Source organism: Chanodichthys erythropterus, chromosome 19 (genome assembly GCF_024489055.1).
Source record: "Chanodichthys erythropterus isolate Z2021 chromosome 19, ASM2448905v1, whole genome shotgun sequence".
NCBI lineage: Eukaryota > Metazoa > Chordata > Actinopteri > Cypriniformes > Xenocyprididae > Chanodichthys > Chanodichthys erythropterus.
Window position 1 is genome coordinate 1,249,836 of NC_090239.1, and position 122,665 is coordinate 1,372,500.

Here is a 122,665-nt window from a genome sequence, read left to right on the forward strand (position 1 = left end):
ATGCTTTAACAGCATTAGTCAGAATTGAGATCTCTATTATACATATGTACTGTATGTGAATCAGTCAATCATTATGTATATGCTTCCTTATTCTGTCATTATGTACATGTGATGAGGTTTTACAGTATAAAGCAGCATAATGATGTCTAAAATGCTGTCTCACTAGCTTTAGGAAAAGAGCTTAGAGGATTATTCACTTCAGAATGAAAATTTCCTGATAATTTACTCACCCCCATGTCATCCAAGATGTTTATGTTTTTCTTTCTTCTCTCAAAAAGAAATGAAGGTTTTTGAGGAAAACATTCCATATAGTGGACTTCACTGGGGTTCAACGGGTCCAAATGTCAGTTTCAGTGCAGCTTCAAAGAGCTCTACATGATCCCAGACGAGGAATAAGAGTCTAATCTAGAGAAACATGACCTTTCCAACATGATTACGTCATGCGTGGCGCATCACAGAGCAGTGCAAGATAAGCATTTGTGGTTTAAAAGTATATATATATATTTTTTTTTTTAGAAAATGTCCGATGGTTTCTCTAGATAAGACTCTTATTCCTCGTCTGGGATCATGTAGAGCTCTTTGAAGCTGCACTGAAACTGACATTTGGACCCGTTGAACCCCAGTGAAGTCCACTATGGAGAAAAATCCTGGAATGTTTTCCTCAAATTTTTTTTCGACTGAAGATAAAGACATGAACATCTCGGATGACATGGGGGTGAATAAATTATCAGGAAATTTGAATTCTGAAGTCAACTAATCCTTTAAATAGTTATTTCCCTGTTAACCAGCTTCTCTAGTTTCCGGATGATTCTACTATTATAAACTGAATCTGTTAATCTTATATTTCTGTACAGTAACATGATCACAGTCTGGATTTAATACCAAATGGCCAAAGGTGCTAAAATGAGTATCATTTCAATCCCCAGTGAGAAACATGAGATGCTCTGGAAGCATTTCTAATAGACTTTGATTAAAGATCATGTGCCGTTGACGCAAACCACTCATAATTCATAATCAGTCTGATGATATGAAGAGAGGAACTGATCTAGACCGACTTTAGGTCAAGAAATGATAATGGTTTGAAGATGCTGGACTGTTCATGCTGTTGTTTTCTTTAGTCTGATCTGATCTGTCTGTGTGCGATGACACGTGTGTGTGTGTGTGTGTGTGTGTGTGTGTGTGTGAGAGAGAGACGCAGGTGCAGTTCAGCGCCAGCATCCTTCACACGGTGAGTATCAGGACAATCACACACACACACACACACACACACGCTCACTGCACAGGATCATGGTGTTTCTCTATAAATGATGCAGTTATGACATAGATTTAGAGTAAAATGAAATATAGCACAAGTGACACAAACTGTTCTGATATTTTTGTTGTTTTTTGTCCTCTGATAATGTAACACTGCAGCCTTGTAAGTTTTAAAATAAAGGAAGATGGTTTGTTGAATTAAAGCACATGAATCTCAGTCTGAGCCGCAGGTGAGAGACGCTCGTTAGCTGATAATTCACTCGCTCCGTCTCCACCTGCTTTCAGCCTCATAATGAGCGAATATCAATCACCGAAACAATATGTTCATGTTCCCACAGGAAGTGTTATTGCTCAGATGTTAATACTGAGAATAAATCAGATCCAGGGTTATTGTCGTTAACTAAAACTTCAAATAATAAAAGCATTTAAAAAGCAGTTTTGTTAATTGAAATGTAAGACATGTCAAGACAGCATCTCTCGTTTTCATTTAGTTGCTCAAATAAATTAAAAATATATTAATTAAAAATAAATAACTGCTCAGAATCTTAACTTTTGAGAATGTTTTGTTTTGAGACATTATTGAGATCATTGTAGAGTTTTTTTCTCAGGAGAAACATCTGAGACTTCAGCAAAACTCCCCATTTAATCTCACTGAAGATAAAACAGGGATGCTAAAGAGATCTCAATGTGATTTCCTTTCCATATTTTGCAGGTCCTCTGGATAATAATATGTTTTTAATCTTCAGTTTATTGGAATTGTCTTCATGAACTGCCCTCTGTGGATCTGTCAGAAACGAGTCAGTTTGATGATCTGATGTGATTTTAGGGTTTCTGTTAATCATGAATATTACCCGCATGTGATGCCAGTGGCTCTGGATTATGAATACTGATGAGCTCGTTTCCCTAATCAGCACAGCAATCAAACGTCAATCACACTGCCGCTTATTGTGGCATAAAGAGCGTGAAGATCAGATTCAACCGTCTGAAGTGGCGCACAGAAAGTCTTCTGAGAACACTGAGAAACTTATGATAAACTGAGGTGACTTCTGAGAAAAGAGAAAAGATCCTTATGCATTTGAGCATTTACATTCACGCATTCAGAGGTTTGACTTGGGTATCCAAATAATTCTCGGAATATATATATATATATATATACTTATGCACATAAAACAAGAACTGCATAAACAATTGGAACACTTAAGAATGAGTAATAAGAGCAATGCAACAAAACCAGACCATTATAAACATGAATGAAGAGCATCTGAATATGTTTCTCCTCAGAGTTGCAATGCACAATATCAGACATCAGCAGGAGTTCTGACGGCTAGATTCATGCATTAAATCTCTATCACATCTCAACAGGAGTTCATGTGTTTCAGAGAAACAGCCTCCTATAACTCAAACCAAGAGAAAAACACTTTCACATTGTGCCTTTTAGAATCATCTAAGTAAATCTGGGCCTCAACAGAGACTTTAAAATCAAAATGAAATGTGTAAATCATTTGACTTCAGAATTGTCTGATATGTCTAGGTGAGGAAAAATTAAAGGGGACTTATTCCACAAGATGTAATATAAGTTTCTCCAGAATGTGTGTGTGAAGTTTCAGCTCAAAATCCCCCACAGATCATTTATTATAGCTTGTCAAATTTGCCCCTATTTGGGTGTGAGCAAAAACACGCCGTTTTTGTGTGTGTCCCTTTAAATGCAAATGAGCTGGAGCTTTCCAGAAGAGGGCGGAGCTTTAACAGCTCAACAACAACAAAATGGAGAATCTCACGCAGCCAAAATCAGCCTTACATTGTTCAAACCGGAGTCGACACTGATGGAGAGACTCAGGAAGAAGTTACAACTTTTAGACGTTTCTGAATGGTTAGTGGATAAATTGATGTAGTTGCTGTGGAGTTGATTCAACTCATCCACTAGCATGTGCCGTCATGTTCATCTTTTGTGTTGAATTGACCCTCGTTTGGCGTAAAATGACAACAACACTCGACTACAACAACTCTTCCTCTTCTCTAAAGCAGCCCAACATGGCCCCGCCCTCTTTGTTTATTTGCGCATATATTAGACATTTCCTGTGATAGTTTTTTGCTTTTGAATAAATATTAAACATTATAAAATCACTATGTTTAAAAATACATTTTGTCAAGGGGAAATATGAAGTACTCACAAAATCTCATGGAAAACAATAACTTACCTTGTGAATGAATTACAGGAAGTGATCACCGCGCTCTCTTTATAGCTGTCAGTCATTTTATTCCATTAATCTAACTAAGGTTAGGTGCAGAGGAGGAACACTGAGACGCGTCTTTTTAATGTTTGAATAACTAAATGAACGCTAGGCCTGACTATTTAAGTGTCTATATTCTGATTATAAACTAAGTATTACACCATTGATGCTGTTAAAGCGACCTCAGGACATTTCACCGGAAGTTTTCCTACTGGATTATATTATTGCACAAGTTCCTAAGAACGTGCATATGGTCAATTGAGATTTCATATGAATTGAAGATGTTTACTTTATCTAAAAACACTCATTCACATTTTGAGCTTCTATATACTGTAATGAACAGATTCGAGGCTGCCTATGAACCATATCACAAGTCATGGAGACTTTAAAATTAGCACAGTCCCAGCAAATCAAGTCCATATTTGGCCGTTTCCTCACCGCTGCCTCGTCCTCTGGAGTTCCACCAGATTAGATGAAGCGTTTGTCCTTGATGAGACTAAATAAGGGTCCGAGCGAAACTCCATGAAGGGCTGAAACTGTAGCGGATGTGGAGAGATGAACACACTCTCTGAACGTGATGAACCTGCTCCGTCGACTTTGGGGTGGATATTGAGGACGGCTTTAAATCCCAGTGTTGTTGATGTGACAGCATCTGACCTTTGACCTTTCACAGGTGGTTTGGATTCTTGCGTGCTGCAGTAAACACTAGAGAAGAATGCATGTTTCTACAGATGAGAAGAGCCTGAGAAATCAAACCCAAACACTCACAATCAATGATTGTAAATGATTGTTTCTCCAAATCAAATCCATATGAAAATGACTTTTAGAGTTGGATGAGTTTGATTGATGGGTTCCCAAAATGTTTATCTTAGTTTAGTTCAGAAAGTAAGTTCATGTTTTACTGGTTGATTGATGATGTGATCATGGTGGTCTTGGATTATAAATAGAATCCCAAATAATCAAAAGCTTTATGAATCATCTACATGACTGATTGATAAACTTCTGACTTCATCAACGATATCAGAAAATAACAGCAGCTGGTTTGAATTGGAAACACACAGTCAAACAGGAAAAGAAGCTCCACTCGCAGAGGTGAACTAACTTTAATATTATTTCACCAGATTTTCCTCCAGGCCGGAAACCCATTTGAGATTGAACACAATGTGCACATAATCAAATGACTGATGATAAACGAGCTTCTGAATGGCGCTCCACTGCAGACGTGTGATGAAGCAGGATCGGGTACAGCAGCGTGTGACGGGCCGTTCAGAGTTTGTTTGAATGAATTTGCCCTCTTCAGTCTCAGAGTCCATATAAGCAGAATCATGCTGGAGTGTGACAGACTCTGAGCCGCTGATGAACGACTTTCTGCCATCGTTTGTTATGATGGAGAGAATAAACAATGAGCTCATTAATGACCCTGTGTCAGTCCGGACAGAATCCGCTCCGCTGCTCCAGACCACAGTTTACTATCTATCTATCTATCTATCTATCTATCTATCCATCTATCTATCTATCTATCTATCTATCTATCTATCTATCTATCTATCTATCTATCTATCTATCTATCTATCTATCTATCTATCCATCATCCGTCCATATATCTATTTATCTATCTATCTATCTATCCATCCATCCATCATCCGTCTATCTATCTATCTATCTATCTATCTATCTATCTATCTATCTATCTATCTATCTATCTATCTATCCATCATCCGTCCATCTATCTATCTATCTATCTATCTATCTATCTATCTATCTATCTATCTATCTATCTATCTATCTATCTATCTATCTATCCATCCATCATCCGTCTATCTATCTATCTATCTATCTATCTATCTATCTATCTATCTATCTATCTATCTATCTATCTATCGTTCAATTGTCCATTCATCCATCCATCCATCCATCCGTCCGTCCATCTGTCTGTCTATCTATCTATCGTCCGTCCATCCATCATCCGTCATCCGTCCATCTATCTATCTATCTATCTATCTATCTATCTATCTATCTATCTATCTATCTACTGATCTGTCGATCTATCTATCTATCTATCTATCTATCTATCTATCTATCTATCTATCTATCTATCTATCTATCCATCCATCATCCGTCTATCTATCTATCTATCTATCTATCTATCTATCTATCTATCTATCTATCTATCTATCTATCTATCTATCTATCTATCTATCTATCCATCCATCATCCGTCCATCTATCTATCTATCTATCTATCTATCTATCTATCTATCTATCTATCTATCTATCTATCTATCTATCTATCTATCTATCTATCGTCCATCCATCGTTCAATTGTCCATTCATCCATCCATCCATCCATCCGTCCGTCCATCTGTCTGTCTATCTATCTATCGTCCGTCCATCCATCATCCGTCATCCGTCCATTTATCTATCTATCTATCTATCTATCTATCTATCTATCTATCTATCTATCTATCTATCTATCTATCTATCTATCTATCTATCTATCTATCTATCTCTCCATCTACCTATCTACTGATCTATCTACTGATCTATCGATCTATCTATCTATCTATCATCCGTCCATCTATCTATCTATCTATCTATAGTCCATCCATCGTTCAATTGTCCATTCATCCATCCATCCATCCATCCGTCCGTCCATCTGTCTGTCTATCTATCTATCGTCCGTCCATCCATCATCCGTCATCCGTCCATTTATCTATCTATCTATCTATCCATCCATCCATCATCCGTCTATCTATCTATCTATCTATCTATCTATCTATCTATCTATCTATCTATCTATCTATCTATCCATCATCCGTCCATCTATCTATCTATCTATCTATCTATCTATCTATCTATCTATCTATCTATCTATCTATCTATCTATCTATCTATCTATCTATCTATCTATCCATCCATCATCCGTCTATCTATCTATCTATCTATCTATCTATCTATCTATCTATCTATCTATCTATCTATCTATCTATCTATCTATCTATCTATCTATCTATCTATCTATCTATCTATCGTTCAATTGTCCATTCATCCATCCATCCATCCATCCGTCCGTCCATCTGTCTGTCTATCTATCTATCGTCCGTCCATCCATCATCCGTCATCCGTCCATCTATCTATCTATCTATCTATCTATCTATCTATCTATCTATCTATCTATCTATCTATCTATCTATCTATCTATCTATCTACTGATCTGTCGATCTATCTATCTATCTATCTATCTATCTATCTATCTATCTATCTATCTATCTATCCATCCATCATCCGTCTATCTATCTATCTATCTATCTATCTATCTATCTATCTATCTATCTATCTATCTATCTATCTATCTATCCATCCATCATCCGTCCATCTATCTATCTATCTATCTATCTATCTATCTATCTATCTATCTATCGTCCATCCATCGTTCAATTGTCCATTCATCCATCCATCCATCCATCCGTCCGTCCATCTGTCTGTCTATCTATCTATCGTCCGTCCATCCATCATCCGTCATCCGTCCATTTATCTATCTATCTATCTATCTATCTATCTATCTATCTATCTATCTATCTATCTATCTATCTATCTATCTATCTATCTATCTATCTATCTATCTATCTCTCCATCTACCTATCTACTGATCTATCTACTGATCTATCGATCTATCTATCTATCTATCATCCGTCCATCTATCTATCTATCTATCTATAGTCCATCCATCGTTCAATTGTCCATTCATCCATCCATCCATCCATCCGTCCGTCCATCTGTCTGTCTATCTATCTATCGTCCGTCCATCCATCATCCGTCATCCGTCCATTTATCTATCTATCTATCTATCTATCTATCTATCTATCTATCTATCTATCTATCTATCTATCTATCTATCTCTCCATCTACCTATCTACTGATCTATCTACTGATCTATCGATCTATCTATCTATCTATCATCCGTCCATCTATCTATCTATCTATCTATAGTCCATCCATCGTTCAATTGTCCATTCATCCATCCATCCATCCATCCGTCTGTCCATCTGTCTGTCTATCTATCTATCTATCGTCCATCCATCCATCATCCGTCATCCGTCCATTTATCTATCTATCTACTGATCTATCTATCTATCTATCTATCTATCTATCTATCTATCTATCTATCTATCTATCTATCTATCTATCATGTAGAAATGAACTGTAACACATTGAATTAAATATATTTTTCAGTACTAGTAATTTCTTGTAAAACATACTCCAGTAATCTGTTTTATTAACATCTTCGAAGTGAACTTATTTAATAAGCTGCAGGTTTCCAGAACATCTGTATAACATATGTATCAAACGTACATATTCCATCTTTAATAACTCGTTTGAAGTGTCAATCAAGTCTTGAATAACGTTCCAATTCAATCCTGATCCACTGCAGTTATTTTATACACACTTAATACAACTATTCCATGTATAATATGATATGATATTGTTCAATTGAGTCTTTCACTCTTCTGTGAAGTATCAAAGGTCACAATCAGCAGGTTTTAATATGTCAGATATGTTTTCTTTGTGTTTGTTTGCACAGTAAATCTGCAGCATCTGCTCACATACAGAAGCACTTCTGGGATTCTCCCATCATGCACCTCACTCTCGGACACGTCTGATGATTAATTATGAAATACAAAAGCAATGATTTTTTTCCTTGGTACATGTTTATTAATCAGACACTTTTCTGTTTTATTTCCATTGTTTCAGTATTTTCTGTTTGTGGATGAAAATCCAGCACATTTGGACCTGACAGATCTCATAACAATCCACATGCTGACCTGGAAAACAGGCTCCAGACATTAATGTAGATGATCATATGGCCTCGTTTGCCTACATGAACATTAGAGTGAGTAGATTCAGATCTGTGGCTGAGAGAGCAGTTCTCCAGGAGCTCTAGATGTTTCTCCTTTACGGCATCAATCAAATTCATCAGCGTAATGTTGAAGAGCGGCAGCGGTTTGTGTGTGGATTCAGCTTCTCGGTTCAGTCCCCTAATTTCCAATGTCACAGACCTGTCACTATGACAACCGTGAGGAGATGACTACAGTCACACACACACACTTGTGGAAGTTGATCTTGATGGAATCGCAGCACTGCTGGATGAGATTGGGAAGTTTCGCTCCATCATAAGTGCCATATGGAGTTCAGCCTTCAGTACAGTCAGATTTCAGGTTGCAAAACTGCACATTATTAAAGTAAAGTCAGCATGAAATGAAAACTGTTATTCTAAAGATAGGTATTTATCTTTGTAATTTCAGTCATGTCGACTTTAAAGCAGTGAAAGTTTGTGCTGGTGTAACATCTGTGACCTGGAGCACAAAATCAGTCATAAATCACACGGGTATATTTGTTGCAATAGCCAACAATATTATCCATTTTTCTTTAATGCCAAAAATCATTAGGATATTAAGTAAAAATCATGTTCCATGAAGATATGTTGTGAATTTCCTACTGTAAATATATCAAAAATGTATTTTTCTGAGTAGATATGCATTGCTAAGGACTTCATTTGGACGACTTTAAAGGCGATTTTCTCAATATTGATCAGATTTTCCAAATATTGTCCTATCCTGACAAACCATACATCGATGGAAAGCTTAAAGGATTGATTATCCTGATAATTTACTCATCTCCATGTCATCCAAAATGTTCCTCAAAGAAATTAAGGTTTTTGATGAAATCATTCCAGGATTATTCTCCTTATAGTGGACTTCAATGGGCACCAAACGGTTGAAGGTCAAAATTACAGTTTCAGTGCAGCTTCAAACGATTCCAGACGAGTCTTATCTAGAGAAACCATCACTCATTTTCTACAAAAATACAACTGTATATACTTTATAAACACAAATTATTGCCTTGAACATGCTTCCGCTTTCCGTATTCTTCAAAAAGCTTACGCTGTATGTCCTACGCCTTCCCTATTCTACTTAAGGAAAAAAAAACTAAACTGCCGCCGAGTTTGTTCCATAAGTAGAAGCTTTTTGAAGAATACGGAAAGCTGAAGCACGTGATAATGGTGTTTATAAAGCATACACAGTTGTATTTTTGTAGAAAATGAGTGATGGTTTCTCTAGATAAGACTCTTATTCCTCGTCTGGAATCGTTTGAAGCTGCATTGAAACTGTAATTTCAACCGTTTGGAGTCCATTGAAGTCCACTATAAGGAGAATAATCCTGGAATGATTTCATCAAAAACCTTCATTTCTTTTCAGTTGAAGAAAGAAAGACATAAACATATTGAATGACATGGGGGTGAGTAAATTATCAGAAAAAAATGTTATTTAAAAGTGAACTAATGCTTTAATTATTCAGCTTTCAGATGATGTATAAACCTCAATTTAAAAAAACTGACCCTTATGACTGGGTCACATATTCCAGCAATGACTGTTGCTGTTTGTTATATTCTGGTTTTCAGGAAGGTGTTGTTCTCCTGTAGGGGGCAGTGTGATGTTTCTCTGGAAGATTGGTCAGATGTATTTAGATTTTCAGCGTCAAACATCAGAAGCAATCCGTTCAGGCAATGCTTAATATTTCTGTGGAAACCGTGATGCATTTTCTTCAGGATTCTTTGATGACCAGAAAGAAAGATGAAGAAAAAACAGCATTTATTTGAAATAGATTATAAATGACTTCAGTTTAAGCATCATTGCTGAATAAAAGTAGTAAATATATCATCCAGTCAACATTTCAACATGTCAAATCCAGAACTGCTGCTGTCTAGTTAGGGCTCTTACTAGGGTTTGAGACGCCTCCACACGCTTAAACTCTCTCTCTCTCTCTTTATTCTGTTACTCATCAGAGGTTAAACTGGTTAGTTCAGATCACTCACTCATCCATCAGATCGCGCGCAGGGAGCCTCTGGCCGTCGCGTCGCGTCTTCCGCGTCCCGAATCGCGTCGCACCGGTCGCTTCACATACACTCAATGAGGGAATACGACACGTCAGTACGTCACCGACACCGAATCCCGCCCCGAACCGTGAATCCATCATCCTCTCAGATGCGGTCGGAGCTGCTGGAGTGATGAGGAGAAAGATGAAGATGAAGTGATGATGATGTTTGATGAGGACTGATCGCTTCAGGTGGATCTAAATGACTCAGTTTGGACTCAAAGATTCGTAAGTTTTGAGTTGCGATACATTAATAATTATTCATAGGCTTTTTATATGAGTTTTATTATTATTAAATATTATTTGCCCGAATTCAGTCCAGTCCTGACTGATCAACTTTTGTAATTTTTTTTTTTATAGTAATGTGATTTTGTGAAATCACATTACTATATGTGATGTAATGTGATAATGTGAAAAAAAAAAAAAAAATATTATAGGCTTATTATAAGATAAAAATCAGTTATTATATCCATCTTTATCTTCGATGTGGTTATTTCTTCACTGGTTTTGGAGGTTGAATTCTTGTTTTTTGTGTGTGCTTGACTCTGAAGTGTTTCTCTGCGGTGGTTTTGTGTTTAGAGAGTTTGATTTTGGAATCATTGAGTCTCTCAAACCCAGTTCACATTCATTGCAATAGGATAGGAATTCATTTATACAGAGTGCATTGAAATAATATAAGAATATTTCATTAATAAGTCATTTTGATGGTTCCATTTAGAGTTTCAGATTTTAATGTTTCATTATTATTGTTTAAGATTTTCTAATTCTCTTTTGCATTTTTTTTTTGTTTTTGCTCTCTGTCAGTTCTGCTCACATTCCCTCAGTCCCTCACACACACACACACACACACAGGTTTGTTTTTCTATCTTAGTGAAGACTCTCCATAGGCGTAATGGTTTTAATACTGTACATTCTCTCCCTCTACACGACCTCTACTCCTAAACCATCACAGAAAACATTCTGCATTTTTACATTTTTAATAAAACTTAGTGTGTTTTTAAAGCTATTTATATATGAGGACTGTCCTCATCTTTAATATTTACATCATAATAGGAGTGTAATACCCATGATATTATACAAATGTGTGTCCTCATAAATCACAAAAACGCACACACACACGGTCTTGTCTGCAGTATTTAATTGGGTGTTTATCTGGTGTCTTTTGTAACTTTGGTAGGAAAATCTTTTATAATGGAGTGTGTGTAGGTTCAGTGTGTGTGATTCATGCATTTATTCTTCGTTGTTTATTTATATCTTGTTAAATGTCAGTGTTGAATTAGCAGGAGACTTTTTTCCCTATCAAATATTTTAGTAAATTAGACATCATTTGAAAGTTTAAAAGACTCAAAATCCATCCTGTGACAACCGCTTTGAAATTGGAAATTGCATTACTATGGAAACACCTTTTAGAGACTCATTTTTTTGTGATATAACTTCAAATTTGGAAAACAGCTTTTTGATTTTGTTGCAGTTTTATAGTTTTATAGGCTGTGTGTGCACATCTCTTCATCAGCACATGTATAAATATTCAGCGCACATGAATCTTCTTTAATGTGACTCTATATAAAAACTCTCTGTGGTTTCAGAGCCAAAGCCTCTTCAGGTCCAACTGTTAAATCAAATATTTGCTCAGTTCTTCATCCCGTGTGTCTCAGTAAATCCATCTGCCTGTTTATTCATCGGTCCTGCAGTCGGACCCTCTGAACGCTCGATTTGGACACCTGTTGAGAAGAAACGCACACACGATTACTGACGAGCTGCTGGAGGAGTGACGGTCTGTTTGAGTCAGTTTCTGTTGTGTGTCAGAACAGTTCAGCCCCTTAAAATAACTCTTTTGGGCTTTTTGAAGACGCTTTCCTTTAGGTTCGGTCTCATACTCAGATTTTCCTGATAATTTACTCACCCTCATGTCATCTGTTGCCGTATTAGGAACATGTCTAACATTTCAGTGTTTTCCCCTGTCACCCGAAGAATGCAAAGAAGCACTTCTGAGAAAAACAAAATCATTTAACCATAAGCATATAAATAAAATCATATAGTGGACTTCACTGGGGTTCAACGGGTCCAAATGTCAGTTTCAGTGCAGCTTCAAAGAGCTCTACATGATCCCAGATGAGGAATAAGAGTCTGATCTAGAGAAACCATCGCTCATTTACTAAAAAAAGTAAAAATTATATAATTTTTAACCACAAATGCTCGTCTTGCACTGCTCTGTGATGCTCCATGCATGATGTAATCATGTTGGAAAGGTACAGTGGTAGGGTAAAAAAACTCCATGTCATTTTCTCTTCCAACTTCAAAGTCGTCCAACATCGTTGTTTTACCTTTTTTTGTAAAGGGCGTTCGACTTAGTCTTTGCACGTTCTCTTTGTAAACACTGGATCAGTACTTCTGTGACCTTTCCAACATGATTACGTCATGCGTGGCGCAGTGCAAGATGAGCATTTATGGTTAAAAAACACATAAATTTGTATTTTTTTTTAGAAAATTAGTGATGGTTTCTCTAGATAAGACTCTTATTCCTCGTCTGGGATCATGTAGAGCTCTTTGAAGCTGAGATTTGGACCTTCAACCCGTTGAACCCCATTGAAGTCCACTATATGGAGAAAAATCCTGGAATGTTTTCATCAAAAACCTTAATTTCTTTTCGACTGAAGACATGAACATCTTAAATGACATGGGGGTGAGTAAATTATCAGGAAATTTTCATTCTGAAGTGATCTAATCCTTTAAGAATCACAGCTTGTGTGAGTGTTATGCACATCTTGGCGTTTCCATCAAGCATTTTTGTTATACGATATCCCAAAATTCATATAAAGCTCGGATGGAAACGCGGCTATCCCGAGTGATGTCATTCTCTCGGCTGAAGGTCAGAGTTTTGAAAGTGAAAACCCTTGCTCTGTGTGTCTTGTGCACTATATTTCAACATTAGATTTATGTGTTTCCCAGGGAATGCATGAACTGAAATGTAAAGCTTGACTGGATAAAAGCTTCTGCCAAATGCATGAATGTACATGAGTTTGTGTGAGGGCCGTTTTTGGATGCTTTCTCCTGTAAATGAGTTCTGGCATCTGATCGCCGCGAGTCTAAAAGCTCTTCTGATGTTATTTTAATGCAGTCACATTTAGAAACATCCACAACGCTTCACTCTCTATCATGCAGCTCTCGTCGCTCAAAACAAGAAGAAATGCATCAATATCATTCAGGTTAGGGTTAGCAGCAAAACCACTAGACATCAGTTCACAGTAGTGGTGTATCATGTGATCTCAGGTCAGAAGTTGCTGTGAGTGAACAGATACAGATCAACACTTGACTGACCGATCTCAACCAACTCAACTAGTTGCTTTATAATCCCTCATCCGCTTTCAGCAGGTCTGTGAGACTCGGAGCAGGTGGAGAGAATCATCACTGTAATTATTCCTGATCATTTCATCTCTGCGCAGGAAGACGGTTTGTGTCTCAATCTCTAATTGCTGTCAGATGCCCGTCTCTCTCTCACTACTTCAGGTTCTGTCTGAATCTCGCACTTAAAGGGAAACTTCACCTCTAAATGATCAATCTCTCATTTACTCACTTTCATGTCGTTCCAAACCTGCATGCTGTTGTTTTTTTCGTTAAATACAAAAGGAGAATTTTGACATTTTAACACATACGACAGCAGTTTATGGTGACTACACTCTAAAAAATGCTGGGTTGTTTCAACCCAAATTTGGGTCAAATATGGACAAACCCAACCATTGGGTTAAAAATGCATTTAAAAAGTTAACCCAACGGTTGGGTTTGTCCATTTTTGACCCAAACTTGGGTTGAAACAACCCAGCATTTTTTAGAGTGAATAATGATCCAGTAAGCAGCATTTTTGCATCATGGCATTATATTAAATTCAGCAGAAAATACTACCGTTATGGTTACTTTACAATTGTTGTACTTTACAAATAATATTTTTAGGGGTTCAAGCATGTAGTGCTGAAACTCTATTGTAATTGTTCAATTTAACAAGAATCAGCGTTCTCTCCTAAAAGTGATCAGACCAAACCGTAAGTCGTAGAGACTTGAAACTTTGAGGGCTGTTAGTACTCACACCGTCTACAACGTCACCAAGGCTCGCCCCGATCAGACGGGGGCGCTACAACGGTCAAAAGTACGAAATCACTCATAACTCCTAAATCGTTAGCCGTTGGCTCAAGCCTTGGAGTCGTTTGTCGATCTAGTGTAGCTTATGGGTATTATACTTTTATACTTTTGCAAACTAGTCCTAAGTTTTTGGCCTGATCGGAACCAAACCAGTGCAGCGAGATTCTCTGAATGTCAGTGATTATCAAAAAAAATTGAAATTTTGATTCACGGTCTCTAAGGGCCGCCAAAACGTTCAAAGTGGGTGGAGCCACTTTTACTAAAATGGCTACATCTCGTGAACAGAATGAGATATTTTCAACAAATTTGGTACACCTGTGTAAGAGCTCATTTGGTGGCTGCATGAAAAAGGATGCATTGACTGGCCACTTGATGGCGCTATAACAGGAAAAAAACATGAAAATGGCTATAACTACTTCACCGTTAATCCGATCAACTTGAAAATTGGCATGCAGTGTCTTTTTCTGAGGTGTCATGATTGTCTATGAGGACACTGGTGTATCTCAAAAAACATGTTTGCCATCATTCAATGAATTTTGAGCTGCTATCAGACAAGGTTTATGGAGGCTGATTGCAGTGAAACTCGCTGGGCCTGTTTGACTCACGGCCCTAGAGGCCTGAAAGAAATCTTTGCATTTATCATAAACATAAAGTATTGGGTATTAATAAATTTTTTGCACCACTTCGTACCACATGGTAGAACTCCTCATTCTGAGCAACTTTGCCTCTAGGACCGCCGCTGTCCATCGAATCGTTCGTTAAATATCGGAGATTATTTCAAAAAACAACTTTAGTGAACTAGTCCTAGGTTTTTGGCTCAACCTCGATAACTGTTAAAAAGCTTTATTAACCACATATTTACTATGGTAAATTGCCTGTATTTGCTGCAAATGGTCTTTTCCATCTATGATCGAGATGGTTACATGCATGTTAAATAAAACATTACACCTTTTTACACATGTTGTGCTGAAAGGCCTTAAAACTCTTGAACCCCGATAATTGCTGCTCGCAGCTATAATTAATTTAGTTTTTGGAATTATAGTGATTTTATTGTATTATTCCAGTTAACAGGGAATGTTTTGGCAAAGTTATGAACAAACGTTCTTCCAGTAACGTTAATAGAGCGTTCATTCAAAGTTATTTGGTCTTTAATGTTCTCAAAACATCATTTATGGAGTGTTTTTGTTTTTTTTTTCTGAAAATTTTTGTTGGAGTTCGCCAAATGTTTTTTAAACATTACTAATTGATTCAGAATGTTCAGAGAACATTCAAAAGTAACGTTCCCATAATGTTTGCAGAATTATAAAATAGAATGTTCCCTTTCCCAAGAAAATAAAACATTTTTAAAACATTTAAAAAACTGTATGTTCAGAGAACATTCAGAAATAACATTTTTATAACTCAATGGGAACATTAGCAAAACATTCTTAAAATGCATTTTTGTAAGTGACTGACAATCAATGGAGGAAATTTGAGAGTGAGAATGAAGAGTGAATAAATGAGAGTGAATAAATAGTGACAGAATGATCCTTTCTGGCTGAACTAGACCTTCTCATGAACGTACAGTAATGTTACTATTTAGCAGATCTTTAATGCTCCTCAGATCAGGCTTCATTTTCATCATGTAACTTGTCTGTGATGAAATATGAGCTGCACATTTTTCTGTGATTCCCCGTCTCAGCTGAGGACTCTTTATCTGTTCATCCGGGAGGTTTCTGCCCGTTTTGGAGCTGCTCCGTCAGTTTCTCTCTACTGGAGAACATGGAGTCCGTCTCAGTTGATCTGGAGTCTTGGCAGCGATCAGATGTTGTGTTCAGTGGCGCGTGTCGTTAGGATATACATTAATTAGCATCAGCCGAGCTCAGGTCCATTGCAGGATCTGGATTTGATTAGCTGCTGACAGATAAAGCTGCATTACAGAACATGACATGATTTGCTCTGAACCGTAGGCCAGAGACCGGCGATATTAGAAGAGGAGAAGCTCGAGTGGGCGTTCGGACAGTTTTTATCCATTTATAGGGATGTTTGGGAACCGTTCGCTCACCATCACACAGTCAGGCAGTTTCTCTGAAAATGTAATCTGGTTTCTAGTGAAAATTTCAGGTATTTTGGATTTTTTGAAAAACACTTTTGAGAACTAGTCCCAGGTTTTGGGCCCAATCAGAACCAAACCACTGAAGCAAGATTCTCTAGAATCTGATTGTCAATAATTATCAAAAAAAGTTGAAATTCACGGTCCCTAAGGGCCACCAAACATTTGAAGTGGGTAGAGCCATTTTCACTAAAATGGCTATAACTTGTCAACAGAATGAGATATTTTCACCAAATTTGGCACACCTATGCAAGAGCTCATTCGAAGGTTCCATGAAAAACGACATGGCGACTGGCCACTTGGTGGCGCTATAACAGGAAAAAAACATGAAAATGGCAATGACTACTTCACCATTAGTCCATCTGACTTAAAAATTGGCATGCAGTGTCTTTGTCCAAGGTGTCATGACTGTCTATGAGGAGAGTGGGCGTTTAGACAGATTTTATCCATTCATCTTTGGGAATCGTTCGCTCACCATGACACAGTCAGGCAGTTTCTCTGAAAATGTAGATTGTAATGGGATTATGTGTTCTGAATACACTCTAAAAAAAGCTTGGTTAAAAACAATCCAAGTTGGGTTGAAAATTGACAAACCCAACGACTGGGTTGTTTTGACCCAGCAGTTGGGTTAAATGTTTGACCCATCCTGCTGAGCAGTTTTATTTAACCCAACTATTGATCAGAAATTACTATATGACTGGCTTAAAATGAGCCCAAAATAGGTTGGAAATTAAAAATCAGACACATAATTACTAGAGGCAACAATAATAATCAAAAGATGAACATTTATAATAAATTTAATAAACAATAAACTTATTAATAAATGTTAATTTCGAATCTATTTTGGTTAATTTTAGGCAAGCAATACAGTAATTTTTAAACAATAGTTGAGTTAAATAAAAATGAACAAACGCTGGGTGAAAACAACTCAATTGCTGGATTTGTCCATATTTAACCCAACTTGGGTTGTTTTTAACCCAGCATTTTTTAGTGTGTGCATTGCTTAAACAAATCCAATCAGACTCATGTCTAGTTCACTGGAAAATGCACTAGAGATACCATTATTTTCCACATCACTTTTCCCAGCAGACATCAGCGAATCATTGTACCTAAGATCAGTGGATTCATTTACATTTCAGGTGTTGGTTGAGTTTGAGCTCTTTCATTTGTTTTTTTCGAAAATAATGACTCCAGCTGAAAGTAATTAAATACAACAAATGTGTGCTGATAAGACGGTTAGCTGCCGTCTGAAGATAGAAACCCTCTTTTATACAGCCCAGGACTCTTTGTTCTGTGTTCAGTTAATTAATTCACAGACATTTCAAAGTTAAAACAAGCTCCTGCACAATAAAGAAAGAATCTAGCGGTGATGAATTTACAGAGCATGATCTGAATTCAGATGAGTACTCATTCTCACAAACAAAACCTGAAACACCTCTTAAGCCATTTAGAAGGATTGCCGATGAATCTGACTGCTTTAATCATTGATTATGACTGAAACAGAAGCATTTACTAGACTGAAAGGCGTTTTGTGGTGCGCAGAAAACATCAACGGAGCTGCTTGTTTGTTTCTCTCATACATGCTTGTCTAATGTCTGTCACAATCTGGCAGCGGCGATTGATGAATTGGCCGCACACATCGACAGATGAACGGCTTTGGACGTCGCTCAAGTTCTGCTGTACGTCGTGCGCAGCTCATGCGTCTCAATGATCCACGTCTACACATCCACCAACTGTTTAGTTTAAAACTGAAACTCTGATGTTGTAAAGCCCTTCTGCTCATTTGTACATGAACAGTCAGACAGAGACGGATGCACATTTAAGACGAGGCTTAAATATGTGAATGTGAATGAATAAACACACTGCCCTTTACATCAACCTAACACCAGGAATGGTAAACGAAGGATAATTACCCTGCTGCGGTCAACACTGAAAACTGTGAACTCTGAGAGAAATGATGCGGCCGCTTTTTGTTTCAGGTTCTGACAAAATATTCCCCTTAATCAGCCTGTTTCTGGTGTGGGAAGATCGATCTGTTTAAACCCTCCTCGCACAAAATGGCTGTTCTAAACATCAGGCAGAAATAAGATAGAGCCTTTTACAGTGAGCCACCTCTTGACACATCTACTGTCGAAAAATGCTGGGTTAAACACAACCCAAGTTGGGTTAAATATGGACAAACCCAGTGATTGGGTTGTTTTGACCCAGCAGTTGGGTTGAATGTTTGCCCCAACCTGCTGGGCAGTTTTATTTAACTTATCTAACTATAGTTTAAAAATTACTATGGCTGGCTTAAAATTAACCTAAAATAGGTTGGAAATTAACATTTATTAATAAGTTTAATATTATTATTATTATTAATAAAATAATAAAAAGTTATTAAATTGCTTATAAATCAATGTTCACGTTTTGATTATTACTGTTGCCTCTTGTAATTATGTGTCTGATTTTTAATTTCCAACTGATTTTAAACCAGCCATACAATAATTTTTAAACAATAGTTGTGTTAAATAAAACTACCCAGCAGGTTGGGGCAAACATTTAACCCAATCTCTGGGTTAAAACAACCCAATCGCTGGGATAAAACAACTCAATTGCTGGGTTAAAACAGCCCAATCGCTGGGTTAAAACAACTCAATTGATGGGTTAAAACATCTCAATCGATGGGTTAAAACAACTCAATCGATGGGTTAAAACAACCCAATCGCTGGGTTAAAACAACTCAATCGATGGGTTAAAACAACTCAATCGATGGGTTAAAACAACCCAATTGATGGGTTAAAACAACTCAATCGATGGGTTAAAACAACCCAATCGCTGGGTTAAAACAAATCAATCGATGGGTTAAAACAACCCAATCGATGGGTTAAAATCGATGGGTTAAAACAACCTAATCGATGGGTTAAAACAACTTAATTGATGGGTTAAAACAACCCAATCGCTGGGATAAAAAAAACAATCTCTGGGTTAAAACAACTCAATCGCTAGGTTAAAACAACTCAATCAATGGGTTAAAACAAACCAATCGATGGGTTCAAACAACTAAATCGCTGGGTTAAAACAACTTAATTGATGGATTAAAACAACCCAATCGATGGGTTAAAACAACTTAATTGATGGATTAAAACAACCCAATCGATGGGATAAAATCGATGGGTTAAAACAACCTAATCGATGGGTTAAAACAACTTAATTGATGAGTTAAAACAACCCAATCGCTGGGATAAAAAAAACAATCTCTGGGTTAAAACAACTCAATTGCTAGGTTAAAACAACTCAATCGATGGGTTAAAACAACCCAATCGATGGGTTAAAACAACTAAATCGCTGGGTTAAAACAACTTAATTGATGGATTAAAACAACCCAATCGATGGGTTAAAATCGATGGGTTAAAACAACCCAATCGCTGGGTTAAAACAAATCAATCGATGGGTTAAAACAACCCAATCGATGGGTTAAAACAACCCAATCGCTGGGATAAAAAAAACAATCTCTGGGTTAAAACAACTCAATCGCTGGGTTAAAACAACTCAATCGATGGGTTAAAACAACCCAATCGATGGGTTAAAACAACTAAATCGCTGGGTTAAAACAACTTAATTGATGGATTAAAACAACCCAATCGATGGGTTAAAATCGATGGGTTAAAACAACCCAATCACTGGGTTAAAACAACTCAATCAATGGGTTAAAACAACTAAATCGATGGGTTAAAACAACCCAATCGCTGGGTTAAAACAACCCAATCACTGGGTTAAAACAACCCAATCGCTGGGTTAAAACAACTCAATCGATGGGTTAAAACAACTCAATCGATGGGTTAAAACAACCCAATCGCTGGGTTAAAACAAATCAATCGATGGGTTAAAACGACCCAATCGCTGGGATAAAAAAAACAATCTCTGGGTTAAAACAACTCAATCGCTGGGTTAAAACAACTCAATCGATGGGTTAAAACAACCCAATCGATGGGTTAAAACAACCTAATCGATGGGTTAAAACAACTTAATTGATGGATTAAAACAACCCAATCGATGGCCTAAAACAACTCAATCAATGGATTAAAACAACCCAATCACTGGGTTAAAACAACTCAATCAATGGGTTAAAACAACCCAATCGCTGGGTTAAAACAACTCAATCGATGGGTTAAAACAACCCAATTGATAGGTTAAAACAACTCAATCGATGGGTTAAGATCGATGGGTTAAAACAACCCAATCGATGGGTTAAAACAACTCAATCGATGGATTAAAACAACCCAAACACTGGGTTAAAACAACTCAATCAATGGGTTAAAATCGATGGGTTAAAACAACTCAATCGATGGGTTAAAACAACCCAATTGTTGGGTTAAAACAACTCAATCGATGGGTTAAAATCGATGGGTTAAAACAACCCAATCGATGGCTTAAAACAACTCAATCGATGGGTTAAAACAACCCAATTGCTGGGTTAAAACAACTCAATCGATGGGTTAAAACAACTCAATCAATGGGTTAAAACAACTCAATCAATGGGTTAAAACAACTCAATCAATGGGTAAAAACAACTCAATTGCTTGGTTAAAACAACCCAATCACTGGGTTAAAACAACTCAATCGATGGGTTAAAACAACCCAATTGATAGGTTAAAACAACTCAATCGATGGGTTAAGATAGATGGGTTAAAACAACCCAATCGATGGGTTAAAACAACTCAATCGATGGATTAAAACAACCCAAACACTGGGTTAAAACAACTCAATCAATGGGTTAAAATCGATGGGTTAAAACAACCCAATCGATGGGTTAAAACAACTCAATCGATGGGTTAAAACAACTCAATCGATGGGTTAAAACAACCCAATCGCTGGGTTAAAACAACTCAATCGATGGGTTAAAACAACCCAATTGATAGGTTAAAACAACTCAATCGATGGGTTAAGATAGATGGGTTAAAACAACCCAATCGATGGGTTAAAACAACTCAATCGATGGATTAAAACAACCCAAACACTGGGTTAAAACAACTCAATCAATGGGTTAAAATCGATGGGTTAAAACAACCCAATCGATGGGTTAAAACAACTCAATCGATGGGTTAAAACAACCCAATTGTTGAGTTAAAACAACTCACTCGATGGGTTAAAATCGATGGGTTAAAACAACCCAATCGATGGCTTAAAACAACTCAGTCGATGGGTTAAAACAACCCAATTGCTGGGTTAAAACAACTCAATCGATGGGTTAAAATAACCCAATCGATGGGTTAAAACAACTCAATCAATGGGTTAAAACAACTCAATCAATGGGTTAAAATCAATGGGTTAAAACAACTCAATCAATGGGTTAAAACAACTCAATTGCTGGGTTAAAACAACCCAATCACTGGGTTAAAACAACTCAATCGATGGGTTAAAACAACCCAATCGATGGGTTAAATCAACTCAATCAATGGGTTAAAACAACTCAATTGCTGGGTTAAAACAACCCAATCACTGGGTTAAAACAACCCAATAGCTGGGTTAAAACAACCCCAAACCCAGCAGCCCATAAAAATCAGCACCACACAAACCACACGGGATGAGCGACAGACAGATAAACACAACCTGCTCTCGTGGGGAACACACGCATACATCTCTGGAAAATTAGAGAGTTTCCATTTCAAATGTCCATGACGACTCAAATAAACCAACACGGTTTCAGATCAACAGATTTTGCTCCCATTGAGACAAATTAACCAGCAGATTCAAATCAATCCATTTGAAAACATTCAACTTGTACTCCATCAAGACACAAACCAACACAAATTCAAATCAATGCAATGCAGAATTCATCCTGACATGTTGAATATGGAAATGGACAAACCCAGCGAGTGGGTTGTTTTAACCCAACGGTTGGGTTAAATGTTGCTGGATAGTTTTATTCTATAAGTTGAGAACATTATTAAAGACCCAGTAACTTTGAATGAATGTTCTATTTATGTTACTGGAAGAACGTTTGTTCATAGCTTTGAGAGAATGTTTCCTGTCAGCTGGTTTCGAGTGTTTTTAACTAATATCAGGCTTTATCATTGTCTGCACTACATCAAGCTCGAGAACTAAATGGGTTTGATGAACACTAGTTATTTATATATTTGCTTGATTGGTTGATGTATTGATTGACATGATCCTGAAGGTAACAGGGTTTGTTTGATCTGCATGATGTTTGTTGATGGATTGTTTCATTATTAGTCTGATGTGAGTTTGTGTAATGGATTCTAATGGTGTCTCTGTGAACGGAAGGGCAGATTCTCTCTGATCTCCATTAGAAACACTCTCATGTTCATTTATGTGTTTACTGAGAGGACGCTGGTTTGTTTATTGTAATTTGACTGAACTCTTTGTCTGTCATCCGTCATCTAACGACTGACGCTTTAATAATGAGCCGCTGAGATGTCCATTAACCGTTAACCCCAGTCTAATCATTCGACGTGTGTCTAGATGTCGGTCGTTTAACTGGGTGAATCTAACAAACTCTGTCCTGAATGAGTTTTATTACACCTCAGAATCAAAATCAAGAAGAAATTATATTTCACAAAAGAAAATTAAGCCCTTTAAGACTTAATACTTGCAGCATTGTGATGTTATATTTATCTCATTCTTATAAATGTGGAAAATCTACTATTTATTGTGCATAAAAAAAATCGTACTGTATATGTGTTTATATTTTATTTATACATGGTAATAGAGCATTGTATTGTTTATTGTATTCTGCCTTTAAATGATGAAGTTATTATCATTAGCAGTAATTTGCATTACGATCATGAGGGTTGAATATGCCTAATTTTCTTAAAATGTAAAAAAAATAATTTCCTCAATGCAAAATATTGGATATATTTTAAGGGTGAAGTATAATCTGGATCTTTGTGAGATTCAGAACAGTTTCCAGTTCAATATGAAGCGATTCATTGAGTTTTAACATTATTAAACGTCATCGTCAGAATCTCCTTGTCGTCTGAAGGCTGGTTTGATGACTCTGGCTTTAATTAGTATAGCCTGTATTAGTGATGTCAGTTCTTTACAGGCTATGCTAATCTATGCCAGAATCATCAATGCATTGGAGTTTCCTCTGAAGACTGGACTGCAGTGAATCTCTGTTCTGGTGGTATATTATAGATATATATTAATAAAGTACAACCATTAAACACCTATACTTATATTTTATCAGTGTCAAAAAAAAGATTTCCATTATGAAAAGTTGCCCAACACTGTGACAACAATGTTTATTTTCCTCGCCAGTAGCAGTGGAGATGTTTGAGAATTAATGTTCTCTTGTGACGACCTGCCCCGGTTTGATTAATACTGTAGTTGTGATTGTGTGTCGCGGGACTCTGGAGGATTCAGAGTTCATTCAGATGGCACACAGCGGCAGCTCCTTTAACTACATACAAGCACTGCAATGAAAGTCTGAGATATTCTGCTTGACCGGTGAAGCCTTCGCTCAAATCCGCAGCCCTTTGATTTATGCAAAAGCAAAACAGAATAAACCCTGAGGATTTCCGTTCGCTTCCCCTCAGGCTGCTCTGCTGCAGAGAATTATTTCCTTTCCAAGTAACAAATATTTGCAACAATAATTGCACTAAATCTGTAGAATCTTTAGCTGTTGTTAAAATGGTTGGTTTAATTAGTCTTTAACCTGGTTATTTTGAACAGGAGTTATTATATTTAGAGGAATAAGAGTATTTTCCCATGCAAAACTCTCTGTCAGTGTATGCTTGGTTTACAAGCTGTTGCTACACAGTTGCTAGGGTGTTCTGGGTGGTTGCTGAGGTGTTGCTTGGATGGTTGCTAGGGTGTTCTGGGTGGTTGCTGAGGTGTTGCTTGGATGGTTGCTAGGGTGTTCTGGGTGGTTGCTGAGGTGTTGCTTGGATGGTTGCTGGGGTGTTCTGTGTGGTCACTGAGGTGTTGCTAGATTGTTCTGGGTGGTTGCTATGCAACTGCTAGGGTGTTCTGGGCGGTTGCTGAGGTGTTGCTTGGATGGTTGCTAGGGTGTTGCTATGCAGCTGCTAGGGTGTTCTGGGTGGTTGCTGAGGTGTTGCTAGGATGGTTGCTGGGGTGTTCTGGGTGGTTGCTGAGGTGTTGCTATGCAGCTGGGTGTTCTGGGTGGTTCCTGATGTGTTGCTATGCAGCTGGGTGTTCTGGGTGGTTCCTGATGTGTTGCTATGCAGCTGGGTGTTCTGGGTGGTTGGTGAGGTGTTGCTATGCATCTGGGTGGTTGCTGAGGTGTTGCTATGCAGCTGGGTGGTTGCTGAGGTATTGCTATGCAGCTGGGTGTTCTGGGTGGTTGCTGAGGTGTTGCTATGCAGCTGGGTGTTCTGGGTGGTTCCTGATGTGTTGCTATGCAGCTGGGTGTTCTGGGTGGTTGCTGAGGTATTGCTATGCAGTTGGGTGTTCTGGTTGGTTGCTAAGGTGTTGCAATGCAACTGGGTGTTCTGGGTGGTTCCTGATGTGTTGCTATGCATCTGGGTGGTTGCTGAGGTATTGCTATGCAGCTGGGTGTTCTGGGTGGTTCCTGAGGTGTTGCTAGGGTGTTCTGGGTGGTTGCTGAGGTGTTGCTATGCATCTGGGTGGTTGCTGAGGTATTGCTATGCAGCTGGGTGTTCTGGGTGGTTCCTGAGGTGTTGCTAGGGTGTTCTGGGTGGTTGCTGAGGTGTTGCTATGCAGCTGGGTGTTCTGGTTGATTCCTGAGGTGTTGCTAGGATGGTTGTTAGGGTGTTTTGGCTGGTTGCTGAGGTGTTGCTAGGATGGTTGGTAGGGTGTTCTAAATGGTTGCTGAGGTGTTGCTATGATCTGGGTGGTTCCTGAGGTGTTGCTATGCAGCTGGGTGGTTGCTGAGGTGTTGCTATGCAGCTGGGTGGTTGCTGAGGTATTGCTGTGCAGTTGGGTGTTCTGGTTGGTTGCTGAGGTGTTGCTATGCAGTTGGGTGTTCTGGTTGGTTGCTAAGGTGTCGCAATGCAACTGGGTGTTCTGGGTGGTTGCTGAGGTGTTTCTAGAATGGTTGCTAGGATTGCTAGAGCATGTTTCTTGGTGTTTTCTTCTTATCTGGTGTGAAAAGCATTGGTCTGTACACTGTAAAAAACAAATTCCATGATCTGCCATCAAATCCTTTTTTCCTACTGTCAAATCAACTTAGATTCACTAATGTTCATATGAATGGTTGCCATTATTTGTGCTAGTCATTCATTTTAAGGCAACCACTTTTATTTACCAACAAATTATTTTTTTTACAGTGTAGATGATGGTGCAGGGCGAGTTACGTGAAAATTATGAACAATAATAATTTTATTAAGCAGCAGTAATGATGTCATTTGATCGAAAATGAGGCCTGAGATTGGAGCGCATGCAGCACTGTGTTTGTGTGGATCATTATTAGATCTAAACAAGCGGGTCAGATCAGTGACAGATTTATCCCAGGGTTTGTACAAGAGAGCGAGAGGATTTCTAGCTTCAGAACGACAGCAGAAGTGTACAAAATCTGTGTGGCGAGGTCAGAAATCTCCTCGTTCAGATGGAGATTCAGCCTCAACGGACTCATTAGCATTTATAAAATATGCAAATCATAACCAGAATGGGTTTAGGGTTAGATTTTGATTACAGGCTTTTATATTTTGATTACAGGCTTTATTTGAAATATACTGTACATGTGTCACACATTTACTGATGTTCCGTCTGTATTCGCTTTGCCTTCACTGTCTGTCTGTCCGTCTTGTGAAATTAAACTGCATTTTAATGCCGGTCTCTGACGTTTGTTTGGTTCAGTCTGTCTCTTTCTCATGTTGTGTGTGAAGAGTGTTTATTTCACAGCTTCTTATTTGTATTGAAATAAATCATCATACAAAATGTCCTTAAAATTAAACATTGAAATTCACATAATGCTTATTAGAGTTAACTAAAACTAAAAACTTGAAAACAAGTAAATGAGTAACACTTTACAATAAAGTATAGTTAATGCATTAACTGTTAATTAACCAGCAATGAGCAATTCAACCAGGACTAAGCAAGTATTTGCCAAACAGAAAATGTTTAAAATGTCTGTAAATTAATTTCTTAATGAATTTGAATTTCTGCTGTTCAGTTTGATTGGACACACATTTATTCTTCCGTTAAATTATTCAGCTATCATAACTTTACACCATTATAGTAAGATTTATCATTCGGTATTGTTCTTCCCAGTTCAGTCCAGAACAGACTTGAGATGCTTTTCTGTCTGGACCCATCATCTGATGTTTGAGGTGAGTGTGTGTCTTACAGTGTCGTCAGGACTGAGAAAAGCAGACGTCGGCTTCTTGACCATCTCTGCATCTGTACAGTGATCGAAAGCAGCAGTAACACACAGAACTGCAGATATCAGTCACTGCTGAGATTCAGAGACGTTCTTCAGGAGCTTCAGCCATTCAAAAAATTAATAGCTTTAATATTCTCAGAGCGAGGAACACGCCACACACACACACACACACACACACACACACACACACTCTCTATATCTAGTTAGAAGCTTATATATTCTACTGAAAATCAATATCCTAAAGTCTAGAACATTTATAACAAGTAAAACCGACATCCAGTTTGTTTGGTCGTCGATCTGACAGCCTCTGAGATCCTGATTCATGTTCGTCATCATAATGAAAGTCTTGAGTTTGTTTTCAGATGTTTGTGTGTCTTTAACGGAGTCAAACAAACAGACTTTGAGCTTAACGATAATGAGAGACGACTGTGTTTGGCTTCAGTTTGAGTCGTTCAGTGTTTGATTCAGCACAGACTAACTAAACCATTCATTCCTTTGACTTCAGTCAGTTTTGGTCAGCGGTGATTTATTGACACACTACTGTATGACGATTATAACATGTAAATGTGTAATTGATTACATCCTGTAATTTGGAATCAGTAACCGAATACAAAATGGTTATTTATTAAAGGATTAGTTCACTTTCAAATTAAAATTTCCTGATAATTTACTCACCCCCATGTCATCCAAGATGTTCATGTCTTTCAAAAAGAAAGTTTTTGATGAAAAACATTCTAGGACTTTTCTCCATATAGTGGACTTATATGGCCTCCAAACGGTTGAAGGTCAAAATTACAGTATTACTGCCCTCCACAGGTCAAAGTTTGAACTAATTGTTATATACTTGCACTAGCATATTGTATATGACAATTTAGTGATTTTCAATTGGTGAATTAGTGAATTCAACTAAATTGTTATATACAATATGCTAGTGCAAGTATATAACAATTAGTTCAAACTTTGACCTGTGGAGGGCAGTAATACACTTAGCAGCTGGAATTCTAATAGAGAAGAAGAAGAGAGCTAGTTCAAAGTAAGCATTTATGGTTGGAACATATATAATGTTTTTTTTTTTTTTTAGAAAATGGCCGATGGTTTCTCTAGATGAGACTCTTATTCCTCGTCTGGGATCATGTAGAGCTCTTTGAAGCTGCACTAAAACTGACATTTGGACCTTCAACCGTTTGGGCTCCATTGAGGTCCACTATATGGAGAAAAATCCTGGAATGTTTTCATCAAAAACCTTCATTTCTTTTCGACTGAAGAAAGAAAGACATGAACATCTTGGATCATATGGGGGTGAGTAAATTATCAGGAAATTTTAATTTGAAAGTGAACTAATCCTTTAAAGCCGGTGCAGTTTGCTGAATATGACCAATGTTCAGAACAACACAGACAAAACTGTAGTGAATAACACCGATCTCCGATCATTCAGCCTGTAATTGTGGCGTGATTCAGTGTTTTGGGTTCTCGTGTGATATTTCAGGCAGCCGTTATCGGCCCTGAACCAGAGCTTTAATCCCATTCCCATCTAACCTGCGTGCTGAACCGCAGCTCGGAAAACCCTTTGAATGTTTATTGATGCTTTAGATAGCAGGAAGATTAATGCGTATTTAAAGAGCTGAGTAAACATATTGAAAGACATCTCATCCATCAGAATATTTCAAGCAGATAATGAGCCTGTTTTAGTGGTTCTGCTCGACTCAGAATAGCTAATGTGTTTCTGCAGTAGTGAAGTGAAAGGACAAACGCTCTGCGAGACCTTAGATAACACTGGATGAGCAAGGTTATATGAGAATAACATGAATTCAGTTCAGTGAGTATGAAGGACTGATGATCTGTGTGAATGTGTGTTTTTCAGTGACGGCCGCAGATGTTGAACATACACACATGAGATCCAGCGGAGCCACCGATGATCAGGAGATACGGTGAGAAAACAGATGGGACAAACTGTTCTGGTGTCAGAAACACCATGAAATCATCATTGAAGTCCACTGCATGGATTTGAGATTTTTTATGCATTCATCCCAATAGTATGGAAGCTTGTTTCTGACACAAAATAAAAAAGGGAATTGCGATTTTTTATCTCACAATTTGGACTTTTTTTCCTTGCAATTGTGAGTTTGCATCTCACAATTCTGACTTTATAACTCGCAATTGAGTTTATATCTCACAATTCTGAATTGTGAGAAAAAAGTCAGATATAAATGATATAAAGTCAGAATTGCGAAAATAAAAAAAGTCAGATATAGACTATAAACTATATATCTTGCAATTATGACTTTAAAATTCGCATTTGAGTTTATCTTGCAATTCTGAGAAAAAAACTCAAAATTGTGAGAAAACGAGAATTCTGACTTTATATCACGCAATTCTGACTTTGTCACACAATTCTGACTTTACAACTCGTAATTCTGACTTTGTCACGCAATTCTGACTTTGTCACACAATTCTGACTTTACAACTCGTAATTCTGACTTTGTCACGCAATTCTGACTTTATATCTCGCAATTCTGACTTTGTCACACAATTCTGACTTTACAACTCGTAATTCTGACTTTGTCACACAATTCTGACTTTATAACTTGCAATTCTGACTTTGTCACACAATTCTGACTTTACAACTCGTAATTCTGACTTTGTCACACAATTCTGACTTTATAACTCGTAATTTTGACTTTATATCTCTCAATTCTGACTTTATATCACGCAATTCTGACTTTATATCTCTCAATTCTGACTTTATATCACGCAATTCTGACTTTATATCACGCAATTCTGACTTTATATCTCTCAATTCTGACTTTATATCACGCAATTCTGACTTTATATCTCTCAATTCTGACTTTATATCACGCAATTCTGACTTTATATCTCTCAATTCTGACTTTATATCACGCAATTCTGACTTTGTCACACAATTCTGACTTTACAACTCGTAATTCTGACTTTGTCACGCAATTCTGACTTTATATCTCGCAATTCTGACTTTATATCACGCAATTCTGACTTTATATCTCGCAATTCTGACTTTATATCACGCAATTCTGACTTTATATCACGCAATTCTGACTTTATATCTCTCAATTCTGACTTTATATCACGCAATTCTGACTTTGTCACACAATTCTGACTTTACAACTCGTAATTCTGACTTTGTCACACAATTCTGACTTTATAACTCGTAATTTTGACTTTATAAATCGCAATTCTGACTTTATAACTCATAATTCTGACTCTGTCACACAATTCTGACTTTATATCTCTCAATTCTGACTTTATATCTCGCAATTCTGACTTTATATCACACAATTCTGACTTTATATCACGCAATTCTGACTTTATATCACACAATTCTGACTTTATATCTCTCAATTCTGACTTTATATCACGCAATTCTGACTTTATATCTCTCAATTCTGACTTTATATCTCGCAATTCTGACTTTATATCTCAATTCTGACTTTATATCACGCAATTCTGACTTTATATCTCTCAATTCTGACTTTATATCACACAATTCTGACTTTATATCTCTCAATTCTGACTTTATATCACGCAATTCTGACTTTATATCTCTCAATTCTGACTTTATATCTCGCAATTCTGACTTTATATCACGCAATTCTGACTTTATATCACACAATTCTGACTTTATATCACGCAATTCTGACTTTATATCACACAATTCTGACTTTATAACTCGCAATTCTGGCTTTATATCACGCAATTCTGACTTTATATCTCTCAATTCTGACTTTATATCACGCAATTCTGACTTTATATCTCTCAATTCTGACTTTATATCACGCAATTCTGACTTTATATCTCGCAATTCTGACTTTATATCACGCAATTCTGACTTTATATCACACAATTCTGACTTTATATCTCTCAATTCTGACTTTATATCACGCAATTCTGACTTTATATCTCTCAATTCTGACTTTATATCACACAATTCTGACTTTATAACTCGCAATTCTGGCTTTATATCTCATGATTCTGACTTTATAACTTACAATTCTGACTGTCACACAATTCTGATTTTATAACTCGTAATTCTGACTTTATATCACTCAATTCAGACTTTATAACTTGTAATTCTGACTTTGTCACACAATTCTGACTTTATAACTCGTAATTTTGACTTTATAACTCGCAATTCTGACTTTATAACTCATGATTCTTACTTTATAACTCACAATTCTGACTGTCACTCAATTCTGACTTTATAACTCGTAATTCTGACTTTGTCACACAATTCTGATTTTATAACTCGTAATTCTGACTTTATAACTCATGATTCTTACTTTATAACTCACAATTCTGACTGTCACTCAATTCTGACTTTATAACTCATAATTCTGACTCTGTCACACAATTCTGACTTTATAACTCACAATTCTGACTTTATAACTCGTAATTCTGACTTTGTCACGCAATTCGGACTTTATAACTTACAATTGTGAGACAAAAAGTCACAATAACCTTTTTTATTTTTCATTTCATGGCAGAAACAAGCTTTTAGCAATTAGCTTTTAGTCTGATCTACTTATGTATTTTAAATGATCTTTTATTGCTTGTTTAACTAATATAAGGGTGTTTTCACACCTATGGATCGCTTATTTTGTTCCGAAACAGGGACTACATTTGTTACAATGTTGCTTTTTTTTCTTGGTTCGGTTCGCTTTCACATGGCAAAATTTCAAAGCGTACCAAAATGCGTTAAGGTAAGTCACATGGGAGTAAAACTGTCCTCTTATTGGTCAGAATTTTCTCTGCGTCATCCATCAAAATAATGATTGACAAGTTCGCTCCATGAGTTTATTGTGGCTTTATTTGTAACTGTCGAGACACACAAACACTTTATAAATGTAGCTCTCTCCCGCAGTTAATTCATATTTGCTGCGGCAAATTCAAACCCGCGCTCTTTCTCTCTCTCTCCATCTCTGGATTTCCCAGCACTGTCTAGTAGGCGACCTGTTGTCCGTGTGTCTGTCGAGAGAGACCATTTGAATTTTATAATGAAGCAGAGCGGGAATTGAGACTTCGTCGGGACAGCATTCTCGCACGGAGAAGTGTAATTACACACCAGAGGCGATCGTTGGCTTTCAGATATTGTAAATAATGTGCTCACTCACAGAATCAGACATTACTGATTTTTATATCATATTTTCAGTTATGAAAATGATATAATTTGGTTCGTTGGTCCGTTAACTGGGTCGATTGCTTTCACATCTCAAGCGAACCGCTCCAGAGTTCGTTTGAAAGCGTACCGAGACCACCTCTTCAAGCAGGTCTCGGTACGCTTGTTTGGTCCGCTTTTGGTGCGCACCCGAGTGCGATTGCTGCTTTCCCACCTGTCCAAAAGAACCGTACCAAAGGGGCAAACGAACTCTGGTACGATTCAACCGAACTAAATGAGGCAGGTGTGAAAGCACCCTAAATGTCAATCAAAGTGTTCATGAACCACATCCGTGGCATTTCAGTATTTAACAGTGAAAAGACTGAGCGGGTGGATCGTGTGCATGTCGTCTGTCGTGTGTTTCCCGTTCAGGAACATTCAGTGATGGTAAACGGGTGTAAATGAGCAGGTGGAGCGCTTTCTGACATGAATCATGACCTGCGTGTCCTTTCCGGCTTTATGCTGTGAAGATTATTAGAATTATGGCAGCAGTACGGGCAGCATTAATGGCCACGTCTGGTCCTGCTGCTAATGTTAATCACAGCGCAGAGAGAGACCGAGAGGTCAGGCCTTATTTCCCTGCCTGATAAATGAACGTCATCAATGAGTCCATGTTTATGAAATGCTGTAATTACATTGCATATGTAGCCTGTGTATCACTGAATCTCATGGTGTCTCTTCATCTACATGTTTTTGTGATGCGAGACTCTCGTATTCCTCTGAGACGTTTCTCTTGTGTAATGTCATAGTCAGTGGAAAGTAAATGATGTACCAGGCGGGGGAGAGTTTTCACAGATAATGTGCAAATTTGAATTATTTCTGTTTCCAAGAGCACTGCCAAAAAATCCAGCGTTTGTCTGATATTTTAGTGCGTCTTTCATGGTGTTTTTAGGTAAAATGATGGAAACAAAAGCCATCATCAAACATTTTTGTCTGGTTTTCCAGCACTAATATATAAACATTCTCAAATCAAGATACATTTACTGAAAAAGCCAAATGACTGAGGATATTAAGGCTTGTTTCCTGAAAAATGCATCAGAATTAAGCTTAAAAGAAGCACAAATATCTGTCAGTGGATTTAGAAAAGTAAAATCAACTTAATTCAAAGGGAAAACAAGATTATTTTTCACACCCCAAGCAAAAGCTTGCTTCATTTTTTTCAGAAAACAAAACTTAATATCTTCAGTCATGTTGCTTCTCCATTAAATGTATTTTGATTTAAGAATTTTTAGATATTTGTGCTGGAAAACAATATAAAGATGCACTTCCAAAGCTTGCGTTACTCATCATTTGTCATTGTCGTTTTCTCGTGTCTCTGTAACAGAATGTTGGACAGTTTGCCATGATCTTTATAAGTAATAATAGCTGATCAGATAAATCATCTTGTTTATATCATATTAACCAAAATCACAAATAAACACATCATGCATATTTTCATTCTGTCACTTTGCTGGCAGGAGAAACATTGTCTTTTTCTAAATAAATCTGGGCAAACAATAAAAGACCTTTAGTTATGAAAGTCTGTTAAATTGCTAAACATGGGTTGTTCTTTTGAAATGTTGGTTTTCCATCTCTGGGATCTTCTTTGTCAATCAGATGCGTCATGACAGACTGTTTTAATGGAGATCTCAGCGCTGAAAGAGTGTTTGTTCATTAATAAGGAGGACTCAAATAAATATTTCACCGCTGGGATTTGAGGCACATTGAACTTCTCAATCGCCTCAACATTAACAGTAAGACACACACTCATGTGTTTGTTTGAAGCACACTACCATTAGAAGTTTGGGGTTGGTAAGATTTTTTAATGTTTTTGAAAGAAGACACTGAAACATTCACTCCCTAAAAAATCCCACAATGCACCGTGAAAACCAGGGAGCACTATGCTCACTTAACAGAGGTTCTGAAGCACAAAACATAAATTGTGCAATAGAGTTTTTAAAAATGCACACGCACGTGTTTGTGAGTGTGTGTAAGAGCATGAGTGTGTGTATGTGTTTGTGAGTGAGTGTCTGTGTGAGTGTGCATGAGTGTGTGCGTGTGTTTGTGACATATCAGGACACAAATGTGTATAATGTCATGGGTATGACAAGGAGAGGGTGATTATGAGGACATTACTCCATGTCTCCACTTTTCAAAAGGCTTATAAATCACACAGAATTAGTTTTTGTGAGAAAGTAAAAGTGTGCACAGTTTCCTGTGATGGGTAGAGTTAGGGGTAGTGTTGGTGTAGGGTTGCAAAGGGGCGGAAAGTTTCCGGAAACTTTCCACGGGAACCTAACCTGGGGAATTTTGGAAATATTCCAATTTGGAAACTTAACAGGATCATATAAAATCAAATATAAACATTTTGTTTGGTCATAACATTAAATAACAGTTATTTATTGTTTGCATTCGAAAATATGTAAAATAAATATATTTTTATTGCAGCAATTGTTGTTATTAATTTCAGTGTCACATGATCCTTCAGAAATCATTCTAATATGATGATTTGATACTCAATGTTGGAAACAGTTGTGCTGCTTAATATGATTTTATAACCTGTGATACTTTTTCTGGATTCTTTGATGAATAAAAAATTTAAAAGAACAGCATTTATTCAAAATATATACATCTTTTCTAACAATATAAATCTTTACTATCACTTTTTATCTATTTAACACATCCGTGCTGAATAAAAGTATTAATTTCTTTCAAAAAAAAGAAAGAAAAAAAATTACTGACCCCAAAATTTTGAACGGTAGTGTATATTGTTTAAAAATATTTCTATTTTAAATAAATGCTGATATTTACATTTTTATTGATCAAAGAATCCCAAAAAATTATCACAGGTTACAAAAAATATTAAGCAGCACATCTGTTTCCAACATTGATAATAACTGCGTATCAATGTGTATATTATGTATATCAAAATAGAATTTTTTAAATTGTAGTTATGTTTCACAAAATTACTGTTTTTTTCTGTATTTTTGATCAAAAGTGCATGTTATGGACTGAGGGATGTACAGTGCATGCAGGGGGTGTGTCCTCTGTGTTGATGTGATTGAAGAATGTGCACGGTAAAAATTCAACTAAAATTGCATTAAATATGATTGTTTTAATCAAAAGTATGCTGCAAGATGTTTTTTTCAACTACATTTGTTATAGGCTAACCTGCAATTTTGCAGATTCCCTGTTTATTAATTCCCATATATTCCCATGGAAAGTTTCCTGCTTTGAAAATTCCCAGTATTTTGCAACCCTAGTGCAGGGCGATAGAAAATATGGTTTGTACAGTATGAAAACTATTACGCGTATATGGAATGTCCCCACAATTCACAAAAACAAATGTGTGTGTGTGTGTTCTGGGTTTGAGTGGGTTTTAGTCTTGAGTGTGACTGTGAACCACAACAGATGGTCTCATAGCTGAGCGACACACACACACACACACTCTTCCTAATTAACACTGACATCTGCGACCCTTGACCTTCAGCTGACCTCAGGTGTGTGTTTTTACTTTGAGGCCAAAACTGTGAGCTGAATGTGACAAAACCTCCTTGTGCTGATGAAAACTGCAAAATATGTTGAGTTAATTTATGCATGTCCATATATATCAGACTGATGTTTATGTCTGTTTGAGTTTTAATGTCACAACCAGAGGACAAAACAAAGACTTCAGGATCTCATGTAAATGTTTTATTGTGTTTTTATGATACGCTGATTTTCGATGGATATCAGTGTTTTGTGCATCTCAGTGTGAAGGACATCATGATGATGTTTGAAGATCAAATCCACATAATGAATGTTTATTTAACAGTGCTGAGTGTTTATCAGTGTCTGTGTATATGAGACATATGAATTTAACATTAGTATATATGTTAATAGGCCTATTTTTAATAATTTATGTGTTTTATTTTGTGTGCATGGCAGGTAAAGTATGTGTGTTTGTATGTTTGTCTTTAGTTCGCATATGTGTGCGTGTGTGTGTGGTTGTGTAATATTATGAATCAAATCTAAAGAGGATATTAAAATTTCACAGTTTGAATTAGGTGTGTAAATGAATCATGTGGGTTATTAATTTGGACATGTATTTTAATAATTCTGCTATCCACAGGGTGTTATGAATTAAACCCGTCTCATGATGTGAATCAATATCATATATGACTCAAACCCACAGATGAAAACAACATAATGAGCCTGATGATTGAATACAGACATCATAAACAGAGACACACGAGATACAGAGACGAGAGATCAGGATCAGATGAGCTCGTTCACGATCGTTTCCTCTTGTCTGTCTGTCTGGTGTCTCTTGTCAGGTTGATCTGTTACGTGGATCCGTCCGCAGTTTGACATTGAGTTTTGTCACTGTGTGCAATCAAACTCAAACATCCTGCAAACATCAAACAATCACTGATAATCTTCCTCTTCCTGTGGATCGTGATACTTCTGACTGCTACCTGACAGATAACAGAGCTGTTGTGAGAAATAAATAATGTTATATAATAATATTTTTTGTTTCTTTTTAGTAATACTTTTTAAATGTTGTTATTAAAGGATTAGTTCACTTCAGAATTTAAATTTCCTGATGATTTACATCCAAGATGTTCATGTCTTTCTTTCTTCAGTCAAAAAGAAATGATGTTTTTTGAGGAAAACATTCCAGGATTTTTCTCCATATAGTGGACTTCAATGGGCACCAAACGGTTGAAGGTCCAAATGTCAGTCCAGATCCCAGACGAGGAATAAGCGTCTTATCTAGAGAAACCATCAGCCATTTTCTAAAATAAATAAAAATTATATACTTTTTAACCACAAATGCTCGTCTTGCACTGCTCTGTGATGCTCCACACATGACGTAATCATGTTGGAAAGGTCACGTGTGATGTAGGTGGAAGTACCGCGGTAGATCTCATTTTCTCTTTCAACTTCAAAATTGTCCGACATCGTTATTTTGCCTTTTTTTGTAAAGACCATTCGACTTAAGTCTTTGTACAATAACTTTGTAGACGCTGGATCAGTACTTCCGTGACCTTTCCAACATGATTACGTCATGCGTGGCGCATCTCAGAGCAAGATGAGCATTTGTTGTTAAAAAGTATATAATTTTGTATTTTTTTAGAAAATGGCTGATGGTTTCTTTAGATAAGACTCTTATTCCTCGTCTGGGATCATGTAGAGCTCTTTGAAGCTGCACTGAAACTGACATTTGGACCTTCAACCATTTGGGCTCCAGTGAAGTCCACTATATGGAGAGTTTGGTTCCAAAAAGCGATAACAGCACTTTAAAAAAAATTGCGTTTCCGCCAAAATCAGTATTGTATCTGGTCAGTATTGAAAAGTCATTTATTAATTTTGCACAAAATGCGATATCCGTTGTGTTATTCTGTCATGTTTTCTCCCTTTCTTTCCAAAACGCGACAGACGTTAGTCTCCTTTTTCTGCAGAACGTGATATATCCGCGCTCAACCAATCACAGCGCACCATTCCACACTCTGTAAACATTGAAGGCTTTTTTTAAAAAGCTGTTTTTAATACCAATGTACTCTGCAAATGTGTTTATTTAACCGTGCGGTGGCGCCAGATACTCTTTAATCGGTAATGACAAATAATTCATAACATTAACAAGATGACCCGTGGAGCGACAGCTGAAGCTTTTTAGTAAAATGCCTGTATATAAGATAAATATTGGCAAAGTTTAGACTATATGTGAATTAACTTACTTTGTTGTGTATTTTCAATTTGCAAAAGAACTTTTTTATTGATTGATTAATTGCATTTTGAAAAAAAAAGTGTCATGGATTTATTGCACTTTGGGGGAAAAATAATACGTTTTTATAATAAACGTTTTAAAATCAAAATGTAGATTTTAATTTTTAATGTTTTTACACTCTAAAAAATGCTGGGTTGTTTCATAACCCAAATTTGGGTCAAATATGGACAAACCCAACCGTTGTGTTAAAAAATGCATTTAAAAATTTAACCCAATGGTTGGGTTTGTCCATTTTTGACCCAAACTTGGGTTGAAACAACCCAGCATTTTTTAGAGTGTATAACCAAAAGATGCTATGTGAAAGTTTGAAACAGAAAATAGTGGTTTTCATCTTGCCACTTTCTTGGTAAAGAAAACACATTTCAAATTAAATCAAAATGGAGTTATTGGAACCAAACTCTTCATATGGAGAAAAATCCTGGAATGTTTTCCTCAAAAACCTTAATTTCTTTTTGTTTGACTGAAGAAGGACAAACATTTTGGATGAAATGGGGGGTGAGTAAATGATCAGAAAATGTTAATTCTGAAGTGAACTAATCCTTTAACTAGTTGTTTGTGTCGTTCTCTCATGCTAATACCTCTTGTCTGTCAGCTTCGCCCACAGAATATGCCACCATGAACCTGACGCTGAGCGCCGAGCCTGGAATATTCCTGACCAACAGCTCCCCGGGGATGCGGGCCTATCTCGTCACAGCGTTCGTACCACATGACGTCCAGACCGATCGGCCTGCCAACGATTCGCTCCTGGCCAATTTGACCGGCAGCCACAATGGCACGTCGCCAGTGACGTACGACCCGCTCGGCGGCCACACCGTCTGGCAGGTCGTGATGATCGTGTTCTTGTGTGGCTCGCTTTCCTTAGTCACCATCATTGGGAACATCCTGGTCCTGGTGTCGTTTAAAGTCAACAAGCAGTTGAAGACGGTGAACAACTATTACTTGCTCAGCCTGGCGTTCGCCGACCTCATTATCGGTGTGCTTTCTATGAACCTCTACACCACTTACATCATCATGAACCAATGGGCTCTCGGGAACTGGGCGTGTGACTTGTGGCTGGCCATTGATTATGTGGCCAGCAACGCGTCCGTCATGAACCTTCTGGTCATCAGCTTCGACAGGTACTTCTCCGTCACGCGCCCGCTGACGTACCGAGCCAAACGGACCACCAAACGAGCCATGACCATGATCGGACTCGCCTGGTCCATTTCGTTTATCCTATGGGCGCCGGCAATCCTCTTCTGGCAGTATTTCGTGGGAAAACGGACGGTCAAGTCGGACGAATGCTACATCCAGTTCCTCTCGGAGCCGATCACTACGTTTTGTACGGCTATTGCCGCATTCTACCTGCCCGTCACCATCATGACCGTCCTCTACTGGCGGATCTACAAGGAGACAGAGAACCGTTCCAAGGAGCTGGCTGGGTTGAAGGGTTCAGGAAACCAAGGGAATCCGGAAGAACCGGGAAGCTCACGCAGTCATAGCAGTTACGAGCTGCATCCATCCAGCCAGAGAAATTCTGGGAAAACAAAAGCGGGGCGTTTGTGGTTCTGGCCGTCGAGTCGAACATCCGGCAGCGGCGACACGGACCGCAGCAGCAGCGACAGCTGGAATAACAACGAGACGGCCGTGTCTATCGACCAATCGGACGATGACGAAGAAGAGGACGTTGAAGACGCCCGTCCCATCTACTCGGTCGCGCTCGAAGGACGCGGAGACTCCGATAGCCTCCAACCGACGGACGCAGAGGCAAGACCATCCAGAAAGGGATGTTCCTCAGCGCCGAAAGACCAACCCAGCGCCAACATCTCTCACAAAGACGCCAAACGCTTCATCTGCAAGACCAAAACACAAGTCAACAAGCGCAAAAAGATGTCTCTGGTTAAAGAGAAGAAGGCGGCGCAGACGCTGAGCGCCATTCTCCTGGCCTTCATCATCACCTGGACGCCGTATAACATCATGGTCCTGCTGAACGCGTTCTGCGACGGGTGCATCCCCGGCACGCTATGGGCGTTGGGTTACTGGCTGTGTTACGTCAACAGCACGGTCAATCCCATGTGTTACGCTCTCTGCAACAAAACCTTCCGCACCACCTTCAGATCCATTCTGCTGTGTCAGTGGCGTCAGAAGAAACCCAACAAACCGCAGATCCAGCAGAGACAGCCGGCGGCGACCTACCGGAAACAAAGTCCGGATTGAAGGTCGACATTGTGCGTTTGTTTCTGAAGGGCTGTGCAGTATTGATGTTTATAGGTGCGTCAGTTAAACGCTGCAAACGTGATGTTCTTCCTCTTGTTTTCCAGTACAAATATCCAAACAATCAAGATGCATTTACTGGAGAAGCAAAATTATATTTATAAATTAGGTAGGGTTGTCAGAAGTACTGACTTCTGTACCAAGTTGGTAGTCAAATTTTAAAAATGTGACTATACCAGCATTTCCCCCTAGCATTCTCTAGCGCAGTGGTTCCCAAACTGGGGTACGTGAGGTTACAAGAGGGGGTACGCGAACTTTAAGAATTCTACCTTAAAGTAATATTAAAACTGAGCATGTATTTCTAAATGCCAAAATGCCGTAAATCCAGTACATTTAATCAAAGTACCTCATCATTTGCAGTCAAAAATGACTGTATCCACACAAGCAGCATGCATATGATAGATTGCATGCAGTCTGCTGCCTTAAATTGCGCTAAATTACTGTCATTCTCGACAATGCACCTTTGTAAAAGTGGGGATTTAGCACTTACTTGCATGAAAAACAAATATAGACACAGATAGTGGATTCATTTTGATTTAAGTCTCAAACTTTCTCCGATACAAAAACATACCTTGTGTGAGTTCTTGTATTTAATGATGATAATGAGCAAGAACGCAATTGCTCCTAAATATTCATATGACTGCAAACGTGACATTATTATACAACAGATCAAAAAACAAAACGTACATTTTAAACACGGTACTTTCAGTATTTACTCTATTTTGCAATTAAATAATAGTTCTAACGAAAACCACAGCAGAACTTCAACACACGTCTCTGTTTTGCAAACAATTCTGCGGCTTTGAACGAATCGTGAGAGTTAATGATTCAATGATTCATTCACAGCCACTTGCTTTGTTACTGAATGAATGATTCAATGACTCACTCATAAAAACAGTGACTTGCTGCCACCTACTGGTGGTTTTAGTTTAATATTTAAATGTTTTTCTTGGTTTTACCATCATTGCATATTTCTCTATTGAACATTTTTATTTAAAATGTTATTTATTTTATAAAGTTATTCATAAAGGTAAAAATATGCACTGGAAAATCAATTTAGGGGGCAAATATTGTCCCTTAACGGTAAAGGTGTGACTGCAGTCTAAGTGGTCTAAGTAATCCCTTCGCAGAATGGTAATCCCTTCAGGCGGTACTTCACGCTAAAAAGTTTGGGAACCACTGCTCTAGCGGACTCTTAAATACCTCTGATTGGCCATTGTGTTCATGTGCTCAACAGATATGTCTGTGATTGGCTACAATGATCAATGCTTCAAAAACATGTTGTAAATAGAAACCTTTGACGCTCTTCACCGAGCGCTTACACAATTACACACGGATATTCAAAAGCTCCCGCGAGTATCTGTGTAATTGTTTGGTAAAGAGTCAAGTCACCTTTATTTATATAGCACTTTTTGCAATGTAGATTGTGTCAAAGCAGCTTCACATTGATAACTGTTACATAATTTTGGCTGCACAGCAGCTCTTAAAGAATAGTGTCAATGCAGGCAGATCAAAGCACTGTTGAATATCAAATGTCAAGTGTCCCCAAACTAAGCAAGCCAAAGGCAACAGCGGCAAGGAACCCAAACTCCAACAGATGACATCAGGTGGCAAATAGGTGTTAAAAAAACATCAAAGGTTTCTATTTAAAAAAATGTTTTTGAAGCGTTGATCATTGTAGCCAATCACAGACATATTGGTTGAGTGCTTGAACACAATGGCCAATCAGAGGTGTTTAAAAATCCACTCAACAGCGCTCAAAATGCTAGAGGGAGATGCTGATATTGTCACATTTTTAAAATTTCAGTACCGAAGTCGGTACTTTTGACAACTTTTTAATATTAAGTTTTGTTTTCTGACAAGTGCATCAAAATTAAGTGAGTTTACGCTTAAAACAATATCTGCCAATGTGGTCAGAAAAATAATTTTGAACTAAGTTTGTTTTTCTAACCTAGATGTATTTTTCAGAAAATAAGTGCATTTCGCTTCTCAAGTAAATACATTTTGATTTAAGAATATTTAGATATTTGAACTGGAAAAGAAGACAAAAATACTGAGGAAGAAAGTTTGCAGTGAAGCCATCAAAAACGGATTGTGTGACTTCAAAATCAACCACTAGAAACATTTTCTGCACCCTGTACATATGAAATTAAAAGTTTTCTTTCCTGTGTTGATGCATTTCCTACTGAAACTAAAAGTTGGGGTGGTACATACAGTATTTAAGGGCTCATCCTTTTTTTACATTTACATTTATGCATTTGGCAGGCGCTTTTATCCAAAGCGACTTTATACATATTTACATTTGATCAGTTCTTGCTTTTCCTGGGAATCAAACCAATGACCTTGGTGTTGCAAGATCTACAGGAAAGCTTTAAAAATAAATCACTTTGTCCAACCCTGCATGTTTGGCTCATAACTTTTTATAACCATTATGAGCAAAACGTGGAAAATAATAGGTTGGACAAATGTGGTTTCATTTTGACTAATTGAAGCTGTTGATAATGCCTTTCACTGATGTGTTTCATTGGGGTTTTTGGTGTGATGCTCCATGTTGTGGTACTTCTGTGATTTTTGTACTTTTGTTTTACTGCTAAAATGACTTTTATTGGGTGTGATGTCATGACTGTTTTTCCCAATAATGCTGAATGCATTTAAGTCAAGTGCACACTGCAAAACTGAAGCACTTTGTTTTTAGTTCATCAGACTGCAACAGAAAATTCCTAAAGTTGAAATTTCTAAAGCAAAAAAACATTTACTGTGTTACCTTTAAATACTGAAGTTCAAGTAAATGTGGAATCTTTTTTATTCCAAGTAATTCTTTGGCTAGATACTGTTGTAAAACTTTGAGATGGCTATCCACCGTCAGTTCCTCTGTGCTTTTTCACCCCTGAGAGCAGCAATGAGCCAATAAAATCGCAAAAACACCATGGGAAGAGGGAGCCAAAAAACCCTTCTGCCCACGTCTCCTCAAGCACCGGCGCATCCCTGAATTTTAGCAGTTTTTCTTTTAATAAAGATTCTTTATTGGCATCAATGGTTCCATGAAGAACATTTAATCTTTCCATTCCACACAAGTTCTATAGATTATTAAAGGGTTAGTTCACCCAAAAATTAAAATTCTGTCATTTATTACTCTCCCTCATGCCGTTCCACACCAGCAGTTCGGAGCGCCAAAGTCACGTGATTTCAGCCGTTGGCAGTTTGACACGCGATCCGAATCATGATTCGACACAAAAGATTCATAACGCTCCGAACCTTCCTGAAGCAGTGTTTTGAAATCAGCCATCACTATGTAAGTCGTTATTTTGTTTTTTTTGGCGCACCAAAAATATTCTCGTCACTTTATAATATTAATATTAAACCACTGTACTCACATGAACTGTTTTAAATATGTTTTGAGTACATTAATGGATCTTGAGGGAGAAAAAGTCATTGCTGGCTATGCAGGGCCATCGGATTTCATCAAAAATATCTTAATTTGTGTTCTGAAGATGAACGAAGGTCTTACGGGTGTGGAACGGCATGAGGGTGAGTAATTAATGACAGAATTTTCATTTTTGGGTGAACTAACCCTTTAAACTATTCTTTAGACTTAGACAAATGGTTCTTTTAAGAACAGTTTGTTGGGGAACCAAGAATGGTGGTTCAAAGTCATTGTGCGAAAACCCACTTTTGGAACCTTTATTTTTAAGATTGTGTGCAAATCAGTGTTTAAACCTTCTGCATGTTGAAAAGAATAAACTCCAGAGTATCGCAGCGTTAGTCTGCGAGGAGAATGACCTTGTGTTTTCAGTATTTCAGAGCGGAAAACAACAAGCTGTGAGTGTATAAATGTACTTCTGTCTTGTAGTGTGCACTTCATTATAAAAACAAATGTTTGCAGTTAGCTATCACAACTCAAAGTTTTACGTTAGAATATCTTAATCCTGGATTTAACTTGAGATATCCTCAAATATCCGAGTTGTCACATATGTAGCTTTTTTATTGCCAATGTGTTTATTTCCAACAGCTTTTAATGAAATTTAAAAAATGAGACCTTACCTGACTTCCTGTTGTCTATGAAAGCCTGTAGACTGATTTTTATGTGAAGGACGTGACGTGGAACGTTTTAGCCGGGAAATGTAATAACGGTTATGCGCGCTCCCGAGAGCCTCTCATCCATTAATAATGCCTTTATGATGTTCAGGATAATGATAAAAGAGCCATTCTGTACTTTAATGTCAATGTGTCATGCAAAGAAAAGGGATTAATTCAAACTATAGTCTCTATTTAAATATAAATTATACTTTATAATCAAACTATCATAACTAATTTTAATTACCTCATCTGTCGAGATGATGTCAGTGAATCGCAAAGCTGGTGCAAACATATCCACATCGCTACGATCAGATGATTTCTTAACTGCTGCTTTCTGTCATTTTTATCGTGTGTTTATTTTGTTATTGAGAGGAAAGCGCGTGCACATGCCTAACAGCAGCGTCGATAAGTTCGTTAACAGTATATATCACTGCAAATTAAGGTATTCACAGTTTATTCTAAGCGAAGAACAAAAAAGACATTAACCGTGAATATATTGGGCATTAAATCAAGCTGTACGTTGCGTGTGCACGAGAAGCTGCAGTTCACTTAACGACCACCGGTGTCGCTAAAAACAAGCGTTTCTGTATTCTACACAGCTACTTTACACTTCATATTTCACGTTGACTGAACTTAAGAATCTTGTTTGTTTGTTTGTTTAAATAACTTGTTGAACTGTAAGGTTCCTCGTTGTTTTCAGCAGGAAATTAATGCAAAAACAACTTCAAGCAGGGAATATCTGCTGCAAAAATACCCAAAATGTAAAATGTGCCAATAAAAGGATCGTGTAATGAATTCTTTTAAGTTGTGAAATGTGATATTTCATTATTGTGCATATGAATGTCAGATGAATGGGAGTTTAGTGCCTGTTTCTGTCATATTATGTAGTTTAGATTGTTTTTGAATGCAAAGTTAATAAATACATGGTGTGTTTTTATATGGTTGGTTAGAAAATAATATGCCCTCATAAACATGTAAATGTCTATAAAAATCAACTATGATGGGGATTTCCTCTTGGTAAAAAGTGAATTTGAACGGCTGGCTGCTCACGTGAACAATCCTTTGAACAATTGCCCTGTTTTTTCAGCATGTTTTGGGTAAAAGATCCCTTGATCACGAACAATGTTGAATACTGTATGTGTAGTATACATACTGCTGTAACAGCAACAGAAGTGATGTCAAGAGATACAGTATTTTACAAATAAAAGACCTCAAAAAAATCAAATGAAGAGCGACACTCCCCTCTAGTGGGCGGAATCAAAATAGCAAGACTCTGAGATGTTAATTCAGCTCATATTATGATCCAAAAGCTTAAAATTGTTAAACACACACTTTATGAAACACTTAGTTCACTGTTTCTTTATTCAGGATGATTGTTAATCTTTATATTGATTACTGTAGCACTGGGAGTGATAAATTATAAACTGTTGTACAAAGTTTTATGAGTTTTGTCTATATTGAGATGTTTGATTAATAAAAACCAACTGTGTTTTTTTTTTTTTTTTTGTGGTTATATTTTGTATGAGGTACTAAATATTTAATACATTTATCCACACACAAACAAATGCAATAAAAAAATAAAAACACATCGTTGGAGTGTTAACAAAATTATTCTAGAAAAAGTAAATTTAATTGAATCTTAGCATCAATCCCTTTGACATTTATTTTGATGAATACAAAAATATTGAGTATAAAAGTCTCTTATTCTGTTAGCCTTTTAATTGTGAAACTCATTTATTGTGGTTATTTAACCTGATTCAGATCAACTTTGACTTTTCTTTCTTCGTGTAAACTTGATTTCACTGGTTTATTAAATCCCACTAATGACCAAGCTTCACTGCCTCAGTCTGTTCTGCATGTAGTTACTGTAACTGACCGCTGGGTGTCACTGTCGCCGCAGAAATCACGCGCGCAGGTGCCGCGCATTATAACCGCCGGCGGGAAAGATGAACACACACAAACACACGGTCATGACGGAGGATTAAATAAGCAGAAGTGATTAATGAGTGAGTATAATATGAAACAAACACACAAATATGGTGTTTTAAACACAAGTTCACAGTTACCGACAGTTTTCTCCGTTTTCATTAAGTTTGACTGGAGTTATAGCATAAATAGGTTTGTTTGTATTGTTGGTTAGTCAGGTTTGTCACGTGGGTTTTCGTTGATTGTTTTAAAATTAAGAAACAGAATCGAAGCAATTTTAGTTTGTTTTAAACTGAATAGATTTTAACGCCCTATACAGATTCACATTAGTTTATCAGTTTACTAACAATTAGAGTTAACAATTTGCTAAGGACAGAAAATAAATGGGCGGGAAACGACTGTAAAATTGTCTTTTTTTTACAACGCTAATTGATTTCTGATTGCAGCAGAACTGAAGCATGTTAATTTAGCAGTAGAAAATGAATTACAGTACAGCAGTTTCCCACAAAATTATCTAAACATGCTTATGATAAATACTTGTAACGTTAAATAACGTTTTTTTTTAAGCTTAAAGGGACAGTACACCCAAAAATGAAAATTCTGTCATCATTTACTCCCCCTCAAGTTGATCCAAACCTGTATGTATTTGTTTTCCTGAACACAAAGGAAGATATTTGGAAGAATGTTTTGTAACCAAGCGGATCTCGGCCCCCATTGACTTCCATAGTAGGAAAAAAATACTATTGTAGTCAATGGTGGCCAAGATATACATTTATCTTCCCTTTTATTTGAGGGTGAGTAAATGATGATTCATTTTTGGGTGAACTATCCCTTTAAGTTGGAGGATAACATTTGTCTCTGTCACTTTAAATTTAAACACTGGTTTATTTTTCAGTGTAAATGAGTTTTCAGTTCACAACATTATTATCAGTCTAATTTTATGACTGTTTGAAATTGCTGTCAGTAATATAATAATAATAATAATAATAGATGTATTTTTATTTATGAACTGTTTTTTACGCTTAAGTTGATTAAACTTATTCTTTTCAGTCTCTGATTATATACAAAAAGTTTAAAAATGCTGTAAATCCTATAAAAACTTATTTTCTGAAATTAGTTTAAATTAGTTTAAATGTTTGTGGTAAGATGAATTAAAAAAAAAAAAAAAAAAAGCTTAAGTAAAAAAATAATGATGATAATTTTCAGTGAGTAAATTAGTTTTTAATTTCCCACCATTTTTTTCAGTCTCATTTTATAAATGTTTGAAACTACTATCAATAATAATAGATTTATTTTTAATTATTAACTGTTTCTTTTCTTTTCATTAAGTGACTGAGTTGAAATTATTTTAATTGGAATTTTTTTAAGCTTAAGTGGAAAAAAACTGCTGCTGCCACATGAACAATTGAGAGGATTATTTTCTAATAATGAATAATTATGAGTACTGTGAAACTGCTTTTATTCTTCTCTACTTTATTTTTCAGTGCGCAAATTAGTTTTCAGTTCACACCATTATTATCAGTCTCATTTTATGACTGTTTGAAATTGCTGTCAGTAATAATAATAATAATAATAGACTTATTTATTAACTGTTTTTTAAGCTTAAGTTGGGTGGAAAACTAAATCATTCTTTTCAATCTCTGATTATATACAAATGTTTAAAAATGCTGTTAATCCAATAAAAACGTATTTTCTGAAATTAGTTTAAATATTGGCAGTAAGATTGTTTTTTTTTAAGCTTAAGTAAAAAAAATAAAAAATAAATAAAATAAACTTTTCAGTGTGTAACTTAGTTTTTAATTTTCCACCATTTTTTCCAGTCTCATTTTGTAAATGTTTGAAGCTACTGTCAATAATAATAATAATAATAGATTTATTTTTATTTATTAACTGTTTTTTAAGCTTAAGTGGGGAAAAATGTTTATTTGTCAGTGTCTGTTCACATTATTCTGCATTCTTAAACTTCAAAAATGTTTAAACAGCATTTTAAACTTATATATTTTCATATAATCATGAGAGTTTAGTCTGATGTTTTCAGATCTTTTTTCAATCATATAAAAACACTTTTTTTTTATTCTTTTCACTAAATGACTGAGTTGAAATTATTTTAATTGGAATGTTTTTTTTTAAGCTTAAGTGGAAAAAAAAATTAACAGCTGCTTTATTTTTCAGTGTAAATTAGTTTTCAGTTCACACCATTATTATCAGTCTTGTCTTATAAACAGCTGTCAATAATAATAATAATAATTTATTTGTATTAACTTTTTTAAGCTTCAGTGGGGGAAAAGTTTTTTCATTAAACTTTAGAAAATGTTTAAACAGCATTTTTAAACTTTTTATAACATGAGTTTAGTAATTATATTAATGTTTAAAAATGCTGTTTTTAGAGACTTGAAACTTTTTTTTTTCAATCCTATAAAAACATTTATTTTATTTTCACTAAATGTTGAAATTAGTTTAAATGTTTGCAATAAAAATGTTTTTTTTTTTAAGCTTAAGTGGGGGAAAATGTTTATTTGTCAGTGTCCGTTCACATTATTCTGCATTTTTAAACTTTAAAAATGTTTAAACAGCATTTTTAATCTTTTTATAACATGTTTAGTCTACTAAATTAAAAAGTTTAAAAATGAGACTTGAAACCAACTTTTTTCAATCCTATAAAAATATTTATTTTATTTTCTCTAAATGGCTGAATTGACATTAGTTTAAATGTTTGCAATAAAAATGTTTTTTTTTTTTTAAGCTACTTGATTTTTCAGTGTATAAATTAGTTTAATTTCCCACCATTATTTTCAGTCTCTTTTTATACAGCTGTCAATCAGAACAATAATTTTCAATAAATGACTGAGCTGAGCTGAGTTTAAATGTTTGCAGCATGGAGTTAAAATTATTTTCTGACCATTCATATTTCTGAGTGTAAAGTGAATCGCATTGATGCTCGTCTCGTCTTCCCTGCAGCTGGAGTGTGTGAGAGAGAGAGACGATGCAGCCGCTGCAGATGCTGGAGGTTCCCGGGTTCAGGCAGAAGCTGCTGGAGGCCTTGAGTCTGGGCAGACGGCAGCAGTACAGCTTCCCCCGCATGCAGAGGGAGGAGCCGCTCGCAGACGCGCATGTCCCCCGGGGCCGCAGCCCCTCCCTGCCCGGCTCCTTCTACAGAGCCGAGGATGAGAGCGAGAGCGAGCTGCTGTATCTCTCTTTCGTCACAGCCTCCTCCTCCATCCCTCCGCTCTCCTCGTCATCCTCCTCATCATCCGAGAGCGAAAGCACGTCGTCGAGGCACTCGCGCAGACGCAAACGCAGCAGTCATGGCGTGAGAGAGCCACTCGTCATGGGAAACCAGGACGGAAAGCTGAAGCGCTCCGGTGGAGGGGAAGCAGGAGGCGCGGTGGATGAGAATGGAGCTCACGAGGGTGTAAAGAAAGGGAAGAAATCCCACGGAAAGGGGGAGGGAGGGAAGAAGAAAAACAAATCAGACAGATCCTCCGTTTTCCCTCACATACGGAAGCGCAAGAACCTGAAAGCGAAAGGGTTGCTGAGCGCCTCCAAAGAAGATGCGCTGGATGAACTTGATAGCGTTCCATCTCTCTGCAATAAGACGCCGGATCTCTCCGGAGATGAGCTCGGACAGTCTGACATGGAGACCGAGAGGCCTCGTCTGGTGGCCGTCAGCAGGCAGACCACGCTGGACGCCACCGACGGCCCCGAGGAAGAGGAGAAGATCCGCAGCTCCGGATCCGACGCGGATATGTATAGTTTCCACTCTGCCGCCGAGCAGGAAGATTTGCTGGCTGACATCCAGCAGGCCATCCGGATGAAGCAGGGAGTGATGCTCACCACCGCCGTCGAGCTGCCGTGGGAGAAGGATTGTAAACAAACCAACGGCGGGGACGCTAAAAACACTCCGACCCCCGACTCGGAGCAATTTACAGTGCTGGAAGCCTTTCCCAAACAAGAGCATGTTAGTGCGGAGCACCTCCCTGAGGAGGAGGAGGAGGAGGAGGAGGAGGAGGAGGAGGAGGCGGCTGTGAATGGAGACTCCGATGCGGGCCTTTGTACCCTCACAAAAGAGCCTGAGGCCCCCCTTCCTCCTCCAGCGGTTGTCAAGACAACCAGTGAGTGCAGCTTCCCGGATCTCACTGCTTCCTTTGAAAGTGCAGTGGAGGCCGTGGAAGAGGACGATTCGGCTCCGGACGCTCCCAGCACGGATACGCTCTCGGCGGGGTCAGCGGAATGTCTGAGCGCCGTGGAGGTGAGCGAACGGCGCAAGAGCAGCGTGACGTTCTTGCACCAGGAAAGCCCGCTGGCCACGCGGCTGCTGAAGTCCTCGGTCAAGCCGTATCCGCCAATCAGCACGTCCTACATCAAAACCACCACGCGACAGCTGAGCTCGCCCTCCTGCTCGCCCGCGCCGTCTCCGTCTCACAGCCCGCTCTTCACGCGGCGAGGGCCCGAGGCCAGGGCCGAGAGGAGACGGGTCAAGCGGCAGCGCTCCTACAGCATCACCGACCCCATCAGCCGCTCCGCCGACTGGACCGAGGAGCTTCGGAGCCTTCCTCCGAAAACGGCCAGGTCAGATGACTATCTGGAGTACGGAGGCTCGGAGGGAACGCTCAGGAAGGGCGGCGCGGCGCTCGCTGCCACACGGAGGGCGTCTGCATCTCAGGTGTCGACATGCAGCTTTCAGGAAGTTTTCACAGGTGAGGCAGCGACATGTTTGTTAGCATTAATGTTAACGAATGCAACTTTTGATTGTAAATGTTGAGATTAATGTATGATTTATTGTAAAGTAATTTGGAACCTTGTACTTTTAAAAAAAAAAATATTTCTCAGACTGTAGGAGCTTTTTAAAATTAAATGAAGACTAAAAGATGATTTGAACAGGGAAAAATGGTTGCGGTTTTTGTTTGCACACTGAATATTCTGTTGCATCTAAATTCTTCCCATTTCTTGCATCTATACTAGAAAATATTAGGAACATTAACCCTATAAAGCTTACAGAATTATATGCAATACGCTAATTATTAATTTCTTATTCTTCAGTTCATTTTTTATATTTTATCTATAGATTCAATAAACTTTTATTTGTCAAGCTTCAAAGGGTTAGTTCACTCAAAAATGAAAATAATAAAAATTTTTACTCACGCTCATGTCGTTCCACACCTGTAAGACCTTCGTTCATCTTCAGAACACAAATTAAGATATTTTTGATGAAATCCGATGGCTCAGTGAGGCCTGAGCAATGACATTTCCTCTCTCAAGATCCATTAATGTACTAAAAACATATTTAAATCAGTTCATGTGAGTACAGTGGTTCAGTATTAATATTATAAAGCCATGAGAATATTTTTGGTGCGCCAAAAAAACAAAATAACGACTTATTTAGTGATGGCCGATTTCAAAACAAACGGAGCATAATGAATCAGCGTGTCGAATCAGCGGTTCGGAGCGCCAAAGTCACGTGATTTCAGCAGTTTGACACATGATCCGAATCATGATTCGACACAAAAGATCCATAACGCTCCGAAGCTTCCTGAAGCAGTGTTTTGAAATCGGCCATCACTAAATAAGTCGTTATTTTGTTTTTTGGCGCACCAAAAATGTTCTCATCGCTTTATAATATTAATATTGAACCACTGTATTCACATGAACTGATTTAAATATGTTTTTAGTACATTAATGGATCTTGAGAGAGGAAATGTCATTGCTCAGGCCTCACTGAGCCATCGGATTTCATCAAAAATATCTGCGTTCTGACCATTAACAAAGGTCTTGCGTGTGAGGAACGACATGAGGGTGAGTAATTAATGACATTATTTTCATTTTTGGGTGAACTAACCCTTTAATGTTAGTTAAAAAAAAAAAATAACTATGGTGGTGAAGCGACACAAGTGACACTGTAGGTCACATGACAGTGACGTCTCATTTATACTACACGACCATTAAAAATGGTTCTATAAAGTATGAATGTGTGAAGTTCAAATTCAAATGTAGCACCTATTCAGAGTCTCTGTCCTGTAGAGAGGCATTATGGGACGGCATTGAGAGACTGGAGATGATGTCATGTGTCTAAGCAGTGAAAATTGTCACACACTGACACCAAGAACAGCACAGAGCAAAAATAAGCATGTGAGAGACAGATGGATCTGGCTCGTCTGTAGTTTCCACAGTCGGTGACGGAGGGAGTTCGAGAATGAAGCAGCGAGTGAAAGAGAAGCAGTTGTTTTGGCCGTCGAGTGAATATATATTCTCTCTTTCAGTCAGTGTTGTGTTGGCAGAGCTCTTTGTCTTAGTGACTGATAAACAACTCTGATCTGAATGAATCGCTCTCACTGACTCTCTCTCCTGCATCTGAACTTTTATTCCCAGATCCTGTATTTCTGTCTTGTTTTCCAGCACAAATATCTAAACACTCTTAAATCAAGATGCATTTACTGGAGAAGTGAGATGGCTTCAGATATTAAGTCTTGTTTTTCTGAAATAATGAAGTGCAAATTTAAGCATCAATCTTGAATATCTTCAGAATAGATGTCATGCACATGTAAACAAACATGTGAATCAGATTGCAGGGTTCATATAAACAGAACATTCAGAAACAAACCGGAGAATATCAGAATCAATGATGCAAACTTTAGAGAAATTTAAATTCTGCTCCTACAGAAGACAATAGAGTCAGCTCAGTTCACTACAATACAGTGATGTCATTATTTAACATCCTCTCAGAGCAGGATATCTTCTTCAGCTCTTCCCGTCTGATCCACACACACACACACACTAGAGCAGATGGCATCGTGCTGATCAGACCCTGAGGACTCTCGTCCATTAGTGACATCACTCGCTCGCTCTCAGCCAATCAGATCAAGAGCTGATTGCTGTAGTTCAAAGCCCATGTTAGACTGTATTGACTGCTAAGATCTGGATTGATGGGAAACGGCGGGCAAATAAATGCTTCAGACCTTCATGTGACTCTGCAATTATCATTCTATACTCTTAAAGGTGCCCACGAATGCTTTTTCACAAGATGTAATATGTCTAAGGTGTCTCCTGAATGTGTCTGTGAAGTTTCAGCTCAAAATACCCATTAGATTTTTTTTTAATTAATTTTTTTAACTGCCTATTTTGGGGCATCATTAACTATACACTGATTTTGGCAGCGCGCCGCCCCTTTAATTCGCCTGCTCCCTGCCACACGAGCTCTCGACTATATTACAGTGCATTTACAAAGTTCACACAGCTAATATACCCTCAAATGGATCTTTACAAGGTGTTCGTCATGCATGCTGTACGCATGCTTCAAATTATGGGAATATAGTATTTATTTTTATGTTTACGTTTGATTCTGTATGAGTTTGAGGCTGCGCTCCATGGCTAAAGCTAACATTACACACTGTTGGAGAGATTTATAAAGAATGAAGTTGTGTTTATGAATTATACAGACTGCAAGTGTTTAAAAAGTGAAAATAGCGACAGCTCTTGTCTCCGTGAATACAGTAAGAAACGATGGTAACTTTAACCACATTTAACAGTACATTAGCAACATGTTAACGAAACATTCAGAAAGACAATTTACAAATATCACTAAAAATATCATGATATCATGGATCATGTCAGTTATTATTGCTCCATCTGCCATTTTTCGCTGTCGTTCTTGCTGGCTTACCTTGTCTGTGCACAGATCCAGACATTAATACTGCCTTTCCTTGTCTAATGCCTTGAACATGGGCTGGCATATATGCAAATATTGGGGTCATACATATTAATGATCCCGACTGTTACGTAACAGTCGGTGTTATGTTGAGATCCACGTGTTTTCCAGAAGTCTTTTAAACAAATGAGATTTATATAAGGAGGAGGAAACAATGGGGTTTGAAACTCAATGTATGTCTTTTCCATGTACTGAACTCTTGTTATTCAACTATGCCGAGGTAAATTCAAATTTTGATTCTAGGGCACCTTTAAAAATAACGTTTCCAAAAGGGGGTTTTCGCAGCGATGCTGTAGAAAAAACATTTTTGGTTCTCCAAAGAACATTTCAGTGATCAGTTCTTAAAAGAACCATTTTTTTCTTACATTTTAATAATCTGAAGGACTTTTAATGGTTCCATGGATGTTTGTTAAAAATAAAAAAGAACCCGCTTGAAAGTATTTTTGTGTTTTCCAGTACTTAACATGCTCAAACTCTTGAAAATTGGCGCACACGTCTGAATCCTCAGCCATTAGATCCGCACCAAAGCTGGTACATGGGCGTGGCTATAGGGCTCTACAGCGCCCCCTTGAACGCAAACTGATATCTTGGCAACATACTAGTACATATATGTATGAAACTTGGTACACATATAGATCTCATCGAGCCGAACAACTTCCGAACTGCAATTCATAAGCTCCGTCCAACAGGAAGTCTGTTATTTAGGGTTGTTTAAAGACAAAAACATGCTCTGGATTATGAATTTAGAGTTTAACCCATTCATTGCTGTGTGCTTTTGCCTGCATTAAAGGATAAGAAATATTCTCCTTTTCTATTTGAATAACAAAATAAAGGCATAGAAATCAGTTCATGTGTAACACACTGACAACATAGTTTTATATGAGATTAACCCCTTAGCATTTTTAACCTCTTAAAATGTGCCTAAAATGCCTAAAAAAGCATACCCAAAGTAAACTGCATGCTGTTTTTGAACCACATGGAGTATATGGAGTTATTGTAGTTAATAGGTTAATAAAAATACCATAGAGCATCATTGTTTGTTTTGCTGTAGATTCAGCAGAAGCTCGGATCGTTTAGGTCCAGTGTTTGGATTGTTGGAATAAGAACCGGTTTTAGACGCGTTCTTGCTGCTCTTTTGTGTTCTCACACGGTCGATCGGGTTAAACGCACCGTGTCAAATCTCTCTAAACGCTTGTCAGTCGTGAGCAGGACGCCAGTGTGAGTCCGTGTCTGATTTCTGTTGCTCCTGTATTTTCTTGTGCTGAACTCCAACATCTTATATTGAAATGCTAGAGACGCGTGTTGATTGCCCATGATGCACCTTACTGTATCTTGGCTCTCTGACACTGTTTAAATGCAGGCTCATCTTTGATCTTATTGACATGCTAATGAAGTTAATGATCTGTTGATAATCAGGCCTGTAAACTTGAAGTGTCGGTGTGTGAGTCTCTATGCACACGGCACAGTCTCTGGAAGCTTGTTTCTGCAGTGGAATAAAAAAAAGTAATTGACTTCTCAATTCTGACTTTATTGCAATTCCGAGTATGTGCATTTTGAGATATCGCATTAAAAAAACACTGGATTGCAACGCCAACATTTTTTTTCTCACAATTGTAAAATATATTAAATGTCGATGTATACATTTTCCTCACAATTCTGATTTTAGCCATGTTTCCATCCACCTTTTTTAATACTTTAATAATCGCTGGATGGAAACGCCATAAATTCTGCAAATGTGTTAGTTAAATTCGCAACTTTGGGTGGAAACACAGCTTTTGTCTTGCAATTCTGACTTTATTGCAATTCCAAGTTTATTTCTCGCAATTCTGAACTCTGCTGTGTTTCCATCCACCTATTTTAATGTGCATTTTGGGATATTGCAATAAAAAAACAACAGATGGATACACCATCAATTCTAAAAATGTGTTAAATTATAAGTTTGGATGGAAACCGCTTGTCTTGCAATTTCTTTATTTCAGTTGTTTATATTTTGCAATTTTGACTCTACACAGCTATTTTTGTGCATTTTGGGAAATCGTGTTAAAAACATGCTGGATGGAAATGCCATAAATTCTTAGTGTTAATATTAAATTCGCAACTTTGGATGGAAAAAATTCTGCAATTCTGACTTTTTCAACTGACTTTATATCTCACAGTTTTTTTTCTAAGAATTCTGAAATATATTAGATATACAGTAGATATAGGCCTATAGATTTTTTTTCTCTCAGAATTGTAAAATATTTTAACTGTAGATATAATTTTCTCTGCAATTCTGACTTTATTTCCAGCAAATGCAAGTTTAAATCTCGCAATTCTGATTTTACCTTTTTTCATGTGCATTTTGAGATATCGCATTAATAATCACTTGATGGAAACGCCATAAATTCTGAAAATGTGTTAGTTAAATTTGCAACTTTGGATGGAAACAGCTTTTGTCTTGCAATTCTGACTTTATTGCAATTCCAAGTTTATTTCTCGCAATTCTGACTTAAGCCATGTTTCCATCCACCTATTTTAATGTGCATTTTAGGATACTGCATTTAAAAAAACACCGGATGGATACACAATCAATTCTAAAAATGTTAAATTCGCAAGTTTGGATGGAAACAGCTTTTGTCTTGCAATTCTGACTTTATTTCAGTTGTTTATATTTTGCAATTTTGACTTTTTTTCCAAAGAATTCAGAAATATATTAGTGTTTTTTTTCCTCACAATTGTAAAATATATTAAATGTAGATGTATTTTCCTTGCAATTCTGAACTCAGCCATGTTTCCATCCACCTATTTTTGTGCATTTTGGGATATTGCATTAAAAAAACGCTGGATGGAAACACCATGAATTCTATGTGTTAATATTAAATTTGCAAGTTTGGATGGAAAATGTTTTGTCTTGCAATTCTGACTTTTATTTCATCATTCTATTAGATATAGATATAGACCTATAGATTTTTTTTCAGAATTGTAAAATATATTAAATGTGTATATATCAATTTTCTCTGCAATTCTGACTTTTTTTCTCAGAATTGTGATTTTTTTTTTTTGAGTTTATATAACTTTATAATTTTTTTTTTCCCCCTCACAATTGAGTTTAGATATAAATTGCAAGGAAAAGTCAGAATCGCATGAACATTTCTCTTATTCTGTGGAGGAAACAAGCCTCCATGTCTTTATGACTAAAGAAACTGCCTTCAGACCAGCACCGCTGCATCACGTCTAAATGAAAGTGAGCTGGAAGGATTAGACCGGATCTTATGCAAATATGGAATTGTGCTGTGCTTTGATGCAGGAGCTCGCAGTGATCATGTGACTCCATTGATATTTTCGGTTTAGGGAGACTGAGAGCTGAAGCTCTGCAGCAGTGACTCATTCACAAGAAACCAAGCTGAAGTTTGTGCGCGCTGCAGAAATTACTGTCACACACACTTCATTTCTCTGTAACTAATTAAAATATACTAAAATTGCTGTTCGTTTCAAAGCCGAATATGTTGTTTAGGTTTTGAAATGCAGTCATTAGTTTCACATTACCCGGTCTACTTTTTTTTTTTTTTTTTTTTCAATGCATAAAAGGAATATGATGAAAGCTAGTTTTTACCACGGAATAAAAAAAGCATTTTTATGTGCTTGACAACACGTTTGCAAAGAACAAAATGACTTGTTTGTCAATGGTGATTTCTGTGTCTGCAGGCCGGACGTTGCTGGAGAAGTTTTTCCAGCAGCAGGATTCCAGCGAGCCGGAGGAGGCGGAGAAGATTTGCTCCAGGATCCTGGCCATGGGTCTCCTGCTTCCCTTCAGCGACTGTTTCAGAGAGGCGTGCGGCAGCAGCGGACAGATCGCACCCAAATTTGACGTGAGTCCAGTTAGACTTCACATTCACTGCCCCTAAAATCTCCTAACTGTGGTTTACATTCATCCAAGGTCAAAAACACTTCAATTTTCTCATAATATCCACTGCAGCATCAGCTCTTTTCTCTCAGTGTCTGAAACGGTTCAATCAAGGATTCAGTCTCTCTAAACCCCGCCTTTCCCTGCTCTGATTGGCTAAGTCTGCATTAAGTTTAAATCTTTGGATTAGAGGTTTAGATCAAACTAGGGCCCTATGATTTCCGCGATGCAGAGAATCGTGGAATCCAGTCATAAAAATGGAATTTGTCAAATTTTTGATGAATTAATTAAAAGCATGTCAGTACACTTAAATCAAATTGCGATATAGACTAGTGTCCATGAATATTAAACCACAAAAAGACTATTTAAATATGAATTCTGCATGTTTGTGTGCGGAAGCGCGGTTTAATTTATCTCACACAAAATTAATCTCCAGAGCTGCTCTGAAAGTCACTTCATCAGCATTTAACCGCTTCGTTTGAGAAAATTACCATCATAAACACAGAGAAACCCGAAGCTCTCGGCAACCTGTCAAAATAAAAGTTTGATTTAACTTGACAGAAACATATTACAGTAGAATTTAGATAAATTAATTTAATAATAAATTATTAAATATATTTAGTTTTTCTTCCTTTTTTTAATTTTAACAGTAAAGCTCTGTTGTGCAGCACATTGTTTGACAAAAGTTTAATTTAATGATTTAAAACATAAATTAAATGGTATGCGTTTGTTTGATTGCCGGAAAAATTTAAATACACAACAGAATTTCTGAAAAAACAAAACATTTCATAAAAATATTTTTTAATTAATAAATATTGTCTTTAAGAATTCAATTAGACATGCTTTTTGATTATAAAAATTTAATTAAACCATTAAAATGGAATCCAGAAAACAGAAAGAATAAAACGTATATCATAGGGCCCTAAAAAATTTTTTTTTTTTGTTAAACTTTTAATAAATTGTTGGTAAATTGGACAAGATTCATTATTTCAATTAATTAGACATGCTTTTTGATTACTAAAATTTAATTTAACCATTAAAATGGAGTCAAAAATAAAATAAAATAAATAAATAAATAAAACGGAATTTGGGAAAAAATAAAACGGATTTCATAGGTCCCTAAAATCAAACCCAGACCAGGAATATTACCACACTGTGATGAATGGCCACATGTGCAGTTTTGTTGTCCTCTCTTACTGGCTTTGGTTGGCATCATGTGATCTGCTTCTTTGTGATTGGCTCTTACCAGGAATGGCTCTGCATCATCTTTTGGTTTCCAAGAAGGTGAAAAAGTGAGCGCCATCTGCTGGCGATCAGGAGTCTGACACTGGCTGCTGTGATGACAGATGTTGCTCTAAACCATGTGACTTTCTTTAGTGGATTTTTCTCACAATAATGCAATTTGATCTGAATTTGATTCGGGTTACACTGGAGCGGCGTGTTTATTTTAGGGTGTGATGCAGTTGTTTGTGTGAGAGAGAGTGAGTGTGTGTGTGTGATTGCGTCCAGTGAGACCAAAGTGTGTGTTCAGCACTTTTATTACTTATTTACAGCTTCTGCTCTCTGATTGGCTCATCTACAGTGTGGCGTCACTCTGTTATTCTCCTCCACTGCATCACTCTCTCTCTCTCTCTCTCTCTGTGTCTGGAGCGAGCGAGAGGCTGTTGTGTCATAAAGCAACCTGATCTCACTGCAGAATCGTCAGCGGTGCAGCTCAAGCATGATGTTTGTTGACGCGGGGCCGAGCCGCGATGGGAGCGGATGTCCCGGACGCTGCTGCGGATTTGGACCGTCAGCAGACAGAGCAGGAGAGCTCGCGTTTGTTTCAGCTGAGTCATGCGTCTGAGGTTTAATATGGAAACCGAAAGCACCTGCGACTGAGAAGTGCATGCGTGTTGTTCACTGCACGTGTGCTTGTTGCCATGGCGACGAGCAGCGGCGCAGGTTGAGGATGGAGGCAGGTTCGTCCTCACCCGTCCTCTGCTCCGACGGGTCTGTTCTGGAGGTTGTCAGGGGTCATGGAGAGGACGGAGAAACACAACTGGACACGGTCCGGCTCAGACTCCCACAGTCTGTCTGTCGCAGCAGCAGCGGCGTGTTTGAACTCGTCCAGGTCCAGTTAATTATCCGTTTATAGAGACAGAAACTGGATCGGCAGCATCTGAGAGTTTGAGACTGATGTTGGTTTGTCGGTTTTCTGAACTTCTGTGTGCAGTTTGGTTCATGTGGACTACTTTGCAGTATTATTTTAGTATTTTTTTTTTTTTTTTTTTTTTTTTTTTACATTCTAAACAAGTTTTTAATTTTATAATCCTTGTTTTGGTAATTTTGTTGTGCGTTTGTCAGTTTTATTCTTTTTTTCTTTAGATTAGAATTTAATTTAGAATGAGAAATTAGTTTTTATTTCAGTTTTAGTTTAGTAATTTAAGTACTTCAATTTAAGCAAAGAAAATATTTGAAATGTTGCCTTGGCAACTGACTGATATTTGTACAGAAAATCTAAAAATATTAAAAACGTATTAACTATTCAAACTAAAAATATTATATGTTTAACGGAAATAAAATAAACATTCACTTAAAAATATAGAATTTTTAGTAAACATTTATTTAAATTAACAAATGTATTTTTTTAAAAGTTTTAGATAATATAAATGTTATTTGGTTTTGTTGGTTATATACTACTTTTTTTTTTCTTTTTTTTTTTAAATCGAGGTCATTTAGATTTATTTGTTCAACTTTAACCAAAAATTATAATTTTATATATATAAAATTATAATTTTTGGTTAAAGTTGAACAAATAAATCTAAATGACCTCGATTTAAAAAAAATATATATAAATAATAAATAAATATATATATATATATATATATATATATATATATATATATATATATATATATATATATATATAATATAATATAATATAATATAATATAATATATATATATATATATATATATAGAAAATATATGAAAAATAATACATATATAGTAATATTTTTATATATCAAATCTGATTGTGTGTGTGTATATATATATATTTGTTTTAATTTAAAAAATAAGTTCTGTTAATGTTTAGAATCAGAAATTAGAATAATATTATATTTATTAATAATAAATTTTTTTAGGTTAATGTTTTCAATTTAGTTCAGTTAAAATATAAGCAGTCTAGCCTTATTAGCAATATTTTAATTTTGTTCCTTTTTTATTTATTTTATTTTTTAAATAAATATAAATATAAATATATATATATATATATATATATATATATATATATATATATATATATATATATATATATATATATATATATATATATATATATACTTTTTTCATTAAATGTTTTAGAATCAGTATATATACATTCAAACCAAAATAAATTTATTCAGACACCTTGAACATTTCTTTCATTAATTCAGTTTATTCACTATAGTTTAAAAACATGCTAATAAAATATGTCAAGATCTCAGAGTTAACTGTCAAAAAAAAAAAAATCTTAATTATGTCAGAAAACACTAAAGCAAAACATGCTCAGGTCAAAGTGTCTGAATAATTTTTGGTCACAAATGTTTATCAAAAAAAAAAAAAAAATTATATATATATATATTTATTTATTTATTATTTTTTATTTCAGTTAATGTTTTAGTTGAACTCTTCTCCAGTGCAGTTCACAGTTAAAATAAAATCAGTCTAGCCCTATTTGCAATATTGATCATGTAAAATTAGAAAATGTTGACTTTACTTTTCATTTTGCGTTCATATTTTTTGTTCCGTTGATGAAGTGATAAACCTGTCCAGAAAGTAGTGATTCAGAAGGTTTATGATGTGACAGGTTTTCGCAAAACTGCATTTCCCATGATTCTCAGTCAGCACAAGAGTGAGCAGCAGTTCCACACCTGATCATGTTGCTCATTCTGGCCTGTCGGCGATGATGTTTGTTCATGTGCGTTTCCAAAGATCTGAGCATCAGTCAGTGAAAGTCACTTCACGAGTGTCGAGCTCCTCTGATCTCACTCCGCTGAACAACCGCATCATTATTCATAGTCACATCTCATTCCTCGTGAACTCTTGAGTGTTAACATGCAGGGAAATGCCCTCCTGTTCTGCATGCATGAGTTTGTAGTTTGACTAGTAAAGGGTTTGTTCACCCAAAAATGAAAATAATCTCATTTATTACTCACCCTCATGTCGTTCCACACCCGTAAGACCTTCATTCATCTTCAGAACACAAATTCAGATATTTATGAAATCCGAGAGTTTCGACGCTTCAAAAAGTTCATATAATCATATATTAATATAATCTCTCTCTCTCCAGCAAGATCAGCTGTACACATGGGCGGCAGTGAGCCAGCCTCCTCCGTCGCTGGAGCGCTTGGAGGGACGTTTACCTGGACACCTGAAGAGCCTGTGGCCCCTGACCAGACCGGGGGAGGAGCCCAAATACACAGAGGAAGGTATGAACACACACAGTCTATAATCTATTGTGTGCAACCCTGTATGGGTTTATTTAAATTAAAATCATGCCATGAAGTTGTGACACACAGGAAGTGACATCACTGGAGCACTTTCTTCAACATGACGGGAAGACGAGTTGTCAATCTCAATTTAATGTGAAAACTCTTATTTAAATGTGTAATATTTTAAATTATTAAATAAATGCATGAAGAGCAGAATGTCCGTCTTTTAGATTCAGAAACAGGATTTGAGGTCATTTCACAATGTTCCAGCTAAACTAGATTATTTTTCTCACTTCTGCGCTTGCAGCGGTCGAGGAGCCGGAGGGTGAGTAACTCCGTCACGACTGTACCACTTCTGTGTGTCGTTTAACACCGTCCCATCTTACTCCTCGTCATTGGCTGGATTTTACTTAATAGAAATTAAGTCATTTTAGGTCATTTTTCCTCACTTGCTGCTGTTTGTTTACAAATGTTGCCTAGCAACAAGCGTGAATCACAGGACCGATTCATCATCCATCATCAGCATCTGTCCTCATCACCAAAACCATCATATTTGCATCATTCAGATGATTATGAAGGACTCTGGGTAACAGAATTAATAACTTTCTGCATACTGAAGGAGTTTCGTCATGACAGAGTTTTGTCTGTTTTTCTGCCCATCATTTTTTTAAAGCATGTGTTGTGAGTTTACTGAGATTTCTCTCACAAATGCGCAACTATATATTCATATTTACAGTACTGTAGATACTGAGTTTCTTATGTTTGTGTGTTTCAGAGCATCAGGCTGTCGTCTCAGACCTGAAGAAACAACAGGAAGAAGAAATCCGGCAAATTCAGGTGTGTCTTTTATTCGTATTTATTAATATGTAAGTTGAAGCATCATGACCGATGCAGAAAGTGTCTTTTCAACACGTGTGTCGGTCTGGTTTATTGATCGGCTGCGTGACAAGCTTGTCTCATGATTAATTCATGCCGTGATGCTGATCAGTAATTTGTCTGATTGTGTTGTTTATTTCGAATGCTTCGCTGCTGGACGGATGTTTAATAGTTCCCAGAGTTTGTTTGATTTCAGAAATAGAAAATAAACATCTGTCATGAGCTCAACAGGAGTGCGCTTCAGTGTGGACGACCAGCAGAGGGCGGCATCACTGCACACTTCAGTCCATGAGACGTTCACCGGAAGATTATAGACAGCTAAAAGATCAAATATTTTTATCCGCGTATGCTTTTATTAGCAGTTAAACCAACAATTTGCAAGTGCAATGATAAGTCAATTATGAATATATATATATATATATATATATATATATGAGATAGAGATAGATATAGTAGAGATAGATAGATAGATAGATAGATAGATAGATAGATAGATTAGTATATTAATATAAATAAATATTTATTAATTACTATATATAGTAACAATTTAATTTATATTAATTCATTATTTATATCTATATATATCTATATATCAGTGGCGTGCAGTGGTGCTCTGAAATGAGGCACATTTTTATTTTATTTTTTATGAATCATTGTAAATTCATGTGCATTACTCTTAAAGTTGACAAATCTTCCTTGTTAAATGAATATTACAAAATAGAGTTGTATTTGGTTTCTTTTTTTTTTTTTTTTGATGTACTGTAAAGTAAAGGCAATAATAATTTAAACAATATATTTTATTTGTTTATTGCGGTTTTTCTTTTTAATTGTCAACCTAGAATATTTTGGATCATCAGTCATGCTCCATTAACACCGAATTGCATTTTTAATTTCACCAAGCTGATTGCACTAAAAACCCAGCAGTAATCATGCTTTCAGTCCATTTCAAATTTTATTTTTAACGTAACATAAAGCAGTGATATATCTAACTGGGTGATCTGTTTACTTACTTTTCGATTAGTCTTCCGATTGACGCCATCATTTGTTCAGTCAAACCTACGCGCGGAACGCGCACATCAACGAGAGGCGGGATTTATCGCACAAACCAATCATATCCAATCATAACCAATTACATCCAATCATAGCGCGATGGAGACATTGCCTCCTCTCATGTGACTTTCCCCCATTCATTCTCAATTAACCCCCACAAAACCCACCGCACGCCGGGGTTCTGATGATTTCTATAGATTCCTATGAGAGGAAAGGGAGGCATGACTCCTCTGTGTAACTTTACCTGTGGGTGTCGCTGTTGGGCAGTGTTCCTTAAGAAATACGCGTGACTTGCGCTCTTTTTAATGTCATCATAATTTGTAATATTTGTGTTCTTTTATATGTAATATGGATTATTTTCTCATCCTATTTTTTTGAGGAGGCACTGCCTCCCTTGCCTACTCGGAGGAAACGCCCCATATATATATATATATATATATATAATTTGTTACTGTATATATAACAGTTATATATTATTACACAATTTATATTAATATAATTTTTATTAAATTATAATAGATAATAATGAATGTAATTATTAATTTGTTACTAATACAACAATTTATATTATTTATATATAGTTAGTTATATATAGTAATATATTTTATATAAAACAATTATATTAATATAAAATTATATGTATGTATAATTGTTTTTATAAAAAATATATATATACAGTTTATATGTAACAATTTATATGAATATAGTTAATATATATATGTGAATATAAATTGTGTAATATATAATAATAATAAAACATATATTTAATAACAATATATTTATGATTATTAAATTGTTACTTATATTTAGAATTTAATTATTTTAATATAAATAATTGTTTTGTGTGTATATGTATGTATGTGTATATCTTATTACTTTTAACTCCCTGAGGTCTGAAAACACGTCGGCGCGTTTTGCAGGATTTTTTTTTTCACATTGCAGCAAAACAGACTTAAAATACTCCGTCATTTCTTGTCGTAGAGACACAAGTAATATATCAATTGAAACTATAGAATGTCTTATTTTATTTGTGTACACTCAAAGTAAAAACACAATGTTGTGCTTTTTGTAAAATAAAGAAAACTAACATGATGCGTGATCTCTCGTCTGCCTCTAAACGAAGTCCAATCTGATAGTTCTTAGAAAATGAACTGTAACTTAGTGAATACTAATGACAAAAAAATGACACTTATGTCTAAAGAAACGCTGAAATGTCAGGTTTTAAATCGTGCAAGTCAAATCGAAAACAAACATTCTGTGTTTAAGTAATCTGTATGAAAAGAGTGCCATGTCAGAAGTCCGTGATTCAGCTCATTATCCGCAAATTCAGAGTCAATACATGCTTACATCGTCTCAATCATGTATTTATTATCTTGAAAAGTGTTTATTTGGATGTAAAAGCCATGGTTATCGATCTCTAGAAGACATGCCGTTAGTTCCTTTTCTTCTTCATATGAATTTGTGGCCTGAAGGTGTACAGAGCGCCCTCCGGCTGCAAGTATGAATTGAAAACACAGTATCCAGCACTCATAGTGATGACAATAAATATTACTTCTCAGTATAGAAATTTTACATAAACATATAAGAATCCATCAATATTTCTCCAAATGTGCATGCTTTTAAGCTAAAAGCCAATATGAAATGCCACAGAGGTAACATAATTGTTCAGACACTTTGCATCACAGAAATACATGATATTTTAAAGAATATAATAGAATACCATTATTTTAAATTGAGGTGAGACATGATTACAGAGGGTTTTTTCACAGCCTACCCGACTGAAAGGCCTCATTAGTCATTTTAGGTCATTATTATGCGATTATTTTGTATTCTCAGGTGTAAATGACCCATTATTCATGATGATTCACTCCTCCATGCATACTGTTTCTTGACAAAAAGTGTCTTACAAAAACTAAATCAATATATTGTTTTATATGAAGGAATAGGCAGCATAATTTTACATAATTCTGAAGCAAAAACTCTAGTCTACAGCCTCCAATACCCTAAAGTCTTGTGAACACAGATTTAATATACTTTTTTGGCCTTATTTCAGTGACTTAAGTTTTTTGTTTTTTCAATAACCACGCATAAACATTATTCCTTCAGAAACACAAACATGTACATACATGTTCCTCACATATTATTGTAGCCTAGTTTGTGCTGAATACAGTGTAATGACACTTGTGTCATTAATGTTTATGAACAACTGAAAAAAGCACAAATGTCAGGGCATGTCAAAACCTCTCCAGGCCCCAAATCAGCCTCAGACTCCAGAGGGTTAAAATCTAATATAAATGTATATCGTCACCTTTGCTCTAAAAGCTTCTATTTATTTTTTTAATTATACATTTATTAGCTTTGACCTTAAGTATGTTTGTGACTGCCGTTTATCATGAAATATGCATACATGTGATATATTTATATAATTTGTCCTTCTGACCAGATATCAGTGCTTCCATCATCCATAACAAAAACCCTGTCAGTCAACCACCAAGAGACACACAGGACGACACGCTCACTCTGTCCGTTCATTCTGTTTCTCTCATTAAAAATCTGCTCTCTATTAGGTCCTGTGGGGTCTGTTGAATTCCCCTCATGTTGTGGGCATCTATGGTTGTGTTTCGAGTCTGAAGGCAGCTGCTCCTCATCAGTTCTGTCCACACTTCAGCAGGAAACACGTTTAACCGTGTGACATTTGCAGCAGCCTGAAAGCGACTTCAGTGGAAGAGAAACCCAGATTTATATCTGTTTCTGTCTGTGGCGTTTATCTGCTTCTCATCACGCCTGTCTCTCTGTCTGTCTGTAGGAGGAGTCCGTGCTGAAGACGGTGAATCTGAAGCAGGAGCACGTCTGCGTGATTGAGCAGCTGGAGCAGACCATTGAAGACCTGCGCAGTAAGATCGCTGAGCTGGAGAAACAGCACCCCCTGCTGGAGCGGGAGATCATCACACAGGATCAGGAGTGCGGCGGGGAGGAAGGCCTCGTCCCGGACGTCTGCCATGTGGACCTACAGACGGAAAACTCTGCTCTGCTGCCGCTGGAGGCCAAATCGGTGCAAACGTCTCCTGTGGACGAGAGCTTTAGGTTTAAAGTGCCTCCTGTGGAGGCGCAGGCACCCGGAGGGAGTGACTCCTCGCAGGGCTCTCAGTCTCAGGCTGGTTCTCAAGCGTTTGTGTGTGTCTGCCAGCAGCAGCCGGGTGCTTCGGTGCCGCCGCCTCCTCCGCCACCACCTCTACCAGGAATGGGTGCACCTCCTCCTCCACCTCCTCTACCAGGACTAAGTGCGCCTCCTCCTCCGCCGCCTCTACCAGGAGTATGTGCGCCTCCTCCTCCACCTCCTCTACCAGGAGTATGTGCGCCGCCTCCTCCGCCCCCTTTGCCAGGAGTATGTGCGCCGCCTCCTCCACCTCCTCTACCAGGAGTATGTGCACCTCCTCCTCCACCTCCTCTACCAGGAATATGTGCACCTCCTCCTCCACCTCCTCTACCAGGAGTATGTGCGCCTCCTCCTCCACCTCCTCTACCAGGAGTATGTGCGCCTCCTCCTCCACCTCCTCTACCAGGAGTATGTGCACCACCTCCTCCACCTCCTCTACCAGGTCTATCTGCACCTCCTCTCCCCAATGCAGGATCAGCACCACCTCCTCCTCCACCACCTCCTCCATCTATGGCTCCTGGAGCTTGTGCGCCTCCTCTGGCCTTCGGTTTTGGCTCTTTGCCTCCTCCTCTGCCGCTCGGTCTGTACGCGTTAGGAGCGGCGCAGGAGAAACCGCCTCGCAAGCTCATCGTGGAGCCGCCGAGACCCATGAAACCGCTGTACTGGACACGAATACAGCTGCACGCCAAAAAGTACTTCTGCTTCACAATCATTTCTTCATTTTAGTACTTATATTAGTTCATGATTTGATTTTGAGTCAAGCTGATTTTGGTCAGTTTATGAATTTCACAGAAAATCACGTGGTGTATGATGGGCAAGGCTCAGATTTTATGTGGTTCTGTCCAGTCTGAGAATTTCAAATATGTTTGATATTTTGAGTTTTAGTGCATGATGCCTATGATCAGAATCTGTTCATTATAAAAGCGGTGTAATGTATTCCAGCCTTAAAGGGATAGTTCACCCTGAAATGAAAATTAAATCATCATTTACTCAACCTGGCGTTGTTCTAATGCCGTACACCCTTCTTCCCGCTTGTGCTCATCCATATAATGGCAGTGAATAGCGACCAGCATCGAGCTTTAAAAAAAGACGCAAAAAAAAAAACAGCCAAGGTCAGAATTTGTTAAATACACTAAATTTCTTTTTTTTGCCAATTTTTAAAATCTTTTATTTATTTATTTAAATATATTAAGAAATGTCAAATTTATGTATTTTATTTAAATAAAAAAACATTAAAATATATGTATTTAAAAATGTTAATAAATATTGAATCATATATTTTATTTAAATACATAAATATAAATGTTTAATCATATTTTATTTAAATACATAAATGTGAATATTAAATCGTGTATTTAAATACATTAATAAATATCTATTTTATTTAAATAAATACATTAAAAAATATTGAATCATGTATTTTAAATAAATCCACACGTTTAATCATATATTTTATTTAAATGCATTAATAAATATTTAATTTTGTATTTTATTTAAATACATGCATATGAATATTTAATCTTTTATTTTATTTAAATATATTAATGTATTTTAATTAAATAAAAACATTAAATATATGTATTTTATTTAAATACATTAATAAATATTGAATCATGTATTTTAAATAAACCCGCATGTTTAATCATATATTTTATTTAAATGCATTAATAAATATTTAATTTTGTATTTTATTTAAATACATAAATATGAATATTAAATCGTGTATTTAAATACATTATGTATTTTATTTAAATAAAATTAAATATATGTATTTTATTTAAATAAATACATTAATAAATATTGAATCATGTATTTTAAATAAATCCGCACGTGTTTAATCATACATTTTATTTAAATGCATTAATAAATATTTAAGTTTGTATTTTATTTAAATACATAATTATGAATATTGTGTATTTTATTTGAATATATTAAAATGTATTTTAATTACATAAACATTAAATATATGTATTTTACTTAAATACATTAATATATTTAATCATGTACTTTATGTAAATTATTTATGTAATAGCGTATTATATTTAAATACATTAATAAATATTTAATTGTGTATTTTAATTACATAAAATATAAATAATTAAATATGTATTTTATTTAAATTTATTTATATTTAATCTTGTACTTTATTTAAATAAATACTTATATTTATGTAATCGTGTATTATATTTAAATAAATTAATAAATATTTACAAGCCGGACATTTATTTTATTTTTTTATGATGACACGAGACACGTGAAACAAGGCAATGGAGGAAATGATCAGTTTTACATTTTTAAAGTCATCATATATAGAATGACACCACTGACCAATCAAGAGAGATAAATTAAAAGCAGTTATAATTATTCGTTTTGATTCATGTTCATCAGTGTTTTTCATTCCTCCGCAGGGACTCAAATTCTCTCGTATGGGAGGCGATCGAAGAGCCATCCGTGGATTTTGACGAGTTTGTCGAACTTTTCTCCAAAACGGCAGTCAAGGAGAAGAAGAAACCTCTTTCAGACACAATCAGCAGGTCGAAGACCAAGCAGGTGAGCGGAGATGAATCTGTTCGGCAGGCGTCGCTCGGGCTGGCGGGGCCGCGGGTCATCCGGTGTTATGTCTGCGGCTCAGGATCAAGCTTAAATACAGTTTTATTGCGCTTGAACGCAGGGAAACTATTTCCATGACTTAGTTCTGACGTTTGTGTACAGATCCCGGCTCCTCTGCCGACAGCTGTGAGTAAATGCCCGAGCGCTTGGCACCGGCGCGCACCGGTGGAGAATTCCAGCTCCCAGTTCTTGGGAGGGAATTTGCTGATTGAAAATATGACCGAAAGATCCCGTAAAAAGCGTGTTGCAGCTCATAAATATCTCTGGTTTTATCAGATCTGTGTGCTTTTCACACTCTGTCCGTTTCTATAACGGCTCCACAACTATGTGAAATTCTGTTAAAACGGATCAACAGAAACATACTTCAACTTTTGTTTTGTCAAGTAAGCTTTATTTCTACAGCGCTTCAAACAGTACAGATAATAAAACCCATTTACTGTAGCCCCACGCCTACTTTTAAACCTAGATGATCATTGCTGCATTTCTAAAACTGATCATCTAAACAAAGCATTTGAATATTCTGTATTTATTATGTGAAAATGCATATCTGAATTGAGCTCATTTCATAATCGATGAACTTTACAGTGTTATTGAAGTCTTTCTATCACAGAGTGAATGATGCTGATTAGAGATGGAAATGACATTCATGTCTGTCCTGTGGGTCGTCGGTAGAAATAAACTGGTGTGAGTGTGAAAGGACCGGATTTTCAGGCTCTCGGCGCCTGTGCAAACTCCTCAGATCTTCAGTTTGTATCTGTGTCGTCTTGTTCCCGCCTCCGGCTCGTGTTTTCACCCGGTTAATGCTCATCCTTGACCCGTCGTTCTTTCACCTGTGGGTTTCGGCTCTGCTCCGGATCAGACGCAAGGCTGGATCAGATCGGACCGACGCTGCAGGCCTACAAACCAAACGCATTACTGTCCCAAAGACAAGACGGTGAAATCAAAACTGTGCTGTACACATGGATCTAGACAAATAAAACGATTATATAACGACTTGAATTTTTCATCTTTAACACGTTGAATGTGCATTTTATTTATTAGATTATTATTTTAATATATTTAGATTTCAGCCCAAAATAAAGTTTTTTTTCATTTATTGTATTATAGTATATTTAAATGAACACATAAATGTATTTAATTATATATTATTTAAATCATTTAAGAAATGCTTATGTGTTTAAATAAAAAAAATTAAATATGTATTTTAAATAAATAAATATAAATATTTAATCATGCATTTTATTTAAATACATAAATATAAATATTTAATTATATATTTTATTTAAATGCATTAGGAAATGTAATTTATGTATCTTATTTAAATAAAAATCAATAAATATAGAATCAGATTTTATTTAAATATATGATGAAACATTTATATTTATGCATTTATTTTATTTTAATACATACATATAAATATTTAATCACAAATTATATTTAAATACATAAAAATAAATATTTAATTATATATTTTAAATGCATAAATATAAATGTTTAATCATATATTTTAAATGCATAAATATAAATATTGAATCATGGATTTTATTTAAATATATAAATATAAACATTGCATATTTTATTTAAATACATTACATTAAGAAATATAATAATGTATTTTTTTAAAATAAAAAACATCTTATTCAAATACATTAATACTGAATCATGGATTTTATTTAAATACATATCAATGTTTAATCATATATTTTATTTAAATGCATAAGTGTAAATATTTAATCATTGTATTTATTTAAATAAATACAATAATACAAACACATGTAATGATATTGTTTATTTTATTTCTATTATATGCATTTTAAAATTCGACAATGAACTGTTGTTTTTTTTTTTTTTTTTTTTACGTTTTATTTAAAACAGTAAGAGTTTTTTGCATTGTTATTGGTTCATGGGAGAAATTAAAACTTAAATTAAAAAATGAAAACTGCCACAATGCAAAAAAAACGAGCGTGTTTGTCTCCAGTCCTGTTGATCTTTAAACATGTTTTTCATATGTGATTCCGCCCCATGTGTCTCAGATCACATGACATTCAAACCACATGTCTTTTACACTCGCCTGTGAACAGACCTGAGGTTAACCACACTAATGCTCTTCCCGCTCAATATTTGCATATTTACAACTCCTCCATTAACATAACATGAGTTAGGCCTGTTTACGCAGAAAGATGCCCGTCCGTCAGCGTTTCGAGGGCCGAGCGGATGTGGCAGCAGTGTGTTTTGTGGTGTACGGCTTTAGAAGGGTTTCTGGGATAGAATGTTTGAGCCGCGCCGTATTTTGAGGTGTTTGGCGTCTGTGGCTTTTTTGTTCCGAGGGACGCGGAAGCACTTTGTCTGGACGCTGACGGAGACGCGTTTTATACGACTGTAGCCGTGTCTCATTTATTCAACAGACTCGCTCTTTTCACTCAGAGCACCACAAGCTTAATGGGAAAATTTGGGATTTTATTTAACCTGTTAACAGTCACTCCCTTTTTAAACGTAGACATGAAAATGTACTCTCCGAACTTAAATGGATGTAGTTCATGAATGAATTATTCAGTTCAAAAAATTAAATGTACTAAACATCTTTATACAAATTATATAATTTACAAAATAGCCTAGTCTAACAAAGTTATGTTCCAAATTTGAAGTTGAGATCACAAAAATTGAGATTTTGTTTGGGTGCTTTACCAAAAACAACCACCGGGCGACATCCACTTGATGCGCTCCATTTGATGCGTTTCCCGCCACAAATTAATACATTTCTGTCACAATATCACATCTTTGATTGGCCATTGTGTTCATGCACTCAACATATATGTCTGTGATCGGCTACAATGCCCAGAAAGGTACTAAAAACATATTTAAAACAGTTCATGTGACTACAGTGGTTCAATTTTAGTTTATTTATTTACTGAGAAATAACGAGTGTGTGAGACAGACGAGAATACTTTGTGTGCCAAAAAAAAAACTAAATAAAGACTTTATTCAACAATATCTAGCGATGGGCGATTTCAAAACTGCTTCATGAAGCTTTACGAATCTTTTGTTTCGAATCAGTGGTTTGTAGTGTGTATCAAACTGCCAAAGACACGTGAACCGTTGAAATTTTGAAACGTTTGGAAACACTTATGACGTAACGAAACCTCGTTTACTGAAATCAGGTGACTTTGGCAGGACTTTTTGGGTGAACTAACCCTTAAAAATGCGTAAAATACATGTATTTCACACGTTAAACGCGTTAACAAGCTGATTTTTCACACACAAACATATATTTAATGCGTTAAATATATGTGAAATTTATGCGTTAACTTATTAAAATTCACGTTTATGAACCATTTAGCCTTCCATACGCTGATAGATGCCTGCTTTCAAACACTCCTGTGTGTATCTGTGTAAAGGCTCTGTGAAGCACGTCATTGATGTCTATTTACAACATTTTTGAAGTGTTGATCATTGTAGCCAATCACAGACATATCTGATGAGCGCGTGGATAGTGGCCAATCAGAGGAGTTTACAAATCCGCTCAAAGCGTCAAATTTTTAAAAATTCAGTACCGCCTTGGTATCGGAGTCGGTACTTTTGACAACACTAATCCCGTTTACACCATGGTCTTTGCCAGCAATGACGATTTAAAGCCGTTTTTGATTTTTGCAGCGCAATAGTTGATCTGAAGGGTAAAAAAGACCATTATTTTCGTCAGTTACGACTCATTTAGATCCAGCATTCTGGAGTGTATCAATGAAAACAGCGCATTAATATAGAACGGTGATTTCATTGCATACCTTCCAGCCAATCAGAATCAAGGTTTTTTTTTTTTTTTAAATTGTATTTTATTGTATTATAGTATATGTAAATGTATTTAATTATATATTATTTAAATCATATTAGGAAATGTTTATGTATTTAAATAAAAAAAATTAAATATTTAATCATGTATGTTATTTAAAATACATAAATATTAAATTTAAAATATTTAAATAAAATATATAATAAAATATTTATTTTTATGTATCTTATTTAAATAAAAATCAATAAATATAGAAACAAATTTTATTAATAAATACATAAATATAAATGTTAAATCATATATTTTAATTAAATTCATAAAAATATTGAAAATAATTTTATTTAAATACATAAAAATAAATAATTATATATTTATTTAAATACATTAAGACATTTTATATATATGCATTTTATTTAAATAAAAGCCAATAAATATTGAATCATATTTTATTTAAATAAATGCATAAATATACATGTTAAATCATGGACTTTATTTAAATATAAGTATTTCATTATATATTTTATCTAAATACATAAAAGTATTTAATCATGGATTTTATTTCAATATATAAATATTTTATTATATATTGTATTTAAATACATTAAAGAAATGTTTTTTTTTAAATAAAAATAAAATGTATTCAAATAAATTTATAAATATTTAAGTGTTTTATTTAAATAAATTCAATAAACACATTTTATTTAAATAAATACATATATATAAATGTTTAATCATATATTTAATAAAATACGTTTCAATATTTATTTAATTTAAATACATAAAAATACATTTAATTATATATATTTTATTTAAATATATTAAATTTAATATTTATGTATCTTATTTAAATAAAAATCAATAAATATAGAAACAAATTTTATTAATAAATACATAAATATAAATGTTAAATCATATATTTTAATTAAATGCATAAAAATATTGAAAAGTGTTTTATTTAAATACATAAAAATAAATAATTATATATATATATATATATATATATATATATATATATATATATATATATATATATATATATATATATATTATTAAATACATTAAGAAATTTTATATATATGTATTTTATTTAAATAAAAGCCAATAAATATCGAATCATAGATTTTATTTAAATAAATGCATAAATGTTTAATCATATTTTATTTAAATACATAAATATAAATATTTAATCATGGACTTTATTTAAATATAATTATTTCATTATATAGTTTATTTAAATACATAAATAAAAAAATGTAATCACGGATTATATTTCAATACATAAATATTTCATTATATATTTCATTTAAATACATTACATTAAGAAATAATGTATTTTATTCAAATAAATTAATAAATATTTTATTGTATTTTATTTGAATAAATTCAATAATACAAATACATGTAATTATATTTTGTTTCAGAATCAAGAATCAATCAGAATCAAGTATTCAGACAGATCATAAGGTTTTAAAGTACCGTTTCCATGTTAACCCAATGATTTGATTGTAAAATATTGTAGAATTTTGTAACATGACTCCGCCCACTAAAAGTATTTCCATTTCCATGCTGTAACAGTGTCTAATTTCACAGGCTGAATTTCAGTGTTTAACCTTTGAAATGATGCCTAATGTATGATGATTACTAAAATATGTGATGGCAATAAAGCGCACCAAGCGTCCCGCTGACAGTGAACCGGTTAAAGGTTTTGTGTGTGAAATGGTAATTCTGAAGCCCTGTATTCTCCGATGATGTTTGACGGATCTGGAGGTAATTTGTCTCGCCGAAGGGCCGTTTGACCTGAAAAACATCAGCGTCTCCTGTTTAATGCAGAAGAACTGGCCTTTTTGTTGGCTCTCATGTTTTAAACATGATCTCAGAGGGAAATAATTGGAGACTCGTTTCCGTAACTGTCAAGAGTTGCCCGGCAACATTTTCTTTTGATAAAGTAACGTGTTTTGTTTGGTATAATTGCCTGCAGTTGATAATTGTTGCGTTTTGCCCTGTAATGCCGTTGGTGACCTATTCAGACTTTTTTTCTTTGCATTTTTTGCTTAAGAAAAGGTTTGAAGGTTGATTAGAACCATGGAGTGTGTGGACCGGGTTCTGCTTCTGTCTAGTTTGTTTGTGTTTTTGGCAACGACAGAACGAAATCAACTACAGGAAAAAAAGCCATCGGGCGTCTTTTAAAGCTCAATTGTTTGCCTGCGTTTTTGGTCTAATTAAATAAAACATTTATCATGTAGTTGCAGCTTGGTCTGGAGATTTCTGCTTCTGCCCGTTTGGTTTCTGTTCGCAGGAATCTCTCTCATCTACTTCCTGTTGAGCAGCTGACGCTGTGTTCTTCACATTCAATTGTAGTTTGGGGTCCAGATCAGTTTGTGTGAGGTGTATTGTGGTCTGGTTCCTCTCTGACGTCAAGCAGTCGCCCGTGATCGATCTGAAGTCAGTCAGACGGTTGTCATGTTCCTGTCTGACGCGTTTATGATCACGTGTTCGTGTTTGCATGCGCAGACGGACCTCATTGTCCTCATGATTGATAAAGATCAGCGCCGAATGAATTGGGTTTTGTTCTTCAGGTTGAAGTCGAGCCGAGACCATTTTTCTTTTAAAATTAGGACATAATGACCAAATAGATGCAATTATGGACATAAAGACGCTGAGTCAATGTTCTGACGATCACCTGAGATTAAATTGTGTTTATATATTTCAGTAAATATGAGTGTCACAGCTTTGCAGTATTTGATTATTTGGAAGCAATGAAGGGTGTTTTCAGATCTGTAGATTGTTTGCTTTGTTCCAAAACGGGGACTTACTTTGTCATAATGTTGCATTTTCTTCTTAGTTCGGTTTGCTTTCATAAGGCAACTTTTCGAAGTGTAACAATGTGTTTATGCAAGTCACATGTGAGTAAAGCTGTCCTCTTATTGGTCAGGGTTTCCTCTGCATCATCCATCAAGATGGCTTGACAAGTTTGTTCTACGATTATCGGTAAAGCCACAATTTATGTTGTGGTAACTGATAAGTGATCAGAATTAAAAGTCAGAATTGCGTGATATAAAGTCAGAATCGGTAGAAATAAAGTCAGAATTGCAAGATAAATAGTCTGAATTGCGAGATAAAAAGTCAGAATTGGTAGAAATAAATTTAGAATTGTGAGATATAAAGTCAGAATTGCAAGATATTAAGTCAGAATTGGTAGGGGGAAAAAAGTCAGAATTGGTAGAAATAAAGCCAGAATTGCGAGTTATAAAAAGTCAGAATTGGTAGAAATAAATTTAGAATTGCGAGTTATAAAAAGTCAGAATTGGTAGATATAAAGTCAGAATTGGTAGATATAAAGTCAGAATTGGTAGATATAAAGTCAGAATTGGTAGATATAAAGTCAGAATTGGTAGATATAAAGTCAGAATTGGTAGATATAAAGTCAGAATTGGTAGATATAAAGTCAGAATTGGTAGATATAAAGTCAGAATTGCGAGATAAAGTCAGAATTGCGTGATATAAAGTCAGAATTGCGAGATAAAGTCAGAATTGCGTGATATAAAGTCAGAATTGCGAGATAAAGTCAGAATTGCGTGATATAAAGTCAGAATTGCGAGATAAAGTCAGAATTGCGTGATATAAAGTCAGAATTGCGAGAGCAAGTCGCAAAAAAGTACCTCATTTATTTATTTTTTTACGTGTTGGAAACAAGCTTCCAGATATATCTAAAAAAAAAAAAAAAAATGTAGAATTTACTTTGAAACAATTTTCACTGAGAAATTGCTAGTTCACAAATAATTACAAAGAAACTGAAGTGGAAAGTCTGAAATACTATTTTCTTGTAAAAGAAAAAAATTAAAAACAATGTTTTACAATTATTTATTTATTTATTTTTTTATTATTATTTTTTTTTACAAACAGTTTATAATTTCTTTGCATCTTTTGGGAAACCATCTTCAAGTGAGTTCAATTACTCTTAACTTTGATAGTTTTTACTCAGAAATTGCTAGTAAATTTCACAAATAATAATTCATTTAATGAAAAAGCATGCCATTTTGAAGTAGAAAGACTTTAAAATCTTTGTTTACAACTTTGAAAAAACGTTTTTACAACGAATGAACATCTAACAGCATCTTTTATCTGTTCAGGAAACCCTCTTCAGGTGGGAGACTCTTAAATAAACTTGATTAAATAATTTGTATGCTCTAAATGATGTGCAAAAGGTTCTCAAAAGCACTTGAGGTCATGTAATATTATATCTATGTACATCTATCAGCATCTTTTATACACACTTCAAGCGTAAATGCTTCATTTATATGCTTATTATATGCATAATGATTTTTTTTAACTCTGTAAGACACTTGAGGCTGTTATTGTGTATTAAACACAATATTTTCCATGCATTGCATCTTTCATACATGTTCACTGGTCACATGATGTGTGCTTAATCTTTTTGGTTATTTGAATAAATGCAGTGAGTTTGTGTGTGTGTTTTTAGGTGGTGAAGCTGCTAAACACCAAGCGCTCGCAGGCGGTGGGGATTCTGATGTCCAGTTTACATCTCGACATGAAGGACATTCAGCACGGTGAGCTGAATTTATTCTCCTAATGCATTTCTTTCTGCCTTTTCATATTTTTGTGTGATTTAAAATGAACATTAACATAAACAAGGCCGTTTTGAGACTCAGTTCTACTCTTAGACGGGTCGTCACGTGATTTTTGCGTCGGACGGATCATTTGCGGTCATCAGCGGGTCGAGGTGGAGGTTTTGTTCTGGCATGCGTGTTTCCTGTTTTCTTCTCGCTCTTTCAGTTGAATGCTCGTCCGGGCATTGACGTGTTCTTGGAGTCATAGAGCGTCTGGCATTCTCTGGGTGGCAGCGAGTGTTTCCTGATGCTCTGATAGCCTGCAGGTCACGGGCGGCTCTGGGCAGAAACGCCATCAGATCCATAACATATCAGATGGACCCTGAACGTGAACCTCCTCTGAACAAACTCATGATGTTTTGATAAATCAATCATCCACACTGCAGGACGACACACAACAAACAATTACTGATATTTCCATATAATGACTTATGAATGATTTATACACATTTCCAGCACACAGTCTGTTAAACGAGATGTTCGAGAGGAATTCAGGTGCTCGTGAAGCTTTCATCATCCTTGTCTTCTCGAGTCGAACACAGACGTGTGACATCATCATGCACATGACAGGTGTTCTTCACACAAGCTCTTACTGTACATGAGCTTTACCATACAGTCAGAGCTGATAAAGTCACATGGACATATTTCACTGCAGTTTCACAAGTTTGTTCAACAGACAATCAATCGCACACTTATATTTGCCTTATTTGGACGGTCACGGAAACTGTGCATTTTAGTAAATACATCATTTTTAGGGGAAAAATGTCAAATGCTGATGGAAAACGTGACAATTTAAATGAAGAGACCATTTCATTCTTATCTTTTATAGTCTGAAATGTCCATTCAGTATAAACTTGATAGTACAGTCGGCAATACAAGGATGCACAATATAAAGGATGCGCTATATAAACGGGTTGCGTGCTGCGTTCAATGACACTTAATCACACTCAACCAAAGACAACGCAAATATGCAAATAAGAACATTAACCTAGGGTTTAGGAATGTACAGGGTGAAAAGTCAGCTTATGAATACCCATGATTAATTGTTGACCCCAGATAAATTATGAGCCGTTTGAAACATGATGCAAGATAACCCAGGATTTGGAATGACCCAGGGTTAACTATTGTGTGAAAAGCTGTACTGAGATTTTTATTTTATTTTTTTTCCCCTTTTTAAATGCATCACCAAAAGTCATTTCTGGAGTGATTATTTGCTTATTTATTTACTTATTTGCTTTATTTGTTTACTTATTTGCTTGCTTATTTACATTACTTTTCTTATTTGCTTTCTCATTTGCTTATTTACTTGCGTATTACATATTTACTTATTTGCTTATGTATTTGCTTATTTATTTAAAGGTGCAATATGTAAGAATTTTGCAGTAAAATATCCAAAAAGCACTAGGCCAGTGTTATATATTTTGTTCACTTGAGTACTTACAACATCCCAAATGTTTCCAACTATTTGTAAATTGTGAGAAAATTGCAATTTTAACCAAGGCTCCGGGACGTGTGATGAGTCGCCTTTCAATGGCGTCATACCCGTGTTACCCTCGGTTTCCGGTTTTATTTTGTAGAAACCATGGAAACACCAAAGACGCTTTAATATTTACATGTTTTAATAGACGAGAGAAAAACTGTTTTGATATATTCATAGACAGAAAACTAATAATTGTTATATAGCTCAACACGTTTAGTCTTATTGTTTAAATCTAATTTTTGTGATTTTTGCGAGTCTCATGCTTTACCACGCCTCAGAGAAAAACACTATTTTGTGAAGTAGCTAACATAGCATAATCAAATGCAGCTTTAACAATATAGAGCATTTTCTCCATTATATCCCAATTGTTTTCCACCATCCGTTGAGGTGAAGACCACATGTCCCAAGATTCCCTGCTCAAACTTGGCGTCATCAAGCTACGCCTTTGTTTTGAATCGGCCTCTAGCGACCTCTAGTGGACAGAAAAAATGTACATATTGCACCTTTAATTTATGTGGAATATTTAAATTATTGCTGTTTATACAATGTTGTATTAAAAGCCTATTTTTTTTTCTACCACAATGAAATAAGGGTCTGATAAATATTTAATGTTTAACTTTTTTATACCTTATTTTTTACATTTATAATCAACTTTTTACATGGAAAAGGAATCAGTTTCATATAATGAGGCAGTTATTGAACTTCAGTTATTTAGGTTAATGTAACATGGACAAATACTGCATTAGTGAGTTTGTGTTTTTTATTTTTAGATATGATGATGATGATTCCTGTCTAATGTTTGTCTGTTTTTGTGTCTCCAGCGATCCTGAATCTGGATAACACAGTGGTTGATCTGGAGACGTTACAGGCCCTCTATGAGAACGTAAGCAGAAAACGTCTTAGAAGTTCACTCTGATGACTGTTCGCAAATTTATATTTGAGTAATGTTTGCTGGTGAATCTAATTTTTTCCCCTTTTCATCTGTTTTCTTTAACCCTTTGTAATAAGAGACCTTAAAAGTCTCTCTTTCCAGAATTTATGCACATCTTGGCGTTTCTATCCAGCATTGTTATGCGATATCCCAAAAATTTGCTTTAAAATTGGTGGATGGAAACAAAGCTGATGCTTTTCTACATTCTAATGTTTTTCGTTGTTGGAGTTTGTGTTGAATGTGCATCTGCGGTGATCATGTGACTCAAACACATCATGCAAGAATCTAATATCAGAAGTGTGAAGAAATGTTCCCCAGAACAATACGATGTCAAACATTTCTGAACTCAAACACTGTCTGAAAATCTTCATTTGCACAATCCTGAAATATAATAAAGTTTAAACAAATTTAGAAACCACATTGTACCCTAGAAGCACGTGTGGAGAAAATCGTCCCATTTGAACAAAGCTTTCGGACACATGCTTTGATAGAAATTGCCAAAATGCAGCTTTTGTTTTAGTATGAGAGCTGCTTTTGCATAAATATAATTTGGCATCACGTGCCAAACTCGTGCACTTCTTTGAACTGTGGCGAGATTCGATCCTGATAGTCTTCAGATTGATCATCTGAGAGTCCGTCTGTCTGTTGAAGAGGAAACATTAAGATGTTTTTGTCTGGCTCGCTCCGTAATTATGAAATCCAGACCCGTTCGAAGGGCAAAAAAAGAAAAACATACAGAGTCTTTTTCAGTCAGACTCCAGTAATGCACCTAATGATCGCGCTAATGTGTTTTTTTCCCTCGTTTTATGAGTGCGAGTTTCCAGTCTGGCACGTATACAGATGTCAGTCCCGTATAAATATCAAGCCGCTGATCTTCTAGCAGCGGCCGCTCGCTGTCGTATCTGTATATTGTCTTTTGATATCTGCCTTTGAGTTTGCGTTTGAAGGCTCTCACGGCCGAGCCTTTGTGAAAGCTGCTTCATATTAAAAGTATTTACACTTAAAACGCAGTAAATGGGATGCAGAGCGCAGGCCGTGGAGGCAGCGCTCGTCTAATCACCGCGTTTGAAGTGCCGTGTGTATATGTGCGGCAGTGATAGATCTCGTGATGATGCTTAATGGAGCCGAGAACTTTTCCAGAGTTTATATTCACGCCTGGGCCGTACACAAGTCGCTCTCCTGAACCAAAGTGTTTGTCTTAGCCTCATTTTTTCAGTGCGTCTCTCTTGTGTCTGAGAGGGAGAGAGAGCAGTTTTCTCTCTTTGATCACCTTCCTGATGGCCCTAAACCGCTCGGCTCTGTGCATTTCTGTGCCGTTTGATGTCGGCTGGTTTGTTTATGAAGGTATTTATTCTGCAGCTCTGCTCGGAGGGAAACTCTGCCGTCTGTGTGGCTGATTCTCTTACACACCTACTCTTACTGAACGGCGATGAGACTGGAAAACTTAAATTTTAAAGATGTGCTGCATTCAGAGCACTTCATATGCTTTTATTTTTACCCATATTGAGCATTATTTTGACACTTGATTGGTCCGAATGGTGTCTGATTGGATATGCATGTGCGTGATGATGCAAATGCCATCTGATTGGATGTGCAAATGCGATAACGGGTGTAATGGTACATGTAATTATCTCGAACCATCATGGTTCGGTGCATACAGTCAGACGACGAATACAGCGAGTCACAGGCGATCCACACTCCAATCCAGAAGGGGGCGCTTGTGGTAAAGCGGCAATTTCCTCATTTCTTCCATTTCGCTTTAAAATATAGCATTCTGTGCTGATTTTACATGGGTCCGATACGTTTTCTGGTCTGTGGCGGTTTGCACGACACTAACGTGAAACCAGACTTCATTCGCCCCAAAGGAAAGCATATTTACACTGTCTGAATCATTCCCTATTCCTTACATAGTGAACTATGAGCCATGTAACTACCATGTAGAAAATAGTAAATGTGTGAAGTGACAGATTTTAGCCACATCTGTTTATAATGTTAGGGATGTGGGATGCTTTAAATTCTAGAGAGCATTTGATTGGACAGAAAATCGGAGTAGCTAAAGGTGATCAAAATCATTGATCCATATTGGCAGAAGTGAAAGACTTCCAATTTTGTCATTGTTTCGGAGAACACTAGCTTATATAGCTTAATAGCAGTAAGGCTAACATTCATACTTAAAGCCAAAAAACTTGATTAGATTTCATGGGAACTTTAAAAACCGAGGTACATACCGACCCATCATTTTTGTGTACCATTACACCCCTATTATGCGTGATGTTATATGCCGTCTGATTGGATATGCATATGCGTGATAATGCAAATGGCATCTAATTGGATATTCATATGCATGATGCAAATGCCGTCTGATTGGCTATGCGTGATGTAAATGCCATCTAATTGGATATGAGCATTATTTTGACACTTTATTGGTCTGAATGGTGTCTGATTGGATATGCATGTGCGTGATGATGCAAATGCCATCTGATTAGATATGCAAATGCGTTAACGGGTGTTATGGTACATGTAATTGTCTCGAACCATCACGGTTCGGTGCAGTCAGACGACGAATACAGTCAGTCACAGGCGATCCACACTCCAATCCAGAAGGGGGCGCTTGCTGATTGGATATGCATATGCGTGATGATGCAAATGGCATCTAATTGTATATCTATATGCGTGATGTAAATGCCATCTAATTGGATATTCATATGCATGATGCAAATGCCGTCTGATTGGCTATGCGTGATGTAAATGCCATCTAATTGGATATGCATATTCATAATGATGCAAATGCCGTCTGATTGGATATGCATATTCATACTTATGCAAATGCCATCTGATTGCCCTCTGATTTGATATGCATATTCATAATAATGATGCAAATGCAGTCTGATTGGATATTCATATGTGTGATGCAAATCCCATTTGATTTGCCATCTAATTGTATATGCATATTCGTACTGATGCAGATGGTGTCTGATTGGACATTCAAATGTAATGCAAATACCATTTAATTGGATATGCATATGCGTGATGCAAATGCTCTCTGATTGGCTATGCGTGATACAAATGCCATCTGATTGGATATGCATATGTGATGCAAATGCAATATAATTGGATATGCGTGATGCAAATGCCCTCTGATTGGCTATGCATGATACAAATGCCATCTAATTGGATAATCATATGCGTGACACAAATGCCATCTAATTGGATATGCATATGCGTGACACAAATGCCATCTAATTGGATTTGCATATTCATAATGATGCAATTGCCGTCTGATTTGGATATGCATATGTGATGCAAATACAATATAATTGGATATGCGTGATGCAAATGCCCTCTGATTGGCTATGCATGATACAAATTCCATCTAATTGGATATGCATGATACAAATTCCATCTAATTGGATATGCTTGATACAAATGCCATCTGATTGGATATCCATATCCGTGATGTAGCAAATGCCATTTGATGCGAGTTTCACAGCTGCTGTTTGTCTCAAATGCATCTTGGAGGTTATTTAAACATGATTGGCTGATCAGTAAAAATGCATGAAGTGACCAAATGAAAATGCACTCATTTACAGTTTTAGGTGGTCGCTAAGGTGCCCTGGATGGTTGATAGGTGTTTACTAAGATTATTGCTTAGTAAAAAATTTATATCATCATAATTACAGTAGTTGATTAATCGGAGTACATTAAACCAAATGTTATGTTTAAAAATGAAATTAAAATTTGCATTTTTCTATGAATAAAAATACACTCATTTGCATACATTTCCAGACCAGAAATCTCGGAACATTGCATAAAGCCAGGTTCAAATTTTTGTTTGATTGTTGTTGACATAGAGTTGAATGTTTTTGGATTCTGGAAATCTCTCTTTATCACTTAGAAGAAAAAATACATTTTCACCATGTTTTCAGGAGTAAAATAAATGTTCTATAGAACAGGTGAATGATATGAGCACAACTTCAGATTACAGATATGAATAAAACTGTAAAGTGTGGTGTGTGTAAAGCTGCTGAAGTGGAGATTTCTGACTCAAACTCACCACCTTTTAAAGAGATGAATTGAGATTGAAATCTACAGACGCATAAAGATAAAGTGCAAAAAAACAACAACTTTTGGATGTTTTCATTTCACTAGTCTCGAAGAAGACAAACGATGGTTTTGCCTGTTGTGTCTCACACTAAGCGATGCTTAAACGATGCAGGAAGGTTTTTGAGCTTAATCTCAGTTTCTGTCCTCTCTGGTCTCTTGATGATGTGCTGGCGTTAGTGTAGTGCATATCTGTCTCTGTCTTTCCTGTGTCAATTGCGTCTGGCTGTTTGATGTACTTTCACAATACCACATTTTCCATAATTTGCGGCCCCAAACTCCGTTTCTGTTGTTCTTTTGCTCGGAGAGAAGGAAACTCATGAGACGGTGCGGCTTTTATTGGACTCTGGCTTCCTAACGACTTTGATTACGACTCTGTTCTCCTTCCAAACGAACCCAAATAATAATGTGGCTAAACGCAAAGAACACCAGTGTGCGTATTTGTGCAAAATACAGTGGATGCTGTGAAAGTGGCACTGACTACACCATCAACATAAAGTCTGATTCACACTAAAGTGTATTCTGACCAACAACCACCGTAGAAGTTTTATTCTTTCAGTTTGTTCAATAATAGTTTGATTGTGTTGAAAATTAAATACTGTTTTGTGGTTTCAGAGAGCACAGCAAGATGAGCTGGAGAAAATCGAGAAACACATCAAATCCTCAAAAGACAAAGAAGGAAGCAAACCTCTGGACAAACCCGAACAGTGAGGAAAACGCATAGTTGAAAAGTTGAACCTGAGTGAAAAGTTTTTATAACTTAATATATGCAGATCAGAATATATTTTTGTTTGTTGGGAACAAGTCTTAATCAGGTGCTCTTCATTTTTGTGGGAATTATTTCTTTAACGTTGAACTGTTTGAATTTATAGCTCAAAACGCTCTAAACATTTTAATTTATTTTTGCTCACAGGTTCCTCCATCAGCTCTCCCAGATTCCTGATTTCTCCGGACGAGTCTTCTGTATTCTCTTTCAGTCGACCTTCACTGAATGCATCTCGTCTGTTCAACGCAAACTTCAGATTCTGCAGAGAGTCTGCAAGGTGCGGCACATCTGCAAAAACGAACATGCAGCACAACAACAAAGCACTGGATTAGTGTGATTCTCACCAAATTAGACTCGCATGACTTGTTTACTCACAGAACTGACTCAGATGACTCACTCACCGAATCAGCTCAGATGACTCGCTTGCTTACCGAATCAACTCGGATGACTCAGTAACTCACCGAATTGGCTCGGATGACTCGCTTGCTCACCTAATTGGCTCAGATGACTAACCGAAATGGCTCAATGTCTTGCTTGCTCACCAAATCAGCTCAGATGACTCAGTAACTCACCGAATTGGCTCAGATGACTTACTCACAGAATTGGCTCAGATGAGTCACTTACCAAATTAGCTCAGATGACTTGCTTGCTCACTGTATTGGCTCAGATGATTCACTTGCTCACCAAATTAGACTCACATAACTTGTTTACTCACAGAACTGACTCAGATGACTCGCTCACCAAATCAGCTCTGATGACTCACTTACTCACAGAATCGACTAAAATGACTTGCTTACTCACCAAATCAGCTCAGATGACTCACTCACCAAATTGGCTCAGATGACTCACTCACCAAATCAGCTCAGATGACTCGCTCACCAAATCAGCTCTGATGACTCACTTACTCACAGAATCGACTAAAATGACTTGCTTACTCACCAAATCAGCTCAGATGACTTGCTTGCTCACCGAATCAACTCAGATCACTCACTGAACTGGCTCAGATGACTTGCTTGCTCACCAAATCAACTCGGATGACTCACTTACTCACAGAATCGACTAAAATTACTTGCTTACTCACCAAATCAGCTCAGATGACTCACCAAATTGGCTCAGATGATTCGGTGAGCAGGCAAGTCATCTGAGCTGATTTGGTGAGTGAGTCAACTCAGATCACTCACTGAACTGGCTCAGATGACTTGCTTGCTCACCAAATCAGCTCTGATGACTCACTTACTCACAGAATCGACTAAAATGACTTGCTTACTCACCAAATCAGCTCAGATGACTCACCAAATTGGCTCAGATGACTCACTCACCAAATCAGCTCAGATGACTTGCTTGCTCACCGAATCAACTCAGATCACTCACTGAACTGGCTCAGATGACTTGCTTGCTCACCAAATCAACTCGGATGACTCACTTACTCACAGAATCGACTAAAATGACTTGCTTACTCACCAAATCAGCACAGATGACTCACCAAATTGGCTCAGATGACTCACTCACCAAATCAGCTCAGATGACTCGCTCACCGAATCAACTCCGATGAATCACCAAATCTCACTGTATTTGTCGTCTGACTGTATGCACCAAACCCTCTAACAGATAAGATTCTTTTTCAGCCGTCACAAACACACAGACTGTCCCGTTTTGTCCTTGAATCCAGGTTTCTATGCTTCTCTCTCCAGACTCTTCAGAGCGGTTCTGGAGTTCTGAAGATTCTTGGTTTAGTTTTGGCTTTTGGTAATTTCATGAACGGAGGGAATCGCACCAGAGGTCAAGCAGACGGCTTTACGCTAGACATTCTGCCCAAACTCAAGGATGTCAAGAGCAGCGTAAGACACACACACACACACACACACACCTACACACCTCTTAACTGGTTTAGTTGATGCAATCAGCTGACTTCTCTCTTCTGGTTTTCAGGACAACAGTAAAAGTCTTCTGTCATACATCGTGTCGTACTACCTGAGACACTTTGATGAGGTGAGGTTAATTTATGACGCTCTCACAGAACTGCATGGTCCAAAAATGTTTAAGTCTTCAGTGTGTGTGTGTGTGTGTTTCAGGACGCGGGCAGGGAGACGTGTGTGTTTCCACTCCCAGAACCTCACGACCTGTTTCAGGCCTCTCAGATGAAGTTTGAGGACTTGACTAAAGATCTTCTGAGACTCCGAAAAGATCTGCGAGGTAAAATTAAATAAATATTGACAGATGGATGAGTGTATGTGTTTATGGCTCAATGCACCCGTGAGTTCAACACACTAAAGAGGATCTTTCTTCTGCTGTAGTCCTTCCTAAATCAGCTCTGATTTCTAAAGTTTTGTAGCTTAAAGTGATTCTCCTCAAGCGAGGAAAAAAGTTGATTGACAAGCTTTGGCTGAAAGTTGGGAGAAAGCCTTAAAGTCTGAAGGTTATTGATGTAATTTGAGACTTTCTACAGTGTCAAATCAACATAACTTTGGATCAAATACAAGAAATGACTGAAAGAGCTTTAGCGTTGTGATCTGTCTCTGTTAAAGCACAGTCATTTCCTAAGGTCAGCCGTTAATGGGCCTGGAAGTTGTTAACACTTCTGAAATGGTTAGCAGGCCTTTACTACACATTCTTTTTCTCTTCATGTATTTTATTGTACCTATTTAACACAGTTCCTCAATTGTTTATTAAAAAATTCTCTTTAATTTGCGTCTTTGGCAGCCGGTACGGCCTCGATCAATCACACGAGTAAGGGTTTCGCTCCAGGAAACAGACGCTGCTGTAATTGGTCCTGGTGATTTCGCTCTGATTGGCTGTTTTTATTTCTTTGTGCGGTTAACAGAGCTGACAATCAGCACAGACAAACATTTCTCACATACATTGTTCAACCTGTGGTTATTCTTCAATGCTGTATCTAGAGATCAGAATATGACAGCAAACACACAGCAATCGCTCTTGAGTTGTGCTTTGTCAAACACCACTGAAACAAACTGATGTAAAATCCAGTTTCCCTGGGAGGAGTGTGTTTGAGTAAAATTAACATTTTTGTTTTATTCTATAAACTACTGATAACATTTCTTCCAAATTTGAAATAAAAATATCATTTTGAGCGTTTATTTGCAGTAAATGACAATTGGTCAAAATTGTCAAACAAAAAAGATGCAGTGTTTTATAATCCTCCAATAAAGCCAGGAAAACAAGTTCATAACATTTCTACACTGTAAAAAAATATTTTCATGATTTGTAATCGCAACATTTTTTCTTTTGTCAAATGAACTTCAATAATTAATGTGGTTCAGATGACATATTTTGAGTTTGTTGATTAAACCTTAATTGTATTAACTCAAATTTTTAATTTCAATGAACTTAAATTCTAAGGAAACCAGTTAACTTCAAGTTAAACGAACAATTATTTTTTTACTGTGTATCAACACGATACACAGTGTTAACTTCAGAAGAATTACAAAATATTTGGTGAAATATATATATATATATATATAACAATTTAAAACAGCAGTTTTCTATGTGAATATATAGTAAAGTGTAATTTATTTCTGTGATCAAGGCTGAATTTTCAGCATCGTAACTCCAGTCTTCAGTGTCACATGATCCTTCAGAAATCATTCTGATATGCTGATCTGCTGCTCAAGAAACATTTAATTATCAATGTCAAACAGTTGTGTACTTTTTTTTTTTTCCAGAATTTCCTAATGAATAGTAAGTTCAAAATAACAGCATTATACACTACCGTTCAAAAGTTTGGGGTCGGTAAGAATTTTATTTTTATTTTTTGAAAAGAAATTAATACTTTTATTTAGCAAGGATGCATTAAATTGATCAAAAGTGACAGAAAATACATTTATAATGTTACAAAAGATATTTCAAATAAACGCTGTAATTTGTATTCATCAAAGAATCCTGAACAATAAAATCTATCACAGTTTCCACAAAAATATGAATTGATGATAATCATAAATGTTTCTTGAGCAGCAAATCATCATATCAGAATGATTTCTGAAGGATCATGTGACACTGAAGACTGGAGTAATGATGCTGAAAATTCAGCTTTGATCACAGGAATAAATTATACTTTACTATATATTCACATAGAAAACAACTATTTTAAATTGTAAAAATATTTCACAATATTACTGTTTTTACTTTATTTTTAATTAAGTAAATGCAGCCTTGGACAAAAGCAGCAGACAAACTTCTTTTAAAAACATTATAAATCTTACCAATCCCAAACTTTTGAACCGTAGTGTATTTAAATGTATATATGTATGTGTATGTGTGTGTGTGTATGTGTATGTATATAATATATATATATATATATATATATATAATATAATACACACACACACACAGAGTTATAGGTTATAGTTTAATTATATTATTTAGCAAACATTTTTAACATACTCAAAAATAGTTTCAGGGTTGAGTTTTTGTCTAAAGCTAATTTTATAACCCTTTATATAGTTTTTTTTATTTTAAACTGCTGTTTTATAGTTTTAACTTGTTACCCGCCGTGACATTAAAACACAACCAGCAATCAGAGGAAGGCAGCGTTTGCCCTCAGGTGGAGTAATGTCTTATTTCTCCGGTCGTGAGGAAAAGCTCTCGGTAATCGCCTTCTGCCCAGACTGTTTCCCGTGACCGTAATTGGACTAATTGCTGCATGTTTTAGCTGAGAATGAAAGATTGCTTTCTGGGAAGGAAGTGAAGATTTCCCCCCTCGCTCACTTCTGCCTCCTTTAATCTCTGAGGTTCACAGGTTAACGTGTTTGATTTGTCTAATCCTGAGTTTATCCACACATTCTGCTCGTTTTGTCTTTGAACAACTTGATACTTTGACACTTCTCTCTTTTTCTTTTTTTCCGGCCGAGTTTAAGAAGCAGCAGGTTCACACGGTTCAGACGTTGCATGAACGCTGCAGACGAGTTTACATGCTCACCGCTGCTTTAATATGCGGCTCATCTGATGAGTTTCGTTCACATCAAGATGGATGGTTTGTTTCAGGACCATCCCGATGATGTTTGCAGATGTATTCAGATCGGTCAGTAGACTCTCAAACTGCTCTCTGACCCTTCTGGAGGTCAAAGGTCAGGGGAATCATTCCATGTGCTTTTGAGATGTGGAAACTGCATTGATCGTTTCAATTCAAGCATCAGTGTGTGTTTGCGTAATTTTAGTGTCATTGAGATGCTATTATAGTTTTTGTATTCATTTTTATGCAGATCATTATTTTTGCAACTCTTTATGACTGTGAAATGTCCTCTTTCCCAGCATGCACTGCACAGGTGGAGAAGGTTTGCTCGGTCACGACGGAAGAGCATCTACAGCCCTTTAAAGACCAGATGGAGACGTTCGTCAGTGAAGGTGAGCGACCGTGGGAGTCACAGATCTGTCCTGCGATCCGAGTCACTCAAGTGTGACTGGTGTCAATTAAACTTGGGAATTCCTGAGATTCTTCCCATCAGCGGTGGAACAGAATTCCTCCATCTCTCCTGAGAATCCACTTAATTCAGCGCCATTTCTTCTGCCGTGGGTGAAAATTAGAGGCTAGGTTTGCTAATGCGTTGTGACCTCCAGAGCGCTGAGCATGAGATTCGACTAACCCCGCGTCGCATTAATGTGCGTCTCTGACCCACCAGGACTAGACGTCTGCCAACACACACACACACACACTCGCAGGAAAACTCTTTTTCGGTCTTTGCTTAAGGGTAAAGAGAGTTGGAAATGCCTTTCCAGAGATATACTGTTAGCAAACATCCCAACGGCGCACTCAATTAGATGAATATGTAATTATGTGCCGTGCGTTTTCCTTTCATTAACAAAAAAAGCAGTTAAGAAAACATCTGATCGCAGTGATGTGGATATTTATACAGCACTTTATACATTAAATCGCTTTAAAGCAGCAGTTTTACTGTATAGGTTGTTTGCAATCACGTGGTTCTGGTGACACGCGAAATTCCGGTGGAGGGCAAGCAGTGAAAATTAGATTGGAAGAGATGGAGAAAAGTTCTTTCTGTGCTGGTTTAGAAAGGTATAAACCGAAAATCACAACATATGTTGGACGCGATACTTATGCCATGAAGAGGAGCGACTTTTCCGCTGAATTGAAAAACTTGATTGCCATCGAGGAGGCAGATATAGAGGATGTGAAGCTGCCGTCACGCCGCGTTCAGTTCTAATCTGGGTTTGTTTATATCGCGCTGCCTTTCTACTAGTGAAGTTAGAGCAGTATTTTGATTTTCTGTCGTGATTGTGAAAAATGGCGCCATTGCATGTCATTTATGCTGAATCGAGAATTGTAATAGGAACTCACGATATCGTTCGTGGAAAAAAAAAATGGACGATAATACAATTTTCGCCCTAAAAGGTGAGGGAAGACGACTAGCAAATGTAATCATGTCACTAAATAAACCCACTGCCTTTCACTCAAAATAATCACATACTTTGCTGAGTTTTATATTTGTTTTTTGTGTAATAATTAACATTATGTTTTAGAGTATGATCACTCGGCTTGTGTGTGAAGTAACTAGTTTTGATGATGTTTTTGTAAATATTCACTTTCCCATATGACCACGGAGGAGAATCGGAGGGTCAGGTCTGTGTCCTGAACGTGACCCTCCACTTCTCCTCCGTGGTCATATGGGAAAGTGAATATTTACAAAGACAACATTAAAACTAGTTACATTTACATGCTTCCAACAAATAAATGGATCAACTTCTGTCAGCTTGTTGAACACATTTATTTTATTTGGACATTTTCTACCATAAGATGGCTGAAGCAGCAGCGCGTGACACTGTTCTCATGGTAACCAGATCAACATTGTGAACAGAATACTACAAAACTGAAGTGAAAATACCAAATTATAATTAAATAGGATAAAATATCTTCTCCTCCCTGCAAACGATAGCATGAAGAATGTGAATATTTAACCAAGTCAAAAACAAAAGGTAAGCAGGTATCCATATTCATTTCGGTATCAGCAGACGCAAAACGCTATAAAAGGTGACAACTTTTAAAGTTAAAAAACGAAATAAGTTATAAAAAACGGTTTAAGTTATGTAAACTATATAAACACCTTCTGGGTTCTCGATTTTATCGATTTAAGCAACCATAAATGATGCAAAACATGCAAATTTTGAGTTTTTGATAGGATTCCTATATAGAAACATCACTCCCTGCCCTCCAGACTCATTCGCGCTGCTGCTGTGACGTCATGTGCAAACAACCTATTAAACATGAAAAACGGTGTCATTTTACTCGCGTCTCACCTTGATGGACTGAACAGAAGAAATAAACCGGCGAAGATGTACACGTCTTAGGAGGACCAATGGGAATTTGTTTACCAGCTGGAGTGAACTTTTCTGGGAAGTTCAGAAACTTCCAGAAACAAACTTTTTGTCCTGATTTTTTTTTTTTTTTGTTCCGGAATGAAGTCACACCAGTTCATTCTTCGATTTCGCTTGAAGTATATCAGTGGTCTTTAGTTAGGAGAAATCTGGTTCTGATTTGATCAAAACTGCAGCAGACTGATGTATTCTGTCATGCAGAGATGCAGCAAAAGTGTTTCAAAAACCTGTGAAAACACACATTCATCACATACTGTCTCACACACACACACACACAGTTCTCTTGACAGACAGACGGGTGATTCGTGGTCATTCATGGCGTTGAACCCTTAACTACTACCGGCCTCAATTTGTCAAAGAGCACCTTGAGCGGTGACCCCTGCTGACCTCTGCGCTTCTGAGGAAGCCTCTCTCTCTCTCTCTCTCTCTCTCTCTCTCCTGAAAGAAGCCAATACACCAAATTCATGCAGATACAAATTTATACATTTTATATATTAGGGGTGGGGGAAAAAATCGGTTCACTTACGATTCACATTGATTCACAAATTTCAAATCAATTTTCTAAAGTGTTACACTTCAACGTCACAGCACCATTTATAGTTATGGACACAGAAACACAAAGCGCAAGCACAGATTCCGAATTCAGTTCTCTTTTACAGCTTATCGCGCTTGCATGGTCAAATTCACGCATAACTGTCAAAATGCACATCGTGTGGAGTTGTCTGTTATGTCCTATGCAAGTGTAAACGGATGTGACCTTTCTATCATAACCAGCATTAACTTCTGGAGCAGTTTGAGCTACAGGAGCTCGTCTGTTGGATCAGACCACACGGGCCAGTCTTTGCTCCCTGTGACCCTGTCTCTGGTTCACCACTGTTCGTTCCTTGGAGCACTTTTGATAGACACTGACCACTGCAGACCGGGAACACCCCACAAGAGCTGCAGTTTTGGAGATGCTCTGACCCAGTCGTCTAGCCATCACAATTTGGCTCTTGTCAAACTCGCTCAAATCCTTACGCTTGCCCATTTTTCCTGCTTTCATTTTCGTTTCAGCTGAACTCTGAATCTGACCTGCAGCTCTTTCATGAATCACATCAAAAGCAGCAGTTTCTTTCTGTTTCCTGGTCAAGTGTCTGTTTTTCCTACACTGCTGCTTAATATAAGTGTTATATTTCTCCTGTGTTTTGGTAAAGGATTGGATGTGATGTTATCTGTGATGCTTTTAACAAGAGTTAAACATCATACCAGACAGAGCGAAAGTTGTACATCTGTCATTAATAAGCGACGGACAGTAAACGCTGCTCTCGTCTGATCAGGTCGAATCTCACCTTTACACACACTTATCGTCTGATGTCAGATGATTTAACGGCGGCCGCTGCTGCTTCTCTGGCTTCAATTACACAACCTGATTCCATGTTCCTGGAAACCGTCCGATCCTTGCCTGACTGTCTGTTTCTGTGTCTTCTGGAACAGAGACATCTGGGAAAACCTGGGAATGATGCACGACACACTTAAATCTGTCTGAACGATCTCACTATTGTCTTCTGTAGAGCTTCTTTACAGATCAAATTGTTTCGTAATTAAGACCTTTTTTGTTACATTAACACTTCCTGTTTATTTCTGTGAAGCTGCTTTCAAACAATCTGTACTGTATAAAGCGCTGTAGAAACTAATTGTTTTATAACTGTAAACTCACATGGAGATTTAAAACATGACTTTTATTCTATTCTTTTTACAGCAAAAACTGAGCTGGAAAGTCAAGAGAAGCAACTCAGTGAAACGCACAAAATGTAAGGAGTCATTTTTGCCATTATTTTCTGTCTTTTTTTTTAAAATGGAAATAACTAAAAGGGGTGGGGGGGGTTTGTTTTAAATTTGAAATTGATATCACAAAAATTGAGCTGCTAAAAGGATTTAACGTAGCGTTTCCATTCTAACGGTCAAATTTTAAAAAAACATTTTCGCAGGGCGAATTTTGAGTGTTTAAACCTTTGAATGATACCTAATTTATGATTTATTAAAATATGTGATGGGGAAAAGAGGCAATAACGCAGAACACAGAGTTAACTGGTATAATAAAAATCTTCCTTTCTAATTATTTAATTTGTTAAAGACAACTTAAAATATTATTTTCAATAATTGCACTGAGGAACATTTTACAAACTCCTTAGAATTTATCTTTAAAAAATTGGTATGTTCTTTAAGATTTTTGTGAATCAGTCTTTTTTTACGGATCTTTCGGTGGAAAACTACGGAGGCTTGTTTCCGCCATGAAATAAAAAATGAAGGTAATTGCGACTTTCTCTCACAATTCTGACTTTTTTTTCCTCTAAATTGCAAGATCTAAAGTCGGAATTGTGAGTTTTAAAGTCAAAATTGCGTGATGTATAGTCGGAATTGTGATGTATAGTCGGAATTGTGATGTATAGTCGGAAATTGCGTGATATAAAGTCGGAATTGCGAGTTTAAGTCAGAATTGCGTGATGTATAGTCGGAATTCTGTGACGTTTAGTCGGAATTGCGTGATACATAGTTGGAATTGCATGATATAAAGTCGGAATTGCGTGATGTATAGTCGGAATTCTGTGTTTAGTCGGAATTGCGTGATATATAGTTGGAATTGCATGATATAAAGTCGGAATTGCGTGATGGATAGTCGGAATTGCGTGATGTATAGTCGGAATTGTGTGATATAAAGTCGGAATTGCGAGTTTAAGTCAGAATTGCGTGATATATAGTCGGAATTCTGTGACGTTTAGTTGGAATTGCGTGATATATAGTTGGAATTGCATGATATAAAGTAGGAATTGCGTGATGTATAGTCGGAATTCTGTGATGTTTAGTTGGAATTGCGTGATATATAGTCGGAATTGCGAGATGTGTAGTCGGAATTGCGTGATGTATAGTTGGAATTCTGTGATGTTTAGTCGGAATTGCGTGATATATAGTTGGAATTGCGTGATGTTTAGTCGGAATTCTGATGTATAGTCGGAATTGCGAGATGTGTAGTCGGAATTGCGAGATGTGTAGTCGGAATTGCGAGATGTGTAGTCGGAATAGTGAGTTGTATAGTCGGAATAGTGAGTTGTATAGTCGGAATAGTGAGTTGTATAGTCGGAATAGTGAGTTGTATAGTCGGAATAGTGAGTTGTATAGTCGGAATAGTGAGTTGTATAGTCGGAATAGTGAGTTGTATAGTCGGAATAGTGAGTTGTATAGTCGGAATAGTGAGTTGTATAGTCGGAATAGTGAGTTGTATAGTCGGAATTGTGAGTTGTATAGTCGGAATTGTGAGTTGTATAGTCGGAATTGTGAGTTGTATAGTCGGAATTGTGTGATATAAAGTTGGAATTGCGAGATGTATAGTCGGAATTGCGTTATATAGTCGGAATTGTGTGATATAAAGTTGGAATTGCGAGATGTATAGTCGGAATTGCGTTATATAGTCGGAATTGTGTGATATAAAGTTGGAATTGCGAGATGTATAGTCGGAATTGCATTATATAGTCGGAATTGTGTGATATAAAGTTGGAATTGCGAGATGTATAGTCGGAATTGCGTTATATAGTCGGAATTGTGTGATATAAAGTTGGAATTGCGAGATGTATAGTCGGAATTGCGTTATATATAGTCGGAATTGCATTATATAGTCGGAATTGTGTGGTATAAAGTTGGAATTGCGAGATGTATAGTCGGAATTGCGTTATATAAATATATATATATAGTCGGAATTGCAAGATTTATTGTCAATTGCGTGATATAAAGTCAGAATTGAGAAATTTAGTCCGAATTTTGTGATATAAAATCAGAATTACGAGATTTCTAGTCAGAATTGCGAGTTATAAAGTTGGAATTCCAAAATATAAAGCCAGAATTGTGAGAATTGCGTGTTCTGTCCAATTGTGAGGGGATAAAGACTGATGTTTTTATCTCAGAATTGTGAGTTTATATCACAATTCTGACTTTATATAAAGAAAATCTGAATTTATGGCCCAGTTTCACAGACAGGGCTTAGATTAAGCCAAGATTAGGCCTTAGTTCAATTAAGGTATTTAAGTAGCTTTTAGAAACATGCCTATAAACATCACTGGTGTGCATCTTGAGACAAAACAATAGTACTGAATTATTTTAAGATATGTCAGTACAAGTTGCTTTCAGTGAAAACATGCATTTTAGTCTCGGACTAGCTTAAGCCTTGTCTGTGAAACTGGGGGAATAACTCACAATTGCAAGAAAAAAAGTCAGAATTTACTTTATTTTATTTTTTTTATTTAGTGGCAGAAAAAAGCTTCCATAGAAAACACTGAACGAACCTAGTAACCAAGTTTCTCCTGGAAAATAACATAAAATCTCTCTCATTTTGGTGCCGAGACGTTCTGTTCCCTCCATGAGGAATTCTTCGAACTGCAGTCGCATCTCTCTGAAAACTCCTGTTTGTGCCGCAGGTTCCTGGAGCTGTGCGTCTTCTTCTCGGTCAAGGCCAAGAGTGGAGAGAAAGAGGTTTCTCCCAACACCTTCTTCTCCGTTTGGCACGAGTTCTCCACCGATTTCAAAGACACCTGGAAGAAGGAGAACAAGGTCATTTTGCAGGAGAGGTATGCGTGTCAACAAACACCTTTTCCCTCCATAACGTCAGTGTTTAGTCCAGGATCATCGTGGTGAAATGCTAGACGGCGAACGTCGGTTTACACCCAAAAACCCCGAAGCTCTTTCTTTATCCTGGCTGATTAATGAAGTGCTCCTTTCTGTGGAGGAGTCGCTCTTTAAGTGTTGTGAAAACATCTTTGGAGGGGCGAGGTGTGCTTTAGAAACGCCTGCCGTCCAGCTGCATGATTTAATGTGGCGTTACTGCAAATACCTGAGCCTGCGTCCACAGGTGCATCATGGGATGGCTACATTCTGGTCTGAAATATGCAAACGCTCTGTCAGAGGGAATATACGGCGCTTCCGCCGCGGTCGGGTTTGTTACACCTTGCGTCTGTGATGGAGGAAAGCTTTGTTCTGCCATGGAAAAGTGTCCGGAGCATCATTCCTGGAATTAGACGCTCCTGAATCTTCCTCGTGTGTTTGTTCTGCACTGATAGTTGTGGTGATCTGTGTGAAGATCAAAGATGGGTCTGGCGTTTTACGACCCTGCAGAACGGAGCAATGATTTTCTTCCTTTGTATATTTGTCTTGTTTTCCAGTCAAAATATCTAAATATTCTTAACTCTTGTGCAGTAATGTGATGTTCAGGCGGTGTCTTCACTGAAAGCACTTTAACTCTCCCATAACTTGTGCCATGTGTTTAATATTAGATTATATCTGCCGCGTTACGAAAGCGAGAGCGCGTCAAATGAACCCTGTGTTTGTTTAACCCCGCTAATGAAAAGAGTACCGGAGCGGTACCGTTAGCTTCCAGTGGTGCGATGGAGCGTCGCGATAGCGCCGAAAGTCAACAGATACAAACGAGCCCTTCAGCCGAGCTTTACATTATTCATGAGGAAGAGCCACCGAGGGCCGGCCGTATCTCTACATCTGTCCTGAAACGGCCGGTCCGGTTTCGCCTCTCACATGCAGATTACAGGCCCTTCGTTTCCATTTTTACTGTTTTTTTACTTTGCTAATTTATTTTGTCTTATTTGTCATTCTCTTTATTTTCCTTTGTTTTTCTTTCATTATTTATTTATTATGTTTTTTTTGTCTTTTTCATTTAATTTTGTTCAGTTATTTTTCTCTTTTATTCTTTTGATTTTTCTCGTATCTTTCGTTTTCCTTTTTCTGTTTATTTATTTTAATTCTCAATTTTTTTCCTTTTTTTGTTTTTATTTCTTTATTTAATTTAATTGTTTTGTTTTACTTTTCTCCTTTATTTTTTGCTTTTTCTTTTTCTTTCATTTTTTCCTTTATTTTTCTTTTGTCTTTTAATTTTGTTCATTTCTCTTTATTTTTGCTTTATTTATATATTATGTTTTTATTGTCATTCTCCATTTTTCTCATCTTTTTCTTTACTTTTCTTGTTTTTTGTCCTTTTTATTTATGATTTCATTTAATTTTGTTTTTAATTTATTTTCTCTTTATTTTTGCTTTGTTTTTCTTTTTCTTTCCCTTTTCCAGTTATTTTTTTCTTTAAATTTTGTTCATTTAACATTTTTTTAAATGTATTTATTTTTTTATTTATCATTATTATTTAGTTTTTTTTATCGTTCTCTTTATTTTTCTTTTTGTTTTGTTTTTTGTTTTTGTTTTATTTGTCTTTATTTCATTTAATTGGTTTGTTTTGTTCATTTATTTTTCTTTTTTTCTATTTTATTTAGCTTTTTTCTTTTATTTATTATTTAGGGCTTAGGTTTTTTCATTTATTCATTTCTTTTTTTTATCTTTTTATTTCTATTTAATGTTTTAATTGTCATTCTCTATTCCCTTTTTTTGCATTTAATTGTTTTATTTATTTTTATTTGCTATTTATTTCTTTATTATTGTCATTCTCTTTATTTTTTATCTTTTGTTTGTTTCTCATTCTTTGTTTTTATTTGTCTTTATTTAATTTAATTGGTTTGTTTATGCTCATTTATATATTTTTTGCCTTTTTTATTAATCATTTAGTGCTTTTCTTTTTCTCTTGTTCTTTTATTTAATTTAATTTGTTTTCAGTTACTACAATTTTTATTTTATTTATGGTTTTGTTTTTGTTTTTCATTTAATTTCCTTTTTTTGTTCAGTTATGCTTATCTTTCTATATATTTATTTACTTATTTTGCTTTTTGTTTTTCTTCCTTCCTTTAACATTAATATCAAACTATTAAACATGTTGACTTCCTGTCGTTCCTGCTGCTAGTTTTGCGTCTGACCTGTCGGGTGCTAAATCATATTTCCTCATGGCGTGTGGGAACGGCCTACGGATCCCGATGGCCGGAGCCCGTGACCTCTGACCTCCGGAGCTGCGAGGTTAGCGGCGAGCTCTCGTCTGCCAGGGCGTGAAACTCAATATGCAGCGTATAATTCGAAACACAATCGTCCAGATGTACGAAACGAGACGGGCCCGGTCTTTCTCAACGCTCGTACCTGCAGCGATAAGACGGCTCTTTATTCCGCACAGAGCGCCTTTATCTGCGGGCCGAAACGACACTTCTGACTCCCGGAGCGCGTCTGGCATCTGATAGATGAGTTCCCAGAGAGTGTTGCGTTTCCTTTGACATTCGCTGGCCTCTTAATCACACGATCTGCCGCTAAAGTGTTTGCCTTTCTCCAGCAGCGGCACCTAAAACCCCAAAGAATTTTCTCTCCCTGTCACTCGGCCCCAATTTGTCATGAATGCTTGTCGTTTGTGCGCTGGAACAGAAGGGCGGCTGTTTGGAGCGTCTCGTCATCTGGAGCCAAGAGAGACAAATCTGTCTGACACAGAAAGCACTCAGCGGAGCCACTCAAGTGAAGAGCCGCGCCGCTGCTTTGTTTCCCGCGCGTCTTCTCTGCCCTGGAGCTCTTCTCATACGTGTGTGTGTTTCTTTAACCCCGTCTGGGTTTGAGGGCTGAACTCCAGTAGCAGCAGTGTGACGCAAATAAACATTTCACTGCTGCTTTACAGGTAAACAGAACTTGGTTAAATCTAATATTCAAAAGCAGTCGAGTCTGTCGTTGGATTTGTTTCGGTGTTTATTTTCTACTCTCTTCTGGTGTTTTGAGCTGCTGATTATCTCTCGTTTTATAAGGTCCTCTTTAAAGCCTGTTTGTAATTGCAGACATGATATTAGACTGTAAAGTCAGTCGTGTGTCTCACGCCTCCGACACTTTCACAGAGTCTCTGTCCAGGGATCGGCTCATAAAAACATGTGGAAGAACGTCAACGTCTCCAATACAGGAGCACTGCACTGAAACTGCTTTCTTTTTCTTTCTTTCTTTCTTTCTTTCTTTCTTTCTTTCTTTCTTTCTTTCTTTCTTTCTTTCTTTCTTTCTTTCTTTCTTTCTTTCTTTCTTTCTTTCTTTCTTTCTTTCTTTCTTTCTTTTTATTTTTTTTTTATAGCTCATTGTCATTTTCTTTTTTCTTTTAGTTTTCATTTTGTTTGTTTTTTCTTATTTCATTTCTTTTGATATTTTTCCTTTTATTTATTTATCATTGTCTTTTTATTTTTTATTTTCTTTAATCTATTTTTATTAGTTTTATTTTCTTCTTTTTATTGATCATTTTATTTTTTTATGTATTTTATTATTTTAGGTGTATCTTTTTCTTGTCTGTCTTATTAATTTTTTCTCTTATTTCATTTAATTTCATTTTTTATTTTTCTTTATTTATTTTATTATTTTAGTAAGTTTATTTTCTTATTTTCTTTGTTAGATTTTTTTTGTTCTTTTTTTTTCTATTACTTTTATTCTTTTTTTTTTTTTTACTTTTATTTACGGAAGAGGATTAGGGCCAAGCAATAATAAAAAATAAAAACATCTCGAGATTAAAGTTGTTAAATTTCGAGAGAAAACTCGAAAAAAAATTTGAAATAAAATGTTGAGAATAAACTCGTTAAATTCCGAGAAGAATGTCGAGATAAAATGTTGAGAATTAAGTCATTAAATTACGTGAAAAAAGTCGTTAAATTACGAGAACAAATTTTGTTAAATTATGAGCAAAATGGCGTTAAATTTCAAGAAAAAACTAGAGATAAAATGTTGAGAATAAAGTCATTAAATTACAAGAAAAAACTCGTTAAATTACAAGAACAAATTTCGTTAAATTTTATCTCGACTTTTTTCTCGAAATTTAACAACATTAATCTCGAGATGGTTTTATTTTTTATTATTGTTTGGCCCTAATCCTCTTCCGTATTTCTTTTTTTCTTTTGATAATATTTTTCTTCTTTTTTCTTTTATTTATTGTTTTTTCTTTTCATTTTTTAAATTTGTTTCTTTATTCCTTATTGATAGTTTTCTCATTATTTTAGTTTTTTTTTTCTTTGTTCATTGTTTTGATTTTGTTTTTTTTATTTATTAGTTTATTTTTCTTTCTTCTTTTTATTTATTTCATTTAGTTTATTTTTAAATCTTTCTTAACCTGTGAGTCTGTTGACTTACAGTCATTTCTAAAGTTTCAGATTGTCTCGCAGCACAAGCGTCTCTCTCTCTCTCTCTCTCTCTCTCTCTCTCTCTCTCTCTCTCTCTCTCTCTCTCTCTCTCTCTCTCTCTCTCTCTCTCTCTCTCTCTCTCTCTCTCTCTCTCTCTCTCTCTTGGAGCGGGTGTCGATGTCTTCATCACGAGCGGAAGGTTGTGATGCGGATCGTGACCTGCGCCGCAGCACCACCATATTTGGCTGTGAAGGCAGCGTCTCGTCCTCGTCCCGGTCCAACAGACAGAACGGCACTCGCGCTTCTAAGATACATGGATCTTTTCCTGTGCGCTGGGATGTTTTTACGGTGTTTAAAGTAGCTGCTACTGATGTGCAGGAAGAATATCTCTCTGCCTTTTACCCGCGGCCCATAATTCTCCCTCCAGTAAACATTTCAAGAGCTCACAAGGCCGGCACACACGGCGCTCTTAGCAGCCAAATACATCACAACAGATGATCCGTTTGCTTTGCACTTCTGTTCCAGCGGACGCGACGCCGCGGTGATTGAGTTACGGCTCTGAATCCGTCTTGTTTTATGAGCTTCAGCTCTCCGAGGTCATCGCTTCTGCTTCGTTTGGCCTCTTCGGATCGAAAAATCTGTAGAGACAACTAACTCAGGATGCATTAAGATCCTCTGATGTTCTCCACTACTGATATAATAATGATTATCAGGTTTAATAATGCAATAAATGCATCATTCTCATCCAGTTCCTCCTTGAACAACACCAGATTCACACTCACTTTTAAATAATGCATTTAGCATCAGAGGATTCATCTGTGACTAAACGTGGCCAATTATGGTGCTTGGGCTTCATTCACCGGTCGGAGGTCATGAAACGCAGCGCAGCGCCTGGCATCCGTCCGCACACATGACCCGCAGAAGAAGTGTAAACGAATCCGCTCCTGCGCTGCTTAATCATCTGCGTTCAGCCACAGAGGAAGACTTTAATAACTTCTGAACGCTCCGATTAAGCGGCGTACACATCTGTCAAGACTAGTTGAAGTTAACACGGACGAAGCGTCTCCTGACCGGTCCTCTGTTTGTGTCCTGCCACAGCAGATCAGCCACTCAAATTCACACAACACGCGTTCAAAGCAGCTTTACAGGAAGTCATGATGTTAATGTTTATAATATCTCAATATCTTCATGCCTTGTAGTCGCATTTATCACATTAGAGCTGGATGATATAGTTAAAATCAGCCGATATAAACAAACAGTTGAGATTACATAAAAACAATGCCAGCAGGAATGCCAGCTGTTATCAAGGCCAAAAGAGGGCCTTACGACAAACATGAAGCAGTGCAACAACTCACTGTGATGAAGCCTGTAGAATACAGTTAGAATGACCCTAAAATTCAAGATATTGGGGCAAAAATGCCTCTGTATGAGTTTCTCATATATATATATATATATATATATATATATCACATAAGTGTTGTTTTTGTCCCGAATAGCATGAGTGCAAATGTGATACTGATTTTATACAACAGTTCAATAAGTTAACTCTCTGGAGTCCGTTAACGCGCCGGCACGTTTTGAAGGAACACTTAAAATACTCCATTTCTTGTCATAGAGACACAAGTAATATATCAATTGAAAACTATAGAATATCTTCTTTTATTTGTGTACATTCAGAGTAAAAACACAATGTTGTGCTTTTTGTAAAATAAAGAAAACTAACATGCGTGATCTCTCGTCTGCCTCTGAACGAAGTCCAATCTGATAGTTCTCAGAAAATGAACTGTAACTTAGTGAATACTAATGACAAAAAAATGACACTTGTGTCTAAAGAAACGTTGAAATGTCAGGTTTTAAATCGTGCAAGTCAAATCGAAAACAAACATTCTGTGTTTATGTAATCTGTATGAAAAGAGAGCCATGTCAGAAGTCCGTGATTCAGCTCATTATCCACTAATGCGGCCACGCCCACGGAGCGAGCGCTATTCAGACGCAAATTCAGTCAATACATGCATACATCGTCTCAATCGTGTATTTATTGTCCTGAAAAGTGTTTATCTGGATGTTAAAGCCATGGTTAGCGATCTCTAGAAGACATGCCATTAGTTCCTGGTACATTTTCTTCTTCTGAATTTGTGGCCTGAAGGTGTACAGAGCGCCCTCTGGCTGCAAGTATGAATTGAAAACACAGTATCCAGCACTCATAGTGATGACCATATTGAATAAATTACTCCTCAGTATAGAATATTGACATAAACATATAAGAATCCATCAATATTTCTCCAAATGTGCATGCTTTTAAGCTAAAAGCCAATATGAAATGCCACAGAGGTAACATAATTGTTCAGACACTTTGCATCACAGAAATACATTATATTTTAAAGAATATAATAGAATACCATTATTTTAAATTGAGGTGAGACATGATTACAGAGGGTTTTTTCACAGCCTACCTGACTGAAAGGCCTCATTAGTCATTTTAGGTCATTATTATGCGATTATTTTGTATTCTCAGGTGTAAATGACCCATTATTCATGATGATTCACTCCTCCACGCATACTGTGTTTCTTGACAAAAAGTGTCTTACAAAAACTAAATCAATATATTGTTTTATATGAAGGAATAGGCAGCATAATTTTACATAATTCTGAAGCAAAAACTCTAGCCTACAGCCTCCAATACCCTAAAGTCTTCTGAACACAGATTTAATATACTTTTTTTGGCCTTATTTCAGTGATTTAAGTTTTTTCAATAACCACGCATAAACATTATTCCTTCAGAAACACAAACATGTACATACATGTTCCTCACATATTATTGTAGCCTAGTTTGTGCTGAATACAGTGTAATGACACTTTTGTCATTAATATGTTTATGAACAACTGAAAAAAGCACAAATGTCAGAGCATGTCACAACTTCTCCAGGCCCCAAATCAGCCTCAGACTCCAGAGGGTTAATATTGTAATATATTTTTGACACTATTGTCTGTTTGTTACCTGTAAAGCCATAGCAGAATGGTTGTGCTTCAAACTCCGCAGTGTTTCTGAATGAATCCGTGTTTTGAATGAATCTGGTGAATTATTCAATGGCTCATTCATAGTCATTTACTTAATTCCTGAATAAATCAGCCATTTGAATGAATGATCCTCGTTTGTGAAGCAGTCTGGCGTAAAATGACGGCATGTCAACAACACTCTACTACAACAACTCTTCCTCTTCTCTAAAGCAGACCAACATGGCCCCGCCCTCTTTGTTGCATGTTCTTGAGGGTTGAGTTTATGTAAATTTTAGGGTTTGTAATGTCAACAACCCGGGAAGAAGCTCGCTGTAGTCCCTACCAGCCGTTAAAAAGAAAATATCTCCTTTGCATTGAACTTTGAGCGTCGTAACTTTGCAGATGTTATGATCAAACAGCAACATTACACACTAACTAAAGGAAAGTGAAATCATAATCAACCACCCCTTTAAGAAAAACATTCCATATTAATAGTAAAGTGTGTCTCGGATTGTGGGTAACTGGTACGGTTTGTGCCTGTGATGAGGATTAGAGTGTCGTGTGTGTCTGAGATCTGCACTGAGATCATTTAATTGTTAAACCTGAACGAAACTTACTAAAGAGAAAGTGAAGATGGTGTCAAATGTTTATTCCCATACCAGTGTTATTTTAGAATCAGTCCAGTAGTATCATAGTTTTAGTTGAGGATAAGGATTAGCCCTGTCCTGTTCATCCATTTGTGGTTCATAGTTTTTATGAGAATGAATGTAGATCAGGAACTTGTTTCAGCCACTGCTTCAGTCAATCCTCATGTTTTCTCAGGCTGAAGGCGGCGGAGGAGTGTTTCCGACAGGTGAAGGAAAAGGCCACGTACAGCGTCAAACCCAAACACGCGTCTGGAATCGTAAGTCAGGTTTATCTACATCTCTTTTCACACACAGAACATGTTAATGTTCAAACCGTTTCAGACACTGAGAGAAAAGAGCTGATGCTGCAGTGGATATTATGAGAAAATTAAAGTGTTTTTGACCTTGAATGAATATGAACCTGTTGTAGGAGACTCTAAACACAATTAGTGAGTCTTTAATAATTAAATTAGTCTCTTTTTTTTGTCTCCCTCAGAAAGCAAAGTTGGGTATGAAGATATGAGACGTCTGATGAAGGCTGACGAATGCTCTCGGGCTCTTGCCGTTCGATCTTTAATTCGCTCTCACACACACCGCTTCAGTGTTACTTCTGCCGTACGGACACAGGAAGTGATCTGCCCTCAGAATGTGATGTCATATCCTGTGCGGTGATGAACATCCAGAATTCCCACTGCAATCACTGCTGAAGTTCGCTGCGCAACACCGGAGGACGGAAGCAAAAATCATCAAAGAAAAGTGTTTTATTTTTAGAGAAATCTGATGCGTCTTTACATCAGCGGCCGACCGTCACAAGCTTTTAATCAGCGCACTCGTTTAACGTGTTCAAAGCACAGCAGAGCCAAACACCCTCCCGTCCTACAGGACCCGAAAGAGACACTTGAGAAAGTACAGTGTGATCGAAAGAAATGGCGAACGTTCAGGAAATCAACTCAGTGTTTTTGTGAAATTATGCAAGATTGTTTTGCTGCATCCACACACTCACTTAATGTATTTAAAAATGAGGTTTTTTTAAATTAATGTAAATGTTATTAACATCTTTATGTAGCGTTCTGGTTTGTTTTTAGCATGTCCGTGTTGGAGGTGTGGATCCGTCTGCGCTCCATGTGCAATAATTGTTTGTATCTGAACGTTTTGAGAAGACTGTAATTTATGTAAAATAAAGCGATTAATAAATTCAGACATTTTAATTTATCTCATTTGATTTGAAATTTACTTGAACCAGTGTTGATTTAGCTTTTACATTAATTTTAGTTTATTTTTAGTCATTGTGCTTTTTTTTTAAAAAAAAAAAGGAAAAAACACACAGCAATATTTAAAAGTATTTTTTATATTTAAAAAAAATTTAAATATAACATTTTGTTTATAATTTATATTTTTATATTTAAATATAAAAAAGTAAAACACAAACATTAAAAAAAAGTAAAACTATTTAAATGTAAAATTGTATCTATTTAAATAAAAAACGCAATATTTGAATATAAAAATCTTTACATTTTAAATATAAAATGTAATATACTTTTTATATTAATATTGCTGTTTGTGCTTTTAATTGATTTTTTTAATTTCAGTTTTAGTTTAGATTTATTTCCAGTTAATAATTTTAGTTCTTCAAACTTAAACTTTTTTTTCGCCAAGACAACATTTCTAATTTTAATTGTTTCAACTGTTTTATTTCAGCTTTCAATTAACAGAAATGTTTGCAATAGTTTAACAATAATAACCCTAAAAAAGGGTTTTCTACTCTAATGAATGTACCAGATTTAGCTATTAGCTAATTTCCATCTGTAGTCCTTGGGCAGGTCATTAAATTTCAAAATTAATTTCTCTAAAAAATTTAACATGTACACAAATTTCATAAAAACAATACCCTCTAAAATTATCATGAGCACTTCAGTTAACCAATAACGACAACAGTTAATCAATTTCATCAATAAGACTCACCACTAAAAATACACAATTTCCAATTCATGGATAACACTAATCACTAAAATGTAGAGTTGACAATAAATAAATCAGTAAGTAAAATTACGTGTTATTTCATTAGCTTCATTCGTCGTTCACTTAGTTTCGACAAACGCATCCTTAGATGGATTCTGATTTCCTGGAAATGTTTATATTGTTCATGAAGTAATCGTTATATAGTTGTGGTGTGGACTCCATTATTCTCTTAGTGTACGTTTACATGACAACGATGTACTAAAAACGGAAATGTTTTTCCTTTGAGTACTGATGACAATGTTGTCAAAATGATCCCCATTCACAAGGATTTGTGAAAACGACTAAAACCATTGTATTATTCATGCCAGGCCAGTAGATGGCGACGTCACTTAGCTATAGCCTTAACATTTAACACATGCGCATGACTTTTTTTTTTTTTATAGTTTACACGGAGATCATATCGTTTTATCGTTTTCAAAAACTTGCACTTTGAAACCCATTTTCAGGCCCCCAAAATGCCGTTGTCGTGTAAATGAACGGCCAAAACACACAATTTTTCAGTTTTTAGTGTTTTTGCTCCTTAGAACAATTACTAATATCATTCTCATTTTTGGTGTGAACAGGTCTTTAAAAATGTACACAGAATTTCCCTCAAAATCAGCAAACAAAAAACAATGTTTACACTGAGAAACATTCACTGAAAAAGCAAGTTTTGAAGCAAAAAGACAAACAGTTTTCTTGTAAAACGTACTCCAATAATCTTTTTATTTACAACTTTGAAAAATCATTTTGTAGCATACACCGGTGACGTGACGGATCTGCATTGGATTGAGGACTGAGATCTTCTCAAATGATATAAGGTGAATCTTTCATCTTTTCATGTGCTACTGATCATCGAACTCACAGCAAGATAATAGGACTGAAGGATCAATGATTCGAGTGCGTCTCGAATCATTGATCCTTTAGATTAACTGAAGAACAAATGACAAACTCAATAGTTTTAATATAGACTTCAGTTGTTTCTCTACATACATATATAATATACTTCTATTGTACCATATTTCTATAGAATCTCTACAATCAATCTACACTCTTAGAACAAAGGGTTCTATATAGAACTCTAAAGACTTACAGGGTCTTGAACCCTTTATGCCAAAAAGCAAAGAGAAACGTCTAAAATGACAGGTTATTTCAAGTTTTTTTTTTTTTCTAGTGATAAAGTACTTAATTCATAAAATACAATTAAAACAAAAGGTTAACTAAAGTAGCTTCGCAACTACTGTACATGTCAAACTCTCAAGAGTATTAGTAGACTTTTAGGGTTAGTAGAATAAGTTGACATGTAGTTGCAAAGTTACTTAGTAGAATGTCTAAAGTGGACCATCGAAATAAAGTGTATCCAAACAAAATTAATTAAAACTAAAATCCATCAAATGATCCCATGGACACCTCTCACTCTTAAAAATAAAGGTTCTTTATTGGAATCGATTGTTTCATGAAGAACCTTTAATCTTTCCATTCCACAAAAGGTTCTTTTATAGTGTTTTTTTTTGTTTTATTTGTTTGTTTTTAAATAGTTTCTATAGGGAACCAAAGTGGTTCTTCTGTGGCATCACTGCAGAAACCTATGGAAGCTTGTTTCCACCACTAAATAAAAAAAGGTAATTGCGACTCTCGCAATTCTGACTTTTTTTCTCGCAATTGCGAGTTAGTCGGAATTGAGAGGTATAAAGTCGGAATTGTGAGGTATAAAGCCGGAATTGAGAGATTTGTGCAGTTCTGAATTGCGAGATTTGTGCAGTTGTGCAGATTTGTGCGAGATATAAAGTTGGAATTGCGAGATATAAAGTAGGAATTGCGAGTTATAAAGTCAGAATTCTGTTTTTTTTTTTTCTCGCAATTGCAAGTTAAAGCAATTCTGACTTTATAACTTACAAATACAAATGTAAATCTCACAATTCTGTGAAAAATGTCAGAATTATGAGAAAGTTGCAAAAAAATTCGCAATTGCGAGATAAAAAGTTGGAATTGCGAGGTATAAAGTCGGAATTGCGAGATTTGTGCAATTCTGAATTGCGAGATATAAAGTTGGAATTGGAAGATATAAAGTTGGAATTGCAAGATAAAAAGTTGGAATTGCAAGGTATAAAGTTGGAATTGCGAGATATAAAGTAAGAATTGCGAGGTATAAAGTCGGAATTGCGAGATTTGTGCAATTCTGAATTGCGATATATAAAGTTGGAATTGCTAGATAAGGTCGGAGTCAATAAAGTCAGAATTCTTTTTTTTTTTTCTCGCAATTGCAAGTTATCAAGCATTCTGACTTCATAACTTACAAATACAAATTTAAATCTCACAATTCTGAGAAAAATGTCAGAATTATGAGAAAGTTGCACATTTTTTTCACAGTTGCGAGATATAAAGTTGGAATTGCGAGATTTGTGCAATTCTGAATTGCGAAATATAAAGTCAGAATTGTGTGATATAAAGTTGGAATTGCAAGTTATAAAGTCGATATAAAGTCAGAATTCAGTTTTTTTTCTCTCAATTGCAAGTTATCAAGCAATTTTGACTTTATAACTTACAAATGCAAATTTAAAGTTTATATCACGCAATACTGACTTTATAACTCGTATTTCTAAGAAAAAAATGTCAGAATTGTGAGAAGTTGCAATTACATTTTATATTTAATGGCGGAAACAAGCTTCCCCTTCTGGAACCTTTATTCTTAAGAGTTTCTATATGACTCGCCTGACAGAATCCTTTAAGGCTCTATATAGCACCTTTTCTTCTAAGAGTGTTTTCTGCATGTTTTCTGTTAACCAGCACTGAAGGTCACGCCTGGATCTCATCTGTCTTTGAACAGTCTCTCAAACACCATCAGTTTTCCTCTCTCCATCTGAAGACGCTGTGCTGAAGGTTCGCAGTCTTTCAGCTCAGATTAGCAGCAGGTGTCTACAGTAAAGCATCGTCCTCTCACTGTTTCCCAGACTCGGACACGCTGACGGACATGCAGCGGCACTGCTTGACGCGCTGGATCTTGCGGTAGCGGACGGGCGGCTGCAGGTCGGGGCAGTCGAGCTCCACGGTGAGGCTGGTGAAGCGGTGCGGCCGGCAGAAGGCGCACGACTGGAACGACTCCTGCTCCTTCTTGACGTGTCGCGGGATGTAGAAGGAGTTGCACTGGCCGTAGCAGAAGCGATTGATGACCGTCCGGCTCCTGCAGCCCTCCTGACTGACCGTCTGCCGCAGCGGCTGCGTCTTGCACCAGTCGCTCTTCAGGTACTTGCGCTCTGTCACCACCAGCGCTTCCTGGCTGGAGGCCAGCACTTCCTGTTTGCGAGCACGCCGGTCCGAGGTGTTGGAGCTGGTTTTGTAGGGCGACGGGATGGAGCTTTGCGGCCGGATCTTGCGGCCGGCGGAGACAACACACAGCGCGCCGGCGAGCAGCAGCCACAGCGCCACCTTACAGCTCATCCTGGAACAGATGGAGAGATCGGACAGTTACACACATGACCAAACACTCTTCCTTCAGGGTTAACGAGGTTACTACATCGGATAAAGTAATTAAATTGAGAATGTCCTTTAAATTCTAATTTAATTACTGAATTTGAGATTTTAAACAGGATGCAGTATTGCAATTTGAGATTGAATGTAAGGAACAAAGGAATTTTTTCACACTCACACACAAACACACACACTCACACTCTCACTCACTGAGTCATACCATCTAATGATTAAGATTAAAAGTAATATATCGGGCTTTAAGGCCTTTCAGCACATGCGTAAAAAGGTAATGTTTTATTTAGCAAAGCCTGTAACCATCTCAATCATAGATGGAAAAGACCATTTACAGCCAATGCAGGCAATTTATTGTAGGAAATGTTTTTATTATAGGAAGTAGACCCACCTATATCCATAAAAGTTTCCATACTTCTTTAGAATCATGTGCCGCACATGCTCATGTAATGATGCCAAGTTCTGAGTTTTCATTTAGGAATGATTGGCTTTTGGGTAGACTTGGCCATGCCAATTTTCTAAATTATCCTGCTATAGCCATCCAAAGGCCATAGTTTTTATCAAAAATAAATAAATAAATATTGACTCGGAGAGTTCAGAGAATTTGTTCCCGAGAAAAAAAACTTAGTTTGCCAAAGTAGGCTTTTGAAATAATCTCCAATATTTAACGAACAATTCGATGGACAGCGGCGGTCCTAGAGGCAAAGTTGCTCAGAATGAGGAGTTCTACCATGTGGTATGAATTTCATGGGTGTGTGCGAAAAATCATGTGATATATACGATCTTTGATGCACGTGAAAAACATGAAGGCACCCCCCGGTGGCCAATTTCTTTTGAATTTCTCACAGGCTTCTAGGGCCGTTAGTCAAACAGGCTCAGCAAGTTTCGTTTTGATAGGCCTCCATAAACCTTGCTGCTCAAAATTCATTGGCCAATGGCGGACAAGTTTTTTGAGATGTTAATGTCCTCATAGACAATCATGGCACCTTGGAGAAAGACACTGCATGCCAATTTTCAAGTTAATCTGATTAACGGCCAAGTAGGTATAGCCATTTTTAGGTTCTTTTTCCTGTTATAGTGCCACCAAGTGGCCAATCGCCATGATTTTTTTCACATGACCAAAAATTGAGCCCATACATACGTGTGCCAATTTTGGTGAAAATATCTCATTCCGTTCATGAGTTATAGCCATTTTAGTGAAAGTGGCTCCGCCCACTTCAAACGTTTTGGCGGCCCTTAGAAACCGTGTATCGAAATTTCAACTTTTTTTGCTAATTACTGACAATCAGACTCCAGATAATCTTGCTTCACTGGTTTGGTTTGGTTCCGATCGGGTCAAAAACCTAGGACTAGTTCTCAAAGGGTTTTTCAAAAAAATCCAAAATACCTGAACATTTTACCAGAATGGCATTTTGTCCATCTTAAGCAAAGGATTTTTCCAGCGGTTTTGGAGTTATTAGGAGCTATCAGGCTGATCGGGGCAAGCCTTGGTGGCGCTGTAGATGGTGTGAGTAGTACCAGCCCTCAAATTTTCAAGTCTCTACGACTTACTGTTTGGTCTGATCACTTTTAATGGAAAATGCCTTGGAAATTTGAACAATTACAATAGAGTTTCAGCGATACAAGCTTGAACCCGTAATAAATAAAGCACACACATATATTGTGAATATCCTCCATATGACTAATTATGATGGGTCAGTTTAATCAAATCCCTCCTCATGTTCTTCAGCATCTCTAAAGTGATCTCTGGGGTCGAAGAGTTTCACCCCGACTGTTTCCTGTGAAGACAGGAAGTCACAGATTAACTTTAATTTGTCACTTCGCCTGCAGTCAGGAGAGCTACGACGACTCTGGCGCGAGAGAAAGCCATCCGTCAATCACGGCGGACATCTTTAGCACAGATGTGGCATCGCCGGAAGGAAAAACAAATGTGAGTGAATCATTCCCATAAATGAAATATTTACAAAGCGGCTCTTTTTCATGAATCAAAGCTCCTTGGTTTCCTTCCAGAGAGCGTCAAGGTTGAACCTTCCTTTTTCAAGTTTTTCCTGCTCTTGATTAGAAATCTCCAGGAATGACGGGCTTTTGTTTTTCCTTTCTGAACCCTGACTCCTCCATCTCGTCCACATTAGGAATCTACACTAGCTGCTCGGAAAAACTTGGGCTGTTTGCACAAAGATGATGAATGCGAGTCGTTGCTTAAACGTTCGGGAGCCGCTGGTGTTCGGCGGAGTTTGATATCGCAGACGCCTCATAAATCTCACGACCTCTTACACTCCTCCTCGTCTCTCTCTGTTCTGTTGCACAAGACTTACAGCGTCACTGAAGCCGTGTTCAGGAGTCAATGACTGGAAATGTGTCTCCGCGGCCCTTGAGTGTCTTCGGCTGACGGGGGAAACTCCAGGAATCCAGCAGGATCTTCTATTTGATTTAGTCCTTCAGTCTTTAATTGACCTGTCAGAAGTGTTTCTCTCTTAGACTCTCTGTAGATTTTGTCTATGTATATAAAAGCTATTTCCCAAGCTTAAAGGGACAGTTCACCCAAAAATGAAAATTATCCCATGATTTACTCACCCTCAAGCCATCCTAGATGAATATGATTTTCTTTCAGACGAACACAATCAGAGTTATATTAAAAAATATCATGGCTCCTCCAAGCTTTATAATGGTGGGCGAGATTTTGAAGCCCAAAAATTCATCCAGCATTCATCCATCATAAAAGTAATCCATACGACTCCAGGGGGTTAATAAAGGCCTTCTGAAGTGAAGTGATGGGTTTTTGTAAGAAAAAATCCATATTTATAACTTTACACTGGTTTAGTTCCGGCGGAAGAGTGATCTCTGACAGAAGATAGATCAAAACAATCATGAATTAGAAGTCTAAAACGAGAATTTTGCTTCAGAAGGTCTTTATTAACCGTCTGGAGTCGTATGGTTTTTGGGATTTTGGGATTCTAAATCTCGGCCCCCATTCACTCCCATTATAAAGCTTGGAAGAGCCAGAATATTTTGAAACATATCTCAGATTGTGTTCGTCTGAAAGATCGTCATATACACCCAAGATGGCTTGAGGGTGAGTAAATCATGGGATAATTTTCATTTTTGGGTGAACTAAGGCCTTTGTTTATCTTCGGAACACAAATTAAGATATTTTTGATAAAATCCAAAAGCTGCTAAAGACATATTTAACAGTTCATATGAATACAGTGGTTCAACCTTAATATTATAAAGCGACAAGAATACTTTTTGTGCAACAAAAAAACGATTTTTCAACAATATCTAGTGTTGTGTGATTTCAAAACACTGCTTCAGGAAGCTTTACGAATCTTTTGTTTTGAATAAGTGGTTTGGAGCACTGCCAAAGTCACGTGATTTCAGTAAACGAGGCTTCAAAATTTCAATAGTACACGTGACTTTGGCAGTGCTCCAAACCACTGATTCAAAACAAAAGATTCGTAAAGCTTCCTGAAGCAGTGTTTTGAAATCGCCCATCACTAAATAAGTCGTTATTTTGTTTTTTTGCCGCACCAAAAATATTCTCATGGCTTTTATAATATTAATATTGAACCACTGTACTCACATGAACTGATTTAAACATGTTTTTAGTACATTAACGGATCTTGAGAGAGGAAATGTCATTGCTGAGGCCTCACTGAGCCATCGGATTTCATCAAAAATATCTTAATTTGTGTTCTGAAGATGAACGAAGGTCTTACGGGTGTGAAACGACATGAGGGAGAGTAATAAATGACAGAATTTAAATTTTTGGGTGAACTAACCCTTTAAGGTTCCCACAACAATAGATTTGAATCAGCATGAGTCTGGATAAAAATGAGCAAATCCTCTGGATGACGGAAGCAGATGTGTCTTTATCTGAAAGTGAGACGGCACTGGAGATCTGGACAGAAAGCCAATCCTTCTCAATGTGCGGGTTAGCAGGGGTCAGGAGCCATTTGAGGGAAAAGGAAAGGGCGTGACCTTTGTTAAGGGTCGAGGAAGATGGCTGGGGTCACAGGAAGTGACACAAAACCACATTTGACATAATATACAAATATATTGGATGAGCCACACATTAATTCACTCTGAGCCTGTAATTAGACTTTCAGTATTCCAGTTATCATGTTTAATACTTCTGCACACTAGCATTTTATAACAGCAAAAAGTCAAGATTTAGTGTGCCAAAACTCTTTATCTTGAATGGAACTGCTCAGATGTGATTCAAAACACAAACACTGTTAGTGAAGAAAGCTTCTTCTGCGATGCACATATTTCCGTTCTCTTAATAACACGCTTTTAAAAGCCAATCAGTCAGTCTGTCAGACACACGCTGCACATGCCGTCTGCGAAAATGAACTGCATGTTATCAAAGTCCATCACAGCGCTGTGAAAGTGGCGGAGCTTCCAGTTCATTTGCTTTCACAACAGAGTTAATGTTCAGAGCGGCGGACAGACTCCAGCGCAGGACCGCAATACACTCCTGTCACCTAAAACACACACTCACATGTAATTGCCACCAGCTGAAAAACTTAGTTTCTGCTAATGTAACCATTCCAATGTATGTGCATGCAGTGAAATATACACACTCTTAAACACGCTGGGTTGAAAAATGGACAAACCCAGAGATTGGGTTAAATGTTTGTTTGTATATGTCTGGCTTAAAATGAACCCAAAATATGTTGGAAATTAAAAATAAGACACAATTACTAGAGGAGACAATAATAATCAAAAGGTGAACATTTATTAATAAGCTATTTAATGTTTTTTATTTATTAAACGTATTAATGTTAATTTACAGCATATTTTGGGTTCATTTTAAGCAAGAAAGAGTCATTTTTAAACAATAGTTGAGTTAAATAAAAGGTTTAACCCAATCGCTGGGTTTGTCCATTAACTTGGGTTGTTTTTGACCCAGCATTTTTTAGTGTATAAAGACATAAATTGTTTGTTTAAAGGCTGATCAATCAGTTTACTGAAAGCTGAATGTTCATTCATTGTCTAGTTATGATTGAAATATTTAAACGAGTATCTGATTTCAGAAATATGGGAAATATCAGTGATTTTGAGCGAAGGTTTCATCTTTAGTCAACTCTATTAATTCCATTCTGATTCTGTCCTCTGCTGATTGACACGTGTTTGATGTTCATGAGCTGTAGATTTGCTCTTCATGAGATCTTGATGTCTTTGATCCGTCTCTCTCAGTTCATAAAGAACTGCACATTCAGTTCAGCATTTGTGTTCAAGCACAGTGATGATGATGATGAAGATGTGACAGTTTAATGACAGTAAATGAGATGCACTCAACTTAAAATAATTAAGCATTAAAAACTTAATTTTACAACATTAACTCTGTTTATTACTGTGAATCTGTCTTGTATAAAGCGCTGTAGAAACAAAGACTTTAAAATGTATCGCAGCCGATGTTCTTAGAACGTTAGAAGTTATTTTTAAATATTCAAAAGTCTTGGTTATTCGAACGTTAAGTGAACATTCCATTGTATTGTATCATTCTTCAGTCATCATAAGAATGTTACATTTGAATGTTCTCTGAAACAAGCAGCAACATTCAAAAACTGTTAGAGGAACATCCAAATGAAACTTTAAAGATTGTCAGTGGATTTTGGAAGTTTATTAGTCACGTGTTAATCTGTCAAGCAGCTGATGATTAATACTGATGCTGCTCATAACCTCAAATACCAGCCGATCATCGGCTCTAATCAGAAGCATGATTATTAATTATAAAACCATAGCAATATTTGTGTGGCTAAAAGTGAAGGATGGAGTGTGTGACTCACAAACAGAATCAGAAACGCTGCGCAAGGCTCCACAAATCCTCTTTACCCGACAGTGCTGGTGCGCGCGCTCACCACCCGCAGAAACACAGTAATCGGATCACACACACACACACACTCACACACACACACACACACTCACAGATCAGCAGCTCTCCACACATCTCCCGGACTCACCTCGAGGCGTGCGCGGTCAGAGACGCAGGGGGACGCGGATGATGAAGCCCATGGAGGAGAAGATGGAGGTTCCTCAGGAGTCTGTGATTCCCGACTGAGAGACTTTCTGAGGGATTCTCCGAGACTCTGATGCTGATTTCTCGAGGTGACTCTATAAATCTCTCTCTCTCTCTTTCTCTGTTTGTTTGAACTCTCGTTTCTGGCTCTTCTCCTTCACTCGCATGTGGATCTTATCACCCTGCGAGCTTTCTATTGGCTCTGATCAGCAAACAAATCATGCCACAACTCTCTCTCTCTCTCTCTCTCTCTCTCTCTCTCTTCAGTCACTCCCCCTCTTTATACTTTCAGTTTTCAGCTGTTTTCACTACTTTAAGGATTTTTTCATGAACATTGAGAGCAAAATATTGCAACTGATAGAGGAGGAATCAACGGGGACAAATTATGAACAGGACATTTGTGTAAATACTGTACTGTTATTGTGTTGTTGAATGTAAATATCTGCTGTCAAATATAATAATATAAACGTGCATATTATATTTATAAAATCCCAAAAATGCTAAACATACACAGCTGTTTTTTTTATTGCATTTTATTTTATTCATTCATATGCAAGAAAATTCAATCATCAAAACAAGTGTTATACAGCTTCGAATTGTTGTTGTTAATTTTCTATACATTAGAATGGTTTCTGGTTAATTTTTTTTTTTGTTTGTTTGTTTTTCTGAGCAAAAATTAAATATTATAAATTTTTACCATGATTTACAGAAGAAAAAAACTAAAAAATGTCATTCAGTGTAACAATCCTGTCAGGGATATTTACAACAAAAACCATATTAAAGACTAATTACTTTTACCCCAAATGTTAATTACTTGTAATTTTACTTTTTTTTTTTTTTTTTACAAGTTTTGCCCATTTGTCAGCAAGACTTTTTTTACTTAATTAAAATGCAATAAATGAGAATAAGTGTTTCAATTTTTACTTAAATAAGTGTTACACTGAATGACAATGGAACATTATTTCACCCACATTTTGACATTTAATTCTCCCAAAACTTATTTGAAACTTTAAAAGTAGATGTTTTACTTGCATTTAATGTGCTTTCTATGGATATGAAATCACTTTTGTAAATCTCTATTGATGCAGACATCTAAATGTCTTTGACCCGTGTGTGTGTGTGTGTGTGTGTGTGTGTGTGTGTGTGTGTGTGTGTGTGTGTGTGTGTGTGTGTGTGTGTGTGTGTGTGTGTGTGTGTGTGTGTATACACATGGATTCTGTAGGATTTGAAGGTTGGTTTGTATTTTTTCAGGAGATTATGCATCACAAGAAACTTTTTTAATGGCCTTTGGAAAAGTTGGACAGAGTTGAAATGTTCTTTCTCCCTCATTTTCATGTGGACTGTTGTTTGTAACTAGTGTGTGTTTTTGTCGCAGTGTTTCTCAACATGGTCACAGTAGGGTACGATTTGACTCATTTTCCTCTGCTCCTGTAACATCTATCTAATGGTAATCATGTGAGATTTTTGCTTTATTACAGCGACACCTGCTGGACACGCGCTGCATTAATCAGTCACACGCTCTCTGAGGATGAGGAGATCACAGATGAGGCAATAAGAGCAGCTGGAGTGATGAAGGGTCACTAGATCATTCTGATTTTCCATTCTATTGCCAAGATATGACACTAGAGCTAATAATGTTTACAAACATATTATTTTACATAGTTCTTGAAACATTCAGTGGCATTTGTACAGTGCTTTCATTTCTGTTATTGTGTAATTTAGATGTTGTTGTGTAACTATTTATTTCTCAATGATAATGGCCAAGCTAATTATTAGGCCAATAAACAAGTATTGTGTTAAAATACCATATAGTTAATATTATTGTATGAAATACCATATTTATACACAGTATATAGCTCTATATAAAGTTCTGGTCTGACAGTAAGTGTTGTTTCAGAAGATTCTCTTTGTTTTATTAGCACATATGACATGCTTAATCTCCTTGAGTAATATATTCACACTCCATGAACAGTCAAAATAAACACACCCTGAATTTACACACTCTATTTAAACACACATATAATCACTGCACATCACACCGATACACACACTCACTGGCTTCCATTATAATATACCACTGGGACAAAAAGTTTGTAAAATGTCAGTATGACTAAGTCATTTTCATTGTAACAGTAAATCCAGTCCAGCTGTTGAGGGGTAAAGCTGCATTACAGAAACTGATTTCATCGGGTCATCAGAGGTCAGAGCGACTCTCAGATGGACGGTGACATCACTCACAGGAAGTCCCTCACTCAGGAGAGTAATGTCACTAATGCAGCTGCTTAGAATATCTGTAATAAAGATCATATATAAAAATGCATTCACTCAGTGCAGTATTCATATTCAACCACTAGACGGCGGTATAAGATCAGAAGCACATACTGTACATGTGAGGCACTGACACAGTCAACACTTTATCTTGTGCACACTTCATAATTCTTCCTGCAGTTTATATCAATACTACGGAGCCCTGCACATGACATGCAGGGGGAAAAATAGTAGGTTAAATCATGCGACTATTTACTAATTTGTAAATAGTGAGCATGATTTATAAATCGATGGAATGAATCAGTAAATCATCTTCATGATTTATAAATCGAGGGAATAAATCAGTAAATTGTGTGTAGGATTTATAAATCGAGGGAATGAATCAGTAAATCATGCACACAATTTATAAATTGAGGGAACGAATCAGTAAATCATGCGCATTACTTATAAATTGAGGGAATGAATCAGTAAATCATGCACACAATTTATAAATCGAGGGAACAAATCAGTAAATCATGCACACAATTTATAAATCGAGGGAATGAATCAGTAAATCATGCACACAATTTATAAATCGAGGGAAAGAATCAGTAAATCGCGTGCAGGATTTATAAATCGAGGGAATGAATCAGTAAATCATGCACAGGATTTATAAATCGAGGGAATGAATCAGTAAATCATGCACAGGATTTATAAATCGAGGGAATGAATCAGTAAATCGTGCGCAGGATTTATAAATTGAGGGAATGAATCAGTAAATCATGCACACAATTTATAAATCGAGGGAAAGAATCAGTAAATCATGCACACAATTTATAAATCGAGGGAAAGAATCAGTAAATCATGCACACAATTTATAAATCGAGGGAAAGAATCAGTAAATCATGCACACAATTTATAAATCGAGGGAATGAATCAGTAAATCATGCACACAATTTATAAATCGAGGGAATGAATCAGTAAATCGCGTGCAGGATTTATAAATCGAGGGAATAAATCAGTAAATCATGCACACAATTTATAAATCGAGGGAAAGAATCAGTAAATCGCGTGCAGGATTTATAAATCGAGGGAATGAATCAGTAAATCATGCACACAATTTATAAATCGAGGGAAAGAATCAGTAAATCATGCACACAATTTATAAATCGAGGGAAAGAATCAGTAAATCATGCACACAATTTATAAATCAAGGGAATGAATCAGTAAATCATGCACACAATTTATAAATCGAGGGAATGAATCAGTAAATCATGCGCAGGATTTATAAATTGAGGGAATGAATCAGTAAATCATGCACAGGATTTATAAATCGAGGGAATGAATCAGTAAATCATGCACACAATTTATAAATCGAGGGAAAGAATTAGTAAATCATGCACACAATTTATAAATCGAGGGAACAAATCAGTAAATCATGCGCAGAATTTATAAATCGAGGGAATGAATCAGTAAATCATGCACACAATTTATAAATCGAGGGAACAAATCAGTAAATCATGCACACAATTTATAAATCAAGGGAACAAATCAGTAAATCGCATGCAGGATTTATAAATCGAGGGAATGAATCAGTAAATCGTGCGCAGGATTTATAAATCAAGGGAATGAATCAGTAAATCATGTGAAGGATTTATAAATCAAGGGAATGAATCAGTAAATCGTGCGCAGGATTTATAAATCGAGGGAATGAATCAGTAAATCATGCACACAATTTATAAATCGAGGGAACAAATCAGTAAATCATGCGCAGGATTTATAAATCGAGGGAATGAATCAGTAAATCATGCACACAATTTATAAATCGAGGGAACAAATCAGTAAATCATGCGCAGGATTTATAAATCGAGGGAATGAATCAGTAAATCATACGCAGGATTTCTAAATCGACAGAACGAATCAGTAAATCATGTGCAGGATTTATAAATCGAGGGAATGAATCAGTAAATCGTGCGCAGGATTTATAAATCGACAGAACGAATCAGTAAATTGTGCACAGGATTTATAAATCGACAGAACGAATCAGTAAATCATGTGCAGGATTTATAAATCGACAGAACGAATCAGTAAATCATGTGCAGGATTTATAAATCGAGGGAATGAATCAGTAAATTGTGCGCAGCATTTATAAATCAACAGAACGAATCAGTAAATTGTGCACAGGATTTATAAATCGACAGAACGAATCAGTAAATCATGTGCAGGATTTATAAATCGACAGAACGAATCAGTAAATCATGTGCAGGATTTATAAATTGACAAAACGAATCAGTAAATCATGTGCAGGATTTATAAATTAAGGGAATGAATCAGTAAATCATGTGCAGGATTTATAAATCGAGGGAATGAATCAGTAAATCATGTGCAGGATTTATAAATCGAGGCAATGAATCAGTAAATCGTGCGCAGGATTTATAAATCGACAGAACGAATCAGTAAATTGTGCACAGGATTTATAAATCGACAGAACGAATCAGTAAATCATGTGCAGGATTTATAAATCGACAGAACGAATCAGTAAATCATGTGCAGGATTTATAAATCGAGGGAATGAATCAGTAAATTGTGCGCAGGATTTATAAATCGACAGAACGAATCAGTAAATTGTGCACAGGATTTATAAATCGACAAAACGAATCAGTAAATCATGTGCAGGATTTATAAATCGACAGAACGAATCAGTAAATCATGTGCAGGATTTATAAATCGACAGAACGAATCAGTAAATCATGTGCAGGATTTATAAATCGACAGAACGAATCAGTAAATCATGTGCAGGATTTATAAATCGACAGAACGAATCAGTAAATCATGTGCAGGATTTATAAATCAACAGAACGAATCAGTAAATCATGTGCAGGATTTATAAATCGACAGAACGAATCAGTAAATCATGTGCAGGATTTATAAATTGAGGGAACGAATCAGTAAATCGTGCACACAATTTACTTTTTTCTTGCATGTCGTGTGGCGCTCTGTACAATTCTAACAGTAGTTGGTGAGATCACAGGTCACCGGTGAATCGTGTGAACAACACGGAATGAACACATTAATGAAACATGACATCACATCACTGACCAATGCTGTCAAGTTTGAAATGGTTAACTTAAAATAGCCTATCAAAACAGAAATGTATGAATGTGTGATTTAAAGTCTAAAAATGGAAGTAACTTTCATAGAATCACTCGAGATGTGACATAATCCAAACATTTATTTGGCAAAGTTACACTTTTTTTTTTTTTTTGACTGGTTGGGTTGCTCCAAAAATAATTTATATGCAATATCAGTTATTTATTAAATAGTACTTACTTACAGACTAATATAAGTAATAATAA

At 36.5% G+C, this 122,665-nt stretch overlaps 3 protein-coding genes across 3 annotated transcripts; 2 read left to right on the forward strand and 1 right to left on the reverse strand.

The window, feature by feature from the left end:
* The first annotated feature begins 38,504 nt into the window (after nucleotides 1-38,504).
* chrm3b (cholinergic receptor, muscarinic 3b) lies at nucleotides 38,505-40,085 on the forward strand. The gene has a single exon (XM_067369454.1). The coding sequence runs from the start codon at nucleotides 38,505-38,507 to the stop codon at nucleotides 40,083-40,085; it is 1,581 nt and encodes a 526-aa protein (XP_067225555.1).
* Nucleotides 40,086-49,128: 9,043 nt separating this feature from the next.
* fmn2b (formin 2b) lies at nucleotides 49,129-106,674 on the forward strand. The gene is made up of 20 exons (XM_067369393.1): nucleotides 49,129-50,842; nucleotides 57,532-57,695; nucleotides 62,045-62,183; nucleotides 62,494-62,511; nucleotides 62,962-63,023; nucleotides 66,919-67,309; nucleotides 67,352-67,961; nucleotides 69,678-69,819; nucleotides 78,144-78,231; nucleotides 80,593-80,654; nucleotides 85,419-85,510; nucleotides 85,717-85,846; nucleotides 87,261-87,407; nucleotides 87,499-87,558; nucleotides 87,642-87,762; nucleotides 90,835-90,927; nucleotides 94,649-94,700; nucleotides 97,356-97,505; nucleotides 105,759-105,840; nucleotides 106,059-106,674. The coding sequence occupies exons 1-20, from the start codon at nucleotides 49,129-49,131 to the stop codon at nucleotides 106,083-106,085; spliced, it is 4,344 nt and encodes a 1,447-aa protein (XP_067225494.1). The 3' UTR covers nucleotides 106,086-106,674.
* Nucleotides 106,675-109,737: 3,063 nt separating this feature from the next.
* grem2b (gremlin 2, DAN family BMP antagonist b) lies at nucleotides 109,738-117,276 on the reverse strand. Its single transcript, XM_067369835.1, has 2 exons — nucleotides 117,007-117,276; nucleotides 109,738-110,999 (listed from the first exon to the last, which is right to left on the reverse strand). The coding sequence occupies exon 2, from the start codon at nucleotides 110,996-110,998 to the stop codon at nucleotides 110,498-110,500; it is 501 nt and encodes a 166-aa protein (XP_067225936.1). The 5' UTR covers nucleotide 110,999; nucleotides 117,007-117,276; the 3' UTR covers nucleotides 109,738-110,497.
* Nucleotides 117,277-122,665: the final 5,389 nt, after the last annotated feature.

Coding starts and splice junctions, on each gene's coding strand:
- chrm3b (XM_067369454.1), top strand. CDS start 38,505: ATGAACCTGACGCTGAGCGCCGAGCCTGGAATATTCCTGACCAACAGC.
- fmn2b (XM_067369393.1), top strand. CDS start 49,129: ATGCAGCCGCTGCAGATGCTGGAGGTTCCCGGGTTCAGGCAGAAGCTG. Junction 87,763..90,834: donor ACTCCGAAAAGATCTGCGAG/GTAAAATTAAAT, acceptor CCTCTTTCCCAG/CATGCACTGCACAGGTGGAG. Junction 97,506..105,758: donor AAGGTCATTTTGCAGGAGAG/GTATGCGTGTCA, acceptor ATGTTTTCTCAG/GCTGAAGGCGGCGGAGGAGT.
- grem2b (XM_067369835.1), bottom strand. CDS start 110,998: ATGAGCTGTAAGGTGGCGCTGTGGCTGCTGCTCGCCGGCGCGCTGTGT.